Source organism: Neolamprologus brichardi, chromosome 17 (assembly GCF_056152115.1).
Source record: "Neolamprologus brichardi isolate AB-2024 chromosome 17, ASM5615211v1, whole genome shotgun sequence".
Classification (NCBI taxonomy): Eukaryota; Metazoa; Chordata; class Actinopteri; order Cichliformes; family Cichlidae; genus Neolamprologus; species Neolamprologus brichardi.
In genome coordinates, this window is record NC_142120.1 from 22,198,871 (window position 1) to 22,343,049 (window position 144,179).

Consider the following 144,179-nt stretch of genomic DNA (forward strand, 5'->3'; position numbering starts at 1 on the left):
CCCCTCAGAGCGCCTCTTGTGGAGACCGGAAGTGCAGACAGAGGCAGGTCCGTGTTACAGTTCCGTGCTGCGGCTTTTCTGCGGCCTGTGTGAGGACCTGTGAGCGGACTGAGCGGAACCTCCTCACACTTAGAGCACATGAAGAAGTAGTCCCTCCCACGCGGCTGCCTCTGTCCGTGGTGCTAGGGTCGGCTCCTCCGCGGTGCTGCGCCTCAGAGACACGTCACAGCGTCGGTCTGAGACAAGCTGAAGTCCGCGTGCAGCTCAGGGTCCGGAGTTCTCGGTGGATTCAGACGTTACCGGCTGCCATCTCCGCTCTTTCATCTCCCATCACGGTTACTGCCGGGGCGGCCCCGCCACCTCCGCTACCTCCTTCACGCTCATTGGTTCTCCTTCTTGTCGCTTCTCGTTTGCAACTCCTGATTGGCTTTCCTCCACCGACCGTGCTCCCGTTTTTATTTGTAAGCAGTTTGGACCAATCGCAGCTTGGCTTGCGGCCAGAGGGCGGGAGGAGGAAGATGGGGCGGGGCCAGAGTCAGACTGACGGAAATGGGGGAGAAGGGGCAGATTTGTGAGGAGAAACTAACCCAGCAGGGCTCTTTGTGCTCATGTGACGAGGTAGAAAGTGTACAGGGGTAGGTGTGGGTGGATGTTCGTCCTGCTGAGGGGCATTTCTGCTACCCCCCCCCCCCCCCCCCCCCCTCGCGTCTCTGTCTCAGGAAGTTGAGAGTGGAGTGAATGCTGCTGCCATGTTTAAACCTGCAGAGCATCCATGTTAAAGGAGTAAACAACACAAAGCCTGTTCTGCCCGAGTCAGCTCCACCGCAACGCTGGGCAGGAGTTTAAACACGCATTATTTCACATGTATGACATGAATAACATGTGTTCACGAAAAAAGCCACACTGGGTTTATTTTTAAAACATATCCACACTTAAAGTCATCTTTATTTTTTTTTTTTAAATAGTTTTACTTTGTATAGTTTAGGTCACATGTAACAAAAATCAGTCTTTTATGAATGCTTCAAATTAGGGCTGCCACGATTAGTCGACTAGTCACGATTATGTCGACTATTAAAATCGTCGACGACTAATTTAATAGTCGACACGTCGTTTGAGGCTTTGTAAGATCCCAAAAGACACAGGAATAAGTATTAGTATTTAAGAGTGTAATAACGGACTGAAACAGAAGACGGCAGCACTGCATGTACAAGGATGCCAGCTGCCGTTAAACCCCGAAGAAGAAGAAGCTGTGTCCCAGAATTCATAGCGGCCCAGCGCAGTTGTCAACAATGGCGGCAGCTAGTTAGTTTGAAAATTACTGTTATTATTCTTTTTGGGTCACAAAATAAAGTTTAACATATTTTCAGGCGAGAATGTTGCTGTGTAAACCTCAAATATCTGCTCAGTTTATCAAGACACCACATATTTTCAAAAGCGCTCTGACGTTTTCGGAGACGTCTGTTACCCACTAGCTCCACAGCTAGCCGGGGGCAAGGCTCACTAGAGCCCGTGAGAACACCGGACTCCCGGCAAATCGTTTTCAAACCCACCGCCATCTTTCGCTACTCAGGTTAAACATGTAATATAAGTCACTTAGATAACTTAAAAATGTTGTTGTCTGGCTTTTTTTTTTAGTATTTGTTCCTGAGTAAATTGGCTTGGCTGAGAAATAAAGTTATAGTTTTTACACAGAAAAACTGATTATCAGAAGTGTGAGATGCTCGAGAATATACTCCGGTCTCCTGTTATATTTTAGATAGCAAGGAGTTTATTAAACTTCACTGAAACAACCTGCAGCTTTCATTAAAATTTAATAAACTACCATCTTGTCTTTATTTTTAGTTAGCACATACCTTAAACACTAAAAGCTGTAAGCTAATGATAGTTATATAAGAGCAGATGCATGCTGGTGCAGTAAGCTGTAAGTTTTACATCCAATGGATGCATGATCTGATTAGTCGACTAATCGCAAAAATAATCGGTGACTAGTCGACTATCAAAATAATCGTTTGTGGCAGCCCTACTTCAAATCCAACCTATTTACATCCCTACTTACTGTTTAATGCCTTTAAATACCCATCCTTTCTTTTCCTTCCACTCAACCACTTTAAGTGAACATATTTTGGTGTGTTTGTTTGTTGTGTTAAAAATATCTGTGCAGATGTGCATAGCTGTGAAAATGACAAAACCTTTACATCACAAAAACATACACAATGTGAGTTTGGTGTAGTTTATTTTTTATTAAATCAACAGGTTTTCATTTCTGACATTTACTCATATTGTGTATCCTGATGCAGCTTAATTAACAAAATAACTGTGCATGTGGCACCTAACATCAAAACATTATGACTCAAAGAAGCAGCTGACACAGCCTACATATTATTTATCATGCACATTAAGTATTAATGAGGGTTAGGATATTATTAGTAGAGAAATCTAAAGTTGCTGTGAGTTTCCAAACAGGTGAGGGTCATGTGATGCAGGTTGGCTTGTGTGAACTGGGTGTAGCTGTCATATTAAAGCCCTGTTATGACTTTTAAAGCTTTATTATATTCATTTTCTGTAAAGCTGCTCACAGTTTTTGTGCATTATTTTTAATCTCATTTAATGGTATAAAAATACAGTATCTAAGGTTAAAGTGATTATTATGTGGGCATCCTGTGGATAAAAGGCCATTTTCGGATGTTAGGTAAGCCTTTAGTTTGTTAGTGTTGCAGCTGAAGAAACTTTTTATAACTTATATCTTAAATCTATGTGGATTTTCTATACATGTGTTATATATGTGTTATATTTATAATTGAAGTCTGTAGAATAACTAGAGATTTTGTAATGACTTTAATGAAGCAATTGTATTTATAATCCAGCACTTTAGGTTTGAATGTGAAAAGCTCGGTGTAATTTACACACTGACCAGCTTTTATTCAATTTTCTTTTAACCAGACCTCTCTGAACCATCAGAGTGTGGCTAGGTGCCGTTTTATTGCGACCAAAGGGGTAAAAACACGACTTTTAATCATAAAACCTGACTGTAACTGCCCCCCCCCCCCTCCGCTCACCGCGCATGCGCAGTGAAGCAGGGAGGAGGGGGTCTGCTCTCGCTGCTCCATCCGGGAACTTCAGAATTACCATTGACAGCCGAAGCGCAACTTTTCCCCAGGCAAAGTGAAATCAAGCCGCGGACTCGGACAAAATATAGTCCCCGTTTTTCAACTTAAAATTAGCGAAAGAAAAGCGACCCGGCTGCCCGGTCAGACCCGTCGACGCTCGGTGGTCTTCTGGAGAGGAGCCGTGCGAGGCCCGAGCTCTTCCTGCCGGGTTTGGAGCACTTTTGAAGACGGGCGGAAAGTGGGTGATGAGTCCTGGGCTGTAAAAAGAAGCGAGAACTTGCTTTGCAGCCCGAGTAGTTCTTCTTTCAATTGTTATTGTCGCTTAAAAAAATCTTTAAAATCACTCAAACTTGGTCTCGGCCGCGTCGAAAGTGGGAGAAAAGTGCTTTCCTGGTCGGAACATGGAACTACAAGGCCTGCAAGAGGCGCTGAAAGTAGAGATCCAATGTCATCAGGTAAACGAAACATCGTGTTGTTCTCGCCTTCAGTGGCGTTCCGAGCAGCGGGCTCAGAGCTGCTCACTCCCGGGGAGAAACTCTGCGACATCTCGCTGCTTAAAATGTCCGCCGGCGGCCGTTTCCCGGTCCCGCTGACCGAGGGCACTTTGGGCAGCACTTTGTCTGATTGCCGTGGCTGTTTTTCTGCGAGCAACAAGAATGTGGAGCGGTGATAATGCGGTGCTGCTGATGGTGCTATGTGGCGATCAGGACGCGACCTGAATATTTATGAAGAGGTGCAAAGAGTGCGGCTTTGTTAACTTGAGGCACTTTTTCCTGCATGTAGTGGCGCAGATGAAGCGGCAGCCGCAGGTAATTATGGCCGGACTGTGTGAGAAACTTTATCGGCTTAAACCCGCTCTGCGTGAAGTTTCCCCGCTGGGTGGGGGTCTCTGAGGGGCATACCGGGGCCGCTTCTCTGCCCCGCTCTGCGGGCTGGAAGTGGCTCCTGCTCGGCCTCTTAAAGTTGTGTAATGTTGGGGGAATTTTAGCGTCCATTTTGAGTTGGTCGACATGTTTCTGGAGAGCGGGGATGAGAGCGGAGCGGCTCGGCGGACAGATGGAGGAGCTGTGCCGGACTTTGAGTACCTCACACAGCTCTCAGAACCATCATGGAGTAGTTTAATTTCAGCGTATTTGACACGGTTTACTCTGCTGCTGTTAGTCCCTCTTAGTCACATGACCTCAGAGGGTGCCTTTGATTCGCTTTCACTTTTCTTTAATGCTCGGTCTTTATGTGGAGGTGGCGGATGTTTGGTTAACTTTGAGGCGGATGCTGCGGAGCGTGGAGCCGGGCTGGATGGTGTTCAGCACCGCGGACAGCTCCTCGGAGCTCCTCCGCGGCGCTGCACCGCCCCGCCGGCCGGTCCCAGCCCGGCAGCAGCGCACCCAACTTCCCCCTCATTTATCAGAGGAAGAAGAAGGAGCTGCTCTCCATCCGTGCACTCTTTCTCTTCTGTTTGTGTCTCACTTTATTTCCTACACAGTGTAGCTTCCTCAGCTCCTGATTGGCTGCTGGTAAACTTTAACTAACCCATCTTCTTCTTCTTCTTTAGTTTGGTAGTGGAAGCTTCCATTTTGAGAGGAAAAAAAAGGGGGGGGGGGGGTTACTACCTCCTGCCCCCCTCCTACTCCTCATTTTCCTCTTCCTCCCCCTCCTCTAGCTGAAGAGGAAAAAAAGTCTGCAGAGTTTCACGCAGGAGGAGGAGGTGGTGGAGTAAAGGGGGGATGGGCCCCATTCATGCCTAACATTACCATTTTGATTGCTTTGATGCTGTTTTTGGTGTGGAGGAGCAGGGGGAGGGGAGGCAGCGACAGAAAGCTCAGTCAGCACGGCACACCGATGTTTTTAATCACCACGCTCCTCTTTCTCTCTTTTTAGTGACCTTTATGTTTCCTCCTTAAAACACAGCGGCCTTCAATCCTCCATGCACACGTTTTAACACATTTATCTACATTTACAGAAATAACATGAACTCACAGCCGAGCAGGAGAGTGGGGGTTAGAGAGGTAAAAGGAAAAGCCCTGGAGGTCATTTCAGGGTCGTGGTTTGAGGCCTAAAGGTGGATGTTTGTGAGGAGCGTTGGAGGAAAGGCTTCAATATCCACAAATATTTGAAGCAAAAATTTGAGAGAAGTCTCTCCATGGCGCCCCAGAACCAGCTTTAATGTGTTTGATGAAGGCATGTCACAGTTTACCTTCAAAGTGCAAACATTCAGAGCTCTTTATTTATTATTACAGCATTTTTGAGCCCTCATAACTTCATATCTACACCAAAAACAACAACAACACATTTTTAAGATCAGTTTTATCCCACTGTGAGAGTTTCCATCTGAAGAACTGTGACCTTCAGTGAGGATCCATCACAGTCTGAATAAACTGCAGTTTGATCTGTGACATGGAGGAGCAGAAACCAACACTGGTGTTTGATCTGTTTCCTTCACAAAGTGCATTCTGGGTAAGTTTTGAAGGCTGGTATCAGCATGTAGGATGGCGGAGGTGTCTGTGAGGCACCTGAATACTCTACTTTCACCTACATGTGATGCCAGGATCATCTTCAAGTTGTGATTTATTTGCTATACTTAATGTTTTACCCTCACGATTAAAGTTTAGGGCTGTAACATGATGTGGTAGTAAATTGTTTGTGCATATGATGTTGATTAAACAGCTTCAGGTCCTGAAAAAGTTCTTTAAAAGCCTTGAAGGGGGGACTGAAAGGGCCTGGATCACAGACTGCGGGTGCAGCTGATGTTTGCAGAAGGACGAGGTGTGATGGAGCTGAGAGCTGTTTTTGCGTTTGGAAGTGTTGTTTCTGGTATTTCAGGCAGATATCGTTTACACAATTCCTCAGAGGCCTTTAGCACATCCTGTCGTCTGGTCCCCTATAAAGGCAGCTTTACCTCGCTTCACATTCATCTATTCATTTAGTTTCTTCAGCTGATTTAGAATTAAAGTTCAAGGAAATCTGATTAGTTTCTTCTTTTTCTTTTAAAGTTTGGAGAAGTCTCAGTTTTCCAAAGTCTGATCTCAGTCTTGACCAAAGTAACTGTGGTTATGATCATGCAAGTTAGTACAAAAGCACCTCTGTAGTCAACTGGAAGTTAAGAGTAAAGAGCATTAAAAGAAAATGCATCTGTAATTATAGTTTCATATGAAATAATTTTTTAAATCATCATTAAATCATTTTTATCATTTATTCTCAGTAATAAAAAAAGGATCCATGTTGAACCTCCAGTGGTTTTGTGCCCCATTAGTGGGGCCCAGGCCCACAGTTTGAGACCCGCTCAGTGATTTTATTTGTATGAAACGTTTCTTCTTTAAGTTCATTTCGAAATTGGGATGATGTAAACGCTCAGGTCTCTGCTGTTTTGAATTTTCTTAAAGGTCGGGCTGGTTTCAGACGTGTTCCTCACCTTGCGTAGAAGCAGGTGGAGCTCGCTCAGGTGTCTGAAGGTAAATCTGTGTGGATGTGGAGCTCAGGTGAGCACAGACTGATGACAATAGACGTGGCGTGATCTGTGACAGCAGGGCTGGATGTCTGTAGAACCTCTTTAAATCAGTCCAGCTGAATGCTTTCACACACATTAAAGATCCAGCTCCAGATGATGCTCGACAGGTATGATTCCATGTATCCAATCCTCATCATGTTTATCACACAGAATGGGTTACTTCTCACATTCACATCTTGAAAGTTTAATACTGAACATTAAGTGTATCTCTAGTGTTTAGTTGTGGTGCATTGACATAGGCTGATGCTGGCCTTACGTTAGTGTGCGCTGTGTGCTGATGGTGAGTGCGAAAAGAACAAAAAAATAAAACCAAACAATAAAACCGTAAAGTCAGGGAGGCGCACTGACTGCAGGATCTTTGATTTGATTGGTCGCTAGGCAATGTGTATACCTGTTGATCTCTTATCTGGAGCAGGTTAAGTCTGCAGCTTAATGTTGCCATGGCGATGTACCTTGCAAGGAAGTGAATCACCTGCTTAGTTTTTGATTTATTTATTTTTTTCATAAATAAATTGAAGCAGAAAAGGTGAAAGTGGTGCTGTGAGTGTGAGCGGCTCTCCTCGGCTGACGTGCCCACCTTTCACCTGGCTGGTGCTGGAAAGAAAATGACTTCGCTGATTCGTTGCCGCTCTGCTTGCTCCCCGTTGCATCATGGCGGTCTCGTCAGGCGGAGCCCATCAGACGTGTGTTTTTAATGTTTGTCCCATTTCTGTGCTGAAAGTGAAACAAAGACCACACCAAAGCCATCATCTGTAACCATGGTTACATCTCACTTTAACCGCGTGCGAGCGTCATTAAGGCTTATTTTAAAAGTTTCACATGGCTGCAGCTGCACAGATATATCTATGTGATGAAGAGGAGGGCGAGGAAGGCTGCTTTCATGGAAATGTGTTTGTGTGAATGCAGCCCTCTGATTGGTTCCTGCTACTGCTGGATGGTGTGCATTTTAAAGGTGATGGGTGACGCTGGAATGACCTCATGTTGGTCAGTGAGGTTAGAGCAGTGGTCCCCAACCCCCGGGCCTCTGACCGGTACCGGTCCGTGAGTCGTTTGGTACCGGGCCGCGAGAGTTGAGGCTCAGGTGTGAAATGTATGGTTTTCAGGGTTTTTATCGGTTTTCAGCGTTATTTTGTTATTGTTTTTATCGTTTACTCGGTTTTCCTGGGTCTTTTCAGGTGTGTTATGAATAAACCTTCTTTTTTTCGGTACCGGTACTAGTTTTATTTTGTTGTATTTATCCGCAACACCTTAAAGGCCGGTCCGTGAAAATATTGTCGGGCATAAACCGGTCCGTGGCGCAAAAAAGGTTGGGGACCGCTGGGTTAGAGGACATCACTGAAGCATCAACTGTTCCTCTGACGTTCAGCAGAGGCAGCAGTGAGTCAGTCCCACAGATGCCCAGGGTTAAAACCTTACAGCGGAAATGAACATCTTTACAGGCTGACAAGCTGTCAGTTGTTTCTACTGGGTGAACTCTGTGAGGTCTCAGCCATCATCAAAAATAAGCATCCCTGACCCTCAGCCATAAGAAAATTGCATTTTGGGCCTTTGAAAATTGTTCCCCTTGAGCCTCATCAGGCTTCCAAACAGTCACAGTTTGTTTCTAAACAACACTGGACTGATTTCCCAGACATGGTTTGAGTCTGTATCGTGACATAACCTTTTATTTTTAAAGTGGAAATCTTCCACGCGAACCTCTCCTTTAAGTGTTCGATATAGAGTTTACTAAGTTTACCTGTCGTCCTGATAGGTATTGGCTCCAATGGACCAACACAGCAGTGGCTGAATTTTTAACATTCAAAGGCCATCCATGTTTGCAGCTTTTAGTGTAAACGTGCTTCAGAGAAATGCTGCTGAGCTGATGTTTGCATTTATAGCTGAGATAATGACTTCAGCATGTTGTCCTGGCTTGAGGTTATCCCGGCCTACACTGGAAGGATAAGACTTCTGTAGCCTCCAAGCTCGTACAACTCACTCTTAGCATCTGCAATACTCATCACCAACTTGAAGCTGGTTTTACTTATGTAGCACCAAATCACGACTACAGTCTCCTCATGGTCTCCTCATATTGTAAAGACGACACAGTATTAGAAAAAACCCTCCAGTAATCGAGCAGTACTTGGTGACTGTGGGGAGGAAGAACTACTTTTTAGCAGGAAGAGACCTCCAGTAGGAGAAGGCTCATGTCTGTAGTTCCAGTGACAATGATGTAAGCAGTATCTGTTTGTGCTGACATCATTGTCATGCGACCAGTAATGTGTTTGTGTTTGTTTTCACTAAAATGCTTCCAGAGTCGAGGTCAGCGTGGAAACAGGAAACGGCATGCAGCCTCAGGCGTGTGTCATAAGGTTTCGAGTGAGATTTGACGACTCTAAATGAAGCAGGCGGGCAGATGAGGTGCTTAAACTTCACTGAATAAAAACTTATCATTTATTTAACTTTGTACGCTGTGATCGCTGCTGAGCCTCCAGGATTCTGACAACTATAAAACAGGACAGTGTTATTTAGCAGGAGTGATTACCTCCTGCTCCATAACCACGAGAAGAGCTGAAATCTAAAGGTCCCCAGCTTTTTGTTTTGTTTTGTGCTTTTTGGTGTATCCTGGTTCATGTTTGTGATGCATGCTGAAGTCATTTCTGCTGCTTTTTAAAGTAGATTTCAGCAGAAAACCAACCCTGACCGTCTGCTTGTGTGAGCTGCTGCTGCTGCACACTCTCTGCTCTCTCCTCCAGCTGTGAGCAGCTGCTCTGTTTGCTTTGTGTGCCGCTCTGTGGGACGGCAGTCACTGTGTTTACTCGCTCATACGAAACCAGGTTACTCAGAAATCGGTCATCATGCGCTGTAGTAACCTGGTTTGTGAAGAGCAGGTGTGTGCATGCAGGAGCGTCTCAGTAATCCGGAGTGTATTAGTGCTACGCTCGGATTAAACTTGTGGATACAAATGTGCAGCTTTCATGTCAGCTGGAATTGTCTTTTTCCAAGTTTTGTCTCTCAAGGACTCTTTGGGGCTTTGAATCTCAGTTCTGTAATAAGCAGTCAGGTTATATATATGCAACTTTTTTTTTTCATCACTTCCACCAAAAATGTTTAAAAACATTTTGACATTAAGCAGCTTCCCAGTGTATGTAAAGATCAAGTTTTTACTGTCCATGCTGGTATTAGTAAGACTACTAAAGTGTGTCAAGTATATTTACCCAAGTATTGCATTTAAGTCCTCAGATCAGCAGCTGTTCATACAAGTTACTAATTAAAAGTAAGATTTTACAAGCAAAGCAAATGAGGAGGTATTAAAAAACCAAAAACAGGCAGTCAGCCGAGAAGAATTTATTTACCAAGTACTCAGAACAACAGGAGGACTCATCGCCTTCAGTGTAGTTCTGTCACCCACCCAAAGGCCTTTATGATCCAGCCTAAACTCTGGTTTACTGTCTAATTACAAGATTACACTGATTAATCTGTAAATAAGCAACATATGGACATAAAACTGAAATAATAAGAGCATAAAGGCAGATTTGGCCCCGGGGAGTGTCTAAGATCAGATAAGAAATGAGGCCCACCTGCTGTGGAGTCTGTTCTTTGCTCATTTTTCATTGAAATCAGTGAAAATCAGCTGAGACTTTTGGAGCTGGTTAGTGAGGCAGCGGTGGGGTGATTGAAGCCATGAGACGTGGCTGAAGGTGGGGAAATAGTGATGGGGTAAATACAGAGAGGCAGGTGTTAAAAACTGCCTGCTTACCTCAGAAACAGTTTACAGCCGTTTAAAGACTCTGCCTCCTTGGTATTCTTCACTTATTTCAGTTTTGCACATAGATTAGTCAGTGAGGGTCAGAGGTCAGCCTGGTATACTGAGTCAGACTTCAGCTCTGCTCATTAGCTGGACATTGGAGAGCGTGGGCCAGAGGCGGGCCATGACGTCCGTCCATCCATCCGGATTTCAGGGAGCGGTACCCTCCATTTTTCCTCATCGTGGTTGTACCAGCGAGCAGGAGATCTTTCCCAGCATCTGAAAACAAACTCGGGGGTCTAATCCCTCAGCGGCTCATTACCAGCTTCTGCAGGGCTGATTAAGCCGTGTAAAGGTTTAGGGATTTCTGCTGGACTAACCGTGGTTTAACAAAGCAGACTGGTGTAAAGGACCAGCTTTTCTCTGTTGAGGCCAATCTATAGTTTGTTTTTTTAAAAAATAACTTTGCCCTCTTTTCTTGTGCCTCTTAGGAAACCTTGATTGGATAATTACCTTCACGGCCTCGATGTTCAGCGGTACAAAAAAGCAGCACATGCTTAAAATAAAATAAAAAAAACTTTACTTGAAATGTTCCCTTCTTTATTATACAGAAGTAAATATAATAGTTTTTGGTGCGCTGCATTGATCTGCCAGCAGGTGATGAGCTTAAAAATACAAACAAAGGATTATGAGGGATTAAACGCTTACTCGATTCCCCTAAAATATCAGCCAGGTCCTCCGTTTAAAGCCCAACTCAGCTCAAAGCTCACGTCTCAGTTACCCCCTCACTTTTCCTCCTGATGTGTCCTCTCCACACTGACACCTTTAGGCCCTCCCTCTTCTGCTTCTTCTGCTCAAACACTCTAAACCAATGATGTATTTCAGACTGAGCACCTCAGCAGGAAGTGCTTCAGTCTGATGTTCCAATGCAGGATGCTAACTTATCCGTCAGTATGATCGGGAGCGTCCGGGCTGGAGACCTGTCCAGGGTACCTTGGTACATGCTGGGACACGCCTGGGTCCCATCACCTTGAACAGGTTAGAGAAAACTAAGGAGCCAATTTCACAGGCATGGCTACCAGAGAGAGCATCTCACTTTCAGAGAGAGGGACAGGAAGTGACTGACAGCTCTGTTTTCCCATCAGACAGCTGCAGCCAATCACGATAATCACAATAATGACTATTTTGGCTGTCACAGGTTTCCAGAATCCAAACCTCAGATCTTCAGTTTGTTATCTTATGCTTAAAACTCCCACTGTGTTCTGTTTCTTCACGGAACATCATTAGCTTTTCATTGGACTGTAAACTTAGGAACGCATCACGAGTTCCCATTTTCAACCTTGTGATTTTAGATCTGATTTTGTGCCACAAACAATCCAAAACTCGTCTTTCCAAAAAAAAAAAAAAAAAGAGTAGCAATTCTGTTTGCTGTGGACGCCATCTAGACTGAATTTGCACATTTCACGGTTAAGCCTACAGATTGAATTATTTGTCCTAAAGCTGAAAAAATGAACCGCTTACTCTCTCTGTCTATAGTTAAAGCTGAGCGTTCAAGAAATCCTTTGAGAATTCCTAAAGGTTTGACCATCCACAACTCCATGAAGAGTTGGTGATACATCCAGAGCCTTGGAAATATTTTAATTATCCACAGCTGTCACCTTTGACTCTGGGAACATGTGATGGAGATTTTCGATGAGGTGTGAATAAGAGGTGTATTTATACAAAGTTCAAAGGTTCTTGAGGAGTCTGGGCTGCTGAAAGGTCCAGAAAACCTTTTTTTTTTTTTCATCCATTAAACTAACGGTCAGACAAAATAAGATACTTAGTCAGGTCTTTGGGGCTTGTGAAGGTCATTTTGATTAGATTGAACAGTGAACTTAATCCAGTCCTAATGGAAACCATAGTAGACCCAATCTCCACCTTCCTTATTTGAGTTTCTGAAACTTATGACAATTGAGGAAGACTCGGTACTTCATGTTTGTCATGAAGTTTTCAAACATCCAGGACTTTTTGTCCCTGTTAGCTTTCATTGCAGGTGAAATGTGTCTCAGAAGCACAAATTACTTTGTGATGCAGCAAATATTAGTGCTTCTCATGCTCTTATTTTGAAGTTTTAAAAGGCATCATTGATTATGTGGACACTTCCTTTAGCTAAGCTCTTTCTGTTTGATCTGTGCTCATATAATTTGTGGTTTTGCAGCTTTAAATCCTCATAGTTGACTTTTGAGACGCGTGTGTGCGTGTGTGTGTGTGTGTGTGTGTGTGTGTGTGTGTGTGTGTGTGCGTGTGTGTGTGCGTGTGTGTGTGTGTGTGTGTGTATTCAGGCTGATAGGATAACAACCAAAGGGCATCCACATATCAGCCTCACGAAGCAGCAGATCCCTGTTGAGTCTCAGAGGAGCGTAAATCTGCTCTCGTTTGTCCCCGTGCTGTCGCAGCGGCAAATCGTCCCCTTTTTTGTTTGCAGACTCGTTTTAATCATTCCTGGAAGGCACGCTCGGCTTTAATTAAGAGCAACATGGCAGGAAAGCCTGTGATGACTCCTCCAGAGGGAGGGCAGGGCTGTTCTTTACCCGGGTGTATCACATACCTTCAGACGGGACCGGGGCCGCCAGCTTTGTTTTGATTAATTCTGCTTCAGAAAGTGAAGATCGGCTGGTTTGTGCGGCGTCTTTTTGGCCGCATTACCTTCATTAAGTCCTGAAAAGAAGACGAGATGGAATTCAGGAAATTGGGGCGGCCTTTCAAGGAGCCAGATTACAGTTTAGGGAAAGATGGAAATCAGTTTTTCTTTCATTCAAATCACTACAAAGCTCTCCACTTCCTGCACACGCTGTCCATTTTAGACAGGTTTACTTCATGCTTATTAAAAACATCATCTCATAGGACCTTACAGGCTGCTTGCTATTCAACACATACTGTGATCTGATCCAAAGTCTGTAATTATTCATGGAATTACAAACATGTCAAATAGAAATACTGTAATGTCCTGCAAGGGAATACTTTTTTATCTGCTGCACAAAATAAAATAACCACAAATTATTTCTCACAAGGTGAAATTAAAACTTGATTTCCTTTTTAATCGCAGGTGTTATTAATGGCAGGTATTTCAGTGCTTTTGTCTGAGGAGCCGTGTGCGGCTGGTAAACAGGTTGCAGATCACCTGCTGCAGGCGCTCGGCCCTCCATCTGAGTGACAGCTCCTTATTACAGAGCAGCAAACAGCGATTTCCAGAGAAAAGTGCTGATGCGGCGGGAGGCGAGAGGCTGCAATGAATTAACCCGTGTTGACTGCCGTGCTGCTGTTTCCCTCGCCACAGCACTCTGTCATCTCTCTGCATGCGGTGGCAGGACGTAATGGAAAGATGTTTTCTTTTCTCATGACTCGCACTGTAAAACCAAAACACACATCTGAGCTTTTTTGGTTTGGTGCACACATGAAAGCAGGCTCTCATGGACCACGTTAGAATCTAAGCTTCATGCATGTGGAGCTGTTACAGGTAGCATGCAGACCTGTCTGAAGGGCCAGCTTTTTAAACCAGGTCTGAGCTCGGTGGCCGGCTTCACCGGCCTCTTTCTGCCTGATTTATGTTCGAGGACTCAGAGTCTCTCTGACTTTGACTGGTATTAAATGCTTTATGGTAAATTACACCCTGACAACAGTTCACTCAGACTTTTGCTCTTTTTCTGTCCTGCAGACGAGTTTTTGTTGTTTACTGTGAGGTGAACTCTTTCTGCCTCCTGAGTGACCCTCAGTAACCTTGAATCTGTAGATTCAGAAAGTTCATCTTTCTGCAGCTTTATTTGTTGTTTGGAGCTGAACGGCGAGGAAATCGTAATGAGGGGAAAGTTTGGATAAACTGGGAGGGATCAATATGAGTGCTGAGCATGAGGTGAGTGCTCCGTGCTGTACTGTAGCTGTATGAAGTGTGTGCACTCTGCAGGAGAAGGAAGCTACTGCTGCCTGCTTTTTCCTGTTATGTGATGAGAGTGTGAGTGGCCGGAGCGGAGACGTGCCCATCGACCGTCCGAAAATATCCGATTTTATCAAAACTATTTCAGAGTTTTGAGCCTGCTGTTGAGATATGAAAAACATCTTCCACGTTAACCTGTTCTAGTGCGAGACATGGTGGAAGTGAATCTGTCACTGTTTCTCGATCTGGCTTCTTTGATCCAATCAGACGGAGCAGATTGCAGCCGTGTTTTTTCCTCTGTGAAAAAATGCAGCATGCAGTATTTGTGTTTCATCATGCAACCGATCGATTACTTTACTACAACAACAAAAACAACAACAACAACAACAAATGCAGTGATTTCTAGTTTAGAGCTTGAGGAAATCATAGATGGATCCTTTCTTATCATCATAATCAGTTGCTTGTGGGACTTTTCTTGCAAATATACTTCTTATATATACAGTTTTCTCAAAAGTGCATGTCCTGGATTATTAACCATTAAATTTGTAATGAAAGGTTACACCACCATAATTTTGTTGCACATGTACAATGACAATAAAGGGTTATTTTGTTGTATTATATCTTTTTCTAGCCATTCTGATGATTTGGCTGATTTTTATTGCAGTACCAGTGTGAAGATGGAGATCCTTCAGGTTTAAACGGCTACCATCCTCTCCTGTTAAGGAAACTCTAGCTCCTGTCTGTTAGCATGTATTCCCTGAACTCCCACTCAGTGTCAGGAACAATCAAAACTACAGAGGTCTTAAAAGTGCTGAATGATTTTATCGATAAAACAATCAACAAGCAGTGGCATGTGGCCTTTTTTAAGGCATCTCACAGAGTGGATCCTGCAGCTGTAAAGCACAGACTTGGTTTGGGAATGATTTATCGGGCAGATGTCAGTGTGTACAGACAGAATGAATCACTTCCAGCTTGTTTAATGTAACTGAAGGCGTTCCCCAGGGTTCAGTACTGGGGCTGCTACTGTTTGTTTTATATATGAACAGTCTGAGACTCTTACAGACCTTATAGCTCGTACCCAGCAAGGTACGTGGTGTGTTCGGGTCAGATGTCATTTTGTAGACTCGGCTGTGCTGTTCTTATTTATAGAGCAGGTGAATCTTCAGTCTGCGAGCGGCTGATGTGGTCGAATGTATCTGAAATGTTGAAGAAGTGATGGGAGCACACATCCTTCAGAAGTGTGTGAATATTTGTTTGATATTATTTGAACTTTTCTGGTGACTAAGATTATGATCTAACTTTACTTTCAAATAAAAGGATAATTTTTTTTCACTTTTTCCATCTTTTTTTAAAGGAAGAGTTTTATTAGTATAACAGTATGACTTTATGTTAACACAAGGTCTCTTTATGCTTTAAAACATTTATTTTCTGGTATTTTCACATTTTATCTAAGTTTGTTGCCTTTTCAAATGATACTGTGACTTCCATTAAGTTAAATTTAGACACAGTTAGATCACAGGATTTAAATAGTTCTCTGCCACAGTAAAGTTGAACATTAATAAAAGTTTACACGCTCATAATCAGTGTAAACACATTATTAAACGTGGTGATTTTTCTCTTCTTCTGTGGTAACTTTTGAAGGTGGCGGGTGGAGATGTCCCTCAGCTCTGTCAGTCGGCCTTTGGGGATCCAGAGAGTCGTGCACTGAGGCGCCACGGAGCTCGGATTATCAGGCTCAGAAAACCGTGAAAATCACTGTAATAATTCAGAAATTGCCTCCCCGCGTTGCGCTGCGAGCCTCTTCTTCTGTTTCGAGGATTTGTGTTTGTGTAACAAAGCGGCAGCAGCTCTGTAATCTGCTCGTTTGTTTATGAGCGAGCTCTGCTGGCCTTTGTGGTGGCGGCACTTTCAGCCCCGAATCATCGCTCGATTTCACGCCGCTCTGAAATTAACTGTTGCAGCTTCGACGTGAAATATCACCCATACGTACCTGCTTCAGGAGGTCAGAGAGGTAAATCTGGCTTAACAAACATACACCTGTGCTTTTTTTTTTTTTTTTTATGAGGGTAAGAGGTTCACAGCAGGCCTTACAGCTATGACAACATCCGTTAAATAAAATCAATGCACTTAGGTGTCTAAGGACTACGTCACTGATGTCTGGCTAATCATCATTAAGGGATCGGTCCAAATCACCTGAATTCAGCATCACTACTACCAATGAGAACAAAAAGAAACAAACATTCTGAATGGAGAGGGAAAAAAAGGAGACTTGATTTGATAATTTTTTTTTATTTAGTCCTTATTTTAAAATGCAGACTTTTGTTTGGAAATAAAAGTCATGTTTTTTGCAAAATGACACCAAAGTCTTCATCAGTGGTGCTGCATGATAATGCAAAGCTGTCAGCCAACCAGTGGACATCTTAGCTTTATAAATATGGTTCATGTTTACCTGTTTGATCCATCAGCAAGTGTCTGTGAAGCTGCTGCCATTGACTTTGGAGCTGCGATTCAGGCCTGAAAACGCTATCAGCACAGCGTGTATCACAGCTCGGTGTTGGGATCTTCCCTAGACTAGAAACCTGGTCAGTTTAACCCCGATGGTAAAAGTGTCCCGGAAGACTGCAGGTCAGCTCTCATGTGTACAATAACTGCAGCGTATTTAATGAGCTATGGACAATTTATCTTCACACCTTGAATATTTTCGTAGTAGGAACGTAAAGCTGCAGGCTGATAGGGTTGCAGCTGAAGTGCAACAAAAATGTCCAGCGTGGAACTTGAAGCTCTCAAGTTTCTGCACCTGACAGGAAGTGTTGGTTCACAGGAAGTGGTTCAGGGTAAAGCGTGTGGAGAGCGTGCAGTGCCGTCGGCCTGTCTGAGGTCAGTTAATGATCTCTGCTGTCGGGACAAAAGCCTCGCTTACTGGTTTTCCTCTCCTTTAATGAACTCCCTCACACTTCTCAGCCCTCGCTATTGTGGCGTTTTATCGCCGTCCCCTCCTCTCACTTTTTTGCGTCCAGACCGGCAGATAAAAAGGTTTTATCTGAGAGGGTGGGAAGGTTAAAACTTAAAGGTTTTTATAACTCCTCTGAGTCAGACGTTCGCTCATGTGTCTGTTTGTTGTGGTCACATTCCCGTGGTTCGTATTCAGCCACTCTCTTCCTCCCACTCGCGTCCTCCTCGTGTTGGCCGTCCAGCTGACCGACGCGATGAATAATGTCTCTCTGAGGCGAACGATGAGGCACGAGCAGATTCCCTGACACGGGAGTGCTTTCATGCATAAGAGATCACAGTTCAGGTTTGAGTCACTGCTCGTCTGTCAGTCGGCGGACTGAGCTCGTCAGCGACTGACCTCTTCCTCTCTGCTTTCACTTTTGTGTCCTCATGACTTCCTGCCGCGAAGACGGGAAACGAGTCCCATCAGACTTCATGCTATATGATGAGAAAATCTGACTTTTTTGAAGATTTTAAAGTAACTTGCAGGTTTGAGCTTTGTTTTAAGGTTCGCTGAGACACTGGAGGCAACAATATAAAACTGAAGGTCTGGGCTTGGATCATTTTGGGCTCTATGAGCTTTATTAGTGAATATTCAACCATTCAGCAAGACAAAAGGCCGCTATGATTCATTATGAGTTAATAACCAGGACCAAATTCAGTCAATTTCATGTGTATAATGCCACTTCACAACAACAGGTGATTAGACTCTACAATGTTGGAGAGAAAACTCCCCAAAATCAGATAATGATGGTGTTGGTGGGAAGGAAGAAATTCTTCCAGCAGAAGCTCAGGAAGGCATGAAAGACAAAAATTTGATCTAGTGAAAAATTCCTGCGTTAGAGTAGCAAAAACTTCCAATATAACCTGTAACAGACTCAAAAAATAAAACTAACAGTCAAATAACGAGAACAGAAGAGAATAAAAAGGTAAAATTTTCACAAAACGAAAGGAGCTCACCTGTGTGTTTTATCGCAGGTCAGGGTTTCTAAGCTTCTCTCCCATCTTATTTGAATAAATTATGAACCGCAGTTTAAATCAGACCAACATGAAAAATGCATAAATAAACTATCTCATTCATTGCCAATACATTTCTCTTATTAAATGTCAGCCTTCTTTACACTGATCTGACCCGGGGCCAGCCCGAAATGTCTTAAATTCTTTCTTTTCTTTTCTTTTTTATTCTGCCGCAGTTTGGTGTCAGTTTAGCTTCACCCTACATGAATCTCTGTTAAAGTTTTAATAAAGCTACCACAATAGCCTGCTTTGTTTTAGAGAAATTACAAGCAGAGAGCTGGACCCACTCGTCCTGCTGTTTACCCACAGACGCACCCTGCAGAGTGTGAACTCACCTTGAAAGCTGCAATTTAAAGGACTTCTTTCCATGGAGATTAGAATCAGGTCCTCGTTGAATCATTTTTCTTTCCTGTAAAGGGCACAGCATCAGGAGAGGCGACGGTATTGACTTTTTCCCTTGATAAGGTTTTCCAGTTCGGCTCGCTGTTGATAACCTGACGGCACGGCCAGGCCGGTTGAGGCCTCGGCGAGCGGCTTACCGGCTGACGCTGTGCACAGTCAGCAGCCAGGCCGGCCACAAGGCTCAGTTTATCATCAAACGCTGAGCTACATAGAGTCAGCATGCTTCATCGCACAGCAGGAAGTCAGACAACAAAACGATGCCCAAGAAACTAAAGACAACAGAGGAAACTTTTCACCTGTGTTAATTTTTATGAACACATCATGTTCCTATTTGGTGAATATTTCACATCAAATTAAGCTTTGAGATAATGAAGCTGTGGAACAGAGACTCACCAATTGTGAGAGTGGAAGAAAAAAAAAAAGGACAAATCGTGCTGGGCACCAAAAAACATATAATCCATGCCCCAAAATGTAAAACTGAGGACCTGCATATCGAATGAATCTTCAAGTAACTGAATATTCAGTCGTCAGGCTGCTCTCGAAGCTCCTGATCCAAAACGCTGCTGTGTGTAATGGAGAAACAGTAGAACCTGGTGGAGACGGAGTCGATCCAATCATGAGACAAATACACTTTGAAGAAATAGCTGAATGACATCAGATGACCCCGACCAGCAATCCAGCCAGTCAGAAAACACGAGACAGGAAGAGGTGGGGCCATATGATGCGCAGTAACTGAACTCTCAAAATAAGAGCGAGGTCAGATTAAAAACATGGAGGTGGTCCATGATGTGGGTATGGTAAAGTCGGGTAACAACTCACAAAGATGGCCTGGTGTGCTCGGGAGTGTCGGGAGGTTAAAAGTTAACAGGCTAACCTGAGGAAGCCTTTCAGAGGAGAGTGACTAAAGCATTTTGGACTAACCTGACTTGAAATACTGAGAAACTTCAGACTGTTTGCCCCTTTTGGGGTCTCTGTAGTTTCAGGTTCCAGATGAGAACCATGTTTGTGGTTCTGTATGGATTTATTTTTGATGGAAACAGATTATATTCTGGAATCTTTTCTGGGTTGGTAGAAAACGAAGAACCCGCTCTGATTGGTTTACATGGGCCAACTCTTGTTTTGATGCCACCTGTCCCAAACCTGACGGATGAACCCTCTGACACGGACTGTTGATCCTCCTCCGTGAACAGGAGGTGGGATTGTTTGGGTCCGATGTCACTTGGTGATTTGATCAGTTGGAGGAGAGCGTGTATGGACAGGGTTGTGGTGGTGGTGGTGGTGGTGGTGGTGGGGCTTCCTGTACACATCTGATTCAATTAACCCTGAGACTGACAGGATGACGGCTGCAGCAGCCTGCTGCTCCCATAACCCACTTCACCGCCGTCTGTCAGAGAGCGAGAGAGAGCTCAGTGCAGCTTCTCTGCCTCATCCTGACAGCGTTGCATCGGATTTTCATCACATTCCTGCAGCTGCTTTTCCAAACAGCAGGAAAATGTTTGATATTTCCGTGATGGACTGCAAGGTTTGAAGTTTGGTGCCGTTCAAAAATAAAACATCAGATGAAACCTGAAAAACAGGAGAATCAGATTAAATTCACATTAGATTTACAGTTAAAATAAAATGTTATCAGACTTAACTCGAGGTTTGATGGAGAACGGAGGCGGAGATGACGGATTACTGTGACTGACAGATGGTATAAATGTATATACTGTTCAGCCCACATCAGGCGGGTGGTGCCAGCTCTCAGCTAAAGAGAAAGTTTCTCCTTTCAAAGGGACAACTTCAGTTTTTCAACATATATACACTACCTGCCTCACATGGAGACTTAGCACATTTTATTTTTATGTTTTCTGTCGATCTGAAAGAACAATGCCATCCAGTAATGCACACTGTCCTCACTCTTATTTTGAAAGTTCAGTCAGTGCAAACAAGTTAGCCCCTGCCCTTCCTGTCTCATGTTTTCTGGCTCACATGTCTGGTCGCTGTTAGGTTTTCTTAGCGTCATCTTGGACCGCAGCTGGTGATGGATCTTCTGCCCTTTCTGATCCCGTTGGTACTCTTGCTTCACAATTTTGGATCAACTAAAAGCTTTTCAGAGAACTTTTAGAGCAACCTGATGATAAGGAATTACAATAGTCCTCCTTAAAAGACAGTCTTTATGCATCCTTGTTAAAAAGGACTCTAACGTGGTGTTTTCTGATTACCCAAGGGAACCATGTATAATGTAAAAATAATCAGCCTCAACACACAACCCCCGAGGAACTCTGTGTTTACCTGGTCAAACTAGAATCTATCAAATGATTCAAATCACCGCAGGTCATTTCTTTGAATCCCCAACCATGTATTTAAGTCTCTAGTAAATTGTGAGGTCTGACAGGAACAGGAGAAGCACATCGTGGCCTCAGAGTGAAATCATTTCTGTTGTTGGGCATCTTTTGCTGCTGGTTTGGTGTTTGTCAAAATTTTGCTGCTCGGCTCATGACGACGATGACAAAAGAAGTGAATTGACTGTGTTTGCATCACTGCTTCTGTTTGAACATGGAGTGAAATGTGAGCTCGGAGCCAGTAAATCAGCTGGAATATGATGATAAATGTTTGTCTTTGTCTTCCTGTTTCTACCTGTCAGTAATTATTCGGAGCATGAGGAGTTGGCATCATTGTGTCTGTAGGCTCTGTGTCTCGTTAGAGTGAAATACTCTGAGTGTGGGTGGCGTTGGTGGGACAGAGCAGAGCATTAAAATGCATGTGACAAACATAGACTGAATGAAATGCTGTTGGGTGGTGCACGCATGAAAGTTACTCCAGCTGGCTGAGTCAACTCACTGGCAGCTCACCTCCACAGCAGTGTGTGTGTGTGTGTGTGTGTGTGTGTGTGTGTGAGAGAGAGAGAGTGAGTGGTGGCAAACAGCTGGTGGGAAAAATTAATCCAGATGTAAGCTCAGTCGTGTAACAAGAAATAAAGTTCTATTAAGTGTCTTTCTTCCAACTTAGTCACAGAACAATAAAAATAATTCAGTTAAGTTCAGTTTTATTTTTATAGCCACAGCTGCCATCTCAGAGTGTTTTATTTTGGAATTGAAACCAGTGACCATCTCTGGGCAGTCCAGTAAGTATAGTAGGGGTGTCCATGCTCATCTGTAGGTGGAAATAGCTGCCGATGTGCCACTTGGGTCCAGTGCTCCTTCATTTCCCCAAATCAAACAAGCACTGAGGGTTAAAATGGTCGAGGTTCTTTCAGCTCAGTGTGGACGTCCTTTCAGGTGTTTCAGTGAATTTTAACATCCAACACCTGTGACCAAGAGGATTTATGCGGTCTAGGGGAACATTTAAATAGTTTACAGTAAGATGAAACAGGATAATGTCCTAATGACAGCAAAACCTAATCTAAAATATAACATTTCTGACACTTGGTGGGGTTGTTTGTCCGACTTTCAGGCTGAAAGCGCACTCATTAGACCCAGTTCTGAAAGGTTTTGGATAAGTTATCAGGAACAACATAACTGTTTCCCCTGCTGACCATAAGATTTAGGCTCTTTAAAACTGTGGGGACTGACTAACTGCTGGAGCCTCTGCTGGACGTTAGAGGAACTGCAGTTTTCTAGCTTTGTTTTTCATCCCCGTAGGCCAACACGTGCTTTGAAATGATCTGATTAAACCAGGAAGTACTCTGCTTATCTTACAAGCCTCAGATGTTGACGTTTCTGACGTGCAGTGGGGTTATATTTTTTGCTGTGTGAAAGCTTGCTGTCTGTGTTTTGAATTGATCTAACACAGTTGAGGCATCAGAAACCATCTTTTCTGAAGATTTTAAATTCTGTTCACTGACTTTGCATGTTGTTGTTGTTGTTGTTGTTGTCAGTTTAAAAAAAAAAGTAAGGTGTAAAATATATAAAACTGTAGCCTGGCTTTACTTTTGAAGGTGGGAGAGCAGAAATAAGAGCTTTTTGTTTGGTCGGTCTCTTGTTGTTGGTGAGCAGCTCAGGCTGGGGGAAGTCAGGAAAACTTGTTCAGAGCGAGCTTCTGAGCTGCCCTGGTGTTAACAGGGCTCCTCTTTAATCTTTTATTTATCTGCTGAACTAAAGAGGTCATTCTGATTGAGCAGCAGCGTCCAAAACAAAGGAAAGTCAGTCCCTCTTACTTCCTGTTTGGACCTGCCTCTTTAACTGTAGGAGGAGAACGTTTAGAGGAAACAATTAGGAGAAGATGTAGACTGGCGTTATAATTAAACACCGCCAACACACGCCTGCTGTCACCCATCCAGCCGGCGTGGGCTCTGTCTCCATCAGCACCCTGACCCCTGATTGGCTCAGATGGCTCTGTTAAGCTGGTAATTATGGAAGGGGCAGAGGTGCTGCTGCGTGAATGATGTTAAATGACTTCTTGCCACAAATTATTAATTGTTTTACTTGAGCTTTTGAACTCACAATGTGTGTTTACATTCATGCTTTCATACTCCTCAATGTGAGCCTCGTGGATTGACCCGACAGTGAGTATTTAGAGGATGATGGGCCTGATGATGCCCTGAACACCACACTGTCTCATGATTTGACTTCTTCATGGTGGTTTTACCTGAATAGGGCAACAATAGATACTGGTTTTCTGTCAGAGCCAGTCTCTTGTTAGATTGATGTACTGTGTGTAAAGAAGTTCAGTTCTTTTGGCTGAATCATCTCAAGTAATTAAGTAAATATACTCTGATAACACTTTAATAAGTAATATAATAGAGAGTGAAATAACATAATAGCACTGTCTTTGAACACAGACCACACTATTGACATTTTAAAGACCAGGTGTGCTCAAGCAAGATGAAGAAAACAGGATGAAGTCAGGTGAAGTCAACCCGAACCCTAATTTTGACCCTAGGATATCAGAATGTGTAACTTTAGGTTTTCCCAATCAGGGAACACGAACATATTCATAATTCTGACAGACATTAAAAAACTTTCACATTTAGAAAAAAGAAAAAGAAAAAAAAAGTCTCTCCTGCCTTTCTCCAAAATTTAGGGTTTAGGTTCTTACCTGTGATTTTGCAGACATCAGAAGATTAAGATGATTTTGCATAGGTGAACTTAATCACCTGATGATGGGGCACAGGTAACTCAGTGAGGCGGGGCCACCTGACACAGGTGAATCCTGATTTTAGCGCACAATTCACCATAAGCTGAACTCTAACGGTAATAAGTTCAAGTTTCAGTGTCATTATCTGTAGCAGTGTTTAGTTTTAATGCTGTTTGGAGATTGTATTTCTTTTTAAACAAGTGTATATTTTCCCTCATTGTTTTGGTGCTTAGCAGAAGCCTGACTCCATCAGAGCCTTGCTAAAATGCTGCCGAAATATAACCGAATATTTATTATTTCGAGCTGTGACAGCAGAGACTTTCAGACCTTAACAAAGTTGTGTTTCCAAACATTAACTACGGCCGACGTCTTCATTGGCGCGTGAGGATGCAGAGCGGCGGCGTTTGTCTCTGGCTCGTCTTTGTCTTTGTGAGAAAGCGAGCAGAGCAAAGAGAGGAATGTTTTTGTCTCTCTGCAGCAGCTGGTTCCTTCTCAGCGCCGGCTGTCCAGGCCTCATTCAGTGCTCTCTGATTAGGTTTTTGTTGTGTGTGTGTGTGTGTGTGTGTGTGTGTGTGTAAGTGGTTCATTTGTCAAAGCTTTTTTAGGAACAAACAATGGGCTCAGTGAGCCAGCTAAACAGACATCACCAGAAAGAGGTCAATTATAGTAAAGGACTAAAAAAATAGAAATGTGAATGTTGGTCTGATTAGTCTTTGTTATGGAAACCGTTTCATAACTCGTCTCCTGCCGGCTCTGATTGTACGTCTGACATCTCTGAAGATTTAAACCATTTCACTCGCAGCTTCACGAGATGGAGAGGAAAAAAAAAAGGAACATTGAGTCGTGATGGAGCTGCCGTTTTCCTCCAGCTGCCTCAAAACAAACCGAATAGAAAACTCACAACTTGCAGAAAACAATTTCCTGCAGTTTCCCCCCCATTTAGACCTGAACTATGTGTGGGAGTGGCCGTATTTCCTGGAGCTCATTTACATACTCCTTTTAGGCCAGCATCCCACAATGCCCTGCTTTTTTTTTAATGCATTATTGAGTCTAGTGGCTTGCTTAAAAAGGGGGTAGAGACCTCGCCATAAAAGGAAGTAGGACTCTGCATTCAGCCAGGGTTACTTCAAAGCCCCTTTGAAAAATTGATCAGGTGGGGTTGTAGCTAAAGTAGATCTCAGGCTGCGGCCTTTTCATCAGGTTAACAACACAAAACACAACCAGGAAGAAGAAGAAAAGGAACTTATTTATGTGCATGAAAGAGAAGACAGCTGCTGAGAATTCCTCTGTCGCTACTCATTTGAAAGATCACATCTCTCTTGTTTTTTTTCTCAAGGCTTTGATCCTCAGATTAATCATCTGCAGTATTTGAAAGCAAGAAAAGAGGATCAGAGCAAATGGAGCCAAAATGGATCCAGGGAGCATAAATTACTCTTATTGATTATCATGTTTAGTTGACCCAAAATAATGGAGATAGGCAGGCAGGAAGGTGAAGGTTTAACATATTATAACTGCTTATAACAAAAAATGAAAAACAAGACCAAAGGAAAAAATTCAGAACACAAGGAGCCAGCAGGAGAACCCAGAGACGCCTACAAACAAAAGGAAGCAGAAACATTGACCTGATGAGGACTGAGAAGGAAAACAGATTTCAGTTTCTATGCTCGTTTGCATTTGACTTTTTGAATTGACCTAATTATGTTTTCCAAACATTAACTCACAGTGCAGGAGTCATAATAAGGCACAGGTTTAATCAGTGAGAACTGATGGACTGAAAGAAAACGATAATAAGACGTGAACTAATGGTCAAAGTCTACCAGTGACTTTGTACAGAGAGTCCCAGACAGGCAGTGGAGGTGAGGGTCTCCTGGTGCAGGTATCCCCACTTGTTGTTGACTTGTGTAGTGTTTTTTCTGAGAGCGTGAAGTCTCAGTGGTGCCCTCCGCCTCCTCCATGGTCTCCTTTTCTCTGTAAAAGGTCACAGGGTCATTTTTTTAAAATGACCTCCACCAGATGATGACCATAAATACGACAATAAACATCACGTGCTCCATTGCCGCAGCTTGCTGTAAATATTTGAGAGTCCGGTCAGGAAACTGTTCAGCTTTCTTTCTTTAGCATAAAGCACCTGGTTGTTTTTTGTGTTTTAGAAGTCTTTCAGCAGAACATATCATCTGTACACGGAGTTGGATGAAGCTGGTAAATCCTCTTCTTCGTCTTTGCTGTAACAGGAACTGAACCAAAATAATTTGGACTGTTTTAAAATCTCACTGGTGCCTCAGATTTTGATTGTGGAGCTTGAAGAAGAGGTTTGGACCCAGAGATGGGTAATAATATCAGAATTAACAAGCAGGACAGACCCAGGACAGGTGGGAGAGATAATATCTCTAGGCTTGCTCGGTGTCCCCTCCCCAGAAGACCTGAAGGAGGTGCTCAGGTGGGGACAGGAAGGTCCGGACATCTCTGCTAAGGCTGCCTGAGACTCCCAGCTGTATACACCCCTGAGCTTGGTCTTGGTAGTGACAAACACGTTTTGCGTCTGACTTTCAGATTAGGGCAGCTGGTGTATTTCAGGGGAAACTTTTCCTGAAAAATGCATGCTGACTCCTCCCCTCCTACAGTGTAGATCTGGTCTTGGGTCCAGATATTCAGGAGATGGAGGGATATCGGCGGTGTCTTGGGGATCATGCCTCTGTTAAGCTGTGATGAGCTGTCAGGTCTACGCCTCTGTGCGTCTAATCCTGCCATCCCTCTCCAATCTGATCTCATCCACAGATCTTCAGCATAGCTCAAGGCATCGCTGCTTTAATACTGATAATGCCTTCCTAGTTTGTGGGGGATATAAGCTTTGAAAATCCCTTTAATCAAAGCAGCAGTGACACAAACATCGCCTTGGAAAGCGGCCCAGTAAAGACTTAATGCCACGGAGAGTTTGCCCCGTTTCCACATGCAATCCTGCCAGCTGAGTTTACCTCTGCCTGAGTTCTTCATAACAAAACCTTTCATTTCTCTTCAAGAAGAACAATCATCAGTGTTCACGACAGATCCAGCTACCTGTGAGCAACACGACTTCAATTCACTTTAACAACCAAACGCATATCTGTTTGGACAGAATAAATAAAGTTATCTGCACACATTGTTTAGAAATGATTTGCATCGCCTGGAGCTTTATGAACGTGGAACAAATGGAAACATACAGAACTTTGGCAGTGCTCTCAAGAAGTCCAGCTCTACACAGACGCTGTTTCTCAAGGATGCTGTCCAACTGCTGAGAGAGGAGGGTGTATACTGCATACCTGATTATCAGTATAAAGACAGCCAAGCTGACCTGGACGAAGCTGGATAACCTGTTTGGGTTTTTGGGTTTTTTTTGTTGTTGTTTTGGACAGATTGCATGGACGTGACACGGAGATTATAGCATGTGGGAAAGTGACAGTTCTGGTCCACATTTCAACAGGTTTCAGGATTGAATTCAAGGCAGCTGAACTTTGGGTAAATTATGTGGTTTAAACCTTCGGAACAGCCATTAAGTTAGAGCCAGTTCTAGGTCCTGGTTTGGTGAAGGTAAATGGTGTTAGTTTGTCAGACTCCTTCAGAGGAACCTGAAGGTGGCCACAGCTCAGACAAAATGTGCCCTTCATTAACGTTCAGGAGCACTCCCGCTCCTTTCTTCTGTTGTGTTGTAATGTTAAATGGACCCACATAACCCTGCATTGCGAACAGTGAAAACAGTTTGCTTTATTGAAAATATTTTAATTGCTTTTTCAGCTATGAAGCTTTTAAAATCACCACCAGACTCCATTAACAAAACCAGTAACTGTTCCCTAAAACATGTCAGAAGTTCTGCTTTGCTGCTGCCTGGATCCACTGAACTAATCCTAAACGTTGCTGAAGAGCGCAGTCCTGCAGAGCGAAATTACTGTTATTTGTCAAAGGAGTTTGGTGATATAACAGAGGTGAAGACCTCCTAAAAACCTCATATTGATCTTTTTTTTTTTTTTGTTCTTCTTCTTTTCAGCTACTTTGCCAGTCGATACTTTGGTCTTTTTTTTCCAGATGTGGGTCGTCCTAGCCCATGAACCATTCTGAAGCAAAGAATTAACAATGAAGACTGTGGCCTTGTGTGATGTGTGGTATCTTAGACAGGCTCTGCAAACATATGAATATAGGCAGGAGTGCAGATGTAGATAGAGCCTCCAGATGTGAAAGGTGAAGCCTCTGCTCTCTCTGATTTGCATGGTGGAGGCAGTGAAGATGGTGAGTTTTAGCTGTGCTTTGAAGTCGAGTGGTTTCTTTCGTGCAGTAGTGGAGGAGCCTCCGGGGAGGCTCTCAGCCTTCATCCAGACCCCTCCCACTGTCAGCCTCTGCTTGGCAGTCTCCCCGATCGGCTTCAAAGTTGGGGACGTTTGTGCCTCCAAAGTCTCGGAGCTTTGAACTGAGAATGGGCTTCAGTCAGAGAGGTACACTCACAGAACTGTAAAACAGACCTGACTCGCTAATTCTGCACTGATATCCAGATTTGTTATTGTGGCTGGGTGCCCAGAGGCTCACCGACTAACTAACACTGACAGAGCGTCCCGACTGTCAAAGAAGTTCTTTGAAAGTGAAATGAATCTGCTGGGTGTCTGCAGGCAGCAAAGCAGTCAGGAAAATGAACAGCCTCAAAAGTGTGAGAGTGCTCTGTGAGGCGTCTCAGATAAACCCAAAATAATCTGGTTTAAACGCACGTGTCTGCTGCTTTAATTCAGACCGCTCTTTGGTCACATGCAGGTTTAGATATGGAGCTGATAGCTGAAGACGAGGTGCTCTCTGCAGAAGATCCTGAAAGGGGAGAGTCTGCAGATTTGAACTAAATTTCTATTTTCTGTAATAGAACCAGAACAGTTTTTAACGTCATGGAGGTTGCTGTATGATTAACCTTGCTGGGTTGTGGAAACTGGTTAAGTTTCACTTGGATAAAGGTTGGTTTAAATGTCCAGGTAAACCATTAAAAACTGTCACCAGTTAATTAGATAATCATTCCAGCTTGCTGTGCTTTATTGGAGTGATCTGTATGAGAGGTGCATCTGAACTTTCTTCTCTCCACACTTTGTGGAGGGGCACCACTCTAAGATTTTAGTGACCCTGAAGGTAACACCACCCAAGCAACTGCAACATGAAGCACAAAAACCTACAGTTCCTCTGTTCGTCCAGCAGGGGCTCAAGTGGTGAGGCACTCCTCATAGACATGTTTACACTTTGGTACACAAACTGTTTTGGTCTCTGTAGCAAATTTAAAGGTTTTATTATAAGGGGTGTGGCCTGTTTGACCTGACAGGCTGACCTGTGGCTGCTAGCTGTCTGCTGGCCTTACCTGAGCTAATTGAAGTCCCTGAACTGGACCTCTGGAGCGTGTTTGTGCTGTTGGAGCCTTTTGGAGCATTTTTAATCATGTGACCAATAATATGGCTGCTGTGAGGTTATTGTACTAGCAGACTGTCCAGGAAGGCGGAGTTCCAGTTGTAGGATTTTATTTGGCAGGTGTCTGTGTGATGTTCTCTTCGTCTGTGGATACAGTTCTTTCACCAACAGCTCAGCACTCCACCCTCTTACCCTACCATCCTCACTTTGGACTCCAAAACCCTATTTTGCAGCATCCAGAAAGCTAACATTAAGACTTTAAAACGTGCTAAACCACCCTGCAGCCATGCACTGTCGTGGACATGAACATATTTTTGAACAGTCTGATGTTCTCAGTTTTGTTTAGCAGCTTCTGGAGGACAAAGTGAACCTGAGACCTTTCTGATTATTCTTCCCAGTCAGGCTGTAATTAGCTGGGTTTTTTTTCTTGCCATAAAATAATCTCTTCAAATGAACTCTCATAATCTCTTTTTGTAGATGTGGATTTGATTTGTGCTCAGCGTGCTGTTCAGTCGTCAACACCTCCTGCAGGTGTGGATTAACGTCTAATTCTGGCTGCTGGCATTTCAGAGAATAAATCGGCAAATCTGCCTTCATCACACGTGACAGTTCAGTTTGTTTCTTCGCCCTTTAAAGTGAAACAAAAGAAGGGGCTGTAACTTTGATGGAGCTGAGCATGAAAACACTCCATCCAGCGGTGAGCGGCTCCTTTCATCCTGCTGCAAATCCTCCCTGTGTTCGCTCATTACAGCTCAGCCGCTCTGCAAAGACGTTAAGTCAAAAGCGTGGAGAGAAAAGAGAGATGTGTCTGTCTGAGTCACTCACTAAAAATATCAGCCGCCGCTCTCTCTGCCGCCGTTACGCTGACCTGTGAGTCAGAGCTCCAGCTGGAAAGGTTCGGGGGAACCAGGTGATCTGACCGGAGAACACAATGTTTGTCAGGGGAGGCGTCAGAGCCGGCGGAGGGCAGGTGGATGAAAGGAGGAGCAGGAGGAGGCTCCGAACACTAACATTGCTTCAACAGGCCGGAAACAAAATGGCTGCTGGAAGCAAGGATGGTTACAGGAAACTTGGGATAGTACAGAGACCCAGAAATCCAAAAAGGCCTCACTCCACATGCTGCAGCAGGAAGTGGTTTGAGGTACTTTTTATGGCATTTATATCTATATATAAAGTCGAGTTTGAAGAAGGGCATCATCTGTAACATCTGTACTCGCAAAGAGTAGAAATGATCCTGCTACCTAGTGTCCAATCAAACATGAGATTAAATCCAACAAATCCACAAATTAAAAAGTCTAAATTTTCAAAAAATGGTCTGAGTTTCTGAGGTAGTGCTGTGCTCCTGGTGATGGACGCTATGGTAGCAACAGCAGCAGTTTCTAATCTAGCTGCTTGTCAACTTCAGTTTGGGATTTTCGAAAAGGCTGATAATGTTTCCTGTATCTCTCCAGCATTAACATTGTTGTTTTATATTTAGCTGCTAGCTGCTGCCTAAACAATAACTTAACTGTAACAGTAGCCAATTAACTTGACTAACAAGTTAAATGGTTACTGTTGCTGTGCTGCTATTTGTGTGTTCAGCTGCTAGTGAGGGGAGGGGCTGTGTGTCAGCTGGAGGATAATCATTTTTAGTTTCGGTTAGTATCCAAGTGTGAAGGCTGAAGGCTGTTTGGTCAGATGCTGCCTGCATCTCCCCCGTTATGTGAAAGATGTTTGGTGCAGATGTTTAGACGAACACATTATGTGGAATTTCTGGGATTGTGTTTGTGTGTGTTTGCAGTAAACACACAAAAAACAACTGTGACTAGTCCTGCTGTTCACAGATATTAATCTTTGTAATTTGCACTTTCCGTGGCTGCTTGTTTTCACTCGTTGCTCAGGTTTAGGGAAAACAAAAATCCTAAATTAGATTTGGTATATAATGTCTGTAGTATATCTTCAGTGCAGAATCTCTTGTGTTTTGAGAGTATAAATCCTCCTTCAGGTCATCATGTGTTTACGTTTTTATGTGATGGTGACAGTTTATTCAGCTTCTGTCAGATACTTTTCCTCATAAATATCCTGCTGTTAGCTGCAGCCTGCAAGAAATGCCCGAAGGTAGATTACTGCTGAATCACTATGTGGATTTTATTGCTTTTTTTGTTCATTTAGTAAACAAAAATATGTTTTGTTCTTGAGTAAATGAAATCCCACTTTCCACAAATATTTTATTTATGTGAAAATCATTGGGAAAAGTCAGAAACGCAGACAAATCCCTGACTGTGTCTTTCATTTGGTATTAATTATATAGTGTTTCTCACAAATGTGAAATGTGAATAAGTTTGTGGTTTTATTTAACACCTTTTTTTGGTACATTTAATAGCCAGTGGATACAGACAGCAAATATGAGGAAACTGGGAATAGGAACAAACAGGAATTAAACCTGAGACTTGCTACTTGTTGCAAACAGCATTGGTATCCATGTTGTACTCCCTTAAAGGCCTTGCAGTGTTTATTTTTATCAAATACCCCCCAACGGCAGCTGTGTGGACAGAGCAGAATTTACTGAACACACGGCGTTAATGGATGAAATTGTAATAAATTAGTTTACTTACTGGTCCAGAATTTCCCACCTGACAACATATTCTTGTTCCTCTTTAATGCAAAGAAGTTATTACGATTTGATATGTCGCCCTAACTGCATACGTTTGCTCCACTCGACTTGACCAACGGATCAAATGTCTGTAAATTGTGGAAAGCTTCTATGCTGATGACGCCGATGTTTATGTGTAAGTGAAGCTGACTTGAAACCGAAAACGACCATCCACACTGATGTTAATCAGACCATCACTGTGGATATCTTTGCTTTCTGTGGAGGTTTCTGATTGGCTTCCGTTGTGTCTGATTTTTATCCAGCTGTTTTTTTTTTTTAGAGCGGTGCTTCTGAGTAAGATGCTGTTGGACTAACACTTCTTCCCCGAGTCTCTTTTTCCTTATCGTCTGAGAGCACCCAGCATCTCAGCTTCTACTTCTGTGCCGGCTGCATATCGGCAGTGATTACTCTCTCTCTCTCTCTCTTGCTCTGTCTCTTTCTCCCTTTCTCCTCTTTCTGCTGTAGCCAGAAGATGGCATGGTTCGTATGCAGTCTCCTCACAAAGCAGAGATCAGGGCCGCCTTGCTATTAATAGCCCTGCCATGCCTTTAAGTGTGTGTGTGTGTAAATAAAGTGCTGCTCACTGGGAGGGAACACAGCTGTACAAGCCGGCCTCGCTCTGGAAAATGGCGCACAGATGCAAACATAAAGCAACATGACAGCTTATTGCTGTGTAAGTAGCTGATGATGGTGATTAAAACTGAAAAGGAGGGATTTCCCACGTTGAGCCCAGATTTAAAGCTGCGAATGCGTCACCTTTCCTCTGCCAAGACCGTTTTCTGACAGATTCGCTAGGCTGCAGGGCGCTGTCTTCTTCACCTTCAGCACTGGACTCGGTTTAGCAGAAGTAGTGAGTGTTTCTGACCGGATAAAGAGCTGCATGCGAGGAATTAAAATGTGTTTGATGGGCCTTCAGAGGGAGAATAATATGTTTGCTTAATCACGCCTGAGTGTGAAAATGTGAAGGCAAGTTGCCTGGAAACTAAACAGGAAATGGTCGACCAAGGAATAAAGGCAGGAGAGTTTCTTTGAATATTCACAGCGAAGGCCTCAGAAATGGCCTTGAATGCAGCCGTGTGCAGCAACTGAGTCACAAAGTCAGGGTTTCATCGGGCTGTTGTGCTCTGGAGGGATCACTGCACTGAGTTTATTGGATTTCTTTTTTACAACAATCAAACTTTGTTCTTGTGAAACTCGGTGGAGCTGTGAGGGTCGATGGTGTGAAGGCTTACAGATCTTTGAATGTATACTTAATGTACACTTAAAGCCTCAAAGAAGAAAGCCCTATGACTGCTGGATACAGCTGCAATGTTTGCTTTGGATTAAAGAGACTCAACAGAAACAGATGAATCACATTATGCTTCATGTCATTAAAAGAAAACTGAGATGAGTCAAGATCAAGTGTTAACTGTACCTCAATTTAAATTAGTTCATTAATTTCTTTATGTTTTTACATTAAGAGAAAATGTTAAAAATTGGAAATATTAAATATATTTTTTTCTGAAATCAAAGACCACATTTATATTGCATTTCATTTATAATTTCAAGTCAGACTATATTTTCCACTTTTCTAATTATTATTAAATCCAAAATTAGCCACGTTTAGGTCCCAAGCACAACATTGCTGACAAATGAAGAATGACCAAATGCTTGCAGTTCCTGTAATGTCCACTAGATCAAATATGCCACTGAAAATGGTCCCAAATAAACATTTAACAGGAACTGCAGCCACATCTAAAACCGATCTAAACCAACCAAACACAAACTTGCTCCCAAATTCAGTTTTTAATCCAACAAACCAGTTCAGTAAAACCAAGATTAAATGAATTCCAATATCTATATCCTAAAGCAGTTCAAATCTGGCTCACAAATTCAATTTTAAATGAAAATTAGTCCAAATCACAGCCCAAAATTAGGCCAAAAGCATTTCAAACCCAAGTTCTAAACTATAAAAATGCTTATTGTGCTTGTTTTTTAACATCAGTAGTTTTTTGAGGCCAACTCCAGTCAAACCACAATGATTTTGTTGCTCACATTTTACATTCTAAAAACCTTTTGTGAAACATCTGGAATTGGTGTTAAACTGATGGAATAACAGTCACATCTGAAGTCTGTAACAAACGTTTTTCTTTTTCCTGTGATTAAGGTTTAAATCCACTTCCCACAGCCCTGGTTTGGTCTTTTTGTGTCCAAACATTTAGACTATTACCTTATTTATTTATTTATTTTTATATCGTGAGAGGTTCTTTGTGAGATGGGAACATTTAGTGCTGAAGGATTGAAACACTTCATGAGGTTTGTGTTTGTTTAAAGGCTATTGAGGACAACCTTGAGATGAAGGGCGACCCGGTAGAAGAAGTGCTCTTGATGCGTGTCCGCTGAACTCCTGAATGAAAAATGACCGTTTTGATTTATTCATCTCTGTGTGAGTGCGAGCGGGGACGAGGATTTACAACCGTAGATGATCTGAGTGTCAGAACAGAGGGAAGAAAAAAGAGCAGAGAGCGAGGCCAGTTTGTCTTCTTCTTGCAGGAGAAAGACAAACTATCAGCCACTAAAACCCACAAACTGTTGATCAGAACAAGCCAAATAGAGTGTCAGGTGGAGCAGTTGGGGTTTGGGATTAAATTTAGTCAAAAGGGAGAGGTGGGGGCGTCCTTGCACTGGCAGTCAGGCGCTAACAAAGAGTGCCGCATAATAAATGGGACTTTAATTTGTTTTTTCTCGACAAGGTCGCCATGAGTGATGGGTGAAAGGCAGCGATGGGATGTAGAGTTGGCCCGAAGAGGAGAAAAACACGAGCAGTTAAAGCCTCAGTTCAGCCACTAGAAACTGCATCCAAACAAAGCGGGTTTGGGTGGTTGTGGTTGGAGAAAGGAGGACTTGGTTTAAGATGTTGTTGGCTTCATGTGACAGGTTGATGAAGTGTTTGGAAGCACACCAAGCTTAATGTGAAAAATCTGTAGTTTGGCAGAAATCGAGTTTCTTCAATTTACTGATGTTGGGACACAGAGGAGAGTCACATGGTTAAAAAGACAGGGTCTTAAAGAGTGTACTGGCCTGCTGTATGGCCAAAAGTAGGTACAGAAGATATGTTTGTGTGATGCTGGATGCTAAAACTCAGTTCTTCTCTATGAAAATGACAAACCTATGAAAGAGGAGGAGGCGGCCATTTTTTCAGCCCTCTGCAGGTGTTTTAGGTGAAATGAGCTCAGTCCCCTCCTGAGAATCACTTCAGTGGCTCTTACAGACTTGTTTCAGTCCTCTGTGGGACTTTGTTGAGGCGCTGCGATGCGTCTTCTGTGCCCTCTGACATGCATTGTGTTTACATGGAGGCTGCCAGGCACCCCAGCTGCTCTGCAGGCAGGCCGGCGAATGGAAATGTGCACAGAAAACTAATGAAAGCAGCAGAATGAGCTCATGTTTGTGCTGCAAGGAGAAGAAGAGGAGGAAGAAGAATCACTGCTCATGAGTTTCATTTTACAGGCTGACATTTTTGCTACCTCGGTGAATGTAGTCAAATTAATTTGCCATTATTGTGCCGGCTTATCGGACGTCGCAGAGACGTAAACAAAGATGCGGACAAACCGTGAAAAGCAATTAAAAATAAATGGGGTTTGGACAGAGAGGCCTCAGAGAAGGAGATAAAGGGAAGCAGAGCTGCTTTTGCTGCTGCTGCTTCAGTTTGTAGTTTTTGGTTGGAGCTGCTGTGGACTTTTTGGGCGCCGTCCTGAGGCGTCATCACACTAAACGGCTAAATTAACCCAATTATTTGGAGCAAGCTGAAGTGGCGCGGCTGCCTTCAGGCGCCCTGTTATTTGGGAGGACTGTGTAAGTGCTCGTAGCCCTGGGTGTGTTTCTGTGAGGGTCAGCTGAATGCCTGCCTGCAGACTGATTACTGTGCGCCTTTGCTTAATGAAAAATAATGACCTGCTTGCCAGATTTTTCCTTCTTTGTTGGCTCTGTAATGTGACAAAAGCTTTTTCTCTACCTGAGTTTGTCTTCGTGAAAGAGGCAACTGTGGTCCTTAAACGAAAGCTAGTTTCCGTAGCAACATGCCAAATATAACAAGGCTTGTGCTTGCATGAAAATAAAGAGATGGCGACGCAGATGCTGTTTGCTGACTGAAGCAGGGCTGCAGGCCTGAGTGTCTCTGATGAAACTCGGTCTATAAAACATGAGGCATGAATGCTGATGCCCGGATGGTGCAGCAAACGCCTCACAGGGATGCAGCTTCTTCTTTTTCTGCTTTTTATCAGCTTTGAGGACGGCAACAGTAAACATATGGCCCTGTGCATAAGTATGAGGTGGTGGCAAGAGGACAAGCCGCAAACATTTAACCAGAGTCTGAAATAGCCATCTTCATCTATAAGCAGAACAATGAGTCCTTCTACAGATGGTTTGACACACAAAGTCCTGAGATAGAGATAGAAGATACCGAGCTAAATCCAATCTAAACCAAGCCTAAGATCAACCCAAAACCAAAACGGTCCAACAACCACTCTAAGCCAAGTTCAGAGGCAATAATTAAAACTCAAAATAGTCCAAAACAAACACCAAATTCAGTCTTAATTGAAGTCCAAATCTGCCCAGAACCAATCCCACAATCAGTCCGAAACAAAGCCCAAAAATGGACCAAAAGCCAAATCAAACCAAGCTCAAATGAAGACCAAAACAAAGTACAAATCTGCTCTGAAAACTACTTTAAAACCAAGTTGTGATTTTGTGTAAAAAGGAATTAATTTTAATTTAATTGTAAGATGCATCCCCCAGTATAGATGAATAAACGAGCTTTAATTTTTTTTCATATTTGAGGTTGTTATGCACACAGCTCTCTGCTCGCTGTGCAGCCCTTCCTGTTTTACTGATTGATTTGACCTTTTGATAGTTTTTTTCTGCATCAGTCTAATGTCACGTAAACCCTAAAATTAGCTGCTGCTGCTGTTCTGCTGCTCCTGTACTCACATTTCCTCTAACAGCAGTTAAAGCTTTCTGGCTTCTAACGAGAAATTCTCTGAAAGACAAATCAGGAGGACTGAGATTGAGTCAGAAAATTGCTTACGAGTGTTCACAGTGAAAATTGGAAGCCCGTGGAACATTATGTACGGGAACATTACAGGGAAATGATCAAAGGCTGAAGGAATTGTTAGAAAACTGAACGTGGAGTACAAAAGCTTGATTTTAGTCAGAACCTTGTCCCACAGCTCAGGATGAAAATGCAGACTTTGAACCTGAAACACTGGAAGAGTTTTAAAAAGGGCGAGTCAGGATGTTTAGTGGATTCCAGGAACCATTTGGCTTGTTTTTGGACGGCTATTTTTGTTCTTCCTGTGGAGAGCAGCCAAACGTTTTGGGTTCAGTACCTGAAAATCAAAGAGAGCTTCTTTTCTGCAGCTGCCATTTTACAGTGATTCTCAGCCAGCACAGAGGCACAGCAAAGAGGCAGAGAGCAGATTTTCTGATGCTGACAGGACTGAGGGAAACTTAATGATGTAATGCACCGGAGAAACGTGCAAGAGCTTTTGACTAAGAGGAGTGAATTACTTTATATTTGAAAGAAGCACATCTTCTTTTCTCATGTTTCTGTTTTTCATGCATGAGAACAGCAGCAGCGTGTTGGGCAGAGAGGTGAGGCTGTAAATGTTACTTTTACCCACAGTGCTTTCGATCTGCAGCTGCTCAAGGGCCTCCAGATAAGAGTTTGGCTGCTCAGAGCGGATTAAAGGTTTGAAGGTGTAGAACTGTACCGAGGAGGATGTTTCTTTCGCTCATGTCCATTACCAGGTCACACCATGTAAACCCTGGTCTAAAGACGGTCAAGGTGAAGATAAAGGGAAAATGGGTTGAAACATGCTAAACACTGAGTGCAAATCAGGCTCTGGCAAAGACTAGTCTGCACCCTGCCACAAATCAATCCTTAAACCAGTTCAAAATAAAGTCGAAACTCAAGCCTGAATTTAGTTCATCTTCATTTCCAGAACCACTCTAAACCCAGCCCAAGATGCACTCAAAATCAACTAACCCCTAAACTGAGCACAAATTTTGAAACTAGCCTGAAAACTATTCAAAATCAAGTTTAAAACAAACTTCAAATTTAGTCTAAAACAACTTGAAAGTAGGTCTAAAAGTCTAAATTTAGACCCAAATTCTTAAATACCCAGAATCAAGCGGTAAACCAGTCTGAGACCAATCTGAAACCTGTTTAAGCCCGCGAGGATAAATAACTTGGTGCAAAACCTCTGTGGGCCAGACTTGGTCCAAACCTCATGCCTGTCATCTGGCCCTTATAGGCTGGTTGTGGCTGCCTTCCTCTGTCTGTTAACATTTAAAATGATGAAAAACCTAGAGCAGAGTGATATGACCAAAAATATTTATCACGATAAACATTTGAAAATTTGCGATAACGACATAACTGATGATATAATTGACACTAGACAAAATACTTTACAACCCCACAACTTTATTAGAGCAAAAAAACAAAACATCAATGTATTTTCACTTAAACAAGTAGCTGTTTTTTATGTGCATTAAAGTTATATAAAAATTTAACAGTGCAAATGCAAATTCCTTGCTGACAGTTTAACCAAAAGGCATTTACGGTGGAAATTGGCCGACATATCCTCAGCATAACCATGTATAATATCCACAAAACTTAAAAAGAGGTTATACACACACAATACGGTAATATTATGTTGAAGCACAGTACGTATCACTCTGCGAGGCTCCGGCCTACGATAGCCGCAATGCTTCGATAATCCATCAAGCGGTGCGGGTTCGTAGCTTAGCAAAGTCGGACTAAAACATTTGGCAGACTTTAGAACGCCGTGTACCACATAAAATCGTTTCGAGGTCAGTAAACACAACCAGAATTCACACATAAGGCACACGGGATCATAAAGGGCGCTGTCGTGTGTGCCGTATTTTCCAAAAAACATGGTAATAACGACGGTCCGCTAGCATGCGCTACCAAAAATAGTGCTTTGTTGTGTATGTGACGGACAAAAGCTAAACCAGTTCCACACCACTGAAGTTGCAGCATTTTTACAAACCAATTCTGGTTCATCTGTTTCATTCAACGATCCGCTTTCGCCCTTCTCATTCTCCGCCATGCTTTTTCCGCCATGTGCGTATGAAAACAAAGGCTCTGCGCATGCGCGATAGAATTTACCCATATTCTATCGCGATATTTCATTTTCTTATTGTTGCCCAACATTATACCGGTGTTACCATGAACGGTATAATATGGCCCAGCCCTAGGAAAACCCCTAAAACAGTCTAAAACAAGGAATCTTACTCACCAAAGAAACCATTGGACAAACATTTAAACACTATCATGGTGCAGCCGCTGGATTAAAACTTCACCTGACAGTCCATGCAGTAGCTGCTTATGTAATTCAGACTGAAAACTGGAGGTGGAAGACCTGAAGCAAAGTTTTTAAAAAGTTAAAGAAATCATTTGAAGATTATGAGGGTCAGAGCACCTTCGACTGATGAGGCTAGTTCACGATGTACGCTAAGTATTTTTTAGATTAGTTTGTTGATCCTGGTCCTAACGAATCCTGCTTTAGATTCTACACGTGCTAATTGAAGGAGATGCTTGTTTGCTTTCTGGGTATTTGTATTGTATTCTCTGCAGATTTAGACAAACTGTCTCATGGCATAAACAGTGAAGTGTTTGATCCCCTCCCTGCATCACTTCATTCTTCAGAAATGTTTCAGGAAGCAGTGAACAGCACACATCCACTGATGTGTGGCAGTAACAGCATCCAGGTGTTTCTTCCTCCATCACAGATAACATGGTCAGCGTGGTGTCCCTCCTCGGCGATGATGTACAGTTCAGTCTGTCGAGGCTGTAATGGATTTTGAGTCCCTACATGGCCGACTTCCCTCTCACATGTGCAGCAGCAGAGAGAAAAGACAATTTCATTTACCTGCTTCTAATGAAAAGGCAATTTGTTGTGTGATAGCATGAAGATGGAGTGGGACGCCGGCGTCGTCCTCCCTGCAGGTTCGAAGGAGAAATGAATGGCAGTGTGTCATCTGCAGCTCCCAGAGGCAAACTGAGAGGCAACGCCACGTCTGCCGCTCCATAAACTCAATCAGTTTCTGTACAGCGACCTGCTAGACACCAGCTATCAACAGCCCCCTCTCAGCACTCGCCTCCGGGGTTTGATGCATGATGGCAAAAACTGGAAGCGGATGGAAACTATAGCAGCAGCTGAAAAGCAGAAAGATATTTTAAAAGCCTCCTGCTATGAGTGACCACTTAGACCCAGGTAAAATGCAGGCAGGATTCAGCGTCTTAATGGATCCTTTCTTTATTCTAATGCGCTCGAAGTTGTTCCACCTGCCATCTTTTTTGTTCATTTGAAAGGTAAAAGCCCAACAAGTGGTTTATTTTTAAGCCACATGCAGAGTTTATAGCACTATTTCAAACTGTTTCTGCAGTGCTAAAAGCCAGCGCTTCCTTTGCCTTGTCCTTGGCCTGATGGGAATCTAAAACCTCAAAAAAGACCACATTGACTCATCTCTTTAAGTCAAACATGGACATGTTTTGCAGAGGGTAAAATCCATTTTGGACTTTATGGACTGTAACATGTCACGTCATTTGGTTGGCCTGGCATCACCTGATAAATGTGCAAATCCAAATGGCACCATCAGTGCCTCTGGACACAGCTGTGTAGACCTGCAAACAGATCAGTGACACCTGCAATGTAGTGCTGAGCACTGGCACTCTGCTGCACAGTCGTTGCATCAAACCCATCCCGGGTTAGATAAAAAATGATAGAACAGCCAAGGCTGTGTAGAAATGTTTGAAACAAAATGGAACAAAAATAAAACCTCAACTCTCAGATTCATCTCATTTCTGGACATGAATGCCAAATCCAGTTCTTTCAGTCTTAGGCTGCTGTGATAGACAGCCTAATCTTTCACATATTGAGTTGAATTTCTTTATATCCCATCAATCCCAAAAGACTGTAACTATATTTTAATAGTCTGAGTTAGGGGAGGGCGGTATAAACAGTATACGGTAGAAACGATATAAATTTGGCCAACGGTAGAGATTTTGACCATACTGCTCTACCGCGATAGCGCATGTTGATGGTGTCATTAAGCTGCGCCTGTTTTGGTCGAAAGCATTGCAGCGGCTGCAAACAACATCATCTGCAAATTATGCCAGGCGACAGTAATAGCAAAGAGACAAAGTAGTTTTCGAATATGGGGAAAGCCAAAAACTGCACTTTCTCCACTTCCGTACCATTGATTCATTAATGCTGAATTTTCTCGCAGCAGATTATCTCAGTTGTTCTCCTAACAGAAGTTTGGTACAGCATCCTGCCATGCGATTGCATTTGTCCCTAACCACCAGAAATCCTCACGTTAACTTTTATCGTGTGGAAAAAAGTTAGTGTTTATCTTTCAGCTACACTGTGCTAATGTTATGCTAACGTAGCTGTTTTGCTAGCGACACATAGCACATCATTATATACCAGCTAGCCCAACTTCAGTAACCCTACAAACATCACTACTGTTTAATTTTCTGTCTTCATTTATGTTGGAAGTGATAGCAGAGCTGTACGTTTTAATTTTTTCAGGAATCTCTCAGAACATGCTATATCATGTTTAGGTGAAAACTAGCGAGCTAACTTCCTGCTAACTTCTAACTCTGTTGAATTTAATAAATTCTGTTTTCATAGATGCCTGGATGTTAAACTTAATTGTTACACCTGGTAAAGCAGCAACGCTGATCATTTTATTAAAGATGAAAGAAGTTTTTAACTCTCAGTGATGCCGCAGTGTTCGTTTGACTTTGGGACCTGAAGGTGACAGAGTTTAGGACCCAGATTACTCCGCAAGGCTTCTGACTAGGGTTGCCAACCGTCCCTTAAAAAACGGAATCGTCCCGTATTTAGAAACAAAAGTACACGTCCTGTATTGAGCTGAAAAGGGACGCACTTTGTCCCGTAATACAGTGAGAATCAAAAGTAGTCTATAAGTTTTAATGTAATTAATGCTTTGTTTGAAAACATAATTCCCAGCCCCGCTCCTGCTTTGTGACCAATGAGCTGACAGCACACTTATGACAATTCGAGTATGACAATTCAGATTACCGCTCATCTCATTGGTTGAGGAAAGGTCGCTTGCGGAGAAAATACCGGAAGACAACAGATGACCACAACAAAAAGCATGGCCAACAGGGAAACAAACGCCGACACTGCGGTGCAAGTCTCAGACGACAGTACACCTGAAGCTGGGCAAACACTGTGCGATTTTCAAACTGCACGATTGGCTCGCATGGGTTATAAGTTTGTAGGTCACGATGCGGGGTCTCACACTATACCGCCCGATGCTCTGATGCGACCTGAGTCACACTGTGCCTCCATAAAATTAAGGTTATAACAGAAAATCTGTCGCTCGCTCTCCCTCTCTGTCTTTCACTCACACAGACACACACCACCATCAACTTTGCTAAATTGCTAATGAAAAACACTGATCAGGCAGCTGTGACTGAGCAGCAATGTAAATCCAACTATTTTCACGGTTGTTGTGGTCGTGATAATTTGGTGATGCCACATCGAAAAGGCTCGGGTGAGCTTTCCAAAGTTCTACAAGTTGTGCCTCCATTGATTGTGTCCAGATCACACGCTGCACAGCCGTGCTGCTCCGTCTTTTTCACCGACGTTTACGTGTTTGCGCGTGAGCAGTGTGAGCTGCTGCGGTGACACCCTCACGAGCGATTGATGATCGGGAGCTGGTCGTGAGGTGTTAATCGCTTCTCGTTACCCCACGTATACTACACGATGCACGATGAAGGCCAAAATCGGGCCGATCACCAAATTGGTCGCACGACTCAAAAATCGTCTCAAAATAGGCCAAAAATCGCACAGTGTAAGCCCAGCAGCAATGTTTGTTCCTCTCAGAGAAAGAAAAAAAGGCTGCAAAAGTACAGGGAAGAATGGGAAAAGGAAAACACCTGGCTGGAAAAGTGCAGATAACACCTATAAAGCGCACTGCACTGTGTGCCGGCGCACTTTTTCCATAGGCATGCTTCTAATGGTGGGCACATGAAGAACATGAGGGGCGTGAAAGCTCGGGGAACCCTTAATCAATTTTTGTCCACCAGGCCACGGCAGAAGCAGATATGTTATGTAAACACTGGTTTGTTTGTTTTTAAACCCTCTGGTTAAGGTTAAAATGGGCATGTGCAGTGAATATCAGCGCTATGTGGCCACAAGTGTGATAATATAATTTATTTTGTGTAATAAACAACTGCAAGGATAGATGATTACAACAAATAGATGAGTAATACATAAAAGTAATACATAGATGAATAATGATGATGAGTTATGATGCATAATCATGGGAACAAGTGGGTTTACAAACGGGAGCAAAAGCTGAAATAATGCCTCTACTGAAGCCAATTGCACTAAATGCACTAAATGTGCACTGTTACAAGAATATTTTTCTTTCTATAGTTTTCTATTAATTTATATAATTTTAAGTTAAGCAGGACAGAGTTCTTTTAAAGAAAGATTTACTTTTATTCTCAAAAGTTAAGCATGACAGGCTTCTGTTTAAGAAAGAGACCTGTTTTATTGTGTTAATGTTGTCATTTTGAGCTAAAAATAAATGGCTAAATGATTTTTGTTTCCCATGTGTTGATATCACAAAGAATACGCATCTACTTAAATCAAATTCAAGTCAAATGGTTAAAAAAATAATTTCACCACACTGGGAAGGGTGAAGACAACTGGGTTGCCCGGCCCTGGCCACGAGGTGTCCCTTATTTATTTCTCAGGGAGTTGGCAACCCTACTTCTGACTACGGCAGCTGTAATGCTCCGGCAGTCCATCAAGCGGTGCACCTTCATAGCTTGCCAAAATCTTAGGCTACGTCCACACGTACCTGGGTATTTTTGAAAACACAGATTTTTCTATGCGTTTGCACCTTTCGTCCACACGTAAACGGCGTTTTCGGTCACTGAAAACAAAATTTTTAAAAACTCTGGCCAGGGTGGATATTTTTGAAAGCTCAGTTTTTGCATTTACATGTGGACGAGAAAAACGGAGAAAACGCAGAAAACACAGAAAACACAGCGTCAAAGGTGTGCGCCTTTTTTGACGTCACACTGTGCGCCACGTTATTGTTTCGATGAAATGAATTTCTACAATACTGTTACTGTTAATTGTTCTCTCTGCAGTGTTTACATGCTTACATATACACACACAGTTACTGTCCCTCCACACATACGACTCGGTTCTGCTTCTATGCCCCATCCTTGTTTACTATTTCCCACCGAGGCTTCTAGACTTCTGATTGGCCAACATTTCTACACGGTTAGGAATATATCGCCACCTGTTGCTTTGGCATGTTCCTAGCAGCGTTTTCCTTCATTTCTGCGTTTACGTGTGGACAGGATTATTTTTTAAAACGAAAACGGAAAATCTCCGTTTTCAAAAATACCCGTGTACGTGTGTACCCTTACTAAAACATTTTTTGATAGATTTTTGAGCGCCGTTTACCACATAAAATCGGTTTGAGGTCAGTAAGCACAACCAGAATTCATACATAAGGCACACTGTCGATTTTAAGTGTGCCTTACAGTGTGTAAAATACGTTATACAGGATAAAAGAATATATCGTGATATATATCGTTACCGCACATGCTTCAAATTATACTGTGATATGGATTTTAGGCCATATCGTCCAGCCCTAGTCTGAGTAGTATTTGTACCTATGTGGCATCTTAGCTCAATAGGGAGATTCATAAATCCACATTTAACCGCCTTATTAAGACCTCAGTCACTCAGGCTTGTTGGTGATCTGGCAACCACTGGTTGCTGTCGGTAATGTATGTGCGGCTGCTGGAAGTTGCTAGATGACAATAATACTGTTATGCTGCCACATACTTCCCTGTGATTGCTTTGGTTGCCAGCAGGTCACCACAGTTTGCATGAAAGATGCTAGCTTGTCTGCAAACCGGAAATGGAGAACGTTTACCTTCACCATAAAAGTCATGACTCATGGCTGCAAACAGCACATTTTAAAACAAAAACACTCGGGTGTCTGGTTTATGTCACACTTTTTGTTTCCTGATGGAGAATACACATTTTTCTGTTGACCCGAGTTTGCTGGGGGGCGGGGGGGTGACTGAACAATCTCTAGGCCTGTGTGAGTCATTTAGCTGTTATCTAGGCAGAAAATAAGAAACCAAAGACATAATAATAACCTTTCAAAATTACAAGCTAGTTCTTCACATCTTCTCCACATTCCTCATATAAAAAAGCTTTAACACACACTTTGATAACAGGAACCCCAGGGGTGAGATTAATGTGCCTATTAGGAAAGTGAAGGCAATACCATGACTGTTTTTTAGCTGTGAGAGGTTGTACTGGGAATGTCGGCTGATATAAAAGAACTCTGATTTTGTGTATTTATAACCTGTAAAACTAGTAAATAATGGGCTTTACTGGTTAGTCACAGCTTGGAGGGCCTTGCTGCTTTCCTCCCAGCACTGCTGTAAATATAAAATCTGATTTCTCTAAAACTTGTCAGAGCAGCTGGCAAATGGAGCTTCCAGGAGCTTCGATTAATTAACATGTAGAAACTGTGTCCACAGGCGTCCCCACTGAAGCTCCAGCAGTCATTTTCTGTAACTAAGTGGCTCTTTCTCCTGCTGGAGCTGCGAACATACGAAAGCCACGCCGCTAATTGAACACCGGCATGTTGGAGCATGTTTCAGCTTCATGCTGCAGTCAGCTGCTCCAGGGACAGGGCCCCCTTCATCACCTCCTCCTCGTCTCTGAGCCCCAGCCTCCTCACACCTCCTCTAGTCCTCAGATAGTTACCTACTGTCTCCTCTGATTGGCCTCTCCAACACCTCAGTCAGCATCGTGAATCCATCTTCGGGCTCGCCTGCCCGGGCCTGCTGCACATCTCGAGGTCTGTTTTTTTACAAAATCAGCTTCAGAGATTTGTGGGCTCATTCTGCCGTTCCATGAAGATCAGTGTGTTTTTTTTTCTCCCCCAGTCAACAAAAAGCTCAGAATTTAATTTGATCTGTGGACTTGAACATTTTATACATTTTCTTTCTTTTGAAGTTTCTGGTTTTAATTTCACCCAGACTAACATGTACAGACTGTTTTACATCAGTTTAAAAACAAGTTTATTTACTTCATTAAATTAAAGTTAGTTTTGTATTGCTGTCAATGGCTTCACTTTGCCTGATCTGGAACCTCCTAACATCAACCAGTTCATTAAGCACTCCTGAACTTAGTGTTTGGTTAAATAGAACCTCTTTTTTACCTGTTTGTAACACTTTTACAACCTAAAGTTATCGGTTATGTTAAGATACTTTAAATGTCACTACTATTATGGAGTCATTTAATCATGGCCATTGAAACAGTCACAGCTGTATAACTTCATGCATTGTAAACCAGCTGCATTTGTCTGCGTGAGAAATTAAAGCCAGCATCACTAGAGCTGCGCCACCTCGTGCATCTCACCTTTAAACCACCAACTTTAACATCATTGTTGTCACCTGGTACCCGATAACCATGACAACGTTAAACCAGTCTTATTTTACCATGACCAGCATTTATTCAGTGATGATTCAGGCATCGTGTTGTCCCTGGGTTATTTGTGATTTTGGGTTTTGGACTGAACTGGACAGCAGGGCGCTGGGAGGAAGACGATGAGGCAGCGGGACAGGTGGCCATCGTTTCCCACGAGGCTTTGCGGCGGCGGCTTTGAGAGATGAAGCCTGTCACAGTTAGCCAAACAGCGCTAATGCTCTCCCCAGAAAGCCTCCAAACGCTAACAGGAAGGCAGAGCCGGCTGTGTTTGTGTGCATTTTGAACAGATGCTCTGGCTGTAAATATGGGGGGTGAGGAGGAGGGGAGGAGGGGGTGCCATTTGTTTTCATTTTGTTGCATTCGGGGGGAGGAGGGGAGAAAACAGCCATTCAGATTCAGCGGGTCTTCTGAATGAGCCTGCAAACCAAATATTAGTGTGTGAGCAACACACACACACACACACACACACACACACAGCATTTTCATAGGATTTTGTTTTTTGGCCTTTCATGGAGAAACTGCAGCTTTGCAGTTTGTGCTGCTTGTTCATATTTTTGGGGGATGGTGTCGATCGTGTTTCTGAGCATCTCCTGCGCTGGATGAAGCTCTTATCTTTTTAAAGTGCTGCAGTTCTTTCTCCCTTGGTTTTTAGAGCAGTCTCTTCAGCTTTTTATGAGCTCTTCATATGTGCAGCACGTGTTTTAAGTTTGTAAAAACTCTCAGTGTATCTACAGCCAGTGGGCTCACGGTGTCCTGGCGTTCTCAGCTGACTTCATGTGGATATGAAGCTGAGGATCAGGAACACAGTAGCAGATTAATTATTAACCCCCTGCTGTGGATGAGGTCAGAGGTTCTCTGTGCTGAAGTTTCCATTTTCAGCGTCATGTGATGGTGTTTGTCTCTGCCGTTCAGGACCCTCAACATAGACCCTCAACCTCTGTCTCCTTGTCCTAATGTGTTCATTTTAGCCTAACCACAGCTCTGTAGCTAGCCACCAGGTAGCACACTATTATAAGACAGCAAGCCTGACTTCACCAGCCCTCCAAACAACACTGCTGTTTAGTTTTTTACGCTTTGTTTTTGTTAGGGTGAATTGTTAAATGTTTGTCATTTTTATGTTTACCATTTGTACATTGTTTTAATTCTGTGAAAGGAATTCTTTCTGTCCTCCCCTCCCCAGATTCTCGAGGTTCTAGGTGGGGGGCTGTAGTCTTTTATCACAGACACATCCTTGTGCTTTTGATGTAAGCTTCCTGCGTTTACGACCCTTTGGTCAGCAGGTCTGACACACACACACACACACACACACACACACACACACACATTCTTACAGAAGTTCACACATACATACAATGCTTTGTCTTAGAACCATGTGGGTGTGGCTTTGTTCTGACGTGTTTTGTGTGAACTGTCTCTCAATAAAAGGAAGCAGGAGGAGGTCAGATCTGGGGGTCATTTTCGTGGTGGACACAGACGAGGCCTCCCTTGCGCAAATAATCGATCGATCGACTGTCTTGTTTTCTTCATGATGAATAAGTCTCTAGAATTAGTGGGGCTTGTGGAAACACAGACCCAACAGTTTTCTTCCAAAGTTACTCCACAGTGGTGTGTTTTAGTGTTTTAGAAATACTATAGTCAGAAGTATCTCTGCAGGTATACGTCAGTTCACACAGGACCTTGTGAACACCCTGAGATGATGGACAATATGAAAAATATAACACAAGTGAACCATCCGTGTCTGGTTTTGTTGCAGATAATGTGTGGTTATCCCTGGTGTTTGTGGGCGCGCCATGTTTTGAATGAACTAGACTGTCTTGATGCATAATAAAGATGGGTGAAGCCGCCATGAAGTCACCTTTGCAGCTTTAATAGGAGAGCCAGCGTTCAGCATATACGCTGATGATACTATTCTGTATATGGAAAATAATAACCATTGTGACATCACATATTGACTTTTGGACTCAACATTCAAAGGTCCACCTGCCACTCAAATAGGCCACGCCCCTTACAATGCAAACTTTAAACCATAGTAGAATTGAAACAGGTGTGGTATGAAACAGTTATGAAGGGTACAGTTATCGATAAAGGATAAACCACTTTCTTTATCAGGCTGTAAACATGTTGAAGTTTTAACATGGGAGTCTATGGGGACTGACTTACTGTTGGAGCCTCTGCTGGACGTCAGAGGAGCTGCAATTTGTGGTACCAGTTGATCAAACCTGCTCTCTGCTCTTTGTGCCTCTAACTGGTAAAAGTCAACAGAGGAAAGCATTTTAGGTGGTGTAGCATTAACCCCAGTAACAGTGGAGATCAAGCAGAAGCTCCGTCCTCTTGCTCTGCGCTAGTGCTTCTGTGGTGGTCAGGGTCGCCCTTGGCGACCACCCCTCTGCAGACTGAGTCTGGCTTCAGACGCAGCAGCAGTGAATGAGTTTGCGTTGTAAAGTGTAAACGAGGCAGACGTGGTGGGTCGTTGGGGCTGTGCAGTGCGGTACTCTCTCTCTCTCTCTGACGTCCTCGCTGCAGCTGATTTGGAAACTATCAGCGCTCGGCTTGTAAATTTCCCCAGTGTGAAAAGCAATGCATACAGAATGAATCCGCCTCTATTTATCTATCTGACTATCCTCACATGCCTGTACATGCTCGCCGCGCGGCAGCCTAACGCCGGCCTACTGCGGGGAGGTAAAGAAATAAATAAAGCCTGTGCGCAGCTTCAGTTTTTCCGCTCGGCTCCCCAGACGTTTCTACACCTATCCGTTAGATTACAGATGACAAATAGACCCAGATCCTCCTCTGCCGACTGCGTCGGCCCAGCTGTGACGGCATTTCGTCCTCCTGAGGTTTCACCGGCGGCTGTTAGTGTTTGTTAAAGAGCGGGGCGGGTGAGGAGGGAGGAAGTTTGCAGCAGAGACACGAAAACCAGCCGCCGATAAATCATTTTGTTCCTCGATTAACCTCGAGGACCTCACTCTGCAGCTACTGCATGTTATTACAAGTGTTTTCCAGCTGAGTGCGCCTTCACTGATTTATGCAATATTTCATTTACAGTTTCTGACTCGGCGCTCTGCAGCATCTCGGTTTGTGTGCAGGGACAAATCTCAGCGGAGGAAAAAAAAATCACTTATTTAAACTGATTTCTTTTCTGTTTGAAAAATGTCTGTGAGTCCTTTTCATCGACCGAATATTTGTGTTTGTGAGACGCTCATCTATCAGCTCGTGTAGGTTTCTCTGACTATGAGTCTGAGGTGAAGCTTCAGGCGTGGTCCATCAGCACATGTCAGTCACATCGAGTAGAAACATGACAGTTCAGCCTGCAGGTGGGGGGCAGGCTGACGTAACATGGACTCATGTACTGTATTCAAGATCAAATCTGCTCCTTTATTTGCTTGTCTCTTTCATTTCCTGGGCTGTGTGTGTGGCCCTGGGCCTGAGCCCAGAACACCCATTGGATAGTCAGATTCAGGAGGAGGAGGAGGTGCTCTGTTCATGAGAAGAGTCTGTCTCACCAGCCTGATCAGGCTACCTGTAGGGAAAGAGGAGGCAAGAAGGGCCTGCTGCTAACCGGTTAGCAGCACCTAAAATGTTCATGAATAGTAAAAACGAACCAAGCTTCATCTTCTGATGCAGGTCTATGTTTTTAAGGTGGTTTTCAGAAAAATTAGAAATTTCTAACAGAGTTTTTGATTTATTTATTTTTGGTCCATTTTAAATCAGTCGCCCGTCTGCCAGCATTCCTGCACTTTCACAGATGTGTCTGTGTTTGCTTCCTGTGTCTGAGTCACTCTGAGATCCAGCGGATGATGATGACTTCAGTTTGTTGCAGAAAATGGTTAACCTCGTTAACCAACCTCACAGCTGATTTAATCTGCAGTTATTGGAACATAAGTTCTGACCTGGTTCTGTGAGAGGTTCATGTCGATATCTCGTGTGCTTCAGAAGCTCCGAGGAATCAAAACTGCTGTAAAAACGATTACAAGGCATCAACTTGTATTTTCAGCTATCAAGTAATAGCTGAAAATATTCACAGTATGAAGATTAAATTCAGCGTGGCTTCATCAGATATAACAGTTACTGTCATCACTTCAAGATGCTTAGGTGTGCTTGTGTAAAGTCCTGAAAAATAATCTGACCTTTGACCTTTGCAAAGTTGTTTGAAATGACATGAAATCATAGTTCTACTCACGTTTCTTTCTCCTTTTTCTTTGCAGAATCAGACGTTGTGCAAAGGCCTCAATGAACTTCAGAACGGACAGGTAGGTCACATGATGGTGTCTCTAGAGGTGTGCATTCACCTGAACAAGCTCCTCCCACCTCCTCTCTCACTGCTCCTGCTGTACGTCTGCTTCTTCACCCTGCGGCTCATCTTTGTCCTCTGAGGAGAAACCAGTGAAGATAAAATGCTTCGGCCACATTTCACTGCCAGAGCTGCCACAGGTGGAGCTAACTTCATGATGATGTGGATGTGTCGGCGGTGGTTGGTTTGAAGTTGTGGTGCAGTGTAATTGGGCGGTGTGATCTGTGACGTGAGTCCGAGGGTCTCCGGGATGATGTCCTAACTTTCTCTGAAGTTTGTTGATTTTTGTTGATTTTTCCTGCCATCGATAAAAGGCGACAGGAGCCGAAACACGGCCGTAACCGTTTCCTTTGTTGCGCTCGCCGGTGCCGGTGATGCTGAGCGTTTGTGACGGCAGCGAGATGGCTGAGGAATGTGAACAGGCTGAGAGGACGCTTCCAGAGAGCAGAGACAAAAGGAGGAGAGAATAAGAGCCGGAGATTCATTACACGTCAGTTTAATTTCAGAGCTGCGATTCATTATGCGCTGGAAGTCGATTTGGCCGCTCGTTGCGGCGGTTTCTGCAGGCCCTCCCATTTATTTGGTCTCTCAGAGGCGAGCAGGCGGACGAAAGAGAACAAACCTAATTAAGGCGAACCCTGTGATGGGTGGATAATTGTTGTGAGGCATCAGTGTGTGTAATTGAGGCTGAATTTGTTTTACAGGTTGTAAATGTGCGTTTTCCCCCTTTGGATGGTTACTGCAGGACTCGTACACATTTGAACGTGTCCAATCACTGCCACAGGTGACCGTGGAAGGTCATTAAAGCAGTTTTTTAAAATCGTAACTCAAGGGGCGCCACAAAAAATAATCTGTGCTTTCTGCAGAAACACAAACACAGAGTTTACTCCAGCTATTTTTTTCTGTGGTTAAAGACTCTGATTGGCTCCCTCGGTCCTCCCCCAGCCAAATAAATGAAGAGTGCAGCGTGGAACACCTTCCCTTGTTACCTCCCCGAGGTATAATTAGACACAGCCAGAGAGGGAGATCAATTCTGAACATCATAATACGACTCAGAGTGAAGCTGTTAAATGATCCTCAGGAGACCTGCTGGAGCTGCTGCAGTGTTTAACAGCCAGCCAGCATCAAGGGAGGCCACGCTCGCTTAATTCCCTCCAAACAGAGACGAGGAGCAGGGACGTGTGCCTCCGACCTCCAGTCACCTGTTTCATCTGCACACTCAACCACAGACTGTATACAAAAGGTGGTCATAGACAGCGTGACATCACCTACTTATGTGGACTCCATTTTGAAGTTTCAGTGTTAACGTACAGGCTGCCATTTTATTATTTTTTGGACAAGTGGGTGGAGTTATCAGCTTACGCTTGCTAACAGAAACTCCCAGTGCTCAGTAACCTGCAGTTCCTCAAACGGCCACTTGAAGCTCCAGCAGTGAATCAGAATGTTTTTATAACTCAATATTTGAAGTTGTAACCTTAAAGTTTGCATCATTATTATATTATTATTAACTTTGTCACTGGGGCCATCTTTTTATACAGTTTATAATGCCATCTTTGAATACTAGATAATAAAATCCTAGTTTCACATACATGTACAACCAGCACATATCGGCCCCTGCTGGTGTATCCCTGTGCTGCACAGTACAGCCTGATTTGCTTTCCTACAGTCAGTTGCAGGTCTTTTGCCCACAACCGAGATGACAGACCTTGCCGACCGTACATACAATACACAAACATCACATTGGGGAGACAGGTCAGGCTAGGTAGCGAGGAAAAAAACATCGAAACGTGTAACACAGAAGGATAATACAGGAATGCACAGATATCAACACACCATAGCACAATAAACACAGACAAGCAACATGGGGAAGTGTTCCAGTGTGTACATCTGATCTGGGACCGCTGCAATCTTTCGACTGTGCCTCCAACTGACCCGATGTCCACATCAGAGGGGAGGTAAGCGTTGGAGGTGGCGTTGGATCCGGGGTAGGGAGGGTGATGCGTCGATATCAGTATCAGTATATGTATGCGTGTGCATGTCCATAGTTCAGCTGAGACAGTGTCCTTCGCTCAGTGCTGTGAGCGGTGAGCAGGCAGGGGAAGTTTTCTGTTTTTCAACCTTACAAGTTGTCATTTTATTGTAATTAATCGCTATTTATTTCATGATGTCGTCTTATTTTTAGATATTTCAACAATCTAAATATTTTCAGATGTTTCTGCAGCAAATCTACAAAATGTTCAAACTAGGTGTTTGTTCAGATTTAGTCTGGGGTAAGAGGGGATGAAAACCAGCCTGACTGTGAGGAGCTTGCTGAAAGGAAGCACCGGATCATTGATATACTCTGGTGTTAAACACAGAATTCACTCAAACCTGTCTCCAGTTTTAAAATATTGTTTTTTTGTTGTTGTTTTTTTAAACTTTTTGCATTTAATGATTAAAAACCTCGTATTAACATTGAAAGTGTTTAGAATATCTCAGATAAAAGCTCGTTTCTTGATAAAATATAATGCCCACACTTGGCCACATCACTCTGTAAAATTGCTTGGGCGCTGAAGGATGAAGTGAGCCTTCTCCAGAAAGCTCTGATTGTTCCTTATTGGAGGCTTTTTATCGGACTTGGTAAAGCAGGCAGCCCCCTCTTCTTCTTCTTCCTTTTTTCTTGCCCCTCCGACTGTGACGGTGTTCAGGACTGTGTATTTGCTTTGGGTTGGCGGGTAAATGTTGACACGGTGGATCTGAATGAAAGCTTTTCCTCGCTGCTGAGAGAACAGAGGACTTTTGGAAGGTGGTTTGAGGCCTCCCATCATCATTTACCCCCCACACCTGTCCCACTCACGCCGCTGCCATCAGCTGAACTGGTTCTGACCTGCTCTTCCTGTCACTGCAGCCTCTCTGCAGACTCCATCACGTCTCACAGATCTGCCTAAACTACTTCCCTCTCCGACTCAATCATTCGCTCCATCCAGCCCATTATGGCGCCTTTAACAAGCGGCCGAGCCACTGAAGCCCCCCCCCCCCCTTTTTCTTGCTCATCCACAATCACTTCAAATTAGATTGGCGAGTCAATAGAAGAGTCAATATTTAATTTGCTCATAGCAGGTGGTGATTCAGGCGGAGACATGGAGGATCCACCTTGAGGACGCCATCCTTCACATGAAGTGCGCCGAACTGATAAAATGTTCTGAAAGAGGGGGGAAAAAAAGGAAGTCATGTTTTTGCCTGGAGATGATACCTTACAAAGGCTTCAGGGGAGTCGACTGTAATTGCCTAATGTTGACTGTCAAGTAGGGCTGCCAGCATTAGTCGACTATCAAAATCGTCGCTGACTTATTTAGTGGTCAATGCGTCATTTGAAGCTTTGTATGATCCCAAAAGATGCAGGAATAAGTAGTAGGATTTAAGAGTGTAATAACGGACTGAAACAGAAGATGGCAGCACTGCATGTACAAGGATGCCAGCTGCCGTTAAACCCCGAAGAAGAGGAACCGCATCCTCCTGTGCCCGCATTTGTAGGCCAATTACGTTACAGCGACACGATGAAGACTGTCCAAATTCGAAGACTCCGACAAATGCGCCCTTCATTTCCCCAGATTTGAAGGATGGGTCGGGTGTATACTTCGTGGCCCAACCTATCCCAGAATTCATAGCTCCAGCTCCGTTTCCAACAATGGCGGCAGCTAGTTAGTTTTAATATTACTCTTATTCAATGTTCCCTCTAAGCAGCGCACTGCTGGGACGGTCTTTGCACACAGAAAAAAAAAATCTAACCTGAATTAAAATTAAAATGAATTTTTGCAGTGTTAGTAAGTAACTGGCTGCTCCCGTATGGGATTAGAACGATGTTACCTTATCCCATAGTCCAGCCAATAATGCGATTCACATTCGTATATGTGCAGCTAATCAACGTCGTTGACAGGCTCTGACAGCGTCCTTATGTGCCGACACCGGTGTTTTAGCTAGCAAAGCGGCGTGGCTGATGTGGAGTGAAGCCACGTTAATGACAACGTGTACAACCATTGGAGATGTGAGCAGGACGGACGGAACAATTGACGGGAAAAGTGTGGACTTTATACCAGTTTTTAAATTGTGTTGATAGGCCACGTAAAACCAGAGTTATGATAAAAATATATACAATGTTTGGTTTTCTTCCTGAATACTATCGTTGTTTATATTTACTGTGGGAAGAAACGGTAAAAACTGCGTTTTATAAGGAAAGCGCTGGAAAGCACTCTCCACCTGTGAGGAAAAACAAAAACAAAAAAACCCCCAACCTTTCCTATTGGTGGAAAAATGTACCATGTCGACCAATCAAAAAATGATTTGGCAACATGGCATTTAGATGTTTAGGAAGGGGGGAAGTTTTAGGAGTGACGGCGGTGTTTTGAGATGTGAGAGATTTGTAATGTTTAGCGCAAATCTTGTGTAGTTAGTGTGTAGTGTAGTCAATAGGTTTGTTGTGTGTGTCAGAACAATGAGGCGACTGCTGAATGTTACAGGTGTTACAGGAGTGATACATCTCCTGTTGTCAGGTCTGCAGGTATCAGGCTGTTGTTCTCCTTTATCTCATAGTGGACAGAAATTATGTTTTGGAGTGGCACAAATAATTTGTGTGGCGTCAGATTTGATGCAGAACAGCTGATTGTTCTGTAAATAGTTTAAAATGTTTATTTAAAAAACCGCCTTGGCTGCATTTTTAGGTAAACAGCTGTAAAAAACATTGTTTTTTGCAAAACTCTGTAACTTTTTTGAGGAAGTAACTATATAATTAATTGCCCAACATTGGTCTTTATATACTGTATTTTGCAGACAGAGAGTTACAGGACTCTCTCCCAGGCCACAGACTCATAATACAAGTCAGAGCTTTATAAAAAAAAAAAAGAAAAGAAAAAGAAAGTTGTGTTTTCAAAATTGGAGTTCAAGTTATTTTTACTTCCAATAGTGTTAACATACTACACAGGTCATGAACAAGATTTCTTTTTTTATTTTCATTGTAAGTGGGCTAAAGCAGTTAATTAAAAGTAGTGTAACATAAATGTAAATGCTGTAATTTGATTATTTTAATAAACCATGTAACTTGGATGGATTCGATGCTGGCGTGACCACAGTGCACACGCCTGCTGTTGCTCACAGTGGTCCAAGGGATCGCTCAGGGAGTTTGTGTGTTCGCTCAGACACATGAAAAATTAGAGGGAACATTGCTCTTATTACTTTTTCTGGGTCACAAAATAAACGTTTAACATATTAGCGCCTTGAGGCGACTTTTGTTGTGATTTGGCGCTATATAAATAAAATTGAATTGAATTGAATTGAATTGAATTATTTTCAGGCGAGAATGTAGCTGTGTAAACTTCAAATATCTGCTCAGTTTATCAAGACACCACATATTTTCAAAAGTGCGCCAACGTTTTCGGAGACGTCTGTTACCCACCAGCTCGATAGCTAGCCGGGGTTAAAGGCTCACTAGAGCCCGTGAGAACACCGGACTCCTGGCAAATCGTTTTCAAACCCACCGCCGTCTTTCGCTACTCAGGTTAAACATATATAAGTCACTTAGATAACTTAAAAATGTTATTGTTTGGCTTTTTTCAGTATTTTATTTGTTCCTGAGTAAATCGGTTTGGCTGAGATTAAAGTTAGAGTTTTTACACAACTGAATAAACGTCAAGCAGACAACTGATTATCAGAAGTATGAGATGCTCAAGAATATACTCCGGTGTCCCGTTATATTTTAGATAGCAAGGAGTTTATTAAACTTCACCGAAACAATCTGCAAATTTCATTAAAATTTAATAAACTATCATCTTGTCTTTATTTTTAGTTAGCACCTTAAACACTTAAAGCTGTAAGCTAATGATAGTTATATGAGAGCAGATGCTGCTGGTGCAATAAGCTGTACGTTTTACGTCCAATAGATGCATAAGCTGATTAGTCGACTAATCGCAAAAATAATTGGTGACTAGTCGACTATCAAAATAATCGTTTGTGGCAGCCCTACTGTCAAGTCACCTTTTTTGGAGCCTCAGTGAGGTTAGCTTCCATCGACTGTAGGGGTGATTTGCTTTTGGACTTAGTTTCACGGACAGTCGCCTCGCCTCGCCTCGCCGTGGCGACCATCCTTCCTCGGGTACTACAGAACTCGCACACAGTGGTTGGCCAGTGGTCAGCCAACGAGCTTCATTCAGACTGCTCAAGTGATGTCATATTTGCCTTTTACAAGCGGTCGACTGTAAAACAGCTTTAAGGCTTTATGACCTCCACAAGGAATTCTGACTTATATTTATAACTGATTCTTACATGTGTGGTGTGTGTTATCATCATATAGAAGGTAGAGTAAAATGAAGAGTAAGTAAAGAGTTAAAATAATGTGTCACATTTGACCTGTGACCTCTCCCTCAAGGTCAATAGATTGATCTGAAGGTGAAGGTGATAACAAAGCTACATAGAACTGTTTAAAAGTGTTTCTTGTTTGTACTGACAACACATGGGCATATAGAGAATCGCATATAATAATAGGTTATAGGTTATATTGACCTCACTTTTACATTTCACGTCTGCCTTTCTTTTCAACACCAAAATGTGTTACATCTTTAAAGCAAGTGTTGTCCAGAGAAAGGGAAATAAACTGTAGTGTAATATTATATAATAATATCCAGTTATTTACAAATCAATATCTCTTATGCAGGACTTACTCCTACATGTCTGTGTAATCAAAGTAAACATCTGTCATGTACTCTTAACTAGTTTTTCTTGTACTACTAAAACTTCTTAGAGTACATTTAAAAGAACAGCTGCTTTGCTGTAGATTAGCGCTCTCTTCTTGGTTTCGACTGGTTTAAACTGAACTCGGGTTGGTCTTGTAGTGACCTTTGACCTTTCTTTATTTTGGCTGTTTGTCTGACCTTTTCTTATGTCTTCTGCAGATGATAGTATTTTAGTATGTTTATCTTCTCCTGCTTGGAAGTTACTAAATCACTTGGTTTGTCTGACTCAATAGTTTGTATATCTTTTCAAAATAAAAGCTTTTCACCATTGTCTGTAGACAGAAACATTTTATTTAAAAACCTGCAGGAAGTACACCAGCTTATATATGTAATGGCATTTGTTCTCTGACAGTTGGCTACTAAATAACATGATGTTCTACCACAGCAAAATAACAGGCAGTAACAAGTCCGTGGTTGTCTGTGGTTTGGAGGAATAGTTAGTTTATTTCTCTCTGAATCAGAAAACATCTCTAACTAATAACTTGTGCCTCTACAATGATGAATGCTCTCATGTGTGGGTGTTTCAAAGGCAGTCAACAGAGGCTCAACATCTGGTCAAAGACCAAGAGCCTCACACACCACTGAAACGCACACTTGTCCACATACTTTTGGCTCTGAAGCTAAGTTGCTTAAAGGTGATTTTGTGAACAAAGATAAACCACCAGAGAAACACCTGTCAGGTGCACAGGAAGGAGGAAGTGCCTCTTCACGGCTGAGTGGGTAACAAGGTCTTCCTCTTTTCGTCCAGCCTTCATCTCTGCTCCTCTGTCACTGAGTTTAATTACACACCGTATGCCGAGGCTGCCCCCAGCGTTTGGTTTACCGCTGTCGCTGCTCGGACACAACGCTACATTTACATCAACCCCGCACTCCGGGCACCTGTCCTCCATATCTGTCCTGAGCACGTGCTGGCACAGAGCGCGCTCAGTCGGGCGTCACTGGCTCCAGATCTTAGCTGTAAGATGTGGTTAAATGAACAAAGACCGAGGTGAGCTGCATAAATGCATATTTACGTGGCGAAACCCTCAAGTTGCTGTTTTCAAAGTTTTTACTTTTTTAATGAACTAAGTGGAGAATTACTCTTTGTGCTCAAAACATCCAACTGGAATCCATAACAACCGATGAGTTTGGACTAGTTTCAGTCTGAGTTAGGGTCTGGTTTTAGTCTATTTCTGGCTGGTTTTGGACTGGTTTAATTGGTGTTAGTCGCTGGTTTAAATCCCATCTATAAAGGAACAGACTCATAGTCAGATGTTTCTGTAAGGATGGGGTGTTTTGGCCGTAAACCTGATGCAGGTTCTGGATGTCCTGAGTTATGTCCTGGTGCTTGATGGAGCAGATGAACCAGAGTAAAACAGAATGTGGAAAAAAGCTGAGAACAAACATAGATCCAGTTGTTAGTGTGCACTTCACATCACAGCAGGGACTGATGCAGTGCACTCCCGTCACCCCCCTCATAAGCATCACCCAGGCCCCTCCCATGCATGGCGGACTGTGTTAGGATGTTTCCTCTCTGTTTCTGCAGGGCGGTGGGGGACAAAGAGAGAAGCCCGTCCTTCCCTTTGTCCCCTCGGAGCCCCCTTGGCGACTGCAGGAAGTTCTCAGATGTCTGCAGAGATGCACTGAGAGTCTGTTAACAGCAGATGTTCAGATATTACAGCACTCCGTTTACACAGGGCACTTCATCCAGACCTTTGAGTGAATGCACAGGAAGAAGTGTCTGCATTTCAGGGCTAGAGTGTTAACATCTTTTCTCCTCTCTGATGACCCACATTTCTGGAAAAATCACAAAGCTGCAGGTTTGTGGCAGCTCTGGCCGTAAAACTTTATTAAGACATTTAAGCAAAAACTTTTATTGTGTTTTTGTACTAATCCCTATCACAAGTTTCCACTCTGTCAGATCTTTTTTTCATAATGATCTTAAATGTGATTTCAGTCTTTTTTGCACTTTTTTATGATTTCCTGAAATGTTTACAGTATAACAGTATAACTCCAGTGTTTTTAATGTGATGTGTTCAAAAATGTTTTAGGGTTGGTTTTGATGGTTTGGGTTGTGGAGTGGTTTCACACTGGTTTAGGGCTCTGTTAGTGGCTTCTTTTTGTTGCAGGTTGTTAGTGTGTTTCAGGGGCAGGGTTTGTGCTGGTTATGGCCTTGTTTAAAACTTTGATTTGTACAGATTTGAGTTTGGTTTAGATACTGAATTTGAGCTGATTTGATTCTAGTCCTGGACTGGTTTTAGTCTAGCTTTAAGCACTGGTTTGCAGCATCATAGACGTTTTTCTCTGTCCTCTGGTGATGTGATCTAAACTGATGCTGAGGTCTGGAAGCTTATGCTTCTCTTAAAGAGAGCTCCTTGTATTTGGACTTGTTGTCATGTTCCAGTGTTTTCTTATCAGACTACACTGTAGTGCTAAAAACCCCTTTTTGGAAAATGTAAAAATCCAAAAAGTGGTTATGTTAGATCTGTATAATGGTCATGATGGTTAGATCTTTTTCTGTGGAAAAGAAACATTTTCAAAAAGTTTTCATGTTCCCGAAAAGGAGCCAGAGTCCTTCAGATTGCAAAGTTAAAAAAAGAGTTTCACAGTTTGTGCCCATTTTTTAGAAACCTTTTTCCATCTCATCAGGAACAAAAACGAGTGACTTCATAGTTTTAGAATAAACTTTGGGGGTTTTTATGTGCGTGTCCCTGGTGGCTGTGAGCAGTGCTGCTCCTCCAGAGTCGTTCGGTTTGTCGAGCTGAGGCTTCGTCTCAGCTTTTTGTGAAGTGTGTCTCTGTGTGCTTGCTGCTCTTTGTGGCTGCATCTGTCTGCCTCTATTGTTTGCAGGAGTCCATCTGCTGGCCTCCAGCTCGCCCCTCCTCCCTCGCCTCAGACAACCAACACCCTCTAGCCTCACCCCTCCTCCTCCTCCTCCTCTTTGCTGGGAAAGCCAGCTGTCCTCCCCTTACTCTCCCCCATTGCTCCATCACCGATGAGCTGAAGAGGCTGCTCAGAAAACTTGGCCTGAGCGCATTCTTACGTTTACAATAATTTCATTTAAAAAGCTGAAATAAATGAATGTGATTAGTCTGGTCCACACAGTCTCAGCACGTAGATGGCTTTTATAGTCAGGAAAGGAAAACCAACACATGCAAAATCATATTAAACAAAGATTAAAATAAATACTATAAATAAAAACTCATACACAAAAGCACATGAATGTGATTAAGAACAGCAGACTTACAGTGACACTGCTTGACTGTTTTATAGGTTTGGAGTTGGAATATTTCAGCATTTTTCTAAAAGTTATTTTAACACTTCTGCTGGAAGATGCAGAGGTAGATGTGGATATGCTTTGACTTTGTTTACTTTAATACGCTCATTCAGAAGAGAAGACAGGCCGGGCTGCAAAAAAGTTTGTACACAAATAAAATATCTGCATATTTAATCATGTTTTCCGAGTTTAAGAAACTCTGCTTCCACTGATGATGAATTTCTGAGGTTTTCAGCACTTGCTTACAGTCTTGGTGTTGATTTCTGTAAAAATATCCCTAAACCTAACTCTGTTCACAACTCTTGTGATTTTTCATGTATTAACTGCTGACAGTCATGTCCTGCTAATGTCAACTTATGCTATTCCGACATGAGTCTTAACTATTTGTGAAGCAGTGTCCTGTTGAATGCATCTTTCTCTAGCAGACATGCCTGTTATTAAACTTTGATAACTTTACTGACTGACTGTATCAGAGCAGAACTGCTGCTTATATTTCTTTTTATTTGTCAGTTTATTATGTAGGATCCCAGATGACACATTTTTGCTCCTGTTTCATAAAAATAGTCCAACAACGGGTTGATTGGTCCAAACAGAAATGTCCAGTTTTTCTGCAAATTTAAAAGTAAGATGAATATTTTCAGGGTTTAAATTCTTGGTTTCTACTTTTATTTTTGTTTATTTATGTATGAAATTATTGTCTTTATTCCTTCCCAGCTAGTTTTGCTTTTTACATTTGGATGCTGGTCTGTTTATGAGCTCGTGAGCGGTTTGTCAAGCACTTTTAATTGATGAGACAAGTAATAAACAAATACATGTTGATTGATTAGCGAATCATCTTCAGCTTTAGCGAAACCGGATTTGGCCTTTCGCACTAATCTGTGACATTTTAAGATCACTTGATATATAGATGACCTGAGAAGTGACCGGTAAACTGATCGATAATGAAAACAGTTGTGAATGCTGTCCTGTTGCTGAAGCATTGCGTTTATTCACGGTGATGTTCAGAGCTGTTCCACTGATAGATGAAAACATTAGCCGACTATAAATGCCTTCAGCTTAACATTGTGAAGTGTGCGGATCGATAATTCAAAATGACAACTGTGAGTATTGATCAGAGGGAGCTGTGCGGACAGGGAGCTGCAGAAAGTGAAAGAATCAATGAAAGTGCTGAAAAACAAAAATCCAGTGTTGAATTTGCAGCTGTTGGTGTTTCTGGAAGCCTCACAGCCTGACAGCTACTGTTTTGTTGCCATTTTTAAAATGTCCGATGGTTTTATGGGATGACATTCATCATTATTCACTTTACTCTCTCTATAAACAGTAAAAATATGAAAGTAACAACAGATAATGTAATCAAACAAAGTTAGAACATCTACCTTTTCTTTTTGTCATTCAAACAATATTGGACAGTCACTTCTCTGCTTTGTATGGATCACCTGACCTGCCTATGAGAATAAGTTGACATTTTTTTTGTAAGCAAATGGAATTTTTTTAAAACAATCATCAAAAAAGGACCACAAGGATGTGACAAAGGTAAACAGTTTTCAGGCTCTGAGTAAAATTAAGCAGTGCAAGGATATCTGAGAGAATACATCACATTTCTAAACGTGATTGCTATCCAAATGTACGTCCAATAAATATCTGGCAAACATTTATAAACACAATCTAGAAAGGCACCAGACACCAAAGAGCTCCGCCAAAGCCAGTCGTCCATTCTTCTCTATGTGATCCGCAGCCAAGCCAATGACAAAAAAGCTTTTTTCCAAGCAGTTTGGATCCACAACAAAATATAATGGTTTCTTCCCTTTCACAGGCTCAAAATCTCCAACTTTTATCTCATTAGTTTTTATGTAATCGTACAAACCAACAACGACTGAAAATAAAAGCAGATCATCAGCATAAAGAGAAGTGCAACTTGTGAACTGAAAGCTTCAGTGAACATATTTTTCTTTTTCCTTGTATAGGTGCATTTATATCTTAAAAAAATCAGCTGTTGGAATTCACTGCAAACAGCAGCGGTATTACATCTAAGAAACACAATGTAAATCTCATCAGTACCAGTCCCAAACCTGGATAGGAAGGACATCCGGCATAAAGTCTGTGCCAAAACAAACACGAGGATCCATCAGCCAAAGTGTTAGAAGTATAACATAATAGAAAACTTGTGGTTTTAGAACTTGCTGAATAGTAAGGTTTAAAAACATGGTTCATGCAGAAAACCTTTGACAAATTAAATTAACCTTTTAATAAAAAGTCAGAAAACTTTTTATTAATAGTTTTTAGCATTTCAAATAAATAAACCTAAACCAAACATTAGATCAGTTTTCCATTTAAAAAAAGATCAAAGTGCCCTTAAAGCTCTCTATAAGGGTAATGTGATGGAGCATAAATTCTGTTTTGATCAAACTAACTAAAACCTTATTAGCAATCACTCTAGTATCTTAATTCTGTGTTTAGTCTGAAATAATGGGTGGATACTGATGTTTTTGGTGCTCCAGGTTGTACATTATGGATGCTTTTTGGATAGTTTATAAACTCATTTTTTCTCAGTAGTTAAAGTCAGTTCTGCAAGTCACAACTACAATACTGTACAATACAATACTATGAAATACTGAGAATTTGAAGTGTACGAGCTCACAAAGCTTAAAGAAGCTCCAGAGTAGTGGATTCGTCTTCAGTTGTCATATTTTCCTCCAGGTGACTTCCAGAGTTTGACTTTTAATTTCTCCAACTCTCGGTCTGTTCTGTGCCATCACAGCAGGAGAGATAAAACCAACAGAAGCTCCTCATTTTGCTCAACAGATGTCCTTAATCCCGTCTAATCCAACATGTTAAACGGTTGTTTTCTCTGCAGCGAGCGCGGGGCGCCGACCCTGGCACTAAAGCTTCCCACAGGCCAGTTGGACTCCCTCAGACTCCCTCTGGTCCTGGTCTAGTGCTCTCATCTCCTCACCACAGTGCCAAGCACAGGCTGAATTAATAAAGTGTCTGTTTCTGAGGCCGTATGTGAGCGGGGACAGCTCATAGCAGGAAGAATAACACAACTTTTTAAGTTTCCATCAGGAAAGAACCCTAGGTTTACCTTTTACAAAAACTATAGGAAAAAGATTTGTGATCCAATTGGATATTTTTTTCTGGTCAGCCCCATAATCAGTTTTTCTGATGACTGTGGCAGTGTGAAATAAAGAATAATCAGTGCTCAAGAGTGACCACTTCAGCATTTATGACTTTGAATAAAGTCTGTTTTATTCTCTGACAACAGCAGAGCTCCGCACTTCATAAATCAGTTCTTTAAATAAATCATCTGTCCCTTCAAATTTCAAATCAGTGACTTTAAAGAACTTTTACTGCCTTTAATTTAGCAGCTCTTACCCTGAAATGACCTGATTCGTTCCTTAAGATTAATAATTTGTGCCATCAAATGACTAAATCATGGTCTGAAATGACTTCATTTTCACCCTCTTTCCTTCTCTCTCTTCTGCATCAGCTGAGAGCCAAAACACTGAAACTGACTTTCTATGAACTGGGTCAGAACATCAGCACTTTGAAGGGAAACTTGGATATCCAATAAAATATTTTGGGGGATATCACACATGCAATGGGCCAAAAATAAATCAAAATAACACTGATGATCTCCATGCTGAGGATTTTAGAGGAACAAAGATCATGATTAGAAAGAATAATTTGTAATTTGGCCTCACAAACACCTGAAACCTGAAACATTTAAAAGTATAAACAAGAATATACGTAGGTGGGATTTTAATAATATAAGCAGCTGTCGATGGATGATTAGTAAAATCAGGCATTCAGATGATAATTCAGAGACTTAACCTTCTAAAATCAAGCTGTGCAACATCCACATGTGTGACTCGTGTTATATAACCAGAGAACAAACAGAAAGTGATGTAAATGCTTTTCAATGGAAATTGATGCAGAAACGTGGAAAATCATCCTAATAACCTCCCTCTGTTGTAGTAAATGTGAATAAATAATAAAATAACTGCTGGTGTTTGGTGGCTGTTTGATGACCACGTTATCACCACGTCCAGTGACATTTAAAACGTGACCTGATCACTGAGGATTCTTGGTGTCAGGAGTGTTTCTGTAGCCAGTGTTTAACCTTAACATTAGTCAGCTTTGAGTGGTTTTTTTTCTTTTTCCTTGGTGTTTTTCCACTACTCGAGTAGTTTGAGCTCTTCTTTTTAAATCTTGACTAAACAACTAGTTCATTAGTTGCTGGGAACATTGGTGCTTTTATTCCACTTTATGTCTGAAGTCTTTTAGGGGAGGCAGCTTCCATCGGTGAGTTTTCCTTGGTGACTTTTCAGGCTAGTCTTCATTTTTCCTCAGCTGCTCTTCCAAACAGAGCCCAAATCATGTTGAGAAAAGATTCGATTTTTAACTCCTCAGCGTGAACACGGCCGAGCTCCAGCCCAACCTGCTCATTCAGCCACTAACTGGCCATTTAATCAGCACCAATAACGTCTGCTGCTGCTCTTTCTGCCATTTTTCATCCTCTTATTATCTGCGATTAGGAGAGCAGAGCTGAGATGATCGGTGGACGCAGCAGTGGCTCTATAATTTCTCTCCGGCTCTTCATTTTTTAATATAGAGTTTGACCTTTCAGAGCTATGTGCCGGTTGCCGCCGCTGGTCAATATTCTCAGCTCTCGCTGAAGGTGCGAGCTGTTCGGTTGGCAAATAAATGTCTTCATTAAAGCGACGACCCCGAGCCACATTTCTTCTCAATGACGTTCAGATCGTTTCTGCTTCAGCCTGTGATTTTGTTTGGCCTCCGATAAACGCTGAGGGACGAGGACGTGAGATTAAAGACACTCAGTTTTCACAGGTGAACATTTTCTGAGAAGCTCTGAGGCCTCTGTTCCCACAGGATTCATGTTTCTGGGAGGTGGTGTTCATTTAATTCATCTTTCTGTGTGAAATTAAAAGATCTGGACTGTACAGGAGAAAACAGAAAAGATTTGACATTTTTAGGTTTTTAATAGTTTTAATAATCCAGTTCTATACTGTTTGTACAGACACTGGTTCATTACACACAGGTGCTCCGCTTTTTTTTTTAAAGGCACCTGTTTGACACGCATGAACAAATCCAGGCCAACGACGGTGCTCAGAGAGAACACCTGTGCTTACCTGTACCTCACATTACAACAGCACATTAATGAGCTTACAGCTGATGGCCTTGATTGCTTTATGTTGTTGTTTTGGCTCGCAGACAGGCCTGAATGTTGGTGTCAACATGTTTCCAAAAGCCGAGGGAAACCAGTTCCAAAACAGGCCTGTGTGTTACTGCAGTTTATACGCAGATGCAGGAGCCCAGTTTCAGGCCTGCTCCTAGATCTGTTATACAGGAAGCCCAGATTTCCCTTCAGAATAAAAGCTCACCTGCTGGGCCTTTGTGAGTTCTCAGCTCTCTGGCACAAAATGAGCTTTTATTGAAAAAAAAGGCTGAACTTTATGTCTTTTTCAAACCCCGAGATGTCTGAGTCAAATCAAGCTTCTTCTTCTTGAGTTGTTTTGCGTTCCTCTTGTTTCCATTTACATCTCTGACCTCCTGCTGTGATGGAGTGACACGTCTCTATAGCAACATTTCTGTGTGATGCTGCAGGATTGAAACAAAGACAGAAACCTCCCTTCAGCGTGAAGTCACAGGAGCTGATTTAAGTGGTAATAAGCGCAGGAGGGGTGAGGTTTGATCGTTTACTTTTCACGGAGAGGCGCCGCAGTGAGAACAGCGGGCAGCGTCACAACAGCTTCGATCACGTTTCGGCAAATCACATTAAAAAGAAGTCAAATTTTTATGATCTTCCATTCATGCGAGCGGCTCCGTCACTTCTGAAAAACCCAATTAGCAGAGATGGGCGATTGAAATCTTGGTGAGGGCGGCGGAGACTCTCAGCGGGCTCGGCTCAGTTCTGTCTCTGCGTTGGCATTCAGTCGGTGAAATATCTTCTGGGCACTTTTGCTGAAAAGTTAATTGAGATGATAAACAAACCAGAGTTTGGAGCTGCTGCTGTGATTTCCTGTTTTTTCTCTCCTGAGTAAAAAAAAAGAGAGAGAAATCAAAGAGCCGAAGGCAGCAGAAACAGTGATTAGAGCCACTGCTGCTGATCGATTGAAGAGGCATTGTCACCGTTTCTGTTTGTGTAATTAAAGTTTGTGTCTTTGAGTCCATTTACCGAGTAAACACTTTTGTCTTTCTCTGCAGCGAAGCTCGTTAGGGGGCGAAAATCAGCATCACTTAGTATTTAGAAAATAATTCAACTGTTTCTCCAAAGAAGTAAAACCTCGCAGTCATTTTTTGTTTTTTCCCCTATCACAAAACTGCTGATTACTCAGACTGTATATCAAAGATGGACAAGGACACTCACTGGTTTGTGGATTCCACATTTTGAAGCCTCAACATTGGCTTTGTTGGAGCATATATCTTATTATTAATAATAATAATAATAATAATAATCGTATTATTAATACACTCACACTCAGATTTTGGTCCACGTTGATATGACAGCATCACACAGCTGCTGCAGATGTGCTGCGGCCATCAGAAGATGGTACACTCGTTATAAAGGGACGGACATGGTTAGCAACAATAATCAGGTAGGCTGTGGTGTTTAAATGGTGCTCAGTTGCTACTAAGGAGCCCAAAATCTGCCAAGAGTATATCTCCCCTACCTTTACACCACCAGCAGCCTGAACTGTTGATATAGGTCAAAACTCTGACCCGGCCATGTGAATATTACTGCAGAAATTAAGACTCATCGGAGCAGGAAACATTTTTCCATCTTCTGTTGTCTAGTTTTGTGAGTCTGTGTGATCTGTAGCCTCAGACAGGCCTGAATGTTGGTGACAGGAGTGAAATCAGTGTGGTCTTCTGCTGCTGGAGCCCATCTGCTTCAAGGTTCAGAGATGCTGTTCTGCAGATCTTTGTTGTAACGAGTGGATATCTGGGTTACTTTTACCTTCCTATCAGCTCGAGGCAGTCTGACCATTCTCTGATCTCAACAAGGTCATTTCTCCCAGACAACTGTGGCTCTTAATGGTTGATGGGAAAATCGAAGCAAATCAGCAAGAAAAAAGTCACTTAAATCATCTTAATTAATCATGCTAATACAGTAATTGGATCTACAGCAGGTTATTTTTATCATGTCTATATGTCTAAATGCACTGAGTTGTTGCCATCTGACTGGCTGATTAAATATTTACCTTAACAATCAGTTAGTTGTTAGTGTCTCTAATGTGGCTGGTGAGTGTATATATTATTTCAAATTAAAAGTCTATCAGCAACAGAAAGCAATGTTTGTTTTTACATATTTCTCAGGTTTAAATCCAAACTGTACGGACACATGTGGATTTATTAGGACACGAGTTAACCATTAAGGAAGCTTTTATTTGTCATCAGGTCAGGGGGTGATGAAAGGCAATGTCAGAAACAAAGCGATGTAAACAGTAAACAGCTGTTGTCATCTGCAGTTAAACATCTGTGAGGTCTTTAATTACTCATCAGAGTTTTCATTGATCCGCTGACCAATAAATTGATCGATAGTTTCGGCTCTTCTTGTCGACATTTCCTGCTGTCGGATCTGTGCGGCAGCTTGTCACATTCCAATGGAGTCCGAGTTACATGGGAAAATTAGACTCGGGGCGCGTTTGATTTGCATTTAAATGGATTTATTGTCCACTGACGGTGTGACGGGTGGAGACTGACCACATGATCAGATGAGAGGAAATGAGGAGCTGTGCTGCACGGTTTGGCCGAGCGCCCCGTTCGGCTGCATAATGAACATTTTAATGTGATTGTTATCAGATGGAAGGCAGCGGAGGAGGATGAGGAGCAGTAATACTGACAGAGCTGAAGCTCTGCTGAAGCTTGGAGTCGTGGTCATTGAGCCTCTGAAGCGCGACTCAGTTTGATTTCATGGATTTTTTTCTGTCTCTTAAAGTTAAAAAGCAAACACTGAACAGCAAGTGGGGACTCTTTCTGATTTCATTTAAAACTACATGAAACAGGTTTAATTACTCGAGTTAACCAGCTGGATTCACTTATTGACCAGCTGATAATTGCTGATGATGCTCAGGAGGAGTGAATAAAGTGGAATTATAGACTCTGTAATTGGTCAGCAAAGCCTCAAGCTGAGCATTTTATTTTTTTTGTTTTTTACCATCGCCATTTTAATGTTTTAAAAACAAGATGTGCCGAGTGTTTTAATATTTCCTGCAGCGTATTTTAATGAACTCAACCAATGTAGAAATCTCTGTTTCATGTTTTAGACTTCAGGACATCAGCTTCATTTTGTGAACTCAACTGCCTTAAAGTCAAAATAATTATAGTAACTTCTGAAACATCATTTCTGACTTCAGGGTGATGAAGCTGAGAGAAACTGGCTTATACCTCATGTGAGGATCCAGTTTTTCACTTTCAAAAAGTCTTGAAAAGTCAGTAAAATATACTGGGCTGCTCTTTGTCTTTCTTAAATCCTTTGACACTTTAACCGCAGTAAGCTGGTTTTAAATTACTCATCAGCTCTGTCCCTCAGAGCTCCAGATTAGGGTTGCCACTCATTTCCTAGGATATAAATAATATTACCACGATAGTCTTTTCAAGATCAACTCTGCTCAGCGAGCTGAAATTGAAATGATCACATCATATAAGTGTTCGTCCATCATTGTAGATCAGAATTTGTTTTTGAAAATCTTAGGTTGATCTTCTCTTTATGACCAGCACCTGAGTACTGGCAGTTTGTCCTCCTGTTGGTTGGTTTTTGATAGATAAATCTCTGCTTGGGGTGCTTTCCTTTTATCTGTGCACACAAATAAAAAACATAGTCAGTATGGCCTTTGTTCGCAGTGTTTTACGAATGTTTGTCCTGAAACAGACGAGAGTTTTTAATGTCAGATATCCTTTACGTGGGTGAATAAAGGAGCTCTGTTCTGTTTCTCCGGTTAATCCTGGTGATCAGTGAGAGGGTGATGAACCTTCAGAAAGTTCACATCACACACAGGTTTAGGATCTTGTTTAATCAACTGATGTTTCATATTTTTCCTGTGAGCTTCAGCTTCATAACTGCTGTTACAGTAATAGTTTAGGACAAGTCTCACCTCCACCTGAGAGTCCCAGATGATCAGACCTCCTCCTGACAGGGAGGGCAGGTGGGGCTCGGTGGCAGTGATGGTCAGCTCTGCAGTGTTTTCCCTGCTGGGTCGCAGCCACCCGGCGGCCATATTTCCACGCTGTGTTTGCTGGCTGAAGCTTCACCTCTGCATGTGGGACAGCGGGGGCCTCACGGCCCCTTTTGCCAAACTGTGGGCGAGGGTCCAGACTCTGTCCTGTGTGCCCCTGTTGATAAGCTGTCCCGCTGCCAGACACGAGCTGGTAGGAGTCCATTTACCCAGAAACTGCAGCCAAGGACACTTTGGAGGTTCTGATCCGTGAACATTTTCTCTGCTTCAGTCAGAATCTTTTATCTTCGGTGGTTTATATAATCTAATCTCTCTTTATGAATCTGGAATAATCTCTGTCTAATGGTAGTGGGCTTTGGAAAGCTTCAGCCTGAACCTGTTTACATTTTATCTGTTTTCTTTTCTTCATTTAATAAAAGCTTTTATTTTGAAAGTTTTGATTTCAGTCGAGATTAAGCACTGAATAAAAACAGTCTTCCTGGTTATGATGAAGCCTGCCTGCTGGGATTAATCAAACATCTGGCCCTGCCTGTAAGTAGGCCCCACGGTGGGATCCTGGATGGGTTTATGCTTGTCTCACTGTTTTTAAGGTGGTGTTTGTGAGTGTTTCTGTCTCACCAGAATGGAAAAGGCCAAACTGCAGCCGTCCGTCTCCTCGCGGCCTGAAGGGCCTTGCTGGTAAATGGCGTGTAAACAAAGGAACCGTCTGGCAGCTGCACTGATGGAAATCTGAACAGCTACTAATGTGTTTTTCAGCAGCCCCGTTATCTCAAAGGCCCACTATCAAACCAGAGTACATAATGAGTGTGGATAATCCGGCCTGCTCGCTGAATCGGCAGCGCTGGCGATGACCTTAGCCGTGGCCGTGGAGCGGGTGGCGGCGTTCTCAATTAAATTCTGCCAGTGGAGTGGAGAGAGACGGCGAGCTCACAGAGATCAGTTTAACTGCTGAATGAGAGATTAGAAAGAAAATAAGCGTCGACTAATGCTGAATAAACTTCACCCCTACGGGTTGTTTCTTCGAATGCAGCAGACTGTATGTGCCTTTCAAAGTCGAGGGAGTGGACGGGAGCTGAAACAGGAAGGAGAGGAAGCCGAAGAATAACTGTTACAGTTGTTTAAAGCCCAATAATATTCAGATTTAAATCATTCCAACTCACGTGAGGCATGCATTCATCTTTGTTTCACAGCTTTGTTCACTTTGTTCTTGTTTAAAAGTCGCTATTTGAGAAATAAGGCTAAAAAGAGCTTCATCGAATCAGAAGTATTTTTTGTTCTTCTGTATCATTACACTCACAAATCCACAAGAAAACAAAAAATACTCAAAATCAAAAGAATGTTTTTGTTTTTGTGGTACACGTTCAAATCTGATACCATCATAGCCTGCTGCCGCCATGTTGGTTTATCAGAGTCAGAAGTGACCATATTTAGACCAGAGGGCGGAGCTTTTGTTTCCGCAGCATGAGCTTTACTAGAAGTTGATGCTTCCTGGCATCCATTAAAACCTGCAAGTCCTTCATCGTCCAGCAGAGGCTCCAGCAGAGTCCGTACTCATGTTAAAGTGGAAATGCTGTTTCAGGAACAGCTTCAGGAGTCAGGAGTAGTAGTCGTGGTCTTCAATTCCTTGACGTCTTTCCTGTTCCCATCAGCTGACACACTGCAGCTGTTTCAGGTCTCTGCCAGGTCCCTCCCCGTGGAAAGCTGACCGGCTTTCTGGTTCCAGCTGACTTGTCTGTCTTGAGCACTTCCACTGGGACCTCTCCCAGAGTTTCAATTAACGATCTTTCTTCAGCCAGCAAAGAGCAGAAGAGATCAGGGAGGAAGGGAACACTGTGTGACCGCCGCTCCGTCACAGCCGGGTCTGAGAAAAACTCCAGGCGTGCATTCATAAATAAAAAGAAGTGTGTGATTGATGCTGCAGGGCTTTATTTTTTCCATTCTTAAATACCTAAAATTGTCTCTAGACTGTAGAAACCTCTAAAACAAGATTGTAAAACATGATCCGGCCCCAACTATAAATTCTCCAGAGGTGATGGGTAACCACCTTCTCCATAAACGGACAAAAACACCCACATACTGCTGTCTCACTCCCAGTTTATTGATTGATTTTTATTATTATTCCTTCCTGCATAAATATGCCGAGCCCAGACAGCATTACAAGACATGGTTATTTAGGAAAAAGAAACCAGAACCAGACAGAGGCAACAAATCAAATATCCTGATACTTTTCTTTTTCCGAGCTTTACAAATATAGAGAACTCATTAAGAAAGAATTTTAAAACTTGTTCATTCATTCTTTATCAGTGCACCAAAAAAAAATTCTGGGTCTTAGTAACAGTAATCTCATCATACATGGAAACATTACTGAAGAAAACATGATTAATTATTAACCTCTAAATCTCATAATTAACACAACCTGTTCTCCTCCTGGATGTTTTTAATCTGTGAACTTCAAGAACAAGAAACGAGTTCTTGTTCTTCATAAATGTGCTGTAATCACTCTCAAGGCCTTAATCATGCTTAATTTGAATATATGTTCATTATTTTGGTTTTAACAAGATGTCCTTTAACTATTTTTCTCCAAGTAACTTTATTCTAGTAGAGTTCACACTGTGTAATAAATTGTTATTACAATACATAAATCAGCATGAGGCTCTGCAGGACATGGATGATTTCCTCCAAAGCAAAGCCATCCTGTTGACTCTAGTTTCTTACAAGCTTATCATTTGATTTTCACCTTGTTGATCCAGGAATAAAACTCAGATTCTGTTTAATGTTGTTCCAAACACCACTGACCTGAGGCACGAAAGGACAAGCTTTATTTCTGTTGTTGCAAATACTGTATGGATATATATGAATATGTACATCTTAGTACATGCTGGCTGATCGTTATCCTCACTCAAACCCAGCACAGGTTAGGAGTAGGGATGGGTATCGTTTAGGTTTTAACCGATGCCGGTGCCAAACCGGTACTTTTGAAACGGTGCCGGTGCTTAAACGGTGCTCAAACCGGTGCTTAAAGAATGGAGAACACAAAATTGGTCCAAAAACCTCTCATGTTCAGCTGTTTTTTTGTAAAAAGATAACAATGTTAGCCTTTTCTGCAGCTATAGGGCATATATGGTATCACTCTTGGCTGGAAGCAGTGCTTAATCAATGGAAAAAACACAAACTTTGTCCAAAAACCTCTCATGTTTAGTTGTTTCCCTCTTTTTCTTTGGTCATTTTAGCCTTTTTGGCCAGGGTGACAGGAATATCTGCCATCAAACTAGAAGACAGCCGCATGTAGCTATGATGATGTTTGCTAGTTCACCTTACATGCATTAATTTAATAACGTGGTTAGCCTACTCAATGTAAATTACACACGAAAAACATTAAGCTACTCACCCAGAGAAGAACGGCTGCTGCTGCCATCATCATCCGTCATCATTTCTGCTACACTGACAGGGCTAGGGGCCAGGACTCTCCTCTTTGGGTTTTTGGGGGATGTTGCTAACTCCAGGTCCAATAACAGGCAACCCACCCACAGTAGATGTGCTCGATGTGAGGTCTCGCAGCAAGCTATCAAATACGGCGCATTTCTCAGCTTTTAAAAAACACGCTATGCATCGCCAGGTGTTTCATCAGATTTGAGGTGTTACCTCCTTTGACAGTATCACAGTATCAGCTTAAGCACTTGTTGCAGGCTGCTGAGTTTGCATCTTTTGCTGTGAAGTACAGCCAGACTTTTGACCGCTTCGCCTTGAGCGTTTTTAATCTGTAGCTCTGCTCTAAAAGAACGTATGTACCTGGACCCGCCTACTATCCTCGGAAACGTAAAATGATTGGCTAGAATCTAAAGTGTATCACAGCTCAGGAAAAATAAAGCACCGAAATGTGCGCTGCTTTTCGGTCTGGTTACGTCAGGTTACGTTGACGTTACGTTGGTTATGTCAGAACCGGTGCCATCATGGCACCTGATATTGGTACCCATCCCTAGTTAGGAGTGTAGTTTAAAGCCCAGCAGAAACCTACATGTGTGCAGGAGAAGCAGCTGGTTGTGGAGGTTGAAGGTGAATGAAGTTAAATGGAGGATGGTGTAAAGCAGCTTGTTGTACTGTGACTTATCTGATATACAGTATTTTTGTACAGTAATAGAAACAATACAAAATGTAAAAATCAACCTTTATTAATTTCAGCAATCCCTTCTATTAAACAATGATGAAAGATTCTACAAGAAAATGTTATGTTATTAGTTTACAGCTTCACAGGGCTCCATTTATTGGCTTATCAAACAGAAACACCGGAAACAGGAAGTCCAAAAAGTTGGAGTTCTACTTTCACTAATCCTCAGAGGTCTCAAACATCATCAGCAATGTCAGGAAACCATTTTAGCTCTTTCCCCCTAAAGACGACTTTTGATACCCTTAATAACCTTATGATGAGTTCTGACGCCTCAGTATATGTCAATAAAGTTGTGGTTTGATGACCATTAGAATAGTTTCTTAGTTTCCAAATGTAGCTGCATAGGCAAAGACTGCCCTCACTAACTTCTGATGGCCTCCCAGTCATTTTGGTCTATAAGCAGCTCAAATATGAACTTCTAACATCACAAGAATGCATTAATAAACATGCAGCAAATAGGACGCTGATAAAATCCGAACCAGTTTAGCTTACCAGGCTATTTCGTACTTATTTGACTGTTTATTGGTTTCAATCTCTAGTTTAGACAGTTGGTGCTGCTTTACACCATTTTGATGTGCACCAGCTTACAGATGGAGAATTTACAAAAGTGAATCATCGGCTCTCAAAGGCAGAAAATTGGGCATGCATCAGAAAGCCCATTTCCTCCATCACACTGTCTGGCCGTCATTAGAGCTGCTCTGTGTGGATAAAAGGTGAGGAGAGAGTGGACGCTGATGAAAGCCTCTGCAGGCTGCGTCTCATTTAACTGAGCCCGATAGCTGGAGGAATGGCTCGTTAAGACACCTTAAAACATCGTTAACGTTTCCTCTCTCAGATTGTTGCCTATCAGGCAAAACTGTCTGCTCAGGGGTCACAGAGTCCTCCCAAAGTCTTCCACTACAATCCACCAATCAGCCCGACACAGGCCCGATCTGCAGACATATCTCAGAGGAGTTAGACAGCACTCAAAAGGCCATCCTGGTGCTTAACAGTATAAAACTGGGGAACTGAATCCTTAAATCGTCACCTTTCGACCGGTGACTCTGCTCAATGTTACACCATAGAAAGACGCACTCTCTGTGCGAGATGGTGTTTTCTTTCACACCCTGCATGCATTAGTGAAGCCTCCTGATAGTAACATGTGCAATCAATCCTTCATTTAGAGATACTTGTGCCTAACTGTTGGTAAAAACTGAAGAAAAGCGAAGCACTGAAAACATTTTTCAGAGCGACGCTGCAGGAGCTCCGTTTGATTTTATCCACAGCTTTAAAGCAGCCGAGGTCAGGTTCAGTGCACGCTGCCATTATCTGACATTTTGGGAAATCCTTTACACCTGAGAGTCAGATGGATATCAGCTGTCGAGCAACACGTCATTACATTCAAGTCTGAGTGTCCTTTTTCTGGGAGATAAATCCTCGCCTGTTTGAAGAACCTGGAAGGTCATTTAATGACACTTAAGGGTGGTTTAAAGGTTTCTGCAGGATCCTCAAAGACTGAATACATTCCATCAGCTGCATGATAAAAAGGATTTACGGGCTGTTTCTCTTGGTTTAAGTGTAGCTGTGGGCTGTGTAAATATGTCAGCACTCTGTGAGGACCACAGATTGTCTTAAATTTCTAACAAAAAAATCTAAGGAGGTTAAAATTAATTTCAACCTAAATTTGGGGTTTTAATGGGAATTTAATTCAGACTTATTGTGCATCTTTAAGGGAGGGTAAATGTTTCTAAAGTTGTCAAAAATCCCTATAACTTGTGGGCTGGTACTAAAGTAAGACTGAAGAACATTTTTAGTGAGTTGGATATTAAACATGGACGTCATCTGTTGGGTAGTTTTGGATCATTTTGGCTGCTGCCATGTTGAGTTTTTTTCATAGGTGACCATATTTGGAGAGGAGGGTGGAACTAATGCGGCCAAACAGATGTGATGAACTTATCGATAGAGAACAAACATGTATACGTGTTTGTTACGTTTCTGTATCAGGCTGTAAACATGTTTATTTCTGCTGTTTTAGTTAAACATGGTAGTCTATGGGGACTGACTCACTGCTGCCTCTGCTGGACGTCAGAGGAACTGCAGGTAGTAATGACGTTCTCTGCTCTGTCAGAAGCTCAGTGTGATCTGAGGTGTTTCCTCTTCAGGCTTTGCCTTCTGCAGGTGGTTGAGGCTTTTTTATTGTCCTGTGTTGTTTCTTTTCTCGTAGCAGGTCTTTGACTGAAGTGCTGATGAATCTTGACGTTCTCGGCGGCAGCATTGTTTGTCTTCAGTCTGATCTCCGGTGGCTCTGAAACGCTCTCGGAGCACCGTAATCGTGGCTCTCTGCAATCCCTGCTGCTCTCACGTTCTCCTCTTCCTCCCCTCATTCACTTTCTCCTCAGCTCCCTGCAGGAGGGACGAGGCTGTGCTCTGCAGCCTGGAGAGCCTTTAAATGAGTGACCTTTGAGACAATCAGAGGCGCCCCGGCTCAAACAAACCCTGAATGGCGAGTGGCGGTCCCCGGGCCCCGTAGCAGGCTGCTGCCCAGGCTGCCTGTGGATTACATTGATCCCCTGAAACAATGGCCTCACTGCGCTCATGGTGGAGAGGGCTGATAAATAACATGTGAATAAATGCAGGGGGAGCACCGAGAGTCATGGAGGCCTCCGCTCTGAGCTAGAAAGGATTTTCCTGGTGTTCTAGAAGCTTCACGTCCCAAACAGTCAACAGGTTTCATTTGACTGGGTTCTGTTCAGGTGACATCGTAACCACGACTGACATGAACTCATATAGACAGTCGTTGTTGCTGCCATTTTCTAATAAAACCCAAACTTTGAAAGTCTTTGTGATTAGCAGCCGGGCTCGGCCCCCCCACACACACCCTGCCCCGCCCCACCCACTGTAGTCTATAGAAACGTTTGAAAGAAGCAGCGGCGGGATGAGAGGGGGCAGCAGTGAGTGGAATATAAAACATTTAGAGAGCTCTTCTTCAGGAGTGTGAGGGTGAAACGAAGGGAAAAGGGAGATTACTCCGATCTGCCGGGGGAAATGTTTCTGTGGTACACGCTGAGGTGGGGGAGGGGCGTAAATGTGTGTTCATGTGGACGAGGATGCTGAGTGTTTCCAGTTTAACATCAGAGTGCGAGTCGAAGTCATCGTGAGCTGCTTCAGATTCAGGTCAACGCCAGTGTGAACACTTTCAATCTGTTTGTGTCGAGGGGAGACATCTGCTCAAGGATTCAGGCTAGAAGAGGTCACCTGTTCACCTGCTGCTACATTGTTAACAGGCAGGATAGATGTAAAGGATCATGGAGAGCATGACCAGCATTTATACAGCAGTCAGTCTGCTCGTACACTAAATACTTACTTTGAACACAAAGTAAACCCTAACAAAACTTAAAAACACAACATTCAGAGTAAATATTAAAAAATATACTTAAAATATCAAAATACCAAGTAAAAAACAAACTAATGTAGAAAGTGCAACCTAAACACTTTTATAGTAGAAGATGAGTTCATTCTTGAAAATATAATCAAATGTAAATTTTTTTAGGTTTTTAAAATAACTACATAAAAAAAACCCTAAAACTTTAGCAAAGTAAATACAAAAATAAATAAGTAAATAAACAAAAATGAAGAACAATGCAAAGAAGAAATTATGAAGCAAATAAAAAAATACACAGAATAGTAAAATATAGAATAAATTATTGAAATCACAATAGTGAATTTAACAAAAGAAATAAAAAATAAGTATTGCAAAGCTTACCTTTTTTGTATTTTACCAAAATAAAATGTAAAGTAAATAGTTTAAAAGTTAATTAAAATGTTAACATTTAATTCTTGAAACTAAAATAAAACGGCAATTAAAAAGTAAACATATACACTACAAGTTAAAAAAATCCACAGTGTATACAGATACTGTCTATCATCACTGCGAGCTTGGAGGTGTTTCAGACTGTGTCCTGATTGGTGTAACCTTAAAGGCAGGAGGACGCACTGCACACAGCTTTTTAATCTCAGCCACGGCTTTGTTTGCAGCATCTTCATACAGCAGGAAAATGTAGTTTCAGGAGGAGTGTGAGGTGTACAGACAGACTGAGGCCCTCACACACAGACAGAAGCATCTCCGTCTCACTCTCCCTCCCTTGCTGTTATCTGTCTGTCTCACCTGTCTGTCTCTCTCCTGTCTCTCTGCAGAAGCTGGCGGTCAGAAGCTGTCCTGTTGGGACGACTAAGCCGCTGTCGCTCATCAAGCCTCCCAGTCAGGGCATCGCCATCTCTGTGGTGCCGGCCAAGGCTCCCGTTTCCATGGTAACCGCACACATTAATGGACAGAAGGCGGTGGCGAGCTCGGAGCCACTGCAGACGTCCCCCATCAACCTTCAGACGGGCGGCAGGGCCGTGGCCGCTGGAGTCCACCCGTTCAGCAGCAGCAGCAGGAGAGCCGGAGAGCTGCCCCCCTCCCAGGTAACGTCCCTGCTGAGGTCACAGCGAGCAGCTGTTCCAGCTGTTTCTGTTCCAGTCATTAAGGTGAACAGGTGTCCAAAAAGAAACTACTTTACTTTTTCACACAGAAAGTAGTTTATTTCATGTGATGGATTACTACATCACACATCCGGAGATTGAGTCTCAAACACGTTATTGTGGATTCACCTGTTTTTCAGGTGAGCAATGAGTTAATAGGTTTTACACAGTAACACAGACCTGCACCCGATGCAGGCAGCTAGAATTTGGGTTTTTGTGAATGGAGTCTGGTGGGCTTGGGCAGAGCCGTCTGACAGCAGCACAGGCACTGAAAATGTTTCCGTACTGTCCGCAGTGCTACGATTAGCTTGTCCTTTATTTACCACAGTAAATGTAGAACATTTGTTCCTGGTTCCTGGTATTAGTCTGCCTATTTCCTGGAAACTATAATGAAGAATATCAACAACGGATGAATCTGTGGAGCTTCACAGAACATCTGCTTTTTGGATCCTTTCAGAGGTATTTTATTCTTTACAGTCTTTAGTCTACACTGCAGAGCTGAAGTTATAAAAACATTTTCCCTCTAAACATCAAACTGGTTTAGAGTTTACAGATTTAAAGATGCTTTAACGTGACACGTTGGTCTTTAAAGCCGCTGGTTTAGGGAGTAAATGTGTTTTCTTTGCAACCTTGTCGAGCATCCAGAAGCTTCTGTGTTGAGTCACTGTTCAGAAACCTTGGAAGAAGAAAGAAATTGCAAAAACTTGACATTTTGTACCAGCTGCTCTAACATCCTGAATGATTGTGTTTGAATGCAGCTCAGCATGTGAATGATCAGAGTCAGACAAAGACCTGAAAACCACAAATTCATCAAGCACAACACTTCCTGTTAAAGTGTTATTTTACTTATTTCGTCAAAGAAATCTCAAATTTTTAAAAAGCTTCAACTCTGAGAAAAACACATCAAAAGCTCATGTATGCGTGGTCAGAAAACTGAGTCTGAATGTTGCAGAGCCAGCCTTGTTTTTTCATGTCGGTCAGTTTCCTGTCATAGAGTCTGAGGGCGTGAGTGCCGCAGCTCGCCGCTAAAGCAGCAGCTGATTGTTGTTGTAATTCTGAACGCAATGTGCAGCACGGAGGAGAACTCATGGTTTGAACTCAGGGACTGTTTTCCACTGTTCCTCCTCCTCCTCTGAGCTGTTAGGATTCAGGCCGCAGCACCTCACCTCTTCCACACTTTGTATTCAGCACCATCACCTCTATCAGCACACAGTCGGGATCCGAGCTTCACGCTCAACACCAGCAGCCTCCACACTATTACTGTAATTGCACGGCACCATAGAGGGAGGAGGGCCGAGCCTCGGGGCCCTCGGGCTCTGGCTTTATGCTTCCTCTGTCTGTCCGGCACATCAGCACACCTCAGATGACACGCAACACGTCTGCTAATGTGAGACCGGCTCATACAGAGAGGCTGCAAAGGCTGACAGGAAATAACACGAGGAAGCTCTGCATCTGAAACTAGTCCTAAACACCATGATAAACAATGTCCAAAGCTTTCTAAAGAAGACCTAAATCAACACCTAAAAATGCAAGAATCAATGCCCCTAAAGGGATTTTGACTTAAATGGAAATGATGTCCTGGACGACGTTCAAAGCCTTTCTAACATTAGAATTAAACTATAACAAGCCCAAACTATGGTCCAAAATGAGTCTTAAATCAGGCCTCAAAATGTCAGAAGCAATGTCCCAAACCTTTTCCAAAATATGTCTCAACTTAGAACATCATCATAAACAGGTTTAAAATAATGTACTGTTTAATATAGTGTTTCCGGTAACATAACGAAGCAGCCGGTTGGTGGACCTATAGGGAAGATTGCACCATCTACATGCGGTGCAGTGAGAGTTTGAGCTTCCATCAGGGCTGCACTGATAATCATAAAACTTGTTTAACACGGACCAGAAAATGAACACGTGACAATTGACAGTCCCACGACATTCAGGCTAAATGACTGGACACTCGGTGGTGTTGACTGTTCTTCACACATTACCAGGGGACCGGTCAGGGTGGGTTTGCATTTCAGGTCTAAATTTTATATGAAGTGAATCTGACCCTGATGATAAGCAGGTTCCTGGCAAGCTGATGGAATTAGGTTTCCTCAGCCTGCACTTAGAGGCTTTTTGTGAAGCTTGTGGCCTTGGCCTTGTGCTTCCTGTCTTCTGTCAGTTTGAGGCTTCTTACAGGTGGACGATCAGCTGCTCAGCTGCCGTTGCCTCTACTTGGGATGCAAAGCAGGTCGAACATTCGGTGCGATAAGGCAGCTGCTTTTCATCATCGTGTCACTTTGGACAAACCCAGACTGGCTCTCCTCCTCCTTCTCCATCAGGTGGTGGAGGTGAATGCTTTGGGCAGCAGGACTCTCTCAGCTCTTTATGGCTGCATTGTTCAGCCGAAGCCAGCGCTCCTCACCCAGCTGCCATAAAAGAAAAAATAAACCCTCACTCTCCTTTTCTCGCCTCCATCAATTGAGAGTCTTAAAGGCTCAGCCAATCAGAGGCCGGTGGCTCATGTGTGAACTGAGATGAGGAGGGGGGGGTGGGTGGGGCAGGGAGGCAGGTCACTCCGACCACCTGGCCGCTAATTTGCAGATCAATAATGAGTTGTAATGGGACTGCTGCTCTGCATGAGTGCACACATTACAGCTGCATTGTTTCAGCACTTCAGTGAACTCTGAGTGCCGCTACACACACACACACACACACACACACACACACACACACACCGTTTTTCTGTGCAGAGAGACGGGGATGCCGAGGCGCCGCCGTGACCCGCTTTACAAATTCAAATCAGACTGTGTTCAGACGTCCCCCTCCTGCTGGTGGGGTTCATTATCTCTGCCAAGCAGGTGAGGCCTCGGTCTTTCACACACGACTCAAACAGTTTGGGGGATTTGGTAGAAAGTTTTGCTCCGAGTTTTTGAAATTTTTTTAATGATTTCACGCTTTTCAAACACTTTGAGGTGAGGACCTTTTACCATCATCTTTATTTGAAGGCTGGTGATTTGGCTTCTCCCAAATAAAAAAACTAAATGCTCACTCAACAAAGCAAAATCTAACCCAAAAACTCCAGACAGTTAAAGTAAATGTGTTACAGCCATGTGTTCCATGTACTGGAGTTTCTCAGCTGTAAATCCTTCAGAACAAATATAGAAGTTCAAAATATAAAAGTGCATCATAACGATGCCCAAACCATCTCAAACAACTCAACAATGTTTGACCTTTTGTCTGAACCCATTTAAAAAACAACATCAACATCCTGAACAATGTTTAAAGTAGAAATTGTTGAAAAGCTTTGCTAAATGACTCTTATCCAGTCTTATCCAGTCCTAAAACTACCCTAAACACCCAAACCGCATCCTAGTCCCAAACAACGTCATCAACATCTCCCTGAATGTCTGAAATCTGGTTGTAAAAAAGCGTTTAAAACAGCGTTTCAGCCGGCGCTGAAACAGAATGGAGAAATCTGCATCTTCAGCACCGGGCCAGAGTTTATCTGAAGATGACATCAGAAACATTCAGCATGAGCGAGTGCTGCCTCAGAGGAAAGGTTTCAAAATAGAAATCATAAAATGTCGGATTTTATTCAGATTTGTTATGAAGCCGGTGAGAAAGCAGCAGTTTTACGTGAGCTGGAGATAATTGGGGCTGGTTTCAGTCAGCTGTGAACCCTGGCTACTGATTGGAGCTGAGCTCAGTGCATGTTAGCCGAAGCAGAGGTACAGAGAGGCTGCGAGGAGGCCAAATCTGTTTGAAAGTTTGAACGCCAATCCTGCCTCTCTCTTTCATGACTCTCCTTCTCGCCGCCTTCCAAAGTTATCTTTATCCTCTTAAAACAGCAGCCAAGGTCATCGGTGCTGTCCGCCTCCAAGGCTCGTCAAAGCCAGAGGAAGGTAGACGGCCCCTTCAAGTGGTCTGCACGAGCACAGAGGGTCTGCAGAGAGCGACGGTCGCATTAATCATTATTTCATTTGCCAGCTGGAAGAGAAGAGAAGGCAGAGGACAAACATGCATGCTGTATCTGCTGCTGATTTAGCTGGGCTCGGTTCAGTCACAGGAACTCAGGATTCAGGCTTCACCTCCCAGACCCCAAAACCAGGGTTTCATCTGCAGCCCATCATTTATTCTGAGATATGTAAGTGTGTGTCTAGGGAGAAGTGCGAGGTCATAGAGACGGACCAAACAGGCTGAAATAGATTTATTCATAAAGAGCTCTTCAGTGAGAGCGCCTCAGACTGAAGCACAGAGTGATACTTCAGTCTCTCTGGCTCAGATCTGCTCAGTCATTTCTCAGGATTTGGGGCTAAACAAGGACTTCTAAACATTTCCATGAACATCTGTGACTTCAGTAACCATGACGACCACAGGAACAGCATTAGTGTTAACCTGACAGGAGCGTACGTGAGGAAACATGGATCCTTTTTATTCATTGACCTCCTTACAGCTAAAACCTCAGTATAGATCATGAAGCCGTGCAACAGTCGACCTTTTTAATCATCAGCTTGTTTGATCCTCACAGCTTCATAAGTCCAGCAGACATCTGCATGAGCATCAGCTCGTTTATCTTCATTACAAACTGCAGTCAGATCAGTTTTAAGTGTCAGAGTAACGATCGATCAGAGTCTGAAATCTGCTACTCTGATGTCTGATCTGTTTTCTTCACCAAGTGCATTCTGGCTAAACTTTAAAGGGTCGTCGCGGCATGTGGGGTAGAGGTGTGATCAGAGCATGTTGGAGTAGATGAAAGCTCTCCTTTTACCTACATTTAGAGGTGGGGATCGTCGCCCTGCTGTGAGTCCTCCCGGGTTGGAATCATTTTCTCATATTTTGGAATTTTCGTGTTTGCTGAGATGGAAACGGTTAATTCTACTCTGATGATGGATCAGTTTTGGTCCAGTCGATGAATTCTGTGATTCGTGATAAATTTGAAGGCAACTTTAATTTGATTTTTAATAATCTGAGGTATTTAACAAGCATGTTGCGCTGCACGTTCACTTTAATCAGCACCGATCACAGACTCAAGAGCACAAGGAGGAAGTTTTACTTTCAGTCAGCACATTTGTTTTGTGCAGGTTTCAGAAACGAGTGTCTGCTGCGTCTTCATCATCATCAGTGTTCAAGTTTCACCGCTGAGAGCGTGAACGAAGTCGGTATGAAGCACAGACGGAACCAGAATTTCCTGATCAATGTTCAATTTTAAAAAGATGTTTTTAACATAAAAATCACATTTGATTGTTTAAAAACCTTTTGAAAGGAACATTTGTGTACTGGTACTTGTACCAGTTTTTAATGTTTACTGTTTCATAAATGAGCAAAACAGTGTCCCTGTACCATAAAACACATTTAATTAAACTACAGCATCATATTCAGTACATGTATGAATAAATAATCAAATATTTTACATGCACAAGCCGGGCCATACCCCGAGATTAGCAGGGTTCAGGCCAGTGACCAAAGACTGTCTGAATTATGTTGTAATAAACACTGAGCTGCACTAACATGCTCACACAGAAGTCACAGAGGTCAGAGGTCACAGAGGTCAAACTCGGGATTTCAGGTTCAAATGAGAAAGATTCTCTTCTTATTTCCAGCTTTCTGTTTTCCTGCTGAGTCAGATTGTGAAACAGCGCCTCCGGTGGACAGAGTCCCCCTGTTTTTTGTAGAAACACTTAGTGCAGCTGAAGCTGCTGATGCTGCAGACCGATTCTGAAATGTGTCGTCTCTGCTGTGTGTGCGCTTCCTCCTCCTCCTCTTCCTGCTGCCGCTGCTGCTGTCGTCATGAAAAACCAAGGTTCATAACCTCCAAGGCTCGCCCGCCTCAGGCCATAAACCGTCCTTTGACCTGTTGAGACTCCAACACTGCTCACTGTTTACAGCGTTTACCCATCAAAAGTGGATGTGACGCAGAAAAGTCAGAGAAACTTCTGAGCTGATATGTGAACACGGAGCTTTAATTTTTATGTCACCACCACAGTTTGAGAATTGAAGCTGTAGTTTGTAAAACAGCTGCTCCTGGATCAGCTACTGATGAACAATCTTTAATTTATTTTAATTACAGCCAGAATAGTTCAATAAACACAAAACTCTTCCTTTGTTGACTTTCACATGTTGTGGTTTCATATTTTAGTTTTTTAGGCGTGAAATCACCTCAGTCTTCCCCTTCTATCAAGTGTTCCAGATGGTAACACCTGCTGCTCTCTGGCAGCAGCACCATGCTCTCCCTTGTTTTAAACACACTTTAGAGCAACACGCAGCAACACTACACTTGAGCGGGAGGAGGAGGGTATGGGGTCTTAACACACCCCCGTTCTCTGCTAGCCATCGAGGCGGGGGGGCTGGGAAGAGATGCTGGCTGTCCGATTGGCCTCCCTGCTGCTGCGGAGCCTGGGGCGGTCTGCTAGCCTCCACCCCGGAGGGAAGGGTAACATCTCTTGGGTCTGGGTGCCGTTTCCCCCTCTGGGGGCGAGGATACCTGGACCCGGGGTATAGAGTATGTTTGGGGAGTGTGATTGTGTGTACATGTCCATTTACGTTTATTCCTACGTTGGGTGAGTGCTGAGTGTTTGTATATGTGTGCATGAGGGTGGGAATGCATGTCTGTGTCTGTGTGTGCCTGTTTGTCTGTGTCTATATGTCAGGTCGGGTCTTAGACTCCACCTCTCTGGGAACTCCCAGGCCCTCCAAGTGTGGAGGCCTATCTCCCCTCACCACACTCCCTGCCGGTGACTGATGCCCTCAGGGGTCGGTGCATTGTTGGTTCTTGGTGTCCGGGGCTGGGCGCTCAGGTCATGTGCCAGCTCACTCCCGGTGGCTACTTGGCGGGGCCTGGCGCCTGCTGCTCGGTCAGGCCTCTTCCGGGGCGCGGAGGGCCCTCGGGCCTCTGGCCTCTGTGCCTGCGGCTCGGTTCACTCTGGCACAGCTGGCTGCCGGCGGAACCGGCGGGCACGCCGGTGCAGCCCCCTCTAGTTTCTGCCCGGTGGCTACTGGGTGACCCCTCGTCTGGGTATCCTCAGCCCTTCCCATGAAGGTGGCACGGATGCCCCTCCGGTGGTCCTCCTTGGGCTCTTGCACTCTGGGACCTCTGGATGTCTGGGGCCTGGATCTCCTCCATGCCTGCTTCATGCCCTGGGGGACAGGGCTATGGCTCTCTACATCCTCTTGCAGACCATTACATGGGGAAACCATTTGAATACAAGCGCGCCGATCCACACAGGTGTGCACACAGGTGTTCACTGTTCGTAGACTTAAATCACACCTTTCTTGGCTGCTACTTCAAAGCACATTGTGCGCTGTCTGTCCTGCGTGCTGCACAACAACATTCAATATTTAGTATTTACTGCTGTTTACACTTAGCTAGATTAATGCGATGGTGTTGTGTATAGTATGTTGCTTTGTTTTGTTTTTTTGTTTTTTTTGCTTGTTTTCTATTCTTTTTCTCTCAACAGGTGATCCCGGAGATATTTCTTTTTCCCCCCTTTCTCACTGTCCCTCTCCCCTTCTGTTTTTCTTTTCCTTCCTCTTTCTTTCTCCCTTTCCTATCCCTCACTCATGTCTGTCCCGTCTGTAACAACTGAAAATAAAATAAAATAAATAATAAAAACAAAGGTCGATCAAATGGACCAATATGGCAATGCCATGATGATCCATTTGGCAAAATAAATCCATTGGGTATCCTTGTTGGTCTTCAGACAACAATTCTGACGGCTAAAGAACCAAATGGGACAGGCAAAAAAAAAAAAAAAAAAGTGTTCCAGATGGATGTTTGCATTGAACATCTTCCTAATAATGAAGTCAGAGTATGAACAGTAACCCCACCCACCTGCTTCTTAAGCCTTTTCTTTACAAGGACAGCCAATCAGAAGGAACTGGGAGGAGCTAAAGGAGCAGCCGTGGGTCAAAGACGGGAGAATTATTCTGATCCGTATGTCATACTGAGCCGCTGTAGCAGGGTCCAGAAACAGATCCGGTTTAATGAAATCAAAGCTGATTGGACGGGAGGAGTGATGGTGATAATTAAGGAAGAGGAGTTTGGCTTTAGTTTTCTGTTTTCAGTTCTTCTCGTAGATGCCACAAACACAGCATCCTCGTCTGAATGTGACCCCGGCCCCTCCTCTCTGGTTTATCGCAGCAGGCCTGCGAGACTAGGGGAGGAGGACAGTATATGTGCTGCAGAGCCTTGGTTTGCCTCGGTCATAGTGTAAACTTAAAGAAGGAAGCAGAGAAAATTCATTAAAACCAGGAAATCACTGGGCCGAGGAGGAGGGGGAGGAGGTCTCCTGAAGAGAGGGTGCTTAGGCTTGGAGAAAAGAGGCAGCAATTACCAAAATGAAAGCACTGCAAGAATTTTCATCTCTGCAGTTGCCATGGAAACCAACCTCGTCCTCCTCCTCGCTATGGAGCCGCAGCTCAATACAATGGAACGAAGGGATTTTCATAGAAGAAGAAAGGAGGGGAGGGAGCTGCCAGGAAACATGGAGGAGATGCTTGTGGCTCATTTATAGGTTAGTCTGACAGAAGGAGTTGGCCAATCAGGGTGCAGACATCAGAGGGGGGACAGGGGGCGCTGTGACGGGGCAGCACGCTTTAAACAGAGATTAAACAGAGGGAGCAGAGACGACCAACAGGGAGGAGGGATGGGGGGTGGGAGAGGAGAGGACCAACAGAGAGGGAGGGAAGGAAGAAAGGAGTCATTTCACTGACTGCTGCAATATTTTATGCATTAAACAGTAAAAATCAATTTCTGGTATTTATTTTTGTACAGTTTGGAAACACAGACTGAACTTTGAGTGTTTTGAATGAATTCAGTGATCTGACTGTAATTTGGCACTCCTGAGCTTCTGTACCGACTCTTCCAGCAGGTGGAAGATGTTTTAAAGTTTCCACTGAGCTCCTCTGAGCAGCAGCAGCTACTTAAACAAAGAGAAGTCCTCATTAGTTTGAAGTGACGACCCACTCGGCTGCTTTTCTGTCTGTTATTTATTTGTTGCCTGGCAACAGGAAGAAGTAAAACGCTGCTGACTAACAAGACGCTGGAAACTGAACGACTTCCTGAGGAAGATTTCTTCTAATGAAGTTGTGAGTTTCATGAGACCAGCCGTGCAACAGCTCAGAAAGGCGGAGCTTCTCGTTACGGCCCGCCCCACTGCTGCGGTTTGACTCGTCTGAGCAGAATAATCTCAGGTTCAGGTTAATGAAACGGTTTCCCAGCATGCAGGAGTGCTGTGGTTTGATGTAGGAGCAGCTCCCCTTGTGGTTAGTGTTTGTTACCACAGCAGAATGAGCCCACTGGACTATATGAATTAAAGAGTTCATGTGGCAGACTGACCCCGTGTTGTGTGTCAGTGATGATGCTGAGCAGATGGATTTAGACGCCGGACTCGTTTGAATCCTGCTTCAGGCGGGTGATCAGCTTGTTGATTTGAACTTTCTGTGTTGGTGCTCAAGGAGCTTCCTGCTGAATAACTGCATTTGTGTGTTTCAGATGCTGGGAACTCTCACTGCTGTGCCCATCAAGGTGCCTCAAGTCAGCTCCCTGCACCGGCTGGCAGGACAAGCAGCCACTGTGCTACCTCAGGTAAAACCACTTGCTAGGTCGTCCTTATTAGTCTGACTCCACATCACGATAATGTGTCAGGGTCAGCAGAACAGTCTGAGTCTGATTGTAACAGTAGCTGCTTCAAGTTGAAAGCACCAGAATGATGAAATCAAAGTGTTTCTGCTGAGCAGCTCAGTGCAGAGTTTAAAGCAGAGCTTCAGGTTTGATCTGCGGGAGAACGCCCACTTCTTCTTCTGTCTTTGTAAAAGCTGCAGAGTCGCTTTGTTTTGTGCTTCAGTGACACTGTGAGCTGCTTCACACACTGTAACAGTAAATACAAGACCGCCGAGGAGCGAGGAGGGAAAAAGAACAATTACGAGAAAAAAGAAAAGAGGAGCAGGAAGATGAAGGAGGAGAAGACCAGGAGAAAAGAAAGAGGGAGATAAGTAGGAACTAGAGGAAGTGAAGAAGGAAGGAATGGAGGATGAAAAAGATGAGTTTTTTTACAACCCCTTTTAACTCTTTGTATTGTTTATATTGTCTATTTTATTACTTAACCTTCTGTTTATTTTAACCTTTGTGTACAGCGCTTTGTGACTACCTGTCTACGAAAAGCGCTTAATAAATAAACTTACTTACTTGCTTATTTAACTGGATGAAGACAAAAAAGAGTAAGAAGATGAAGAGTAAGAGGAAGAGTTTTTTGTGAAGCTGGGTTGTGTCTCTAAATCAGTGAAAATAAAAGTTTTATTTGGACAGTTCCTTTTTACAATGACACATTTGAATGGGATAAATTTGAGTGGGATTTTATTTTGAAAGTACTTCCCAGGTGGAAGTAAATCAAATGAAGTTTGGACACACTTGAAGAACCTGCAACATCCAGCAGGGGGCAGCAGAAACCAGAGCAGCACTACAGAGCTCACAGTTTCAGTCCCTTCATCATTTATCAGAAAATCCTCTCATAAATGTCTGAACTCAGTGTAACAGTGTTGACTCCTGCCTCACAGTGTGACTAGTTAAAACCATTATCTTCACCATCCTCCTCATCGTCGGGTATTCTTCGGATCAGGGGTGACACGTCAGGCTCAGTCTCAATGATTTGTCCGAGTGCTTCAGGAAAAGTTGAGTGTGTGTTGTTAAAGGCTGTCCTCCTGATGTCCCCCTGCAGGTCAGGCCAAAGACCCAGATCCCCGACAGCCTTCCCCACAGCCCCTGCCAGGAGCTGCAGCCTCTCAGCCTGCAGCGGGCCGCCGCCGTGGTCAGCCCCAAGAGCCAGGGCCCCACCCTGCCCACCGCCAACAGCACCTTCAGCCCCGACCACCAGCCCAACGGCCAGAGCGATGCCTCACCGCCCTCGGCCCCGTCGGGGGGCCCCGACTCTAGCAGCCCCGTCCACCACGCCTCTGCGGGGCCTGGCGTGGCCTACGCCATCATTGCTGCCTCCCCCGCCACCGGCAATGGGGTGTCTACTGTCAGCGAGGCTGTCAAGGTGCGAAAAACAACAGAAACCACGTTAATAATAATAATAATAATAATAATAATAAACCATTCCCCTCCTGGGAAATGGTTTGGACAGCTTTGGACATGTTTCCAGCCTTTAAGTCAAACTTTCATATTGAGCCATTTGTTAGTTTTCTTTGGCGCCCCCTGGTGGCAGAGCCTGCTGAAACTCTGCTGTTTTTACTGTTGATCAATGTGTTTGTGTCTGATTACTAAAGCTAAACTCAGACTTCACTGAAGCTGGTTTAAAGATTTTTAATCTGGTTAAATGAAATCGAAAGGAGCCAGTTGAGGTGGTTCGGGCATCGGACAAGGATGCTCCCTGGGAACCTCCTGGGCGAGGTTTTCCGGGCATGTCCCACCGGGAGGAGGCCCCGGGGCAGACCCAGGACACGCTGGAGAGATTATATCTCTCTGCTGGCCTGGGAACGCCTTGGTGTTCCCCCCGGATAAGCTGGAAGAGGTGGCTGGGGAGGGGGAGGTCTGGGCTTCTCTGCTTGGGCTGCTGCCCCCGCGACCCGGCCCCGGATAAGCGGAAGAAAATGAATGGATGGATGGATAAATGAAACCGGAAGTCATCTACACGGGGCAGGTCAAAGTTCAGTGGGTCACATCTCCTCTGACGTCACCTGTTTGTTTTCAGGTGATTATCATCCAGCCGCAGGCGCCCAGCAGCACCGAGGGGTCCCCGGCCCCGCCCACCCCCAAATCCCCATCCACCCCCAAATCCACATCCCCGAAGAAAGACGAGGACCCCGAGGTGAGACGTTACTCTTCATCTTCATCATCATTACAGTCAGCAGTCAAATCGAACTGAACTTCATCCTCACGTCGTCTTTGTCTCTCACTTTTCCAGAAAATTGCCTTCATGGTCGCCCTCGGCCTCGTCACCACCGAGCACCTGGAAGGTGAGTTTCCGGCTGCTCAGAAGTAACCAAGTACTTTTAATCGAGTACTAACCTGATCGACTTTATGTGTCAGCTGCTCCTCATTACAGTTTGAACAATTCAGAGAAAACATTAAAAAAAAGCTGGAGGTACACACTGTATGGGGCTCACCCGTGGACTGTTAGCAGATGAAACAGCAGTTTTTAAAGTGTTTGTGTTTCTGTGAACAGAAATCCAGATGAAGAGGCAGGAAAGGAAGAGAAGAAGCACAGCCAACCCGGCCTACAGCGGCCTGTTCGAGCCAGAGGTAAGAGAGCAAAAAAACGCTGCGATCGCCTTTAATCTAGATTAAATGAGGAATGTGAGTACTGCTTGTGTTCGTGCTCTCACTCTGTCCCTCGTGTCCCTGCAGCGTAAACGCCTGGCGTCACATTACCTGAACAGCTCACTCTTCCTGTCAGCACGAGGTAAGGAACAGCTCACCATCCTCTGCCTGCATCAGCATGTTTACACAGCTCACAATCAAACACTTTAACTCCACGTTCTCACAGTTTTAGGGTCAGTTTCATCTCTCATTACCCAGCAGCAAAAGCAGTGAAACATGACCTTTAACCTCATGGGCTATTTCACTGATCCTGAACTGAACTGTTCAAATTTGGTTCTGAATGTGCCGATTTCACCCTCAAGTCCTCACGATGGTTCAGACATCACTGGACTCCCCAGGGTGACCTCTGACCTGCCAGCAGGAAGTAGCACCTGCTGATGCTCATTCACTCATTCCTTCATTCACTCATTCACTCAGCTCATTGATTGCAGTGATCTGATTGGTTGATCTTGACTCGGTTACTAACCTACCTGAGATGTTTTAACTGAATGGCCTGCACGGCTTCTCCTCTAACCTCCCACTAACCTCTGCTCTGCTTCAATCCACATGCTAGACTCTGAGGATTTCTGCTGGAAGGTAGGTCATGTGATTCATGATGTCATACCCGTGTTTCAGGTCTTCTGTTTTCAGATGTGCATTAAAGTTCTTCATTTAAATCATCAGCCCGTCTCTCTTTTCGCTGACACTGTGAGATCATAGGCTACCAATGTGTCAATCACACCCTAAACTGTCCCCTGCTTCCTGCTCCTCTAATGGGACATCATTTCCAAAATGAGCTACATGTTTTATTGTAAAAGTATCAGATGAAGTTCACTGAGCTCAGAGGTCAGCTGGCTGGAGGTTCCCCCTGCTGGCTGTTAGAGAAAATGCAGACCCTGGTGGATGAGACCGGTACTGATGGATGCTTTTCGTGCTCTGACAGCAGGACTTGGAGCATGATGACCACTGTGCCGTATGTAAGGAGGACGGCGAGCTACAGCAATGCCACAATTGCCCTCGAGCTTTTCACCCCACCTGCCTCCACCCACCGCTCAAAACCCCACCCAGAGGCCCCTGGTACTGCCCCAAGTGCCAGAAGAAGGTACGACCTTCCCGTCCTAACAGGTTCAATGGTTTTTGGCTTTCGGTGCTTAGCATGTGTGTCTAACAGCATCGATCTGTTTTCGCTGTCCAGGTCCTGAATAAGGAGAACATGTCATGGCCACAGAACTTCGTTCAGTCCTACGTTACACACAAGACGGGTAAGACACGCGGTGAGCGGCCATGTTTGTCTGAGCGTACTGACGGTGCACTGATACATGTTTGTGTGTGAGCAGTGAGGCAGGAGGAGAAGCGACGGCTGCTGAGGAGGAACAACGAGCTGAAGAAAGAGTGTGCTCACCTGGAGGAACAAGACAAGCAGCTCAACAAGACACTCAAAGTACGAACACACACAGAGTTCCTCGACACACTGTGGTCACAGGTCTGGGTCCAACTTTTCCTGCGCTTTTGGTCTTTCGTAACTTCATAGGTGCAGCAGCAGTCTTCACATTAGTCTTTCAGTGGGTTTAAAACTGATTTGGTTGCAATTTCTAAAAGAGTTTAAATGTGAAACTTTCATGTGGATATAGATGCTCTAGTTTGGGAAAAATAACACAAATTAACTAAAAAAAACACATTATATATAGTTCAATTTTATTTACATAGTGTTAATTCACAACAATAGCCACCTCATGGTGTTTTATACTGGAGTGACTTTATAATAATAGATTATGAAGATTTATGAATAGAATGAAGAAGAAACACTCAATGCATCATGGGAATCCCCCAGCAGCCTACACCTATTGCAGCATAACTAATGGAGGATTCAGGGTCACCTGATCCAGGCCTAACTATATGCTTTAACAAAAAGGAAAGTTTGAAGCCTAATCTTAAAAGTAGAGAACAGTACAGAAGAGCAGCCTGAAAACTGAAGGCTGTGCCTCCCATTCTGCTTTTAGGAACACTAGTACTTCTAGGAACAACAAGTAAGCCTTAAGGAAATGTATAGTCCAGAGGATGTGGACATTTCCTGTTTAGACAGCTTGATTGATCCTAATTTAGATTTCTGTTTTAACTGATAAAGAAAACACTCCTGTTGTCTTCTATAGATGGTTTCTCCAGGACTGGAGGTGATGGCAGTTTGAAGTGTTTTCCTTTTTAGAGTTTAGTTACTAAAAGCTTCACTTGCACTGGCCAGCTCACCATCATTAACAGCACTAAATCAGAAAGGTGACTCATTACACGTTTATTAGTGCACTGCATGGAAACACCACCAGAGGGCAGTATGCAGTAGTAAGCAGCTGAGCTCAGCGAGCTGTGAAACAGAAAAGCTAAACAGAGTGTAAGGGCCTGCTGATGAAGGCGAGGCAGCTAGCTAAAAAACGAAGCATTTTAACTGCTGTCACCTTCAGATGGATGGAAGAAGGGTTCAACTGTGTTTAGCACGCCTCGTTTCGGTTTCATAGCTCACTGACCTCAGCTGTTAACACTACATACTGCCCTCTGGTGGCCTTTTAAAGCATTGTATCATTGGCCTCTCAGTAGCCATCCCTGGTAGAACCCACGTTCCATTCAGGCACATGGGACTGAACACCTGGTTATACCTGATTTTAACACCTGATCTATAGCACGTAATATGTGTCCCCAGATGAGTGATCAGGATGCAGCTCACATGCTAATGCTGGGTGTGCCGGTGTACCTGTTGTACCTGTTGTACCTGACAGGAAGTTGCTCTTTTGTTTCGTGTTGCTGCAGCAATGCATGGACCTGCGGGAGCGCCTGCTGGGGCAGCAGAGAGACACTCAGGCGTCGCTCGACCGCCTCAAAACTCTCATTAGGTTGATCCAACGTGACCAGCTCATCCAGGTCACCATGACGACCACCGCCACCATCGCCACGTCGCTGCTCTCACAGTCCTGGATCAAATCCACCAGCACCGCCGCCGTCGCCACCCCCCCGGGCCCCTCGGCCACGCCCCTGCAGACAAGCCACAGCCAGGACGACGTCAACATCTAGCTCCGCCCACCAGAGCTCCAAGTTTTTCCACAGAGGGCAGCGGTGATGATTTCTTTAGTCAGAAAAATATTGATGAAGAGCCTCTATCCTCCACACGATTCAAGTATTTTTTAAAACCCAACACCTACAGTGCTTACGAGATTTCTTTTTTTAAGTTCTTTTCTATTTATTAACATTCTTGGCCTTAATGTATTTATTACAAAAAGTTCGATTACAGCGTGGCGGCGGGAACGCGCGGCCCAGAAGATATTTCCCTTTTTTGAAACACAGGTGTGATTCCTGTCCTGCGTATAGAGAGAGAGAACAGTAGAGTTAGAGTAGATCCAGGATGGATGGAAGTGGACGGACTGTACATTGATATATCTGAGTAAATGTTTGTTCTCATTCTCCTATGAACAATGTTTTTGCCATAATGATTCAGGAAAATGTTTTCATCGTGTATGTGAACGCATACGAGCCTTCAAACAAAAGCAGAGAATAACTTTTTTCAGTATTAATAGAGTTAAAGTCAAAGAAAAAAAGTATTTAAGATTAAACTACAGAAATTAGCATTTCTAGTGGAGATTTTAGTATTTTCATGCTGATGCCTGTTGAAAAATGTAAGTTTGGAGTATTCAAGGGGATCACTGTACATATGTTGTATTATTATTATTATTATTATTATTATCACCATCATGATCATCGCAGGGTTTTCAAACTTTACCGAAGTCACACGTCTGAACGAGACGAGTTCCTGCTCGTTTAAAACATCTACTTCCTGTTTGACAGCAGAGCCAGAGAAACATGCCAGACATATTTTCATTAAAATTCATTTCCTATTTAAATCAATAGTAAATATTGATGCATCTAGATTGTAAAAATAACTGCAGAGCTTCACATTCTCTTTAAGGTTTAGTCGAAGAAAAGCAGAAACCATCCAAACTCTAATCTTTGCTGTTGAAAAATTAAGACTGCACTTAAAAAGTCAAAACTGCTCTGAAGCTCTAAATGATATGAGTTATTAGAAAACCATTTATAAAAACTGCTGAGCCCGACATTAAACTGGATTTAATTGGTTCAAACACCATGATGGTCAGATACCATGAGCGCTGATAGTAGGACCACAAATGTTTGATCTCCAGTGAACCAACACAGACCTTACGGGAGGTTCACACACAGGCCCAGCACTGTTTGCTGCTCACCGTGCAGCCAGTGCACGCTCTGCTGGACAGGCTGGGTCACTCCTCATTCATCCTCAGCACATTATCTGCATCATGCTCAGTTTAAAAAACCCCAAAATGTTTCAGTATCAGATACGTGTATGCTGAAGCAGACAGAAGGAGGAGCTGCTTCCACATTAACGAGGGGTCAACATGTTTAATCTGGAGAGTTTTACTCCTGATGTGACCTCAAACTGATTTTTGTCTCATTTCAACATCACCCATCAAAATACTGAGTCAAGTCCTGTTAGACCACAGAAGAAACACATTTACGGCTTTAATATTAAGAACCAGCAGATCTTCAGTAGTCACTGAATGAACTGTAAGCTGTGTGTAAGTGAACTTCTTTCTTCGTGCTCAGCTCTGCTGTCACAGGAAGTGATTGGTTAAGTGGGCGGGGACCGCCGTGTTCGCTCACAGCTGCACTCGAACACGCCGACGTTCAGTCGATGTGACGCACCCGCCCCCTCTCACCTTTAACCAGTATAAAAAATATGCCAAAAACATTTTGTTGTTTTTGTACTGGGATCAGTAATGTGCTTTTTTTCTTCCCCTGCCCGTTTTTATATTTTTCGCTCTTTTTACTCGTGTTTTTCGAACAGCGACAAGCCTGTTAATCCGACAGATGAACACTGCCTCAAGTACAAATCGTTTGAAATCCAGGGTTTGCGTCTTTGTTGCGTCATTTTATAAACACGTTGATCGGAAATGGGACCGCTCTGTCAAACTGTCGGCGGGCCGGGACGCCGCCGTCAGTCCATTTGTCTCGCTAGTCTTCCTGCTGGTCCAGAGAGGTTCCATTTGAGTGTTATGAAGTTAGATTTAGTACATTTTTTATTTGTTTATCATGCAGCTCTCAACTTCCTGTCGATGCACAAACATGAAGAAACGGTCAGAAAAACAAAGGCTTTATCAGGAGGACGGGAAGGAATACATAAAGACGTGATTTTATTTTATGAGTCATATCAAGTCCAAAATACCGAAAAGATCCTTAATGTTGGAGAAACATCATCTGCACAAAAGATTAAAAAAACAGCCAAGCGACTCTGAATGAAAGAAACGATGAGCAATACATCGGCAAAACGGTTCCAAAGTGACTTCACTCCAAAAACACAGTCAAAGGCCTCCGTTGGCTTTAGACCGTACTGAGAGACAAAAGTGGGCACGGAAACACGACAGCCTGACTTTTCCAAAAGATGCTTTGAAGCTGACGCCTGAAATCTGTGCACCTTCACGTCCATTAGGTTTTAAAGAAACACTGAATTTTAGAACCTCAACCCAAATCGAATAAATCAGGGGCACCGAGACTTTTTGGTTTGTTTTGCTTTCATTTTGGCTTAAATCTGCAAACATGTGCATAATGATGGATTCTTGTAACTCCAAGAGTCAGTAACATGAACTGACAAAATAAATAAAAGAACAGACGGTATCAAAAAGGATTAATTTTAAACTACTGAGAGTAAGAAGAAGGCGTAGGTTGTGAAGGTGCACAGACGACAGACACCTCGGCTGACCGAGGGATCCCAACCTCAGATGAACGTCTCTCAGCACCAAATTTTCCTGCGTCCGTCGTTCCCTCCATCGTCAAATGAACAAGTAGTTTTTCAGAATAAGAGCTCTGTCAGATTACAGAGCCTGGAAGGAAAGAAAATGTCAGTAAATTCTGACCCCAAAGTGCTGATCTCTGAACCATGTGCTCAGGTTAGTGAGTCCTGGTGCAAATAAAAAGATTTACATCAGAGGAAAGCAGCCCATTGACGAAGAGATGCATAGTGATCTGTGTGGGTACCTTAGCTAATGAAGTCTTGGATTCAGCCCTTTCAAAATAAAACGGTTCAGTTTATGCACCTGCATTATTAGTCAACACAAAAGGTCATCAACACCTTTTTTTTCACTAACTTTGTCCATTTAAAACCATATTATATCATCTTAATTGAAGATTCAGAATCTGCAAAAATCTTTTCATGAATAAGAAATGATAAATAAAAGTTTTTAAATTCTCTTTGCATTTTGACAAAACCACAAAGTCATAATACTGGGGATCCACGTGTTGGACGATAACGTGGGCGTCTGAGTTCAGTATCAGGCTGCATCCACAAACACAGATATCTGCTAATTAGTGCTCAGTAACAGTAATCATTTAGAGCCCTAGAATTTCACCAAAACTGAAGCTCAGACTTCTTGGACGACCTTTTAGTACAGTAACCTCACAGCAGCCATATTGTCTAAAAGGCACCAACAGCACAAATTTGGTCCAGTCCAGACTCCAGTTGGCTGAGGTGAGGCCTAGCAGACAGCTAGTAGCTACAGCCACCAGTGTCACCATCACCTGCCAGTCAAAGAGGTCCCGCGAACTGCAAACTTTAAACCTTAATACAGTTTAAAACAGTTGAGTTATAAAAACTTTCTTCCCCTTACAGTTGTTTGTCTCTGACTCCAGATATGAACCTCAAACTGTTACGTCTCCTTCTTCTCCAGTATACAAAACTGTCATCTGCATATGGAGACACTCTTCTTCTTCTCATTCATCTCTTTTACTTCCTCTTATCTTTATTCTGTATCAAAAGTTTCATACAGTTGTTATAATGGGGGAATTATCTAAAGAGACCAACACTTTTTGTATCAGGCTTTAAACATGTTTATTTTTACTGACTCACTGCTGCTGCCTCTGGTGGACATTAGAGCTTCACGTAACTTAACTCTTGAACTAAACTCTTCCTGGCTCTGAATTTGAGACGAACCTTCAGTAAAGTGTAAAAACATCAGATTAAATCTTTGAGGGTGACGTGAATGATGCCATGTGATGCATATCGAGTAGAGAAATAAAACCAGAAGGAAACCATATCAGCGCTCTGTGCCACGTCCATGCTCCGCCCCTTTAAAACGAACAAACCTGTCCCTGCGAGCGAACCTCTTCATCCGTTTCTAGAAATCCTCTCCGGGAGAAACTGTGCAGTGCTTAAACAGATCTATTTTAATACACGAGTCGACATTTGAACAAAAACATTTTTATATTCTTTTATGGAGGAGCAAAACGAGAAAACAGAACATTGGATTTTCTATTGTTTGCCAGTTCTGCATTCTGACTTCTCGCTTCGGTGTATTATTTTAACCACGAGGAGGCGGCGACGGCGATACGAGGGTGTTTAGATGGAAGTGAAGTGTGTGTTGGCTGTGGAAGTAGAAGTTTTCTTTGTCATTGATAAGGGGACTGTCCAGTGGATAGTGTGTATAGGAAAGTGTTTGTCTTAAATATGCCAATGTAGTTTTTCTTCTTTATGATGCATTAAAAAGCGGATTGATGGAAGGTGGTAAATGGTTAAAGAGTAGTCTCACCTTTTTGTACCAAGTTCTTACGAAAAATTTAATCATTAATAAACAAAATTCAAGAATAAAAACGGCTCAAATTTGTTTTATTCTTAGCAGTTTCTCTACAATCTGCTCTTATTTTGAAAGTCCAGTCCTTGTGTTTCCTAGCAGCTGACTCACTGATGAGGATTTTTCTTTGGTGGTCCTCCTCCAGCTCTCAGACCACCTGAAGGAATGGGATTTTCCCTACTCGTTCACCTCTTATCTGAAGAAAATGTGGTTCAGAGCAGGAATGAATCACCTTCACACAAGAAAGCTGAGGGCTGAACCTGAACTCGCCTGCGTACGGGTCTCCTCGGGCTCGGATTTTACTCAATTGTAGATGAGGATTCTGATTTCTGCTCAGTGTGAAGCAGAACTTTCTGAATTTGAGGCTCACAATGAAATCAGAGCGTGCTCAGTTTGAGCAGTCACAGGTAAAGTGACCTCAGGAGAGGCTGAAGGTGAGATCCGCTGAATTTTAATTGGGGACAGAAAATGGGGCAAGCTGACCGTGTACCTGCATGCTCATTGGCTAATGAACATACACTTCTTGGACGAAGCTGGTGAAGTCCATCAGTGAAAAAAAAAAATCTAAACAAAAACAGGTGAAAGCAGAGAATTTATCACAGCTTTTTATTAAGGTACATATAAAAGATAAACCTCTGGGTGTCTTCTGTCAGGAAAACATTCTGTTTGTACAAACCTCATGAAGACGGCGCTCTGAGGGTTTGAGGTTGTTACAAAAACAAAACTTACTGCAATCAGTTTTTACATTTGGCGGTCTGCACTCGACAGAAACGCAAAATACCACAAACATGGAAACAGATTCTCCGGTGTTATTACTTCATTAAAGATGAAACACTTAAAGTATAAATAAAACCAGTAACATCACCATCACCAGTCCAAACGTGAAGGTTCATGCTTTGAGGTTCACCTTTTTAAAAATGATAAGAGTTAAAAAAAAATAAATAAAAAAAAAAAAAAAAAATAGCTGCCGCCGTCCTTCAGGGGATCACCTGTGCCGGTGGGCAGCGGGAGCCGAACACTGTGTGGACATGCTCGATGAGGAGCTCAGCGAAGATGTTGATAGGGGTCAAAGCGGTCAGGGAGATGGAGCCGTGACGAGGCCAGACCAGGTTCACGCCAAAAACACACGCTAAGTTAGATGGAGACATCTTGTTTATGATGCTTTCCTGAGACACCTGAAGGGGGCGCCGCACAGGCGAGAGAGAGGGAACAGAAAACATATCAACAAACTGGAAAGGTGCTGCAGCATTCAGTTTGACCTGCTGGTGGCAGTGGTGTCTCACTGTTAGAGTAAAGTCACCGATACACAAACAAGTCCGACAGATCAAATGATGTTTTTGTATATTTAAGATGATTTTTATTGTAACTTATTTCCATATTCAAAGGCGTTGATGTTTGAGTCGTTTCATATGTGACGTCACAAGTATGTAAATCAGCTGCTGAGACTGCTTCATTTTACAAATTTGACCAGCCGTCTCTGTTTACAGTCTCAACTTTACAGCAATAAAAATCTGTTTGCTCCAATCAGCTGTTTGTGTGTCTGATCGATCACCTCCTGATCAGTGCTTCTCAGACTCATCTGAGCTGTGACTCACCTGGTGCAGGAAGCACAGCAGGTACTTTGCCACAATGAAATTATGTTCAGGTAGACTCTCAACGATCTGTTTGCATCGGGTCACCCGCAGACTGCTCTCCACATCTGCAACCAATCAAAAACCACTTTAGTCTCCAGAGAACACAGCCCCTATTTCTTCTTCTCCTGCACAAATGCGAAAGTGCGGGACTCACGGAGCAGCTCCTGGACCTGGCTGTAGACCCGGAAGGTGAGCAATGGCTCAGGAAGCTCTCTGAGGAATGTCTTCAGGATCACGGCGGGAACGTGCACGTCTCCTATCTGCTCGAAGTTCACCGGCTTCCCTGCATGAGTTTAAATAAAGTCAACTTTATTGACAATGCTATTTTTCACAGATCCTGAACTCAAATTTATCCACAAAATCACACACTGACACAAATTTTAAAAATGAAGATATGAAAATAAAATAAAAAATAGCCCAATAGAAAAAAAATGGAAACAAAAATCAAACTATAAGAAACAAAAAATAATACATAAGATAAATATAATCAAACTTCATAAAATAACATTAATAAATTAGAACTACAGCAGTGTAGCTTATATGAGTGGAAAAAGGACTGAAGAGGTTTTTTGGGTGATCAGTACAGTAAAATCATGAATCGGAATCACCAGGAGCTGCTGTGATCGATCGATCACCTGGAGATTGATCTGTGATCATGCTGATGTCATGCTAAATGTTACGTTCATGAACACAAGCTGTTTCCCATTTCTCACAGTTATCTCCATCTGAAGGCGTCGCCTCACACGGCAGGAAGTTCATTTAATGCAACGTTGGCCTCAGCATGACTTCCTGTCTGTTTTTTTTTTTTCTGACGATCTGAGAGATCAGAGAGCCCCTTCTGCTGAGGCAGGGAGACCCCACTCACCCAGGTTGTAGAGTTTCTGTACTTCCTTAATGAGCTGAACCCGAGCCGATCGCCTGAAGAGCCCCTCGGTCCTCAGACCTGAAACACACCGTGATGCATTCACTGACATCAGCTGAAAACTGTTTTTCTCCGGTTTACAGTCGACTGCAGATCATCTCCTCAAACTCTGATCACGGGTCTCACCTTACTGACCTCACTTTATCTGACTATCCAGACAGAGCTCTCAACTGGATCAGGTGACCCTGAACTCACTGTTCTGAGATGAAGCCTCACCTTTCTCCTTCAGGTATGTGACAGTCTGGGTCATCACAGGTGGGATGACGGCCTCTCGGTTCTTCTCTCTGATGCTGTCAGAAAACACGTTTCATTGATTAAAACTGCTCGTTAGCGATCGACTAAACTACAGAGTGACACTCACTACTGAAGACTAACGCCGAACTGCTGGGTGGGCAGTGGGGGCCGGGGCGGGGGTGTTTTCACAGAGGGCGGGGGTCCTCCTTTCTGAGTCGCTCGCAGCTCCTCGTCATGTCTGTGGAGAGACGACAAACACGGTGAGGAACACGATGAGGAGCCGTTGGGCGTCCGAGCCGAGGAGCACCGACCTGAGCACTTCCGGGGGGATGAAGAGCTGCTCGTAGTTCAGGTGTTCCCGAAGCTCAGCCAAGTAGTTCACATACGTCAGCTTCCTCCCAAACTTGTGACTGCAAACAGAACAAGAGAAGAAGAATCAGCTGCAGCGTGACCGAGAGCAGCTAGAGAACTTCCTGCTAAGCCTCAGGTGTGCTCTGGTACATCTGTACCTGATCAGAGGTTTGAAAAGGTTCCAGACGATTCGGATGAAGTTGGTGGGATGGACAACATACAGAGCCTTCAGGTTCTTCTTGTACCTGAAACACATGTGAACACACCTGCTGAATAATCCACTAAAAAGAGCAGTCTGGGTCTCGGCCCATGATCTGTGGCTCTCCCTGACGGTTCGTGATACCACGGTAACCTGACCGATACCACTTCTCAGAGACAGGTGAACAGGTAGAATCGACCCTGATGCACCCCTCAGGACTCATTACTGCACCTCAACACAACTTTAAGCACATTTGAAGAGCTAAAGAGGTGCAGATATGTCCCTCAGTGCCGAGCCTGCAACCACATTTTTTAAAAGGTCAGTTTTTGCACTTTTACAATTAAAAGGTCCAAATAAATAGAATCGGATTGAATCGAGTTGAATGCAAAACTGATCGACCGCCCAGCCTGTAGACCCCGGCGGCTGTTATCTCCTCTGACTGAAGGCTGGAGTAAAGCTGGAGGTTCTACTTCTCCACAGAAACGCTAAAATGTCTCTGAGACTGAAGCTCGGAGTAAACTGTGGAGGGTCTGAAAGGGTTTCCTGCTGTATAGGAGCTGATGGTGCAGCTGCTCCACTCACTCTGATGTCACACTGAGCATGCTCTGTAGCAGACCTGAACTTGAGGTTCTGGTCTGTGAGCTGCCGGATCAGTCTCTGGGCTCTGCATTAAAGCGCTGAACTTGACTCATAAAGACTACAAGAAATTGAGGTGACCTACTTCCTGTCGAACTCGCCGTAAGCCTCTCGTAACCACTTGAGAGACGGCTTGTTGCTGCTCCTCAGGCCATAGTGGAAGTACACCAGGATGTAGTCCATCTCCACATACTGGTCCAGTGTGAACTTCAGGTACCTGCAGACAGAGAACATTGTGAAAACCAACCACAGAGGACCTGTACGTCTCTGACCATGGCAGGCTGCAACATGGACTCACTCGAGCAGGCGGTGGTGATTCAGCTGGTGCGAAGGTGGTAGGCAGCAGCTGCTAAAGACAATCAGCTTCCTGCCGTAGTGGTCGTCCCCTGGAACCAAAAACAGCGAGAATATTAGCAGATCATTAGCCTTGGCGGATCGTTCTGAACTGGTTGACTTAAGGGGAGCTTACCCGAAACCTGGATGATGCCGTGTCGAGCCACGTCGTAATACGGGTGGGAGGGGTCGAGACTTGGTGTGCTGACTGGAGGAGCTGATGGACCGTCTGTGACACAACTGCCCCCCTCCCCCTTCTGCAGCTCTGTTAGAGGAAGAACCACCTGAGTAACTCACACCGACAGTGTCTGTCTGTCTGATTGAGTGTATGTGTGCCTTTGTGCGTCTCTGCCTGCCTGCATGTGTCTGAGATGCATTTGAACTCTTTAAAGTTTTCCTTTACAGCTGACTGATCAGCTGATCCATCAGGAGCTTCCACATTTAGTCAGTAACAGAAGATCCTTCACAATAAAAACCTGCAGATGTAACCACTGGTTATATTTGAGATTAAAAAAAGTAACTGACCAATCAGATCTCTGGAAAATGACCTCACCATTGTGTCTGTAGTAAAGTGTGAAGTGGGTGTGACACTCGTCAGCTTCCGTGTGAGCTATAAATTCTGATTACAGTTTTTTCTGAATGCTTAAACCCTAACTGTGATTCTTATAGCACAATTTCTAAAACTATTAATACTTATAGAAAAACCACTCACTGAGTTTGCAAAACTAAAAGCACAAACACTGCTTTGCACTCAGTTTGCCATTTTGTAACACACACTTTGCAAACCTGTAGCTACAATCCACTGCACAGCACTCTTTTTGCAGAACTGTAAACACAACTCACTGCTTTACACTCAATTCCCAAATGATCAACGCACTCCTAGCAAAACTATACACATTTACGGCGATTATTTACACTATTTTGCCAACTGTCTGGCACACTGTCACATGTGAAAACTTTTTTAGATAATTAGTTCACTTTGCAATCAGCCTAAGCACTATAATACAGGTAAGCTCTGTGTGGAGTACAATGGAGGGAGCAGGAAGAGTGAGAAGTAGAGGAGGCCGAGCAAGAGGACGTGGAGGTGAAGTAGTAGGATGAAGAGGACGACAAGGACAAGGGGGAGAGGACGAGGAGGGGGGAGAGGAAGGGTAAGAAGAGTAAGAAATAGAATTGCTGATGACATCAGAGCTACAATAGTGGACCATGTAATCAACCATGGAATGACCCTGAGGGAAGCTGGCCGACGGGTTCAGCCTAACTCGAGCCGCTACACTGTAGCAAGCATCATAAGGACATTTTGAAATGAGAATCGGTTAGTACAGTAACTTTGCACTAAGATCTGTAGCACTGCCATATGCCAATGAGAAACACAACAATACCATAGATGTAAAAATACTGAAATTGTTACTTTACAGAATTGCTAGATGACCAGATGTTGGGGCAAAGGAAGCATGTTCACTGCAGACCAAGAAACCCATATAGTCAATATGGCGATTGCAAATAATCCTATACTTGGAAATAAACACTTGTGTTTGTTTTGATGTGTGTAAATAAACACCAGTACTTGAAGTTTGGATCCCTCCATGTTTACAGACCTATGACAAAAGTATGAGCTCAAACTGACATGGCCTAGCTTGTGCACAGAGAAAGCAAAAGCCAGATGTGTTTTTTATTCATACCATCAGTGTTTAGTTGGTGCATTGTGTGCTTATTAATATGATGGCTTGTGTTAACTGTTGGATACGAAAATACCATTTTTACAAAGGTGTGGAGAGTTAAGCAAGGGTTATTCACTTTTACAAGAAAACTACAATGTTTTGCTGATTGGGTGAAGGGTTTTCTTATTTGTGTGTAGAGTTTTGCAAAAATAGCCAATAGTTACAAAAAATGTGCTTGAGCCATCAGAAAAAACTGTAATAACCCTGATATGACACCAAGTTGCTCCCCTCTCCTTTGAAGAAGTCAAAGTTTAGCCTGAGAATAATCACATGTGATAAATTGCTCATTTATGAACCTGAGGAGAAGAAATTACACATCAGTGTTTCCCCGTCACAGCAGTTCCACTTCTGGACATTCCTCTGACGTTACTGACATAGACCTGAAGTTACTGTTTCACAATTTCTAATCTTAGCTTTCTCTGTAACATCAGTCTCTCTGCTATCAGAAGATCTGTTTCTGATTGGTCAACAGCTGATAACTTCGCCTCATTCATGAGACTCGAGCCAGACTGGTAACAGGAACCTGCTCCTGACCTCATCAAGGTCTTATCTGCTGCTCTCGGTCTCCATGTTCAAGTCAGGCTGCCCTCAGAGGTCCCAACCTCAGACACAGCTTCACAAAGACTATCCAAACACAGTTACACACATCATCATCATTATCATCATCATCACCTGAGTTTTGAGTTTTTAGAAATGACCGGCGATTAGTTCTGAATTCCAAACGTGTAGCTCCGCCCATTTCCGAGATGACTTCCTGAGATCAGTGATTATCAGGGTGGAAACTGGAGCTGTAATCTGTGCTCGGGAAGTTTGTTGTAAACACACAGCAAGGTTGATAACAGACAGGAAGTGACCCAAGCGCACAAAGGCCGACTTTAGCCCCGAGCAGGAGGTGCCCAACAATCAGAGCCAGGCCGCTGGGCTGTAGTTTTCCTGCTGGAGAAACCAAAAGCTTCGTCTGCAGGTTTTAAAGTGTGCCAGCGTCCTGTGACCGCAGGCCAACTCAGACCGCTGTGCTTCCATCGATCCATTTCTAACTGACACGTGTGTTATTTATGTGACCGGACAGCACAGTGACAATGACCTGAAGAGGAAAATGACTCATGCTGTTCAAATATTTCTACAAATAAAAATCTGAAACGTGTGGCGTGCATTTATTTTCAGCCTCTTTTCCTCTGAGACCCCAGGATCAAACGCAGATCACTAACAGGACACCCACAGGTCACCTCTGTCCAGCTGTTCTGTGACAGCCTCAGAGGTTCCTGGAAGAACAGCAGTGAACAAACAGCAGGTGGGTTTGAAGGAGCGGAGGTTATAAACATCTCAGGCTTTGAGAGCCTCACAGAGATCCACTCACTCCATCATCCACAGGAAGAGTAAGCAATGGCTGAGAGGCACACAGTCACTGTGGAGCAGCTGCAGAGATCCACAGTCTGTCCACAGGTCATCAGTTATAATAATCATAATAATAATAACAACAAATTTTATTTAAAAGCGCCTTTCAAGACACCCAAGGACACTTAACAGAGTAAAACACAACAATGACAAAACTAAGACCAATAAAAAAACAAGATAAAATAAACAAACAATAAGTTCATACAGAAAGAGGCGAAAAGAAGGCAGAGCAAGTTGGATAAAAGAAAAAGATGGAATTGAGCGAGCAGAAGAGGTGGTGCTTAACAGGTCTGAAAGGTAAGGAGGAGCAAGGTTATGAAGGGCCTTGAAGGTGAACAGAAGAAGCTTGAATACTATTCTGAATTTCACAGGAAGCAAGTGAAGTTCCTGAAGGACAAGGGTGATGCGCTGGTAGGAGGGGGTTCTGGTAATAATGCGGGCAGCGGAGTTTTTAAACAGTTGAAGCTTATGAAGGGATTTTTGTGTGAGACCATGTAAGAGAAAATTACAATAGTCACTGTGGGAGGTAACAAGACTATGAACAAGAATGGACACAGACTGAGTCGGAAAGGAAGGATGTGAACGGGTGAGATCATTGGTCTGCAATTTATAGGATAGTGAGATGTCAAGGATAACACCAAGGCTCTTAACCTGATGTGAAGGGAAAACTGTGGAGTTGTCAGTAGTGAGTGAAATGATTTGCCTTCAGTAGGTTGGATCTAGTGCCAATAAGTAGAATTTTAGTTTTATCCTCATTGAGCTTAAGAAAATTGGAGCTGAACCAGGATTTTAACTGGGATAAGTAATCTGTAATAGAAGAAGTTGGAGGGAGGAATCAGACCTGCGGGAGAGATATAACTGGGTGTTACCAGCAAAACAGTGAAAGTAGGGATCAACTTTAAAATGGTACCAAGAGGGAGGATGTATATTATGAAGAGAAGAGGGCCTAAGACTGAACCTTAGGGTACACCAGTAGTGACTGGGAATAGACGAGAGCAGAATGATTTAAGTTGGATAAACTGGGAGCGGTCAAGGCGATATGATTGGAAGCAGGCTAGAGGTGTGTCAGAGATGCCAAGAGAGGAAAGTCTGTTTAGAAGGATGGAGTGAGAGAGTCTCAAAGGCTTGAACTTAGATCCATACGAACAAGAATGTTGAGAAGACTAGAGTCAGCCTCAAGTACAAGACACACAGCAGGGGCTCTGGTCACATGAGACCAAAACACAAACCCAACACTGCACATGAACCTAACGGAGCATCGTGCTCGTCTCCAGCAGGCAGATGAGAAGGTGGACAGAGGTAAAACAGGTGCTGCAGAGGAACGCTCAGATACAAGTCTAGACCCGAATCAAGCCACTCACAAACGAGCTCCAGACAGCTGAACTCACATGCTTCTCAGATTTTTACTAAAAACGTCTGAACCCCACGAATCATTTTCCTTGCACCTCACAGTGAAGCACAGCCATGTGCTGCTCTGTTACATTAATGTGGGCTCACAGCAACACCGACTCCTAACATCTGAACTCTTCTCAGGCCAACTCAGACTTCATTGAAGATGAAGCTGAGGATGAGGACTTCCTCAGAGAGTGAAACACGCAGCAGCAGATTAAAGCCGGACCTCCTGCTGTGGATCATCTCAAACGCTGTCTGTAACGGTCTGTCGTTTCCCCTCATTAGAGAACATCAGTATGAACATGTACTGTGAGCAGCTGACCCTCCAACATGCAGCTAACCACCAGGTAGAACATCACCACGTCCCTAAGCCTGCAAACATCTGCTCTCCTCTCTGTTTACATTCAACCTTACTGCAGAGCCCAGTGTGTTTTACAATCTACATGACACAGCCACAAACACGACTAGAAAAGCTCTCAGAGCTACCTCACCAACCACAGAGTCAATACAACACCCCCCTCCCCCTACTACAGGAAGCTCTGAGAAGTTTCCAGGAAAGCACCTGACAAACCAGGACCTGGAAAGCCGCTGCACACTCACCGATTTCTGCCAGCTGCTCCAGATCAGCCGAGGAGCTCATTCTGCTGGAAGAGAGCAGAGACTGATCAAAACAAACAAACAAACAAACAATCACACCCACACCCACACGCACACGCGCGCGCGCACACACACACCCCTCCGACGCAAACTGAAACCTATACGCACCTGAAAACACCTGAGTTACTCTTCAAACTCGCGGTTACCCGCCGCGCGCGCTCTCTTTTCCGTTTTTTTTAGCTGCACGCGGTTCACGTGGCCCTCCAATCAGTGCTAGGAGGAGGAGGAGGGGGCCAGAAACTGACCTGAGGCCAGTGAGGTGACGTTACAAACCGCCAAGCGCACAGGTAACAAACATCCAAACTTCCTCCAACTACCGCGGGCAGGCCGGCGCTCTGCGCATGCTCAGAGCACAGGGGTTTCCCACAGCGACTCTCCGGAAAATAAAAGGAAAAATATACTAATAAAAGCAGAACTTTATATTTTATTTGTAATCGAAACATTTCTAGATTTAAATCCTGACGTGAGCGTTTGATCTCGGCTCTGAATCACATTTTTAATCAAACTGCTTTTTCAAAGTTTTATTTCCTCCCGAGTGTGACGCATGAGCGCGACGCAGTAAAAGTGCAGCTGAATCAGGCTTCAAACATCAGATCAAATTATTTTGCCTCAAATGATTTTTCATTCAAACTTTTTTTTGTATTTGTGAGATGAACCTTCTTCCTCCTGTTGTTGCAGCAGAGGTCATGTTGTGCGTCCAATTTGTCAATATTTTGTCACATTTTAAACGTTTTTCTACCACATGAATATATATTTGTGCATTATCGTTCTGATTTATTTTATTTCAAATAACTAATTTTCTAATTTTAATGCCATATTTTTTCTTTATTTTTCTTTGTTGTGTTTATCTTAAAAATAAAATTTTCTTCAATACATTTGATGTTTTCCAGCCCCCCCGCCCCCCATTTTAAATTTGTAGATAAACTTCAATAAGAACATTTAGAGAGTTAAACTGGTGTTTGGTGCACAGAAATCCTAAATCATGGATTTTTCTCCAAAAGGAGCAGTGTGTTCTTTAAACTACACGATTACCTATTTTATACATGAAGGTGATCACAGAGGGAGGTCACAGCCTTCCTACACTCCAAAGGAAAATCAGGAAAGTGAAGCTGGTGTGAGATTATTATTCTATCATATGTTATCCTGTAATCGAAATAAGTGAATCATTATACTGCTGTAAGCCACATCATACTTATTATAGTGAGTATGATCAGTATGTAGTTTTAGTTTACATTATACTTCTGAATTAAGAAAATGTGAAAATCATTAGATTTCTTAGATAGGTTTATATTATCCTATACTGTTGATTTACTGTGAATGAATGACTCTGTTTCATGACATTTCATACTGCTGAGTTAAGAAGAGCATATTGTGTGCAGAGGGCCTTGTTTTCTGATAATGGAGGAGACGGACCACATTCCACAGGATTTTCACCCCCACCTGTTTTCTGCAAGCAGAAAGACAGGGAGCCAAGGCCATAAGTCAGGCTCAGCCAGGAGTTAGAAAATATGTGAATGTTAGGATTTTACGACTAGGTGGGGCAATCAGAGTCTATAAGAGTTTGAGTGACCCTCCACCATTTTGAGATTTACTGTGACCCTCTGAATGCATGTGTCCCTGTCCGGATGGTTTGTGCTCAAAAGTGTTGAATTGTATGTAATAAAGTAATTGTTGATTGAGCATTTAATAGACCGAGTATTGTCCTTCCTTCAGCCCAAAAATCGAAAGAATTGGGAGGATTTAACACTGGGGATTTATTTAGAGAAGGAAACAGGATTAGAGAGCACAAAGGAGATTGCAGAGAGGAAACCAAGCCAGCGGTTTGCTTTGTGTCACCTGGGGAAGAAACCATCACCGCTGGAGGTCTCCTCGGGAGGAGATCAAAGGGTTTCCTCTCAGGCTCTCTGCAGGACAAAACTTGTGAAAGCCTGACATCTGCTGGACTCTGCTCCCTCCCTCTGATGCTCTTTACAGTCTCTCTAATTACCCTCATCTCTCACTGTCGGTCACCTTAAATAGTTTGTTTGTTTGTTTTTAACTTTACTGAAACATTTCCCCCCTCTGAGCTTCATCAGGTGAACCCAGGAGAGAGAAGATATATTTTCTGCTACCTGTCTGTGCATTAACATGCGTTCTTCACCTGTTAGATGATGCGTATGTAACAGAGTGTATCTGGTTTGGGTGAGTACGCTGTGGCTGTTATCGCTCTGTGGATCTCTCTGAAAGACAGGAGTTTTATGGAGGACAGAGCTGGATTTTCATTTGAATTCTGAGCTCATTTGAACATATGAAGCGTCTCTGGTTTCTTTCAGTGTGATGGCTCCTGCTGAGGCGCTGCAGTTTAAAAGGAAATCCTGCAGGGAAGGATTTACTCACAAACACATTTATATGCAAAGCTGTCACAAACTCTGTGGGGAAAAATTTCCAAGAAAGAGGTTTTTGTCATTTGGTCTGAAGCCGGCAGCGTTTCAGCGATGGGTGAACAAAGAGGAAGTTACACGAGACAGAAGGCAGCAGAGTGAAGAATCAGCAACACAAACAGTGGAACGTCAGACAGAAGCCTGCTGTTTCAAATGAGGGGGTTCAGAGGAAATTAAGCCTTCTCTGCACAGCTCACCCTTTAAAATTAGTTCTTTTAAAAGTACTGCCTTAAAATCACCCATCAGATCAAGACTTCAAACTCTTACAGCCCATCATACCTCAAGATAAGATTCAAATGTAGTATTTTAGGTCCTCTCATATGTTACAGATGTTTCGTGGCGTACCTCAGGGTCTGGCAATGGGCTCACTGACATTTCTTTTTCAAACTGAGCAGCAAATCACACATTTTCTCAGTATCTGTGAAACATGGTTTATGAGAGCACAAAACAGCATGTTCACTGACCAACAGTCTGAAACCAAAAATACTGAGTTTATAATATGATAAAAGAAAAAAAATCCCTCACACCAGAGTACCTGTCTCACAACAGTACCACTTCTTGTCACACGCACTTAGGGAATGAAACACCTTTAATGTTACAGCAGCCTGAAAGTCTGTTACTTGATATGGAACTGTCACCGTTTCACCTACAAATGATTTAGCATCACCAGTTCACCTAACATGCATGTCTTTGGACTGTGGGGAGAAGTCTGAGTACTCTAGAGAAGGATTCAAAGCGTGAACCTTCTTGGTGTGAGGTGATCCTGATCAGCTCTGGATAAACTTGGTGCTGCTAACAAGAAAAATATGCTGAATGAAACCTTAGAGCAATAATGAAAGGCTTAAAAAAGAAGCTCAACAGACAGGACAGGACTCTTTAAGTGAAACAGCAGCTAAGAGGACGCCTTATGTTTAAAACTTGAGCTGTATTGGAGTTCAGGCTTCACCTGCAGAAGCTTCAGGTCAAAGATCTGCTCCATCTAAACCTGAAGTCTATTTGCCGCCATTTATTACGGTCAAAGGAACAGGTGTGATGCACTGCCAGCTGAGGGCGCCTCATCAGGTCTGTTAATGCACACACAATGAGATCCTAACCCAGCATGCTCTTGATATTTCAGGGTGTTCTGAGAGTTGTACTACAGCCCCTCCCCTCAGGCTGTAAGGGTTAAATTAGCCCCATTACATAAGACAGTAGCTGTTTATAGCACAGGAAACATGCAGGTCGGCGCTCTGAGCCGTCGGGTTGGGGAATCAGCGACGGCTTTCAGGACCTCAGAGCCAGGAATGTTTGGCGGCACGCTCACGGCCGCTGTGTTCACCACTCCTGCTTACACGATCAGAAACGAGGCACGAGACCGTGAGTGTGTTTCTAGTCGACACTGAATATTAACGAGCTTCTGGGGCAAATCTGATGACCTGCTCATTAGAAAAACAGGTGAGGGGCGTGAAACCCCCTCTGGTGATACCGTGTATGACTTCATTATAATCTGCTGGCTGTTCAGCTACACACTCAAGCAGAATAATGCACGTTATTAGCTTATCAGCCCGTGACGACAGCCACTGTATGCATTCATGATGATAAGAGCTTCACATATAAGAGCTGACTGCTGGGGAGATGGTTTAATGCTCCACATAATAAAATACACACCATCAAACTCCATCTGAGAGCAGCGGGTGGAGGGGGGCCAAGGACACAAAGGGGAGAGAGTTCTGATATGGTATTCTCTGATTATGCAAATCAAGTATATAGGGACTGTGTGACCCAAATATGGAGAGGAATAATGATGAGCCTCATCATGAGCAGGAAGATACTTGACACCTCCACATACAGTAAGACTGCGAGTACAAGTGGAAGATTACAACCACCCCAAATCTCAATATAGTTCAAGGGAAAAAGGAGGGTTTATATAAACTGTGAGGCGAACTGAGCAGCTCACTGTATGAATTTTCTGATTTATCTTTTAAATGAGAGCAATTAGCACGCAGTCACTTCCTTGGTGTAAAAATTAAGCTTCTTCTAGAACTAAAGTTGTATTTCTTTTTATGAGGAAAGTGGGTTTAATTTTAGAGAGAAAATAGAAAAAAAACTACTCACACTTGGCACAAAAATATTGTATTGAAACCTGGAGATGAAGAAGCCCTCCAGAGATATTTGACTGTACTGAAAGAGAGAACACATGCCTTTGTGTATACCTGAGATAGTGAGAGAGGGAGCTGGGAATCCTCTTCTTCATTATGTGCTTCCACCATGGAAGCTCTATAAATAGAGTCAGGGAGGAGAGATGGAGGGGGAATAAAGCCGAAAAATGCTGAAGGTAACATTTAGACTAAAGGATGAAGATGTTCAGTGTCTTACGTATGCAAGAGGAGGCATCCATCCAACCATCCAAAAATGTCCTTTACTTAAACATGCATCCAACGCTTCCTCTGTGTCATCCAGCGATACAAGAACCTGATTTCATTCAGTTCAGTAGTGCCAAGTGGCAGCCCGGTGATCCACCTGTTTAACAGTTCAGCTATCCATCAACGCCAGCAACTAGTAAGCTTAGGATCATTATTACCCAGAAGATCCAAGTCATCAGCCTAATGCTGAGAAAAGATGGTCATACAAAGCTGATGTTTAAATGTTAAACTTGTAATTTTTTTTCTAAAGACCAGCAGAAAACTGCCCCACCCCTCACTTATGACCTGCCTGCTCAGTTTCACCTCAGCTAATTGGAGTCCCTGAACTGGACCTCAGGACTGTGTTTGTGCTGTTGTATACACTGAACCAGTTTCACGAAACTTAGCAAGCAGTTTGCTAACTGTAGCATGGGTGATGGGTGGTCTCATAGGATGTCTTGCATTGAAATCTGCTGCAATGACCCGGTTACTGCATTCACCAGATATCAACACAATTTCGATCCGCTCCTCACGTGTTAACCTCTTCGACATGTCAATGGCTGTGAACAAAGAGAAACTTGTAAATGACTCACAAAAGAATAAAGTTACGTTGAAACCAAGCACACCATTGTTTTTCTTTTGACATTACCAATAAGTTTGATGTGTCACATGACCCTCTTCCTATTGAAAAAACAAAAGTTGTATCCAAGATGGCCGACTTCTAAATGGCCACCATGGTCACCACCCATCTTGAGGAGTTTGCCCCCTCACATATACGAATGTGCCACAAACAGGACTTTAATATCACCAACCATTCCCATGTTATTACAGTGTATCCATATAAATGGCCCACCCTGTACACAAAACAAGTGTATTAACATGTGCTGTAAGAAGTGTGAAGCGTTTTCCCCACATTACTGTTTGAATGAAGTGAAAGGAGCTCCTCTGTGAATTCTGCTAATCTGACTTTTCTAAGCGCTTCATGTCACCCATCATTTCCTCCTCTCCGGACTCAGTTTGCCTCTGAGCAGCAGATCCTGCAGCCTGCGATGCAGCTCAACAGCCAGCAGATGTCAGTGTTGCAGCAGAGCGTCCTCATGGTGTCCTGAGAGCTGCAGACAGCAGCTCGCACTTAGACTCACAAATCCACCCCGAGCGGTGTGATAATCAGCGTGCACTGATGTATGGGCACAGCTTTATCTGTTTCCATGCACAGCAGCTCCACAGTTTAATGCAGCTGCAGGCAACCCCCGAAGACACCCCGGGGCATCCAAATGTTGACAATATTAAATCTTTCAAAGGAGCATCCAGAAACGCTTAGGGAGTCTGCATGTCAGGAGGTGTGATTCATCTGATGCCATGAAGAAAAGCTTAACCATCCATCCTTCAGTCCTGAAGCTTCATCAAAAATGTGAAACAGACTCCACACACGTGAGCTAATTATGCTGGCAGCACCCTTTAGAACAGATGAAAGGTCCATCATCACTGACCTTTTATCTGTGGGGGCATCTAACAACTCTAAGAACTGCAGCTTTAGTTCTTTATGCTGGCTTTAGATTTCAGCCCTGGAGTTCATCAGCTAATCGCCTTCAACAACAGCCAGAAGCTGTTTCCACAGAAGAAGCTTCTAAAAGTCAACAGCAAACAGAAGACACATGCAGTCAGTCCAAAATGTCTACCACAGCTAGCAGAGCTCCACACTATTTTAAACTTGTCCTCATATACAACAAAGAATCATCCACCCATCCATCCTAGTGGCTGCAGGCTAAGCAGTTAATTATTTTCCCCAGCAAAGTTCTTCCAGTTCCTCCTGATGGACCGTGAGGTGTTTTTAGACCTCTCCATCCTGAAGTTGCTTCTACTATGAGCTCCACCAGGATGTCCCAGTTCATCCTCCCTGAGACTGCAGACCGCTGCAGGCACCATGAGTGATCGCCATCTCTGTTATATGTCTGATGTTTCCAAGGACGAGTCTCCTCAGTCACACACACATTCAAAGTTTTATGTCACCCGAGTGGACTGTCCTGGGCAGACAGGGGCATTCCTCTTAGTGCTGCTTTCATTATTTATAAGTTATTGATAACTTTTTTCATAATTTCTGCACATATTTTATGTACCCGGTAGTTTGTGAGCAATAATGTTGGTGTTATCTCGTCCTGCAGATGATGTCCAGCTCCTCCAGCTGTGATTGCAGCTGTGAGTCCTGGTTTTGAGTCTGAGTGATCGTTTTTGGAGAAGCAGCTGAAGGAGAGTCTAAATAATGGCTGAAACAGCTTAAGGCAGAAAAACAGAAGCCTGGACTGGAGGGGTTGGTCTATGAATGAAGTGATGAGTAGTTGTCTCTGTGATGTATGCACTACATCCAGGAGGAAATGTGGAATTATTGATGACACAGTGCATTAATAAACATGTTAACAGGTAATCAGCTGTCCTGTTTGGTGTAAAATGTTCTCTGACATCAAAGAAGACGATCAGCTGAATAGTCATACACTCGGCCCCTGGGCCTGTGGGCTCCAGCAGCTAATGTAAAGCAGTGAGCGGCGGCGGCGGCTCCCCATTCTGCCGCGCTGCATCACAGGCTCTAATTGATTTTCCGTTGCTATGATCTCAAGGTGACATTCTGGGCAGCAAGGATATCCTCACACTCCCAGTGCCAATTAATACCAGTTTCTCTGCAGCGCTTCTATCTGCACCAACACACCCGGGTGGCGGTTTACAGTCACGCTCCCTCCCCAACGCCATTTCCACTTGCACCAGAAAAATGTTTAGCACATGAACTTCATGGGGATAACAGGAGGCCAATAGTGATTCAAATAGAACAGAAGGATTAAATCCGGCCCCCTCTGACCCTCACTACTCCGAGCTAGATAACCTTTAAAGACGGACTATTATTTTGTTCCTTATTTTCTGTCATGTGTACAGTTTAACTTTAATGCACATATCAAACATGCATAAAACATCAAACCAAACGTCTGTGGAATAAAATACAAATATTCACTTAAAAATAAAAACAAGACTTTACTCATTGAATTCTGATAAAATAAAGTTTTAGTTTTTGGTCAAACGTGTAAGCACACACAGGCTGAGGAGGATCTGAGTCAGTGCTGCTGTCTCTGAACAAAAAATAAAATAAAGAAAATCTGGTGTCTAATTTTCATTTCTCGTTACATATCTCCGAGATGTTATTCTTTTTAAACTCATTAGTTTAATCTCTGACACACAGAATCATCTCAGGACTTAAAGCGATGGTTTGTTCTGCACAGAGCAAATCTGGCTTCCATGTGTGTGTCATTTCTAATCTACAGCCAGTTAACTGACATTACTCTTCATCTTACACATTTAATTACAGGCCTGCCTCTGCAGACTGCAGGGTGTCAACTATTAATTCTCCAAAGAGAGGTAATGAAATCATTATCACAGATGATTTCAGTGATGGGCTAGATGGTTCCTCTTCTACTGATAGAAATGTAGTTAGTGGCGTAGCTCTTGAATTAATGACGTGATTGGACTGGATTACAGGACTGATTAGATAAGGAGAATTAAATCAGGTGCTTAACTGTTCTAATTTAGACAAAAGTAATAACAAGCTAGATTGGTTTCATTTTTATTAATGTGCTAGATGATTGGAGTCAATTCCTTTTGTTGATTTTAATGGAGTAAAAAATGAAGATTTCCACTTCTAGACAAAAACATTTGATTTTAGTTTTCATAAATCATAACATGCATGAACTGGAAGAAAAACACTTTTATCTTTCAGGTTTTCTCACAGTGAAGCCAATTTTGTCCATAAAACACCCTCATTCTCCTATTGTGTGCTGATTGGTTGGTTGAGGATTGAGGACAGGGCATCCTCTGCTGATGGCTGGAGATTATCTTGTGCAGATGTTAGCAGTGTAGTTAAAGTCCAGCAGAAGCTTCATGTGTGTGGAAGAAGCAGTTGGCAATTGTTGGTGAAGGCGATGCCATCAGGAGGCTGCTGTTCTCACCTCTCAAAGTTCCCTGCAGCTCCACAGAGCCCCATTCACTCTGAATGAATCCAAGTGCGTCCCATATGAAACAGGAAGCATAGATGTGGCTGTTCATGTAGATTTATCCAGGTTTGGACATTTTTAGACAGGTCATTATTTAAAGTTCAGTAAATGTGTTCTCATATTTATGAAGCCGTCGCTGCTATATTTTTATACAGACACCACCTTGTGGAGGCAGCTAACTCTTTCATGCTGTATTTTATTTCATTTTGTAAGCACACGATATTGTTTGGGGCAATGCTTATCTTTTCTAAGGGCCAGCTTTTTAAAATAATTTTTGTTTGTGACACCTTTTGTTGGTTTGTAGTGTAGTGTTATTACTGGTTAAGGTTAATACCTTTGACAGTAGCATGGATGGTATTTGGTATGCCACACTCACACTCTCGCCTCTTTCATTAGTATATCAGTTTTGAGGATGGGTATCCCTTTGTGAAAGCTGACTTGATCAAATATCATGACACGAGTCTCACTTGTGAGCCGTCTGTGTGTTTACGTCTGTACAAATGACGGAGGAGCTGCCAGAGTTCCAAAGTGATTCATCACTTTCTGATTTGCATTTATTTTCAGCAGCTGTGACCTGCACATCTGGTCTGACTCACACATTCAGACATCGTGAGCAGATCTGGCACGATCTGCCACCTCATTAGCATTCAGACAGTCACGCCTAGAGAGAAACCCTCACCTGCGAGCAGAGCGACACAGCCACACAGCTTCTAACTAATATCAGCACAACACTGCAGCTCATAGGCTGGATAATCCTCAGGGGGAGGTGAGACACTGTGGCGGTGGGATTCCTCTTTGGTCAGATGTCACCCTTTTAAAAAAATGGTGAACTGTCAACAATGAGGAGGCTGCACAGGAAAGATAAGCAGTGATGGACTGGCAGCTTCCTTTCACTGAAGATGGTCAAGGCAAGCTAACAAACATGCACACACCAGACGCAGAAAGCTACATGTAAGCCTCATTCAGACGGGATTAACACCACTGAATCTGGACTGTAATGGACTTACACATCAGCAAGACAAACCAAGCAGAAAGCAAAGAAACGTCCAATAAATTCTTCTAAAATCATTAGATTCAGTCAGAATATCTAGCAGAATCACCCTGTTAACAGATATTGCTTTGGTATCAAACGTTGTTCAAATGTTTATGGTGCGTCCCCAGACCAGACTTAAACAGATGCTGACGCTGATCTATTAAGATGTTTGTCCAGTCAAATTTTTTAAAGCAATATTTTATTTGGTTTTAAACTCAGACAGTCTTGTGGTGCAGGGTCCATGGAGTAGTGTCATTAGAGACTGTTTTCAAAAATATAAGCCCTCCAGTGTTATTAACCTGTGGGCAAGTTAGCATGGTGTGCTGGGCGGTTAGCTAGGATAGGTGTGGTCTTAGCCTAGATGGGATAAAAGATGGACACAGACACCGTGACATCACATGTTCACTGCATTGTGAAGCATTAGCACTTTGGCTGTTGCCACATTGCTTAATTGGAGCCAGAAGCTCTCTTATATGGATGAGAAGGTAAAGTGATCATTCATCAGTAAACACTATCAAGCTAGGTTTTCAAGCTACAGACACGGGTACCTGCTAATTACTGTTAAACAACAGGCAATAAAATAGTAGAATTTTACAGAGTCCAAGCATGAGCTCCAGTTTGGAGTTCAGACTGCTTGGACAGTCTGTTAGCATAATAACCTCGCAGCAGCTATAATATTGGTCAGATATTTCATTAAAAACAGCATGAACACTAAACTTTTCTGTAGAGTTTCTCCAGATCTCCCCAGATGCACTCTAACCCAGTGGTTCCCAAACCCACACACCCATATTTTGCTCCATTGCAGTTTATTTCACACCTCAAACATTTAGTAAACAATTAAGCAAATACAAGTAATCTGCAGGTAGTAAGAAAATAAACTACTACCTCTTTTACGCTGCGTCCGCACGTACATGGGTGATTTTGAAAACGCAGCTGTTTCGTCCAAACGGCGTTTGGAATCAACGAAAACTGTGATTTTTTAAAACTGCTTTTTTGCATTTATGTGTGGACGAGGAATACAGAGTTGGTCACGCAACGTTAAAGGTATGTGCCTTTTTCCACGTCACGCTGTGCGCCACGTTATTGTTTACATGAGATGAATTGCAGAATGACAGATAGTCAGATTAACAGTATTTTGTCTCTATCTTCAGGTTTTACACGCTTACATATAGGCACGCAGTTACTGTCCCTCCATTTAGAAAGGCAGAGGCATCACGGTGTGATTATTTTACATGTAGTTGTTTTTTTCTTGTGTAATAATATTCAACATTGCTATCAATAAATTTTTCAAAAAATGCCTCTCTGTGCAAAATGAGTTTAAAAACATAAACAACTGTGGGATACTGTTTGTCCGTGATTTGAACCGAGGGAACAAATCGTGGCAGGATCAGCCTGATATTATTTGTATCCCACTGTAACTTTACTGTATAAAGAGCTAACATCTCCAAAATGTCAGGAGTAGTTAGTCATTACAACAAGTGTTTGTGAACTAAAAATCAAGAATGTGGGATACTGTTTGTCCGTGATTTAAACAGCCCAGCGCTGCTCCCGACGAAGGAAAGACCAACTCTGCAGAGGAGACCTACCTTGGCACTTGTGCAGGTGAAACCAAAGGGAAGATATGCTTCACCATATTTTCTAGTCTTTGGCTTAGAATGAAGTTGGTTTGGAAACATATTCAGCGATGCTTCATCTCCTGCTTTGCATTTGTGTAGGCGCCCCGTGCTAGCAGTGTCCAATAGGGCTGAGCTATCGTCACTGATTTCTAGAATCAATTCAATTCCGATTCACAAGGTCCCGAATCGATTCGATCCACGATTCCATTTAATTCGATTCGATTCGATTCAATTTTATTTGAATCTGGGAAATTTTGACAGTCAGAAATATTATAATTCAGATCAGTACATTTACATATTTTTGTATCTATAAAAAGGAAGCTGACACACGCAAGACTTTATCAAAGGTGTGAGCATCACAGCCGATGCCTTTGTGTCAAAGTACCTGAAGATAAAACACAGAAAAACATGAAGGCGATTTTCCTGGCCTGGGATTTTAAAAATATTTTGCAGTACATCAAAAACGAAAGAAAACCATTAATCAACACATGAACATTACCTCTGAAGTTACAGCGGTTTTATTAGAGACAGGGCTAAGCGTTTTGCATTTTGCATAATTTTAAAAAGTTTAAATTTGTTCAGTATTGAACGGCAGAAATTAGGTTTTCTTTTCGGAAGTATATAAAACGAGAAAAAAAAACGTCGGCAGACAGCGCTGTAAACAACGGTAGACTTGTGCATAACAAGCAAGCAAATAATGCAGAAAACAGTACAGAGAGAGGGGGGGGGGGGGGGGAGGGGGGAGAGAGAGAGAGAGAGAGCTGTGCACCGTGGTCGAAGCAAAACAGTAAAAGTAAGCGTGAATACATGACGATGTTTATGTGAAGCGTAGTTTGGATCTTCTTTTGCTGCTGGTTCGGTCAATATTGTTTGGAGAGACATCAAACTAACAGCTTTAGAATCAGCGCATAAAGGGCATAAACACAAAGCGCGGACCCGCCGACAGATCAGAATCAGCGCGCTGTCGGCTTTCAGCCCCGACTGTGAGAAAGGTGACATCTAACTGATTCTGATCCGCGGGTTGCGCTGTGTGTTTAAGTCTTTGTGCAGAATCCATGTTACTGCTCTCAGTAACTCTCTCTGTCTTAGCTGTTTGGTGGTTGTTGAAATTTTGTGAGATTTCACCTGAGATTCTGGCATTTCGGGCAAAATAAATTTATATTAAAAAATCGATTCAGGATTTTAATGAATCGATTTTACGTTATCCAAGCCAGAATCAATTTTAATCGATAAATCGATTATAAAAACCCACCTCTAGTGTCCAAGCATTGTTTTTTTTTCCCTTTTCATGCCGCGCCCCCCTGCAATGGCTCTGCGACCCCCCTATGGGGCGGGCCCCACACTTTGGGAAGGTCTGGTTTAATGGAACAGAATCAGGGCCAATACCAGCTGAGCTCCTATGTCACATGGTTCAAATCACAGGCAGAAGACAGATTTGGTTGAACAATGACATGCTGCTGAACCTAACATGGCCCAGCTGATCACCTTATTGACCTTAACAGATCCAGAAATAACTGTCCTGCTGTTTCTTTAATGGAAAACATGATGAGCTGCTGGTTTGTTTTCAGACTATTCGTAATGACAAAATCAATTTCAGCTGTGATGAGAAGAACGGAGGGGATTCCTGCAGAAAACGAGGAAAATAAAACATGACAAGAGAGGCAAAGTCAATCAGGCCGAGTAGCCAGCTAATTCAGCCATACCTCCGTCTGCATCCAGAGGGGAATGGCTGGAAATGAAACGGCCCGTCAGGTCTCAGAGATTCATCACACCCGTCACCTCAGGACTTAAACCAGGCACTACAGTTGTTTTATCTTGATAACAGCTCTCGCACATTTAAAGGTGTCGCTGTGATTTATTCTTCCTGCAGGCCCCTGGATTACCATCTGCCTCTCTCATCAGATGTGAACGTATGCAGGCGACAGGTACATAATATTCAGACCCACACTGTCCAAACATTCACACAGACGGGCTCGTTTTACATCAAGATAACCTCTGAGATTTATTACAGGCGGTTGTGTGTTGGTCTGTTTATTATTTTGCATAAGTCATGTTGAAGACACGTCACCACCTGCACTTTGGACTACAGTTTTAAAGCAGGGTTTCAGCAGGTCCCCCTGGATGGTCGTCATCAACAGCGACTATGTTTGGAGGAGAGGGCAGAGCTAGTACAAAAACAACAACCAAGAAACAAAAATACCCTCTTATATTATCCATGTTCTTCCAACAGAGGTCTTCAGTCTGAAGTACTCAGGGTTCTAAAAGCTGAACTGGAGGCCGAACCTGCAGACTGGATCAGGCGACTCTAAACCCTCCCTTAGTCCTGCTGCATAATGAAACTCTTGGTTCATTAAAAAAAGGTACAGAATTTTAATTATTAATTAGAAATAGAATTTTTTTTTCAAATGACTGGAAAAGAGGATCAGTCACACTGGATTTCAGAGCAGAGGATCACGATTTCTCCAGTGTTCCTGTCCGGTTTAAGATCTCCAAGACAGAGCACAGCAGCAGCACAGCGCTGCACCATCTCGACACCAACTAAAAAAGATGAACATGAGAGGTTTTTAACCAATTTATTCCAAAGAAACAGCAAACTGTTATTTGGATGGAAATGATGTTGTGGAGGTCCACTGTTCCTGGACCTGAAAAAAAGGAACTGCATTTTATTCTTCTAAATAAGCAGCTGATTGATTTGAGTCACTGGTGCAAACAAAAGAGGAGTGGATGATTGTTGACCAGGAAAACACAATCATCTCTGCTAAAAATTAGAGTCTTCCCTCAACAGCGTTCCAGTTTATCAATCTGTAACCTGCTCGCTCATCCTGACAGCAAACAGGTCGATGCTGAGCACATGTGACCAATGCCACGGCGTCTCCAGACTGCTTTGCATCTGGGCTGTGAGTATAGGTTGTGTTAAAGGACATGGGTGGAACCTCATGTGGTCATTTGTGGTCAGAAACATGAGTAAGTCCTCGTCTGGAGGTGATTCTCTATGGCTTTAATGAGGTGCTTAAAGCGGTGGGTGAGGTCGCTGTGGATATAAAAGATGGTCACATCACATCTGTAAACATGTGTAAGCAGTCAGAAGAACACGAACACACAGCGAGCCCCCGGCCTCAGGGTGCGTAACGTTCCTGATGGTTATGCAGGTTCAGTTCAGCGTCCTCCCTGCTCCGAGTCAAAAACAACCATTCAGGATGTAAACAGGCTCTTTAGCTCTTATCTAAACTGAAACGAATTTTCAGGTATTTTAGGGAAATAACAACTCATTTTTCAAAGGTGTGGCACGTTAATTTCATTTCAGAGTAAATATATTTACCAGCTGACTGTAACACTGTTCAGGCTGACGTCCAACCGTCACAGCTGAAGTTCTTTCAGGTGCTCCTTCTAATTATTAAAGCCTAAAGCGAGCAGGTCTGTGCGTGGTGCTGAGAACTCGCTCCGTCGCATTTTCATGTAAATGTTTCTGGCTTTTGTGAACGCACAGATAACAAGCTCTGAACAGCATTCAGACCCAGGCTGCTTTATGAATCAGTATGTAGGCCACCTCGTATACGCGAAGTGTCCCGGTTATTGTGTTTGAACATCACGCTGGGAGAAAAAAGCTGAAAGAACAAAGCCTGGGAGGATTTCAGCTGCTGGGTTTCTCCCAGACCGAGCAGTCTCACCCAAAGAGAAAATTCATGTGTCACTTCTCCACCACCGCTGCTCCATTTTCCCCACCACGCTGGCGGCCGCGGCTCTCAGCTCGCTGTCGTGCTCTGTTTAGGGAACGTCAGTCAGGTTTAAGTGTCGAACTCAGACCTGCAGACTCCACAAGCTGCTAGATCATCAAGTAAAATATGTAGTTAAGCTGCCAGAAATGCCTGCTGATTTATTTAACGCTGGCAGTCACAGAAGGACAAATATGAAGCAATATGAGCCAATATGAGGTAATGTGCTCCAAAGTAATGCACTACTGTAATCCAATTACATTTGTCTGTACTGCAGTACAGCAGTCCAAGCACAGACACAGACAGGATCTCCAGCTCTCCTCCAAGTAAGACATGACCCAACACCTGTGTAACAGATCACTGTAAATTCAGTAAACAGATTACAGAAACTAATCAAACATGTTGTTTCTTGCTGAATTTTTTCTTTAATTTCCGACATCATGGGCGGAGAGAAATTAAAGTGATCAGATGTCCTTTTATACCTCAGCTCATGCAGCAGCAGAAGGGACAGCGGCATGATCAGCTGTTTAGGAGTGAAAATTACATTTAACAATTTAATGCATGAGGCAAACCAAAGCAACAATCCAGCAGAGAATGTGTGTGTGAATGGGTGAATGACTGAATGTAGTGTGAAGCGCTTTGGGGTCCTTAGGGACTAGAAAAGCGCTATACAAATGCAGGCCATTTACCATCTACCTGTTTGTTTCACACAGACAAAAACATCTGCAGCATGTGCTCCAACCAGGACCTGGCTGACTTTATGCAGATTTGTCAAAGTAAAGGAATAAATACAGGTGATTCACAGAAAAACTGATGCATAATGCATTATTTCTTTTACACAAGGAGCCCAGACCTGTTGGAAAGAAGCAAATCTAGAAAGGTGTATATTTATATGTGTGTTTGTCATTTGAATTTAAAGATTGGAGATTAGCATTAGCATGAGCCTCACAGAGCTTCCTTTGTTCTACAACTGGGCTAATGAAGAAGCGCTGTTACATTGCTTCTGCAGTTAATGGTCCTGATGATATTTGAGGGGCTTGATGAATTTATTTTTTACTTGATCAGCTCATTAAGTGGACCTAAATAAGAACCTCAGGAAATGGAAACCCGGCTTGTAACCAGGTGATCCAGGTGTTGCAGGAGAAAAATATTTACTAGAAAACTGAGCAGAAAGTGTCTGAGCTGTGATTCAGTGCAACCCAATGTATACGACATTTTTAAGTAAAACACATTGTGTTTGAAGACTAGCTTTTCTGTTTGGTTCCACAGAGTCTGTGTGTAGGTTGAAGAACGATTCAGGCAAATGGCGGCTAAATCAGGAAACTCAGACTGCTTCACGCTGAGGTGTCTGATTGGGACACAAAACTTTTATTCTTGTATTTTTAGACTGTTTTCCCTCTGAGTGGAGTCAGATGGTTTCTCTCCTCATCAGCATTGACTTGTCTGAAGGTCACTCAGTGAGGTGAGTGAAGTATCCAAACCCAGACAGACGCATCCCTGCCAAACCTCCTCTGGTTTCGCTTGCATCCTCGTCGGGTGGAAAGTTTTGTAGAGAAACTCTTGATGAAAGGTGGAGGGGACAGATTGGCCCTCGGGGATCAGATCTGTTTCTCTGACTTCCTTCATCCTAAACCTGCAACAAACAGTGACGGAGAGCTGACACTGCAGCCTCCCGCCGCTCGTGTCACACCCAGTTGTTCTTTTCCTAACAGCCGTCACTTAAAAATGTTTTCAGGGCCTGCTGGCGACCAAAGAGATCAGAGCTGAAATGAGATTTTTCAGGGTCAACACAGGGCTGGAATCTTTAGACTTTCACATTTCAGCTGAAGGTGCTACACTTTTCCTTTTTTTAAAGCTCTGTTACTTTTTGATTTAAATCACTTCGTGTCCTCGCAGATTTCTCTGGCTCGCTCAAAGTGACCTTGGTCAGCATCCACTTAACACATCTGCAGACTCTCAGTCTTGTTTACAGCCAGAGAGGTGGACTTCTTCAGGTCAGACATTCTAGTTCTGAATGTTCTTGAATGCTGGCAAGTTGATAAATGCCACAGAGGTATGAATTTTAATGGAAAGCACTGACATACTTTATCTATGATGTGGATAGAAAAGGCCTCAGAAACAGATCATCATTCACACCTTAAAGCTAAAGTTTAAAATAAAGAGCAGTCCCAGGAGACGTTATAGCCGCTGTTTTGTAAAGAAGAAAAATCAGACAAGTTGTACTTAAACTATAAAGTGGCTCCTTTTGCAGTGGTTGTGTCTCAGCTTCACTTTCAAACACGTGAAAAATGTTTTTATGGGGATGATGTCTCCAAATCTCTGTAACTTGCATAAAGTGGCAGATTCGGAGGTTCTGTGCAGACACTAAATATAATCCTGTATGTGGGCTGCATGGCTCGTGGAACCGGCTTTTCTTCTGGGTTTCATGTTTGGGCAGCTGCCCAGGTCAGTAAAACACGTCCAACTGTTTCTCATCCAAACACAGGCAGACGTGCCAAAGACAGGGCTCTGCAGGACGGGAAAAACAAACTGAGTGCTCAGTTAGCCGAGTATCCAGAGAACTTCTCCCTGCCAGCGCGAAAGCGGTTTTTCCAGCTCTCTTTTTCTTTTCTGGCACTTTTATTTACTGCAAAGCTGTTTTAGTGAGAGAATACATCAAAGCTGCGCTGCAGCCAGCATCCTTCAGAGCCACACTGACTCTAATCTGCCTCTTTACACTTCTAACACAAGACTGCGGGGAAAACCTCCAGCTGTCAGAGACACTTCTGCAGGACTCCCTCTCTCTGCCCTCCTCGTACACTCACTCATTTGTGCAGGAGGCATGGACTCAGAAGGACAAGCGTGTGGGAATTTAGAAGGGGAAGAAACAAAGTGGAGCATCTGAAGCAATGCTTACAACAAACATTAGAGCAGGTTGAAAGTTCGAGGTGGAGCCTTTCTTAACTTCTGCAGCTCTTCAGCCTGTTAGGATGAGGTGGTGGAGAAGCCTTGGGAAGATGTATGTGTGGTGGAGGAGACTCGGAGGCGCACGGGTAGGTGACCTGTTCACCTGGTGTGGGTGATGCATCAGTCTGCCCACAGCAGGGAGCCACATGTTAGGTAATAAAGAAGAGGAAAAGCAGCGATACACGCAAGGAACTCACTAACTGGCCACAGCCAATCAGATTACAGATATATTTGATTGTGTAAATAGATATACTTGATTTATTTATGCAATCCACAGAGCATTAAAATGATGACATTTTGTTTGTTCCTCCATCAGAGTGGCACAGCGACAGACTTTTAAAGCAGCAGTCCCCAACGTTTTTTTGCACCACGGACTGGTTTATGTCCGACAATATTTTCATAGACCGGCCTTTAAGGTGTTGCGGATAAATACAACAAAATAAAACCAGTACTGGTACAAAAAAATTAAATAAGAAAATTTATTCATAACACACGGGAAAAGAGCCAGGGAAACCAAGTTAACTATAAAAACGATAAAAAACAATAAAAACCCTGAAAACCATAAATTTCACACCCAAGCCTCAACTCTCGCGGCCCGCTACCAAATGACTCACGGACTGGTACCGGTCTGTGGCCCGGGGGTTGGGGACCGCTGCTTTAAAGTACAGGGCTGTAATTACCAGTACGGCCACAGAGGTCGCTGTTTCCCAACTCGATAATGGACTAAACAAACACGTACAGAAAATGGCTCTGCATTATTCCAGGATAATATTTACTATACAAATTAAAAATGTAGTTTTTATATTTTTTGTTTTTCCTGCCATTATTAAATCACTTTAAAATATTTTCATACATTAGACAGATTGTTTTTAAGAGTTTAGTTTGTATAATAAATGTCTCCACAGATAAAAGCATCAGATGCTATATCAGTATATTTTAAGCCTTTCATTGTAAATTTTACATGTTCCCATCCAGAGTGTTTTAGTCAGAGGCGTTTCCTCCAGTTTAACTGTAACAGACAGCTGTATGGAATAAAATCATTTGCATGAAATTAAAATGTTAAAGACATTTGAAGAGATTTGAAAACATTCTCTCTGGCATCATCTGACAGAGTGTCACATTTCACTGATCCATCAGTCGATGGAGGGAAATAAATCATGTGTAGGTTGACCGTCCTTCAGAGAAATGCTGCTGCGTTTCCATGTCCGGACTCAGACATACAATCCGTCAAAGTCACCAGTCATTCAGTGTCATCATGTGTTGTCACAGCTTTATTGAGTACGTGCATGACCGAGGGCGCAGCAGGCATGATGAAAGTGTACTGATCAATAAGGTGAAACCATGGACTGCACATCCAATTCTCCGGAGGTGCATTAACCTGCTCTGAGTAATGCATCTTTAAATCAGGTGGGCCATTAACTCCCTTGACTCCCTCTTTTTTCAACCTGCAACCTTAAATGGCCAAATTCAAATGACAGCTGGTCCTGCATGGAAACTTCTTCTGGATCCCAAAATGTTGAAGACATTTCTGTCATGCTTTAGGATGGCTTCCAACGGCCTTCTCATAAAAATCCATCCATTCATTCAGGAAACTATTTAAATGTCAAACTACCCATACATCATCCAGTCATCATCCACCCATCAAGAAACTGACACTTTAAATAGCCATCCATCCATCTAAATACCGCCTATTCCTACATCATCCAATCAAACAACCATCCAAATGAAAATGCGTCCAATATTCAAATATCCACTATACAGCCAGCAGCCATAAAATCATTCATATAATCAACCATTAAAAAATCCATTCATGGATTCATCTGTTTATCCAGCCACACAAACACTAGCAGTGAATTGTACACTTCACACGATGTCAATCAGGAGAACATGATGAACCACGATGACCTGTTCTGCACAGGTTACCGTATCTGTGGATGTTCTTGGTTTTTATGGACCTTCACAGACTTGCAATAACATTAAATGTTGTAGGTCTACCTGGTGAATGTGTTCAGAAAATTATGTTTGGCAGTAAAATTTAAAAAATGAAACTCTTGAATTGGTATTTGGTTGGAGTTATTTTGGCCTGAAATTGTTGTCTGTGTGTGGTAAATAATATTTATGGTGTTCAGTTGGTTTAAACCGATTAATCAGTTCAGATGTGTTTCATCTGCTGTTTGTTGTATTTTTTAAATGCAAAATCATATTTATCCTCTCTACAGTCACTTTAGAAATAATAGACGAAGCTTTGTTTCCCATGCCATCACACAGCAAAAAAAGTTCCTGACACCACAGTGAACCCTTACCTGTCTGTTGCTCCGCCCTACGTGGTTTGTTGAAACAGGAAGATGAGGATGGAGCTGGTGTTGAGGCCAAGAAAGTGGACTGAACCATACTGTGACTGCAGTAGTGGGTATTTATTTTCTCTTGAGTTTAGATGCTGCGGTTTCTGTTTATAATGCTTTGTTGCCTGCTGACTGCATTTTTGCTCTCAGTGACCAACTCTTGACAAACCACACACTAAACCTCTGGTTGGACACTTTTGATTGCAAGGTAATTGCACAGGTTGCTCAGTGGGAGGCAACCAGTCTCCAAACAACTGTGGTCCGACTCGGCAAGACTGGAATCGGCATCAGACGGGCTGGAGCAGGTCTGCAAGTAACTACTGTGTAATTAATAGATGAGAACAGATTCTCATCGTCATATGAGTCGGTCTGATCAGCTCAGCTCGACTGCAGTGTGACTCTTTGCAACACGGGACTCAAGTCAGCTGCTAGTCTTCTGGTTATACTCTTAAATAAAAACAAGGTTGTTCTGTTTCAAATCTTTGACGTTTGAAACCAGCAACATATTTCTGATTTTTATTGATTTATCCCAGATAATTGCTGTGTTATCACAGACAGATTACTTGACCACATTCCAGCATAAACTGTGTTATCGCTGTTTCATTGCTATCCTAGGTCATAGTGAGACAACAGCTCACTGCTGACCAGGTCACATTAACATTTTGCCTTACTTTAGTCTGCAGTCAGTTTTCTTTAGTGTGACTGTAACAGTAGTTACACTTTTAAGCAGGAATTATTTACAACCTGTTTTAATTGTTCTGCACTCCTTGAGGAGTTCACCTGTACCTGTGTGTCCTTTGGCTGCTTGGACCTGGACAGAGTTATGTTTCTAATGTCTGCTGAAGGTTTTATTTATTGTAAATGTTTTTACGGAGCCCGGCAGGGGACATGGGAAAAAAAAAATTAAGACGGACTTTTGCGAGATCTCGCAAAACAAACTTGGGATCTCGCAAAAGTTTTAGCCGCATTCTTCGAAGCCGACCGGGAGGTCGAGGCACGATGTGCCGGGACAGCGGTGTTCCTCCCGGCTGTAGTAGGTCTCGACCTCCCGTTAGCTTCGAGATGGTGGGTGTCAGATCTCCGAAAACGTCGGAGCACTTTTGCAAAAATGTGATGTCTTGTAAACCGAGCAGATATCTGACATTCACACAACTACATTCACGCCTCAAAATATCTTAAAAGTGTATTTTGTGACCCAGAAAGAGTAATATTACAACATTGTTGGAATTCAACTTTTGCCGAGTTAGTTTTGCGAGATCTCGCAAAACTTTTGCGAGATCTCGCAAAAGTCTGTCTTAATTTTTTTTCTCCCATGTCCCCTGCGGGGCTCCGTATGTTTTATATATCCCTACATGGCATAAATAAAACATTGCTAAAATGCCAACCCAAGTTAACATAGTGACACAGTACTAAACACAGAATGTAAAATGCCAAACAGCTGTACAGTATCTTCTTTTATTCCTTAGGAATTTGTATGCTGGATTATGTTAAATGCCTGTTATGCTGCTACCTTCTGTGGAGACTGCAGAGCCACTTTGTGGGTGTGCTTTATCTGGTGTCTGGATGTGCTGTTAAGAAATCTGTAACAAACATCCGATGCTGTGACAGACAGTGAGGGAAAGCCGGTCCCGTTAACACTGCGTTCACAGATCCCTCAGTGAGTGTGACAAAGGAGAAGCTGTGCTGGGGTTACTCTGCTACTTAGTGTGAGTTGGGCTAAAAATATCCCCACGGCTCTGCCGTCAGAGCTCTGAAAACAATAAGAAGCCCTTTAAGAAAAAACAGGCATGAATGGAACTGATGGATTGTTAATGAAATCATTCTGTTTGACATGGTGTTCAAGGCACCAAAAAGTGAGTAATCACCATGATTAGGAAAGAAAGGGGGACTGATGGAGGCCTGATCCCAGCATCATCCACCGGTTACTCCATCGATCTGCTGCTCGGCTCCAACCTGCTCTGGCTGCAGCCAGTCACAGCGCGGTGCTCAGGTGGTCACGGCCGGATGGAAATGCCACGCAGGGATCAGAGAGACCAGGCCAGGCCTTAAGGCCCCCAGGCCCCCCAGGCTATCCTCAACCCCTGCCATGCAGGATGACAGATGGCTTCCACAACAACATGCAAGGCTGCAGCAAAATGCCAAACCTCCTTCACAGCCTTTATCAGAGCCGTGTAGGCGAGCAGCCAGAGCCCCGAGGCGCTCCGCTTTTTAGGTTAACGCTCAGTGAGGACAGAAGAGTTCAGACAGTAGAAAGCATGTAAACTTACACTCAGCTGCCACTTCATTAGGTCCAGAGCAGCACTTTGAATTAGGTGGTAATTGTGGAGTTTGTAGGACATTTACTCTCATTTCATTTACAACAGATTTACTCTGGATCTTTGTGTTTGGAATCAAAGAGGAAGTTTAAACTTTCCCAGATGTCTACAGACTGCTTTCAGGGCTGAATATGCATCAAAATGAATCAAAACTTTCTGAAGGAAGACTTACTGCAGAATTCTCAAACAGACAGAATTAGTTTTGTGGGTCTCCGCAGCGGATCATCTGCCTTTTGCCTGCCTTTTGCAGATGTGGTGCTTTTGGCTTTGTTGGCTGTTGGATTGTGAAGCGGCTGTGATGAGAAATAGCACCTCCATGTCTGAGATCAGTTCTCCAGGTTGGGAATGAGCTTCTGCCCTCTGGGTGAGCAGCGCAGAAAAGGGATGGATAATTTGTTTCAGCAGCATTTGTAGTGATGTGGATACTGTACCGATATGAGCTGAGTGTGAAGGCAAAGCAGTTGATTTACTGGTTGATCTACGACTCTATCTGTGGTCACGAGCTCTGGGTAGTGACCAAAAGAATGAGACTGTTAATACAAACAATGGAGATAAACCTCCTTTAATAGGTGCTCAGAATAGAGCTGGTAGTTCACATTGAATGGAGCAAGCTGACCGGGATGCCTCTTTGGTGAGAAGTTCCAAATAATACCTGGAAGAGGTCCTTTGGCAGACCCAGGACAGTAAGAGACCCAGGAGAGTCCATCTTAAAGCTGGATTGGGGACGACTGTGTGTCCTTGAGAAGCCAGAGGAGGTGGTCTTGGAGGAAGTCTCAGCTTTGACTGGATGGTCGTCATTTTTTTGTATTGTCCACATTACTTCATGTGATTTAAGTACAATTAAAGCAGAGAAAGGGATGGTCTTCTTTAATTCCCCTGAAAGTTCCCAGATTTTAGATTCTGGAGCCAAAAGTTCCAGAACATATAATCACAAGAAAAACAGATTATTATTTTTGTTCCTAACACAAGAAAATCTTTGCTCTCCCATGTGACCCTGCCCACTATCCCAAAATAAAATCAAGCTCATTCATCACTGTTTTGACTCTTTGAAAGAGAACTAGTGGAGAGGCTCGAATACAAAGTAACAGGAGATAATTTTCATTGAAGAAACAATGGACAGGCACACGAGAAGATGAGCTTCAGTAACGTAAGGATTTCCTCTGGTTTTCACTCATGCCCAGAATTCCTCAAAATCCCAATGCACTACAATTACTCAGTCCAGAAACGTATAAAAGATTTAACATTAATGTTTCAGACGATAAAACTAACAAAAAGAAAAAGAAACAGTGTCAGATATGTGTAGGAAAACATCAAAGAAGTGCATCTGGTTCTTCAAAGACATGTCATATTTACATACGTGCTCACAGGAGTCCGTGATTAACAGCTGCAAGCTGACTGTGTGCCATCTGATACGCTGATGGGGAGGATGTCAGTGTGTCAGAGGAACTTATTGATTTGAAGCTTCTGTTGATGAAACAGCTCAGCGGGTTCACGGAGGACCATCGGGGAGAAAGAGGCGTCTGCACGTCTGACCTGCCAGAAACTGCCAGCTGGCCCGATGTGTTGAGTTAATGAGTACCACATGTACCGAGTTTGATTTTTTCCACATTTGAATTGTTTCAAGAAACAGCACTGCAGCCAAACAAGCTTTACTCCGTGTGGAGAACATGCAGCTGATTCGATCACCAGTTTGCACTTTGGAGGTTCAGGTCCATCCAAAAAAGTCACTGAGCTCCATGAGCTGCAGTCTACTGACATCATTTTACATAAAATTGTAAAGATAAGTCACACAGTTTGATAATGAAAGAGTAACAATAAGAGTCACCGTCAGTAGCTTAGTGTATCTGCAATAATAAAGCTAACTAACACGACTGGAGACAATGACCTCACTCGGTGGTCCTGTGACACCGCTGTGCTTTATGGGCAAACATCTCCACTTTGGTCTCATCTGTCCAGAGGGTGTTGCTCAGGAAAGTCTTGTGCTTTGTTCAGATGCAGCTTTACAAACCTGAGCTGTGCTGATGTGTTCTCTTTAAGAGAAACCATACTCATGCTACCTTTAACCTGCTACCTTTAACCTGTAGAGGCTGACAAGGAGCTCTTAGGTCTTTTGCAGTGAGCATTGCACCATTTGACTTTGGGGGGAATTTGCTGGGACGTTTGATCTGAGCACTCCAGACCAGCTTACAGAAACTTCTGCTTTTAAACAGGTGATCACACTTGCTGATGATCACTTAATCACTCCATCTGATTATCAGTAAACCTGCCATGGGCCCACTGACCTATTTAGAGACTATACACTGAGTTTGGTTGCACAATAAAAGGAGAAAGTTCACAACTGGAGCACATATCACTAATAATAAAGAAATCTGAGACCAGCTGTTTTTGTAACTCAGCTGTTTCAGGAACTTTAGAAACTCAATATTTAAAGCAGAGATCCTGTGTTTGGCTCTTAGAGCTCGTTTTAAAGACTTTTAAAATTCAATCTTTGGACATATCCATCATTGATATTTCACACATGACATTGTTAAGATTAATGAAAAGCAGCCAACTCATTTTTCCTGTTCACAAACAGGAAAAACAGCAACGTTTAAAAACTCCATATCCATTACAGATCCTGACTGTTCTCTTGCCCACCTGCCTCCATTCAAAATCAATCCGTGAAAGGTCAGCGCCGTGTTCCATCTCTGAAGACATTCAGGTTTCACCGGAGCAACAAAAATAGATCCAAGACGTGAAACTTTAGACAAACTACAACCACTAAACCCAGAGAGGAGAAGAGTGACTTGAGCTTTCAGGGCTCAGATGAACTTTTCCTACCTCGTAGAAATAAGCTGAGCGGGCTGCTGAAAAGTTTCTGATCCAAAGTTTTAGTCAGAGAGGTTGATTGTGGTCCAAAGGCTTTGACAGACAGCTGTTTGTTGGAGGATTACGCTTCACTGCAAGTGAGGATGAGCAGTCTTTGAAGTGGCAGCTGGAGTAAAATTAAAGAAAACTCAAGGCTTATGCACGACAGTGCTAACACTAATACTCAAGAGAGGCTGGAAAAGCTTTTAACATGCAAAACACCTGGTGCACGTTTCAGAGAAAGGTCTCCAGAGTTCAACTCTATAAACCAGGAGGAAATAGTGGACTGGAAACTGTGCCCTCGCTCTTGGAATCAGTTCCTTATTAGTTTTTTCTAATTGGGCACCAACATCTACACGTCTGAATGTATATCTGGTGGTGGTTTTATTAGTCCGCTGCAGTAGGGCTATTTAAAGATGCTGATGACGAATCACAAAGATCTCACAGCAGGTTGTGAAGTTGTCCTGAACGCTTTTTGTCATGTGAACTTCATGTTTTTTAAAAGTTGTTTATTGTTTCTGAATATGATTTTTTTTATCTGTCCTGTTTGATCTGTGTCCATGTACAAACAATATTTTCCATTTTTTAAAGTCCACAAATAGCTGAGTCATTCAACCTCATGTCATACACTCTTTTTACACACCATTTACTTTATTTTCCATCCATCCATCCTCTTCTGCTTAGGTAACTTTAAAAGTGCTCCTGCAGCCGCTGCTCAACTGGCAGAAACATGACTGTGCTCAAGGGATAGTGATAGTGGGAACATTTTCTCCATGGCAGAGGGGCTTTTTCATAGTCTCATCATCAGTGGAAAGTTCTCCAAGCATCTTGAATCCAAAGGTGTTTCATTCCAGGTGAAACCTGAGAACCTGACTGTGGTGTCCTCAGTGCTCTCTACAAATCTGGAAATAAAGCTGCTATTGAAAAGTTCATATTTTGGTTGGGATGACTTCTAACAGGAAGCAAAGTCCGGGTGTGTCAGAGGACGTGAAGAAACCACCGTCTGCTTTTACAGGGAAAGAACAGCGGAGCAGTGTTTGCACAGCGAGCGCTCTCCTGCTTATTTATGCTCATTATGTTTTTTCCATCTGAGCATGACCGCAGCTCTGCTCTCTTCCTGCCAAATCAGCGTCCTGGTCGCAGTTGGCAGTGATCCTCAGGCTGCGGCCCAACATACACAGAGCACCTGTCAGCTGTGGCGGGACAGCACGGGCCTGTTTTTACCTGCAAGAGACACGTGGAGGCTTCAGAGGGGCCTGCACTGATCTACAACAAGACTCAGACCTGTACCTGCACCTCGGTCAGCTGTGACTCATAAAACAAACAACGTACAGCAACGTTTTGATATTGCAGGAATGAGTGCTGAAAGTCTGAGTAAAATGAGCTGGGCTAGAGCTGTTTTTATGCCTTACATCATCGGCCTTATAACGACAGGTCACTGCTGCACAACACAATTAAGAAAATGGAAGGATGACAATTTTAAGCTACAGTGGAGACAGAAGTAAGCCCTGTTTTTCTAACTGCAATTTACAGAAGTCCTCTGAACAGGCCTCGTTCAGGCAGCGATAAAGTCAGGTACAAGGACGTGCTCACTAAATGAGAGTGTTTATTTAAACATGGCTTTGCTCAACATGCAGAGCATGGGTTCCAGTTTTTCTCAAGAACCATAGAAACAGCACGACTGAGAGACTGAAGACAGAAACAAGGAAACCTGTATAACCACACAGTCTGTGCACTCACCCTGTTAGATACCTGTTGGCAAGTATCTGTCTGCCTTTGGATTCAGCTCTGATTTCCTTCCAAATGAGTGAATGAATTATCCAAACAGCCGTGTTTCCCGGAAGAGTCGGGCCTGAAGAACCACGAGGATGCTTGGTGATACTGTGACCTCCTTGGGGAGTGTTAACGGGTTGTGCTACGCCAAACATCATCTCTTGTCAGCACCTGTGCTTCTTTTTAGGTTTTTCTTCTTATCTAGAATTGAAGTTGCAGAATTGCAGTTTTGACACTTTGCAACAGAAATGAAGCACACAGCACTGGTGTTGTTTCCATCGACTATCACATAGCTTTAAGGGGCTGTGGGAACCCAGGCACTCCTCACTGTCTCCCTCTCCTCGCCACAGGGGCTCAGACTGATGTTTTCAATTCTTAGACTGGAGTAGATTGACTTTAGAGCCCCAGGAAGATAAAAACTGCACATTTCCAATTGCCAATAAAATTAAGCTTCACGGTTTGGTGACTTTTCCCCTAAATATATTCCCTGTAAGTTATATTTCTGCTACACGTTTCACAGTGTTTGAGCTTCAGTAACGGCTCAGCACAGTGGGTGTCTGACTCCACCCAGCAGAGCCCTAAACTGAAAAAAAAATACACAGAGGGGGTGTCCAAATTCATGGGCTGCATCCTCCTGAGGACCAGTGTTGGGACTAACGCGTTATTAAGTAACGCGTTACAGTAACTACGTTATTATTGTGGTAACGAGCACGGTAACTAGTTATTATGCCAAAACCGGGAACGCATTACTCGTTACTGGGATTTAGATAGGCGCGTTATTCGTTACTTCGTGTGGTGGCTATCGCGGAGCTTCCACAGATTCAATAACATTAGCAAGTGGTGGAGGCCAGCAGGTGGATGAAGGAAAAGGGAGGCAAGAGAATAGACCCGAAGCGGCCGCTGGTCCGAGAGTGTCAGGTGAACTGAACTTCAGGTAAGAAGTTATAACCTGCAGTCCATCTGGGTCAGATATGAACCAAGTTTAGGTGGAGTTTATTTTCGTTATGCTGACTTTTTTGTACTGCGTACTAGCTAGCATGACGGAGTTTCTATACAGCTGGGTGGGTGCTATGTTACTGATGTTGAACTTTATTTTGTTCATAAGGTTAATTATTAGAGTTGCCAACCGTCCCGTAAAAAAACGGAATCGTCTCGTATTCAGAGAAAATATTACGCGTTTCGTATTGAGGTGAAAATGAACAGTTTGTTCCGGACTTCAGCTACAATGAAAAAGACACAAAGCTGCAGCTTTGTGAGGGAGTTATTCTGTGTTTACGCTGCAGCTGCCTCTTCTTCTCTCATCCTCTCCCCCTCCCTCTCCTGTTTCTACTTCAATCATGAAACTGATCAATGATCAGCTGATTGGCTTTTCTCTCTTGTTTATTTATCGCCCACCTTGCGCCAGAAAGAGGAAACCAGCGGATGTCGCGATAAACAACAGCAGCACTTTTAAGCTTGATCAGCTGTTGTTAGAATTTATTTAATATTAATTTCTAGTGTCAGCTGATGTTTGCTGGAGCCACAGCTGTAAACCTGCTGGTCATGATATCGGTTTGGTTATGTGGTGAGAGGGAAACATGAAGATGAAACCAGGAGATTGACTGAATCATCAGCGCTGTGATGGAGAAACAGGTTTACCTTTTAGGTGACAGGAATGAGTTGAAGGGAAGTTATGAACTGTTTCTGAGAGGCAAATAACACCAGGATCCTTTTCTAAGTAGCTGACAGCTGGTAACTGTGCAGGGGCGGGTCTAGCAAAGTGTTGCCAGGGGTCCATGTAGGGCATTAAAAGGGAAAGGGGGGCCCAAGGAAATACTTTTCTTATTCTCATTTAAAATGTCTCACTTTTAAAAAAAATAATTACCTGAGTCTTACAACAAACAATTGATAGATTGATACATATATACCATCAGAACAGTGTACATCACTGTTACAACAGTGTTTATTTTCCTTCAAAGGCTTTATGATTTTTCCTATAATGGTAAATGTGGGGTAACCCCCACAGATCTCTAGTCAAAATGCCTGGGACGATTTTTTTGTCCCAGTCCAACTCTGTATGCAGCTCATCTGCAGTCTGGTGTTACCTACATCTTCCTATTCAGAAGGCAGAATTTCCGAGTTCTGAGTACAATCGAAAGCACCACGACTACAGTTTTTGTGTTGGATGTAAAAAGCAGGCTAGGATAGAATCAGGTGTGGGATTTCTCTCGTGGAAATGTGCACATTATTTTTTCCTTTCTATTGGTAGGTGGCACAGTGCACTTGTGGCAAGTAAGCAAGCTAGAAGACTGGCAATCTTGCTGGGTATCCAGTTACGGAAGCAACACATTAACAAGAGAATTCTGAGTAAAACCAAAGTTACTTTCCCTAGTAACTAGTTACTCTGAAAGTAACGAGTAACTTGAAGTAACTGAGTTACTTTTGATAGAAGTAACTAGAAATGTAACTAAGTTACTAATTTAAAGTACCGGTCTGTGAGTCATTTGGTACCGGGCCGCGAGAGTTGAGGCTCAGGTGTGAAATGTGTGGTTTTCAGGGTTTTTATCGGTTTTCAGCGTTATTTTGTTATCGTTTTTATCGTTAACTCGATAATTTTCCTGGGTCTTTTCACGTGTGTTATGAATAAACCTTCTTTTTTTCGGTACCTGTACTAGTTTTATTTTGTCGTATATCCGCGACACCTTAAAGGCCGGTCCGTGAAAATATTGTCGGGCATAAACCGGTCCGTGGCGCAAAAAAGGTTGGGGACTGCTGACTTAGATAACCTAAAAATGTTATTGTTTGGCTTTTTTCAGTGTTTTATTTGTTCATGATTAAATCGGTTTGGCTGAGATTAAAGTCATTAGATTAGATAAAATAAAACTTTATTAATCCCCTGGGTGCTTTCCTCCTTGGTTTTCACACAGCTGAATAAACATCAAACAGAAAACTGATTAAAAGTGTGAGATGGTCGAGAATTTACTTGTTATATTTTAGATAGCAAAGAGCAGACGGCCGAATTTATTAAACTCCACAGAGACAGCGGTGACGCAAATCTGAAGGCTAGACCGTCCAATTCCACAGCCGTTTACTTCCGGCCAACCGACCTTCTTCATAGACCGCGAAGGCCGGGTCCTCAGGAGGATGCAGCCCATGAATTTGGACACGACCTTACCTCTGCCTCCACACAGCTTAAACAGGAAGCTTGCCATGATTGGCTCATTGTTTTCCCTGTCTCAGATGCTGATTGGCTGTTTGGTGTGGAGGCGGGACAGCTGGCATCATCTCAGGTTTTCTTTCAGGATTCCTCACAGCTCCTCTCTCTTTTACCTTTATTTCTTCTGATTTTCTGTCCTTCACAAACAGAAAGTTTGAATAGAAGGATGTGACTCTTTATGACATCACACACATTATTAGAAACTTTGGTTGTGTTTAATATGAACGTTAGCACTGAATATGAAAAACATGACAAGAAACGGCAGAATAAGCCCATTTCAAGGTTCTGGCCCTGAGTCAGGTGATGAGAAATCTTAAAAGCTGTGAAAACCAAACAATGCAGGTATAAGAAACTCCAGCACGTGCTCAGGTTTGCACAAATGAACACCTTCCCCTGGAAACACAGTAAAACTAAAAATAGCGTTTTCCCATGAGGAGCCAAAGCAGAATCTGAGCTCTGAGAACACAAACATAGCCCCTGATCAAAGATGACCATCTCCATTGATTTCCGGCATCTTTTATTAAATTAGTGCCCTCAGATAAGAATGTGCCTGGCTGTAGCTCAGGAAGTAGCGCAGGTCACGTACTGATTGGAAGGTTGGTGGTTCGATCCCTGCCTCCTCCAGTCTGCATGCCAAGTATCCTTGGGCAAGATACTAACCGCAAGTTGCTCTCCAATTCATGCATCGGATTGTGAATGTGTGTGAATGTCGTTAGAATAGCACTCAGTTTAGAGTCAGTGCTTGTGAGAATGGGTGTGATTGGGTGAATGTGGCATGTTGTATACAGCGCCTTGAGTACTTCTATATGAGAATCAGTCCATTTACCATTACCGGCAGAGTGTGGTCACAGCCTCAGCCTCTACATGGTTATTTACAGTGAAAAGGCTTTTCCACTAACATGGTGCCAAACAGAGAATGACTGATTCCCTCAAAGTTCAGGAGCAGCTGCCTGGTGTAGTCAGACTCACACATTGGGCATCTGCAGGTAGGAAGTGTAACTTCTGCAGTTGGTTTGTTCTTCATTTTGTGATGCAGTTTTAGAACTTGTTGGTTCCACTTTTGTTTATGTTTTTGCTGAATAGACTGGTCTCTGAGACTTGGTTTGATCCCTCTAGCTTCATGCCACATCTGGAACAGTGTCTAGTCTGATTGAGGGCTTTTATTTTGAAAATCAGCCAGGTTCTCTCTCCCATCGCTGTTTCTGACTTCCTGTCCTCACCATCTGCAGCTTGATGTGCTGTTGTTCAGCAGTAGAGCTCGGTGGCTTTAACAGCTTTGTTTCTGCTCACCATAAAAACACAGCTGTAACTCTGCTGATTACTATGTTTCAGCTGTGATGACAGAAACATATGAAAGATATGAAGATTTTTCTCCTTCTCTTACTCAGGGCTCATAAAATCGCTAGCCCGACGTCCCGGGGCTAGCGGTTTTTCCAGTCGGGCTACCAAAATCTATCTCTGCCCTGCCCGTCGGGCTATCATAGGAAGGAAAAATATATGTCAATGCTTTTGCATTCTTTCGGAAATGTAGCTGGGTAATTATGTCATTGGCATCGGTGAGCCACTGTCAATATGTGACATATTGAAATCGCGTTTGAATTTGCGCTTGTTTTTTGCTTTCACTTTGCAATCGCGCGAACTGTGTATAGAGAGCGACAGCACTGATTGGTGAGTGATGATAATTTGCGCACCAATTCCTCTGACATCATCTTATCAATCGTTAGCTTACTATGCAAACATGACAAGTGAAATCTCCCGCAGCAAGCTTAAACACGTGAGAGGTTGATCGCGCAGAGAACCGCTGAGCGTTATGTGAGTGCGTGTGTAAAAGCAGCAGGATATATATTTTAGTTTTGCTGAGCCAAATAAGACAGGTCAGCGTGAAGAAGTGACAGCCAAAGAAAAGCTTACCACAAAACGGAAAAGTTATGACAAATCAGACTATAAGGCAAAAAGAAAGTGCTGCTTTATGGTTTCATGGACAAAAGAATTTCTGTGGCTGCAATATGACGAGCTAAATAACCAGGGGTGCACATAAGTGGTCCACAGGTGCGCATTCGCTGTCAAAATAAAAAGAGCGCACAAGATAAGAAGTTGCAACGCGTGTTTGCGTACATAGGATTTTCTGGAGAAAGACAGACATTTGTTTAGAACTCTTAAAGATGTTGAAGAAGCTCCTTTAAGCAATTACTTTGGTGTTCCTCCACCTCCAAAGAAATATCAGAAGGAGTCCGAACCACAAAAGAAGCGCGTATTCTCGGAAAAGTGGTTGCAGGAGGTGAGCTGGCTTCAAACAAATGATGAACGCACAGAGATGTGGTGCGGAATGTGCCGTGAAAATCCCACTCTAGTGGACAAAAACAGTGCCTTTTATATGGACGCAAACGCGCGTTGCAACTTCTTATCTGGTGCGCGTCTTTTATTTTGACAGCGAATGCACACATGCGGACCACTTATGTGCACCCGTGTAAATAACATAATGTTCTGCCGGGTGTGTTGTTGGTTTTCCCTCGATTTCTGAGTCGACAAGCGCCTTTGTTACTGGGACCAGTCATTTTAAGAAAGGCCCCCATTAGAGCCCATGAGAAATGCAAGAAATGCATTATTGCTCAGTCTGCAATATCTTTCCCAGAACAAACACCAATTGCAAATAACATACTAAAAATAAACCTGAAAAATCTGTTTAGAACAGCTACTATGTTGCAAAGAGTGAACTACCACTGCCACAATTTAGCAGTCTTTGCAAACTTCAAAAAGCAAATGGCCTAGATCTTGGTTCCACTTGCCTCTTACCCGTGACTTCAGTGGAAATTTCAAATTCAGGATCTGACACAGACTGATTCATGTTCTACACAGTTCTTACAAGTTCATAGAAATTTCTGTTCAATTAGAACCAAGTATTTGAGTTGATGATTGTAATTTTTATACAATGTTGTAATTTGTGTTTCAACAATTTTTTGATTAATGTTTTGTTTCCGTTACAATATTATACTTTAATGTATAATATTGTAACGGAAACAAAACAGGAAACAAAACATCAATCAAAAAATTGCTCTCTTTTTTATTTGGGCTACTTAAATTTATTGTGGGCTACCAAAAACTGAAGAGTCCCTGCCCGAAGGGCTACCAGGGATTTTGAAATTTTGCGAGCCCTGTTACTCATTAGCAAATTCAAGCAGTTCTGTAAAATCAGCTTTTTGATGCATCAAACAAGCTGAAAATAGTTTGTTCCTCACTGCTTCCTCACCTTTGAAGAATTAATTACACTGTGACTAATTACTCAGTGTCATCTGCTCCTGAGCTGATCCTCCAGAGGCCTGAGGAGTCTGCACAAACTGAATCCACATGCAAGTTTCAACATGGAGAGTTTCAAAGAGCTTTGAGAGCATTAAGAGAAAGTTGTGAAGGCTAAGCCAGTGAGAGCTCGTATTTAACCTGATTTACTCACTGCCATGAATAATTTAATCTTGACTAGTGAACGTATCAACTCACCTGGCATCAATCTGGTTCTTGAACATCTTTAATTTTTTGTTGTGCTGTTTGATTATGTGTAAAAACAGCTGACAAGAGCCGCAGACTTAAATATTTCCTTAGTGCAGGCTCTGCGGGGAGCAGGTCGATCATGCTGATACAAACTCTGTTTTATAACATTTAAAATAAAGTTTCCTCAGAAACGTGGCGTCTACACCGCTCTGGATCTGTGCTTTAAAATCAGATCATTAATAAATCAAGCATGTTTGTAAAAGCTGAGCAGGTTTCATGTTCAAAGCTTTTTATCTGCAGCACAGAGCAGCTGATGATTGCAGTGATTAGCATCACTTCCTTCATGTTCATCCAGATTTCCAGCAGCAGTTTACAGTGAAACGTGGAAATGGAGCCGCTGACGTTGGTTTTCCTGGAAACCCATCTGAACGTGTTTGAGTTTGGATGAGCGAAGCAGCTGTTTGCCATCATCTGAACTTCTTTATTTAATTAATACCATCAGTGCAGTGCTAATCCCATGCATCATCACGTCTGCGTGAAATCACCCCACCCAAAACCTCTCAGGAAAGCTGTGTGAAAATGGCTTTCTGTGTTCAGTCTGCACTTTGGCTAAACTCGACCCCCCCAAACCTCCACCTGGTAATTTAAAGGGCACAACCTCAGCGAGCGCCCATTTTCCTGTTACATAACATCCTGCAGCTGCGCCGAGCTCACAGAGTTTTATAGAGAAAACATCTGTGTGGAAGAACTGGCACAAACGTCGCTGACTTTTTACCTGTTTTAGCTCCTAGTTTGGGTCAGATGGTAAATATTTTCTGTTGAGGTCACGTCATTGTTTCCTGCAGCAGCTTTCATCTAATCGGCGCTTCTGTTTTTATACTCAACATTATTTAATATGCAGCTCAGAAATGAACCAAAACGAATACATAAGTTTAGTTTTAGTTTAGTTTAGTACATAAATATGATTCTGTATTTTCTATATATTTTCTATGCATTTTGTTTCTACAGTTATAATAATAATGGATTGGATTTATATAGCGCTTTTCAAGGTACCCAAAGCGCTTTACAATGCCACTATTCATTCACTCTCACATTCACACACTGGTGAAGGCAAGCTACAGTTGTAGCCACAGCTGGGGGCAGACTGACAGAAGCGAGGCTGCCATATCGCACCATTGGCCCCTCTGGCCAACACCAGTAGGCAGTAGGGTAAAGTGTCTTGCCCAAGGACACAACGACCAGGACAGAGAGCCCGGGGATCAAACCGGCAACCTTCTGGTTACAGATGCACTTCCCAATAATATATTGGGAAGCCCTTATATATATATATATATATATATATATATATATATATATATATATATATATATATATATATATATATATATATATATATATATATATATATATATATATATATATATACACGGTCGCCTTATATATTCAGTTCATCTTTTTTCACTTTGCATTTACTTGTTTTTCTAGATTTTTATTTGTGTTTATTATAAGTTATTTATTTCTGTAATTCTACACTGATTTATTGAATGATTCTATTTTCAGTAATTAATTTATTTCTATAAACCAAAGTCTAAATTTAGTTGACATTATTTCTATTTTTATTTATTATTTAGTTAATTTCTACATTTATTTTTGGCTGGTTGTTGCTAAAGCAAAAAAACAGCTTGTTGATCAGGATGATGGACTCCTGTAAATGAAGCTGTGAACACAATATATATACAATAATACTTAAATTCTTAGGAACAAAGTGATTTCATTTTCAGTGCCTGTCTTAGAAATGTGTAAAACTTTGTTTTGTCATTTTGACGTTTATTTTGTTCATCACTGGAAACTTCTTAGAAGGAGAGCAGGAGGAATGTTCAGATGTTCACAATGAAATGTGATGTGTGGAGCAACAAGCCAGTGAAATGATTGGCAGACTGATTTGACTTGTGTGATGTAAAATGTATAAACCATTAATATAAACCATGCAGTTACTGAACCACACATACTGAGGCAGAGATAACTACGTGATATACTGGAGCTCACTGTTGGCACTTCATTTGTTGGCCAGGTGTAATCAGGTTTGTGTCTGTGACTATTAACTGCTGATGGACCTCTCACCTGGTATAAATGCTGTATTTTGTAGATGAGGTGATCTGAATTCATTTCGCTCACACAAGATGAACCTGGAGGATTTTTT

The 144,179-nt window shown here is 43.0% G+C and overlaps 2 protein-coding genes across 5 annotated transcripts; one reads left to right on the forward strand and one right to left on the reverse strand.

Moving 5' to 3' along the window:
- The first annotated feature begins 3,149 nt into the window (after positions 1–3,149).
- Positions 3,150–98,427, forward strand: phf21b (PHD finger protein 21B). 3 transcript variants are annotated; one of them, XM_006781041.3, is made up of 14 exons: positions 3,150–3,562; positions 50,531–50,575; positions 78,169–78,438; positions 87,971–88,063; positions 89,193–89,513; positions 90,168–90,284; positions 90,381–90,432; positions 90,642–90,718; positions 90,824–90,878; positions 91,350–91,372; positions 91,719–91,877; positions 91,971–92,037; positions 92,113–92,216; positions 93,572–98,427. In XM_006781041.3, the coding sequence occupies exons 1-14, from the start codon at positions 3,509–3,511 to the stop codon at positions 93,830–93,832; spliced, it is 1,698 nt and encodes a 565-aa protein (XP_006781104.1). In that variant the 5' UTR covers positions 3,150–3,508; the 3' UTR covers positions 93,833–98,427. The 3 variants fall into 3 exon arrangements, with proteins under 3 accessions (XP_006781104.1, XP_035762847.1, XP_035762850.1); XM_035906954.2 differs by having other exon boundaries at positions 91,722–91,877; XM_035906957.2 differs by lacking the exons at positions 3,150–3,562; positions 50,531–50,575 and adding an exon at positions 58,989–59,176.
- Positions 98,428–99,386: 959 nt separating this feature from the next.
- On the reverse strand, positions 99,387–108,203 carry LOC102797689 (rho GTPase-activating protein 8-like). Of its 2 annotated transcripts, none has more exons than XM_006781039.3 (13): positions 107,992–108,203; positions 107,827–107,867; positions 102,855–102,983; positions 102,684–102,771; positions 102,471–102,602; positions 101,709–101,795; positions 101,511–101,609; positions 101,327–101,437; positions 101,182–101,255; positions 100,909–100,986; positions 100,198–100,326; positions 100,005–100,108; positions 99,387–99,584 (listed from the first exon to the last, which is right to left on the reverse strand). In XM_006781039.3, exons 2-13 carry the CDS (start codon positions 107,864–107,866, stop codon positions 99,387–99,389), a joined length of 1,269 nt encoding a protein of 422 aa, XP_006781102.3. In that variant the 5' UTR covers position 107,867; positions 107,992–108,203. The 2 variants fall into 2 exon arrangements, with proteins under 2 accessions (XP_006781102.3, XP_087686901.1); XM_087830775.1 differs by having other exon boundaries at positions 107,827–107,870.
- Positions 108,204–144,179: the final 35,976 nt, after the last annotated feature.

Bases quoted from the DNA above. Each gene is read 5' to 3' on its own strand.
- LOC102797689 (XM_006781039.3), bottom strand. From the start codon at position 107,866: ATGAGCTCCTCGGCTGATCTGGAGCAGCTGGCAGAAATCG. The intron at 102,984-107,826 runs GTGAGTGTGCAG...TTCCTCTAACAG, and splicing joins GGAGCAGCTGGCAGAAATCG to AGCTGCAGAAGGGGGAGGGG. The intron at 100,109-100,197 runs GTGAGTCCCGCA...GATTGGTTGCAG, and splicing joins CCAGGTCCAGGAGCTGCTCC to ATGTGGAGAGCAGTCTGCGG.
- phf21b (XM_006781041.3), top strand. From the start codon at position 3,509: ATGGAACTACAAGGCCTGCAAGAGGCGCTGAAAGTAGAGATCCAATGT. The intron at 78,439-87,970 runs GTAACGTCCCTG...TGTGTGTTTCAG, and splicing joins GAGAGCTGCCCCCCTCCCAG to ATGCTGGGAACTCTCACTGC. The intron at 90,285-90,380 runs GTGAGACGTTAC...TCACTTTTCCAG, and splicing joins AGAAAGACGAGGACCCCGAG to AAAATTGCCTTCATGGTCGC.